This window comes from Mangifera indica, chromosome 1 (genome assembly GCF_011075055.1).
Source record: "Mangifera indica cultivar Alphonso chromosome 1, CATAS_Mindica_2.1, whole genome shotgun sequence".
Classification (NCBI taxonomy): domain Eukaryota; kingdom Viridiplantae; phylum Streptophyta; class Magnoliopsida; order Sapindales; family Anacardiaceae; genus Mangifera; species Mangifera indica.
The window spans coordinates 22,480,879-22,620,886 of record NC_058137.1 but is presented as its reverse complement, the minus strand read 5'-3'; the positions used below and the strand labels follow the sequence as shown (position 1 = coordinate 22,620,886).

The following is a 140,008-nucleotide window of genomic DNA, read 5'->3' as shown; positions in this document are numbered from 1 at the left end:
AATGATGAATTATTTGGGTGATTAAAATTTTCCCTCCTTCGCTTAGAACGAGCTAGAGTTAGACTCAATTGGGTGAGGATAAAGTCATATTATACTTCTTTCTCCTACTATTTCGTCTTCTCCTTCCTCGTTCTCTTTCTTCTTCTTCTACTTCCTACTTTCTGCTTCGCCACCTCATTCTCTTTCTTTTGTTTCTCCTCCTATCAATGTTTTTAAAATCAGATTAGTGATCGAATCAGTTGTCTCATTAATTTATTATTCAATCGATTCAATCAGAGAATAATAAAAAAATAAAAAATAATCAAATTACTAAAAAATAATTAAAATTCAAAAAATTCAAAAATCAAATCCAATTTTGACCAATTTATCCTATCAAACCCAGTTTTTAATCAAATTTGATCGAATTAATAACAAAACAAGTTTTTTATATTAATCAGACTGAACTTGAAGTTAATTCTCAATTCAAATGATTGAATCGGCTGGTCTAATTTTCAAATCATTGCCTCCTACTTCTTCAACTTCTCTTTTTTCTATCACAATGTAGACAATCATGGCCTAGGTAATGTGACAGAATCACAATTTGGCCAAATCATTAGGCTGATCTCTCCCACGCTCACTATCTCTCACCTCTCCGTTGCTCACAGCTTAGCCCAACCCACCCCGTTATCGTCCCAACCAGCCACCATTTTATTTCCCTTCCCTTTTTGAAGTAATCCTTTTTCTCGCATATGATGGATAATCTTTTTATTTTCTATTTACATGTTACTTTATCTTTTATGTTTGAAATTAATTAATTGACTTATTCTTATGGTAAAACTTGTTTCAATGGTTGGATTTGTTTAGGTGATTGAAAAAGAGTAAGTGAGTTATAGGTTGTTGAGATAGTTATATGATAGAAATAAATTCGAATTATTGAGTTTTATGATTCTAACAATGTGAAAGTTAAAATTCGTAGATTGAAATTTGGTCGAGAGAGGGATGAATTCTATAATAACAAGGTTGATGCTTTTGTTATTTGCACTCGATGTTAACTTATGAACTTTTTAAATGTGTGTGATTTGGAATATGCAATTCCTACTATTGTATTCGGATCGAACTTGTTTTCTTCATGCTAATTAATCTTATAATTTAAATGAGAAATAAACACTCAAATACCAATTTGCTATTGTATTCAGACTTGCATTTTGTGAACCCGCAGCCGGTGGCTCATCCTTTTTTTCACATGTTAAAATATTTCAAAACATTGACACCAGAAATTCACTGAATCCGGATAAAAAAGTAACCTGAAATAAAATCAAAAAATATGATTCTTAGTTACATGAAATGACCCTTTTGACTAATATTCTTTTTTTTTTTTTCTTGGATTAGAAATTCACGTAAATTTGTTGTATTATATGTAGTAATTGATGGAGACAAAAATGAAATGGGGAACAAAGCTCAAGCAAGTTGGGAGTTGGGAACCCTGTTCCATTTCTTAATCAAATTAAAATTAAAAGGTATAAAATTGAAATTTCAACACTTTTTTATGATCTTTTATAATTTTGGTAGGCAGCATATATTGAGGGATAATTTTTCTATCCGATTGCTACTCTTTTGGTATAATCCTCAAATTATTTTCTTGATTCCACGTAATTGTATTTATTTTTAAGAAATTTTCGTGTAGGATAAAGTAAATAATCATATCACTCTTATCATAAATTATTATCTTAGTTCGTGTTAAGATAAATTTGTATAATTTGTTTATATGTATTATTTTATTCCATATAAAAGTAAGACCAAATACAATGATTCTTCGGATGTGTTCCTGTTGGCGGTTTTGCACTTAAAAGAAAATTTATAGATTCCAATGGAAAGATTTTGGGAGAAAGTTTTTCTCTTAGTGCAAATATGATGTTAATAATGCAAGTCAATATTTCTAAAATATCAGAATATCTACACTGGAGAATTTTCCTTCTTTTGTCAAATTGTACATAACCTTAGCACAATTTCTAGGAAAGTTTCGCCACCATGCAAAGTTTACAACTACAAGTCATCAAATCCAGGGAACTTTTTTAAGTATCATTTAGTATAATCTTATCTTCGTGAATATTTTAATTTTCAAAACTTCGAATTTGTATTGCCTACTCTAGACAGTTTTGCTCTAAAAGAAAAAAAATTTTGAAGTTTATATATTAAAAATTTTGCTGAAGTTTTGCTCTCTAGGGGAAAACTGCCTTTAGAAATATCATATAAGTAATCAACCGAATCACAACAAAATTATGTAATTCATACGCATGTAGATTATAGAATACTTAAAATTAAAAGTTTTAGATATTCAGATAAATTTGATGTGTTATAATTGATATAAAATATATTCTAAGTCTGATCGATTATTGATATGATGAAACTAATCTTCATTCCTCGTATACTCTAAAAATAATGATATTTTACTAAGTGATTTAATGTAAGTATAATTGAAATGGAGACCTGACATATTTTTGTAATAATTTATTGGGTTCTCTTATAAGAATCTAATAATTTCAGGAACTCATACTTATATCATTATAACATATATTTTATCTATGAAGTATATAAAGTATTTAATAAAATTAATCACAGTATGTATATAAAGCTTGGTTCACTAGATTATATAGTTACCCTATTTTTATTAAATTAGAACAATATTGATGTTTGCACGTATTCAAAAAATTTATTTAGATTTACCAGTTAAGTTTAGAGGTACTCTTGTAATTTTAGCCTGAATTTTATGCCTGTTTTTTAGCATTTGGTTCTTAATTGTTCGGCTCAACAGACATGGTTTTTTTTTTTTTTTAAAGCCTTGTTCAAAACCCTGAAATTGGGTTGCCGAATTTTTCATATAGCTCAAGCACAAAAATTGAAAATTGACACTTCGGCCAGTTGGAATAATGTTACAACTTTTGAATTTCTGATGAGTAAACAATTTAGAAGATAACACAAGTTACAAAATACTTCAATTAGAGCCTGCCCACAAAAAGACAGAATTTTGGCAAAATCAACATAATTTATAATAGAAAATTTTCATGCGAAGACTTCATGTTTTTATGTCTCTTATGTAAATGAAACTGGCAGACGGTCGTATCTCTAGACGCTTAACCTGTAAATTATGATTTTACAAAATTATTAAAATAATACAATTCTTGTGGACATCAATTATTTTTCTTCTTTCAGAAGAGCTTGGACTTCTCATTTTTTTGATGAAATTCAAATTACAGATTGTTATACATTGATTTATGTGAAAAAAATTAACAATTTGCTTTCCAATGTATATTATAATAATTCATATTTAATATTTAGTTTGGGCCAAAGGATTATTTTCCTTCAAAATTTTAGTTCAATTTTAAAAATATATCTACAACAATTCAAAAACTCAAACACCTACTTATATGTTAATTTCTATGAGAGATAAGAATATAATAAACGTGAACTCATGCCAAAGTGTTGATCTGGATAATATTTCTCGATGACAAAATGTTGTTTTTTGTTGTTTGAATAACAGACGACGTTTCATCGTCCAGATGTTGTTCCATCACCATCCATTCATCGAATTAGTTGGTTAAAAATGATTTTCAAATCCTAGGGAGAGAAATGATAACTTTTTAAAACTTAATATTAGAAAAAAATTATTAGTTTTTTAAACTATAAGAAAAAATAATATTGATTTTCAGGATTTTAAGGTTTAGTGATAAAATAATAATTTTATCTTTACCTCTAATAGAAATTAGAGCGTTAATAAATATTTAAGTTTTTTAATTACTACGGATATGTTTTCAAAATTAGACTAAAACTTAGATAGAAAATAGTCCTTTGAAAACTAGATGCCCTTGCATTGACATATTATATATTCAAAATATATATGTATATATATATAATTTTATTGATAAATTATTGTTTTAGTTCCTCTTTAGTTGCTCCGTAACGTAAAAATTGACCTTTAACCATTTGGACCGACGTTCAAATGGGTGATAGAATTTGAATGGCTATGAGCAGACAATTAATCTAAATAAAAAAGTGTCCTTTGTAAACTAGATGCCCTTGCATTGGAGGGGGACCTCAAATGTGCCCACTAAAAGCAAAGTCTCGTCTTGATTTGACTTGACGGGATTTTTTAATTTTTTTTAAATATTTTGGGTGGAATTTTCCATGGTTCGTGGGGGAAAAATTCTACCAAAAACAAGGGACATTAAATTATTTTGGCCAAATCCTTGTCCCACCCAAAGTTTATGTAAACTCACTTTTTTATCCTTTAATTATTAAAAATCTAAATATTTACCTTTTTATTAAATTTCATTATTATTGTAAAATTATTATTTAATAAAAATATTTAAAAAATTATAAATTTATCATATTTTTCTCTCAGATTTAAAAACTAATAATTTATCTCACATTTCTCTATTTAAAGTTTAAAAAACTTTTATTCCCTTTAAAGTTTTTGCATCAATTACTGATAATCAAAGATGACAACGATTGTGGCATTTTATCTCCCTCCCAACTTCTCTTTCAACGATGGTCTATTTCAAACCATTATCGACCATCATCTCCCCTTGTTAATTAATGAACAAAAAGATTAAGATTTGGGTCTCTTTACTTATAACCTTTGGTGAAAAGTTGAGTTTATACCAAAACTTGGGTGAGAAATAGTTGCCCAACCAATTATTTTTATTCATAATTTGATGTCATTCATAATACGTGTCCATAAAACCTTCCAAGCACCTGCTAAAATTAAGTGAGAAAGGAATAAAGATAAGGGATTGTTTGGATGCTCAATTTGCTCTTAATAGGACCACCAAAATCCTCAATTATTTGAGAAGTATTTTTGGGTTAAGTGCTCGTTTTATAGATTACAAAATGTATGGTGTGATGTGAACATCTCATTATCAAATTCAATCCAAAGGAATGGTCCATTGAAAGTGGTAGACTACAAATTGTATAAAAGTTTAATAATAAAATTATATTTACACACTTTTGAATATACAGGTTATTATATAATTTGATAATTTTAAATTAAAAATAAAATAACATTCAATCATATAATTCAATTTAGTAAGATATTTTATTCACTTTTTTTCCACCAAGAACATTTTATAAACCCGTGGAGCCATGAATTTGGAGTACCCTGCTTTCACGTAATTTGATGGGTTCAATAAGCAGTCAATATTTGACAGTCAAGGGTGTAGAATTATTTGTAGTAACGGTCCTTATATATCATATTAACAATCGAAATATGATCGAAAAAAATCTCTACTTGACAGGACTCCTTCCTATAACTATAGTCAATTGTGTAATCATGTATATTCAATTGTATAATTAAAAGTGTGTACATAAAGTATTACTTCAGAATAATATTATGTGTATCCAATATTATGTGTACACACTTTTAGATACACAATTATATATATAGATGATATGTCATCATATAATTAATTGTTATTTTATTTTTAATTTAAAATTATTTAATTATATAATAATATATCATCAATATATATTATTATATACTCAAACATATATAAACACTGTTTTATTAAAAATATAAATCATCAATTAATAATAAAGTTACGGACATAAAAAATATTTTGGGTTAAAACTTTGTAGCCCACTTTATCATCGACAGCTTATCATTGGGTTTGTCAAAGAGTAATCCTATTTAGCCGCACTGAAACCAGAATTAATCTTGAACCGAATTGGTTAGAAGCCCAAGTGCACTTTTTGGCCCATAAGCCTCACCCCTGATGAGAAAAATTATATCCATTTCGAGATGAACAAATATTTGATAATTAACACACATCATCTATTATCGTATAAACAATGATATATTTATATACTTTTAAATATATAATTAAGTATATAAATTATGTATCATCGTATGATTAATTCCAACCAGGATTCCATGTGCATGAAGCTTTGGAATCCGTAGCTAAAATTGACGTGAGATTTTTGATGAAATCATTCAACCCTTCTCATAAGCAAATGATTGTTGAAGATGAAGCAATTGAAGCTGTCAATGATTAAGAATATTTTCTGTTTTAGTACAAATGATCTTTGCATATCAACAATAACAAATTGGTTATGTGAGAAATTAGAAACTCCACAATGAAAAGATGGTTGAGTTCTTGTCATCATCTCAATTATTTGTCACTTGTAGAACTGGAAATTGTACCAAGTCAAGACATGTATAGTATGATGCAATCAATTTGAAATCCATACATACATAATATATAGTTTGGTATACGCAATTAGCCGAGTAGTTGCATATGCATATAGACGTACAAACTTTCTCCCTATGGAAAATAACTTAATATTATATAATAATATATATAAACGTACAATTTTTCTTCTATTACACGGCAAATAATAATAGTATGATATATTGAAATGACATAATATTATATTACAATAAAATTAATTTTTTTAATTAAAAATAAAATAATATTTAATCACATGATAACACATTATTTCTGTATCTAATTACATATTAAAAATATATACTTATATAATTATTCATAAATTATTGGAAAAAGTGTAAATGAAAAGTTTATTTTAGGTGAATTTGAAGGTGAAAGGATCCAAAGATGAAATTATTCTATTCACTTTATTTTAAGTAGTGGAAGTTTTGGGTAATGTTCAATTCACTAATTACTAAAGGGAGAGTTGAAAGAATAATTTTATTTTAACCAATTGTAGGCAGAAGAAGTGGGAATTAATTGTTTTAAACTTTAATTATATAGAATAATTAATTAATTAATTAATTATTACGTGGGTTGGAATAATTAACTTTGCCAAAAGAATTGGAGGAGATTGAAAAAGTTCATAAAAGAGTTAACCATGATCTCTGCTGGGGCCACCTTGGTGTGTGCTAAAATGAAGGGAAATCTTCAATTAATATGATTATTGAGAAGGTTTTTAAAAAAAAAATTAATATAACTAATAATATAATTATATAAAAAGTTTTTAATTCTGATAAGAAATCATGATTGGTGGTCGAATATTAACGTTTCAATATGAGAAATTTGCATATATTAAAGCTTGAAGATTTTTTGTTTTTCAGTAATTTAATTAAAAAAATAAACAATTTTTATTAAAAAATTTAACAAATAAATGAGAAAATAAGAATTTGTTATTGCATGACACTTGGGTGAGAAATAGCCCTTTGGCCTTTCGAAAATCTAAGATCCTATCGGTGGACCGAAAAAGAAAATTCATAGTTTTCAAAAATATGAAATTTGGAGAAAACTTATAAATACAACAATTAAAAAATGCAAACACTTGGCACAGTAACAAACATTAAAACAAATAATATTATATGGTTTTTGAAGGAAAAAAAAAACTCTCATAAATTTTTTTTTAAGCCCCCCCCCCCAAGGTTTAGTATAAACCCAACTTATACTCATTAACTTTTGAAAACTTAAATACCTACTCATCTGTTAATTTCAACTGTTATAATCAGAGATAAAGCTATTATTTAGAGATTTTATTTAAACAAAGAAAAATTTATTTTTTTTTGCCACCTTAATTTGAAAACTAACTATTTTCCCCTTAACTTAATCTTAAAAAATTACTTTTTCACCCCCATCGTCTAGGGTTTTATATTTTAGAGTTAATAGTTGTCCCCTTCAAAATTTGAAATATTACACTTACAACTCTAAAACTTCATTTTATCTTTCTGATGACCGTTTTTTTCAACGATTCACTTCAACGACATCTTTCTTCCATCCTCAATGGTTTCTCAATGCGAGAACCACTACAAATTTGATCAAAATAACAGAATTTTTATGCATAGATCCATGTGATGACCTGTGCATCAATCGAACAATGTCACACAAATGATGTCCAAGTTTGTAAGATGTCGTTTGACCAATTTATGCATTAGTTGATGCACAAATTGTCTCACAGATCTATGCACAAAAATCTCACCATTTCGATTAGATTTTTAACAATTTCCATATTGAAAAGCCACAGAAGAAGGAGAGGAGCTGCTATTCGTGGGGTTGATATCGCATCGGAGTGAATCACGGGTAAGGATGGTTGTCAAGAAGAGGAAATGATTTTTTGGGGATGTAAATACAATGTTTGAAATTTTAAAAGGTGACTATTATCCTTAAAATATGTAAACCCTAAAAATCCTATATAATGGGAGTGAAAAAATAATTTTTTAAAACTAAATTAGAGAAAAAATCATTAGTTTTTAAAATGAAGCTAAGAAATGGGTATAAAATATTCTTTCCTCAAATTAAATTTTTAAATAACATTTTTACCGTAATAGTAAATTTTACAAGTAAGTGAGTATTTAAGTTTTCGAAAGTTTATAGATGTAAGTTTAGTTTTACACCAAACCTTAGGTGAGGATAAGTCTTTTGGCCTTTTTTTTATTGTTTAGTGATCCATGATGGTAACCAATTGTGCATATTTGTTAATAAACAAGTTTTGTATATGAAAATCGATGTGCGTTTGCGGGAAAGTTTTTCAATGTGTATGTCCTGAAATCCTCAATTTCTGTAGAAGGTTAAGTAACGTGAATGACTAGCCACTTATGTTTAATTTGTATAACCCAAATTCAATAGGTATCATTATATAATTAAATATAATTTTTTAAATTTAAATTAATATTTATTATTAATATATATAATTTTATTTTTTAAATTTTGAAGATATTCATATATAAAAAATACATATATTGAGAGAGATACCTTCCTATCCAAACTAAATAAAACAAAATTTAAAAATTCAGGAAGTGATGAGAACAAAGAAAGTAGAAAGGTAGAATTGCGTGGTAATTTCCTTGAGAGAGACAAGTGATTCTTAGAGAATAAATTAAACGGAAAGTCTGAAGGATTCCAATCTTCCAACATAACTTTATCTACACAAATATTACTTTAATGAAGTTGAATTTGACGGCGCTTTTAATTTAATTTAATTTTGCCATCAACTCCTCTTGCTTTTATATCTTTTTTTCTTCTCTATAGATTCTCCCACTCCCGGTCATGGCTTTAATATTGATTATACATGGATTAGATAAGGATTCCTCGCCTATTATCATATTCAATTACTCAAGTTGGGAAAAATATTGTAGTTGGTAGATTTTGCATAAGGCAATTAATTAAAATAATGTATTTTCAGTGGATAAATGTGTAACCTCAAAAAATTTCGTCAAACTTTCGTTATCATTAGAGTAGAGTTGAGCAATTTTATGCGAATATATAAAAGAATTTTTTATTGAAGTTGTTCCCGGAGTGATTGAGAACCCGTTCGAAGGCAAAGAATTTCCAATCAAAATCACTCATTGCAAGGATTTTTATTTTTTTTATGAAAGTAGGTGTAAAGATTAATGTAAAGTGTTTAGTATTTTTATGTGAAAATTGATGTATTGTTGAATAAAAATTGAATTAGGAAGAGTGAGAGTGTACCCTTTTGGTAGAAAATAACATATTTGGTATAAAAATTGGTAAAATGAATTAGAAACAAAAATGAAAAAAGAATTAGGTTAACGTGATTTGCTCAGTAGGCATGCGTGCCTCTCCACATGGTTTTGATAAAAAGAGGTACAATATAATTTTTTTATAGATATTTGGAATGGGTAAAAAAAAATTTACTAGATAAAATTACATTTAAAGGATAAATGATATTTTAAAATAAATAAAATAAGAGGGATAAAAACTTGGAAAAATAACATTCTTTCAACAGAAATGAGCCCTTTAACCTAAAACAAAAGCAAAATTATATTCTAGTGTAGTAGACAAGAAGTCATTGGCCCGCTAGAACCAATCACCTTTACTCACGTTTTCCACTGGTTTTTGAAGATAACTTTTTTTTCTTTCTTCCAAATTTAGTCAAGGTACAACCTATCTTTGTCTTTGTTAATCTTTTTTTTTTTTTTTTTTTCACTCGTCTAATAATGTTTATACATTAATAAATTAATTATGCTACTTTTCAAAGAAAATAAAAAATAATTCAGTACTCTTTCATAGCTAACAAAATCTCTTAATTTAGTGCAAACTTACAATAAGGTGACAAATAATATTAAACACTCCAATAAAACTATGTGTATAATTTTTCTTATTAATCACGGATTTTATCTATATTTATTAGATAGATAAATCTAGAATATAATAATCAGATCTATAACTACTACATTAAATAAGTCAGAGTTTTACAAATATGACAGAGACTTCAACCCAGTTTTTTATCTTGTAAGTTTTAATATTCTATTAATTTTGTTAATCTTTGAGATTATAATACAATTTTTATACATAATTTTATACACAAAACAATGATATATTATTATATAATTGAATATTATTTTATCTTTAATTTTTAATTATCCAATCACATGATAATATATTATTATTTATATATAAAAATTATACACATAATATTACTCTAATAGGTCAAAATAAGACGAAATTATCTGGAAATGAGTTGGATGGAGGCCTGAGAAAATTTGTTTACCCAACAAGCCATAATTGGTTAATCTGATTTATTAATTATTATTGGTAATACATTTTTTTGTATCTTGTGTGTACAACTGGTCAATCCTTTTTTAACCCTCAAGTCTTCAAAAAATTAATTGTTTTTAGTGTTATTTTGTTAGATACTAATTTGATTCAGTCAAATTTTGGGTGGATAAATTGACAAAAAACAAATCTCCGACAATATGTTTTTTAACAACTCGGCATCTCTTGAGATTAAGTTGGTAAAGCCTAATTAAGTTAAAAAGATGTTTATAAATTAAATATTATTATTTTTGTTTAGTAAGATTATTTTTGTAATCTTGTATAAAAAGTCAATGATTTAGCTTGTACGAGTTGTCAATTTCCTTGACAATTCTTGGCCATACATCAATGTTAATGCTTAATTTATCGACGTAGACATATTTTTTTTTATGTAATTTAAATATATAAATAATATATTATTATATAATAAGATTATTTTAAATTAAAAATAAAATAATAGTTAATTATATAATAATATATTAGTTATGTACATAAATTATATATAAAAAATATTTATATATAATGTGACTTTTAATTTATTTAACTTTTAATAGGGTGGCAATGAGTCTGAATTTCCGGGTAAAGAGAAAATTAATTAATTATGATGAACTTGTTAATTAAATGAGATTAACGTCATACAAAGTTGAAAATGTAGACGCTGTTCGAGCAATTAGCTTAATTAAGAGGATTTATTTATTTGATTTATTACAAGAGTACTCTGACTTCAACACAATTTTGGCGAAGATTCAGCCTGAATAGCCGTTCTCGAGCTGCTTGCTGGTTATAAATGTCGATTAATCATTAGTTAGTCTTAAACCTACTAAAGATTTCACCACTAATTAATTGTTTAATCACTCTTATGTCATTGTCAAATTTTACCTTGATATGCACATAAATAAAATAAAAATTGACCTTAGGGGTAGCCGTGTTTAAAATTATCCGAATACTTAATAATTGAACCAATCTTCAAACTGAAAAAATAATTATTTGAAAAACCCATTTGAGTACTAATTTAAAAATATAGAAATATTGCTTTTTTGGTTTGATTACCGGATTATTTTTTTTTAAATCGGTTTTAAAAAAATTGAATAAAAAATTAATAAAACATTGAACTTATTTTAAAAAAAATGATAACCATTTGAAATTCAATTCGAAATTGGTTAACCAAAATTTAGTTATATTAATTAGTATTTTTAATTTAATTCAAAATCAATTAATATTTAAATTGATTTGATTTTAGTTTATGATTTCTCCAAATAAAAAATTTAGTTTGTTTCAAAAAATTATCAGATCAATTCGATCAGTTGATTTTGAACACTATTATTAATTATATATAATACCTGAGTGAAAGTTATACATATAAAGGGCTACATCATCAATTTGCAGGGTCATTATACAAAATTATGTCACTAAAAGACATAATTTTTCACTTCTATTCATTGATCATGATTTTTTAGCAAAACTCAAATCATACAATACGATGCCGTATTATTATATAAACATGAGAGAAATATAATAGAATGAAGAGTGGATTTTATTACAATATATGATTGTATTAATACAAAACTTGTGAGCTAAAATGTGAAACTGAAAAACTAGACAAAACTCTAATGAAAATTAGCATATGTCTTGAAACTTATTTTGTCTTGATTATATTATTTTGTCATTGTGCATGGATATTTTTTACTCAAAAATAGACAAAAGCAAGCAAGGGAGCCACAATGTCATTTCAAGTCCTAATCAATTTCCCGTCCAATACGATAAAATTATAAAGCATAAATAAATAAATAGATAAACTCACACACCTCAGCTAGGATCAGACATGGGTCAGTGGCACAACTTTAAAAAACCTAAAAGTCAAGTGGCAAATTGGTAATGAATTTCCTTTATAAAGCAATTTGAACAATCTCCATGATAAATTTATTCACCCACATCACACACAAAACAAAGAAAAAAATGGTTAGCCCTTCACACCTAAAATCTCTGCAACAACTTCAAGCTTTATCGGTAAAGCCTTCTTCCTCCTCTTCTTATTCTTCACCTTCTACCACCTTAACCTTCATGAAAATCAAAACCCTAATCCAAACCTTCATTTTCTCCCATGTATGCCGTCTTATCCGCACTCTTGAAAAAGCAAAATCAATTTTCATTGAGTTTTTGAAGGATAATATTCACTCTGTGCACTTTATTCTCCCTTCAAAGACATCAAAATTGAACAAGCACAAGAAGAAAATATTTTTTGGGTCTTTTCGGTTGCACTACAATTGGTGTTCTTCGCATGTCGCACCAGTGCCAGCACCTGTGTTAGACGAAGCGACGTATTTTCATTATGATTTGACGTGGAATTCAATGATTCCTATTGAACAAAGTGACCATGAAAGAGAATCTGAACTCTCAGAATATCTTATTTGGCTCGAACAAAAGGTTCACGATAACAATAGTAACAATAATGCTTCAACTGAGCAGAAGATGAATGAAATTGATCGATTGGCTGATCTTTTCATTGCAAAATGCCATGAAAAGTTCAGGTTGGAGAAGCAAGAGTCATACAGGAGATTCCAAGAGATGCTCGCCAGAAGCATGTGAAGATGAAGTGTTTGTTACTTCTTAATTTTGCTTTTCCACTCTTCTATGTTTCCATACATTGGTGGGGTAAGCAAGTACAGTGACAATTATTGGGCTGATTAGTTTAATATTTTGGGTTTTTAAGTTTAATTTTTTGTAACTTTTAATTAGCCTCATGTTTTCGTTTAGTTAAATAGAAGTGAGAGATGGGAGATTTTGAGAGAATTGTACATTATGGTTTGTCCATATTTGTGTGCAAATCTTATCTGTTGTTTTGTTTTTTTTTAATAAGTAAATGTATATGTTAAAAAAAAAACAAGAAAACTCTCAAAAGAGGATTTTGAACAACCAAACTCAAAAAAAGCCAACAGAAAACCACAATTAGACAAGTCTAAACAAACTTGACTGACCACAAAATCTTATCTTAATGGCCTGCAATTTTCTTCTTCTTCATTTCTTTTCTTTTAAAATCTATTATTTAAACAGAATATTTTGAAGCAAGTTTTAAGTAGCTTGATTTTGACCCCACAAAAAATCATTTATGTATAATTTGGTAAAGTGAAGTCCTCCTTTTTTCGTATAGTAGTTTCCATCTTACTTTAAGTCAATAAATTAAAATTTTGAAGCAAAAGAAACTTATTTTAACATGAGACAATTGATTACTTTTTTTATTTGGTTGTAATTTTTATACCGACAAAGCAATCCTAATTATATATACTTATCAAAATAAATAAACATAAAATGAATAAAAGATTTACTCGTGGAGATGGAGGATGCTTTATTTACTAATTAATTAATTTCACCAAACCCTAAATCTAGGGTTTCATGAAGGACCTTTCTCATAGTGATTGATGGTGAATTTTAAAAACTTTAAAGCTCACAATTTAGGTTAATGTGCCAATGATTTGATTTTGAGTACCAAGTCTAGGTAGATGAGTTCATCCTGAATTTACCTGCCCCCCTGCCTCACCTAACTTGAAAGAAAATGTGAAGTTCCATCCCGGAATGCATGGTTGACAATGATATTTGTATATATTTTGTAATATATAATTAAATATATAAATAATATATTATCATATATGATTGTTGTTCAGTAATGCACCATGCCAGTTGTCAGAGTGGGCGATGAAGAAAAAACTTATAGATGTGGGGAGGGGGATAGGGAGAAGTCACTTTTCAAAGTTCAAATATAAGAGTAAAATATAATTTTTAAAACCTGAGTGAAAAATATGATAAAATTATATATTTTTTAATATTATTATTAAATAACTGTTTTACTTTTATATATAACAACAGTTTAGTGATGAGTGAGTGTTTGAATTTTTTATCTACTATGGATGTATTTTTGAAATTGAACTAAAACTTGGGTGGGAAATAGTCCTTTAGCCATATGTATATTATAATTTTTTCTACCTATTTCAAATATGTATAGATCATGAATGGTAAATTCAAAAAAGTAGAAAAATTCGTGATAGTGAGAAAAGCAATAAGAAAAAGTGTATACCATAGTTATCGGTATCATATGATATATGATACATATCTTATAATACGATATGATACAATTAAGAAATGGTACGTATCATAAAATGTGTCGAATTAATATGATACAATAGATATATCATAAAATATAATATATATTACAAATACAAATCAATACATCTTTTAAGAGAAAATAATGATATAGTAGGGGCATATATGAAAAATTTTAAAATTTTAAAATTGTTTATAATATTTTTCAAAATGATAATATGTTAATTAAAATTTTTATTATTTTATTTTTTAAAAATCGTATCATACGATATGATACATGATACGAAAAAATTATATTTTTTATATATGATATGATACATAATTCGATTATCATAGCGCATACACAAGAAAAATAATACTACTGTTACTGCATTCAAAATTAAAGAGAATAATTTTAAGGTTTAACTATGGTTAGAGACCAACACACTTTTTTTTTTCATCTTCATGAAAGAAAATCTTGATGAATCTCATATGATCAAACAAAGCACATGCTCATGACAGAAGCTTAGAGAGAGAGAATTCATGACATTGGCAAAAACTTTATTTGATATAAGCTATTGTAATGTCTCACATTCATGTCATGCTAAAAACAAATCTAAGCACATACTTGAAACATTTAGAAATCATATTAAAGTATAAAAACGATGATTTAATAATAATATCTCAGATCTATATCGTACTAAGAATAAATGGTGAATTCAAGTTTTTTATATATATATATATATATCGAATGATATTTATCAAAGGTTTAATCTTAAAAATATGTTGTTTTCTCTCTTTATCTAATATCCTTTTGTAGTTAACTTCATCTACGATTCTTGCATCTTATGTAATAAGTAAACAAATGGTGTATGTTTTATGTAACAATAAAGTTGGAAAAAATAAGATAATCCATTCCACTAAAAAATAAAAATAAAATCCAACAGTACTAGAAAGATTTAAACAACTAACGTGCAAAGGAGGGACCTAGCAATTAAAGCCATGGCCCCATGGTATCGGCGTTTGAGTGAGCAACATTGAAGATGTAATCTTGAGCAAAGAACAAAGACAAGTGTCACAAGCCCAGTCAACTAAAATTGACCACAGTCTGTTAAAATACAAGTGTGGGTTCAATTCGACTGAATTCGGTTTAAGCAAGTTTAAGCTCATGATCAAATATAAAAATATAATATTTTCAAGCACAAATTCGAAATTTAGAGATATTCAATTTATAAAGCTCATAATTTAAAAAATTTGATACGAATAGATTAAAATGACATTATTTTAGTATTGAATCAAACTCAAAATTTATTTTAAACTTAACTCCTCTCAAATGAGTCAAGCTCTAAAATCTTTGAAACTAGTTTGACAAATTTGAATTTAACTTTACTAAAGCAAACTCAAACTTAGCTTAGACGAATTCAAATTTGACTGAATTTAAATTCAACCCTGATTAAGCTGAATAAGTGTTTCTTCTAATGTCTTCTCACCGTAAATAATTAAAGAAAGTGGATGAGGCATCAATTTTCTTTTTCTTCTTTATTCCAAAACCTTCTTTTATACACCTAAAACAGAGCTAAATTGGTTCCTTTGTTCTCTCTGTTTCACCATTTATATTCTTATATATATGTATAGACTTGCCTTTACATAAAAGTTAAATGCACGGAACTTCTTGGGGTTTTATTCTAATTAGGATATAGAAAAGTTGATTTAGGGTTGGGTTAATTTGAGACTTCGAATTAGCTTAGGGGGTGCATTTGTTTTATCTTTTGGAGTTGGTTAGAATTAATTATGTAAACAAACCATTTGCACAAGGTTTAGACATCTAATGACTTGTTGGATTCTTGCAAATTACTTTATATCTAATGATTTGTTTGAAACGTGGATTATTAATTAAAATAATCATTCTAAGGGTGAAAATGAGAATAACCAATACTTTAAGGTTTAGGTATTAAAGTCAACTACTTTCATTAACTTTTATAAAGTAAAATTTGAACTAATTTACAAAAAAATATTTCAAACTCTCCGACCAATTATTCAGTCAAAAACTGATGATTCTCATTGTTTTCAATTCATTCTCAAACATTTCATTATTCTTATTATTGTGATTCTTTTTTGTATTGTCTAAGGCCAATGTTATTTGTAATAAAGTGATTTTAATGTGGATCTTAAAAATTTGAAGTGATTTTAGTGCTCGAGATAGGAAAAACATAATACAAATTGTTTTTGCATGCATTGTTAAGATCAAATGAAAATGAAATATTAATTAAAATGTTATGAAGGTGACGAGTTATGTTAATTTTTCCTTATTGCGATGGGGTGTTTACTAAAATTTTGCTAAAGGGGGTGAATGAAATTTTACTAAGTGTAGTCGAGGGTTATAAATATTTTCACCAAACGGTATATGCTAAGGAGGTAAAAGAAATTTTTCTAAGTGGAGCGAGCATTAACGTATTTTTATCCAAGCATTTTATGCTGACGAGTGTAATTTATATTTCACTTGGGTAATATGTTGAGGGTTAATTAATATTTTTCACTGTGCATAGTAGGTATGCAGTTAGTGTAATATCTCAGGTGAACTTTTCCATTTTCCATCGATATTCTACCTCTTTTTTACATCATTAGTCTAATTTGGTTTAACTTTACTTAAACAACATATTCAAACAATATGTTGCACTTGAAATAGGATACTAGTTCTTCTTGATTACTCCTTTTGTTGAGGGTCGATAATCATCTTATATATTATGATAAATTAGTTCACATTAGACACGTTATTGTATTTCAAGTAAATATTCACCTTAGAGTAATCACTCAATGTAAAATGTCATTCATACAAGTTGGTTGATTGAGCGTCCATCAATTCCCACTGACAACGTATTGCTTTGAGTGATTGTTTTGAGGTACATTTGCTTGAAATGTAACAATGTGCAAACAATTTATCATGGTATCCAAGATTTGGTCAATAACTCAAAAGGAGATAGGGCAATCAATGAATTTTACATACCTTTGTAGGAGATATAAAAGATTGAATATGTCTAATAGAGTGTTTTGGTAGGATTCTTATGATTCTTATAGACTCATAAAAGTTCAGGTTTAATGTAATACTTTGTTGTTGTTTTATAAAATTTCATTTCACTATCATGGTATGCATAATATTATTCATTTCACCTAGTAAAAATTAATTTATCTACTACTCACCATTCCACTCAGTAAAATTTTATTAAATCCTTAAGCACATAACACTTGGTTAAATTAACATATAACTCCCCGCTATGTGTAGTAAAATTTTAATTACCTCTACAGCATTTTATGAATGTTTTAATTTCAGTAAGATCCAATCACGCTAAATGAAAATCACAAATAACCCTAAGCTTCACTTTTTTTTTTTTTTGGGTCAATTAGCATGCCACAGTAACTATAAAAAATTAGTAAAAAAAATCTAAAATCTTGTCCAATTCACCTTATATTCTATTTTTACTATTTTCAATCATAATCTTATTCTCGTATAACTTAACAGAATAACGATCAGTTTGATCAAAGTACATAATAAACCTTGAAAACCTAACTTTGTTAAAACTCATACAAGTATATATCGATTAAAAATTTTCATTACATATGCATAATGTATGCAAAGTAAATTTTTTATACTAATCTTTTTTCCTATTTTGAGCTCTAAGAATCACTTCAAATCTTAAAAGATCCACTTAACCATGATGAGAATTGAGATGAACTTTTGAAAATGAGTAAGAATGAGTAAAATTCAACTTTATATATGGGGGTACTTTTGTCAAAACTTATTTTTTTGGCTACAATGATATAACCCCTAAGTTTTTAGTTATTTTATATTCATCCCTTAAAATGGCTATTTTAATTAACAACCCTATATATATTTAATAATTTTTTATTTGTTTCCAAAAATAAAAAATATTACAATTTAAAATCTTGTAAGAACCATTGGGGATTATTTTTGAAAAATAAAAATACTCTAAAATACAATCTTGAAAGTCAAAACTAGTTTAAAAATTAAATATGCAAAAAAAATTTATAGCATATAATCTGAAAACAATTTTCAAACATTATATTAACAATAAAATTATATGTATATATTTTTATATATAATTTAAGTATATAGATTATATGTTATCATGTAATTAGATGATTCTAAATTAAAGATAAAATAACATTCAATTACGTAATAATATATTATCTGTATACGTAAATTATGTATCAAAAATATGATTTTAAATATTAAAAATATAATAAAATGTAACTCAAATCTTTGAATTGTATTTTGGTTTTTAAAAAATGTTTTCAGGACATAAACCATGCAAACTCAAGAATTCTTATTATATCATCTTCACTTCTCTCTCTCTCTCTCTCTCTCTCTCTCTCTATATATATATATATATATATATATATATATGTGCTATATTGTATGTATATATTTTTAGTGTATAATTTACGTATACAAATAATATATCATCATGTGTTGGACGTTATTTTATTTTTGATTCAAAATCATCTAATTATATATGGACACATTATCTGTATATCAAAATCATGTAAAAAAAGTGTACGATGTTACTCGATATATATATATATATATATATATATATATATATATATATATATATATATATATATATATATATATATTCCAATGTTGAAATAAAGACTAAACTAGCGGTGATTGTAGCCTAAATATCACGTTTATTATGAACTTACTTTTTGAAAAATTTGGCCATAAGTCTTTCCTTTAAAGCAAAGTCCAGGCATGGATGCTGCAAAATACTTTAGAAAAAGTTTGAGTTTCAGGATTTGATTTAGAATTTTTGTTTCTGAATTCAAATCATATTGGGACGAGTTGGCAAAATATTTTTGAAAATATGCTTTGTTCTCTCAAATAGCTCCAATTTATCTTACAACAATCTAAAAATAAAATTCACTATAAACTAATTTAGATGTGGGTTAGAATTAATGTTATAAAACTAATACAAATAACAACAAAAACAATAACTAAGCAAACGGAAAAATAGCACATAGAGATTTACGTGAAAAATCACAAACAAAGAAAGATAAATTTTATTAGATTGAAACAAAGTTCAATCAAAGCAAAGATACATGAATTTGTTTTTCTAGCACACTTCAATTAATTTTGTTATAAAACTATATTTCCCTAGGCTAGCATTATTAAGAAAAGTGATCTTAGATGTCTCTATAATAAGTAATAATAATGATGTATTATTATGTGATTGAGTATTATTTTATATTTAATTTAAAATCATTAAATTATAGTGTAACAAATCATTATTAATATCGAGTTGGGTATTTATTATAAGTATAAATAATTTTATTTTATTTAAAAAAAAGTGTACTTTTTGGGCTGGGCCTGACCATACATTCCCTAATGATGAACTGTCCATATTGTAGAGGCAAGCCATTGGATAAGCCCAAGATTCTGGGCAGGCTTAACTAAAGTTTGATTGGATCCACTTATTATAATGTATGAATCGCATAGGATTTGTGATTGAATGAAAGTGCAAACACTTATTTTATTGGAATCTCAACTTGGGGAATTAATGCTATGCGTATTTATTTTTGTATACATAAATGAGTATATATATATAATATATCATCATATAATTAAATATTATTTTATTTTAAATTTAAAAATAGATATATATAGTTTTATTGTAACTAGAAATTACATGTCCACTAAAAGACATACTCTGAAAATTGATAGTCTCTCTCAACTATGTAATATGTATTACCTATTAGCAAATGATAACTATGTAATACTATACATATTTATTTTAAGTATGTAAATAAGTATATACTTATATATGTTATCATGTAATTGAGTGATTTTGAATTAAAGATAAAATAACATATAATAATATAATAACACACATAAGTGTGTACTAATTTATATACTCGAAGTGAGTACACATAATATTACTGTTTATAATTTTTGCACTTGAATCAATGACATCATTTGGAATTAATACAAACTCATGAAAACGGTGACAATAAGATTGATTGAGTAGGCACAAAAATCTTGTGATACATGTATGCATATATGCATTGTCAGATTCAAATGAAGGAGCTGTAAAGGCAGAATGGGCAAGCAACAAAACACTATGCAACTTTGACAAGCCAACGTGCGTTTCATACTTTCTATTCTGTCGTATTGGATTTGTTGGTTTAGTCTTCGTCACATGAGCACACTGTTAATGCCACTTGCTCTCTTATAGCAAGAGACAGAGCGTGGAAGCCAAAATTTGCATTAAATTAAGGCGTTAAAGCAAGTGCTCCATGTGGTTTCTTTGACCCCTTTGAAAATATTCATGACCTTGAGTTGTTATTCAACACCTACCATCTTGGACTACTTGGAAAATTGACAATATCTCGGCTCAATAATTCAGGCAACAGTTAGCTTTATAATTCAGGAAAGACTGATTCATAATGTATGTAGATATCGTTGAATCTACCATGGGTATAAAAACCGGGACAGATCGATCAGTCCGATTGGTTTAACCATCATCTATTAGAAAATTTCAAATTATTCTTTGAAAATATTCATGATCTTGAATGGTATTTTAACACCAACCATCTAAGACTAATTGTAAAACCATTTGAGTAAACTTTCGGTATTATCAGAAATTGAATTCTGATATTAATTTTGATTCAACCTCACAATAGAGGATTTTTTTTAATGTCCGATGAATCTTACTCGACTTTGTTAGACAGATAAACCTCAGGATATAGTTACTAACCTATAATCATTATACCAAATAAATCAAGTATTGGTTTTGTTATAGTACATCACTCATCAACCCTAAATTATTTGTATCTAGACTTTTCACATATGGAAGGTTATGTTATTCAAACTCTAATATTTCACAAAGAAGGTCACTCTCTTCACCACTTAGAGTAACTTTTGAGCTCTTATTTTTCAAAACATAATGATTAAACTCATAATCATTATACCAAATAGATCAAAATTTTATAGCTATAATAAAATATCAAACTCAAAATTTTTTCTTAAAAATTATAGTATTTTATCAATTTTATTAACTTTTAGGTTTGGTCACAACAGAGTTGATCCCATCTGAAAATTCAAATAACTCCAATTGTTGGCACGTGCAAGGAAAGTCAAGCCATTGCCAACTATTGTTCGAACATAAAGATGCAATGAATGGAGCATCAGATTTTTATATCGATAATAGTGTACTTTCTCAACAAAGTTATTAGATTGGTTACATTGGCATGGCTAGATCGAAGTTTTAAGATTAAACAATTTTAATTTTCTTTATTTTATGTGCTTTCCTTGTTTTGGCAATTAGTATGATTTTTTTTTTTTTGGTGATTTAAGAATAATACCAGGCATGTGAAATTGGGTAGTGGCATAATTATGCGGCTATTTGACAATTAGGTGTAACAATAAAACTATATATACCTATTTTTGATACATAATTTATATATATAGATGAAGTATTATCATGTGTTTGAATATTTGTTTATCATATGATGACACATATTTTAAAATCACCTAATTATATGATGATATATCACTGTATATATAAATTGTGTATAAAAAATGGGTACACATTGTATTATTCTTAGATATAATGTATAAAAAATTATGAATATTTTGAATAATATTTTTAGCATAAGCATGCCTTCTCTAAGTTCTCTTTTACTAGATAAATCTAGTACTTTAAAAATAAACAAATAAACAAGCTTTCATTAATTTTCTAATTTCCAATCACACTACTTGAGTTTTAATTTTTCTTTATAAAACATCCAAATGAAAATTTAATTTTCTTCCAATCTCTGTTTGTTTGCCAGGAAAATAGCGGCACAAGAAAAAGTCCCTGTTAAATCAACAAGAAAAGATGAAGAAAATAAATTGAAAAAGCTAAATATTCAAGAGAATGAGAGCATGAATTTGCTTTTTATTATGCATTGATTGGAAAAAAAAATACTATACAAATTATTTACACTTTCATTACATGCAACTAGCTCTCCCTAATACAAAAAATTACAACAAATAAAAAAAACTAAAACAAAATTACAATAATTAATAATAATTAACTAGTTATCATCTATAATCTGTCTCTAATTAAGCTTAATTGATGAATATACTAATAAATTTACTTGTTCTGAATTGGATTTGCGAGGCTTGGTGGGGCTTTTCTGAGGCTGGACTTTACAGCTTCCTTGGGCTCTTTCATGGCTGCTTCTCCATGAATGTTTAAGCTTGCAGGAACTGAAGGCATGGAGAACAAAAGCTTTCTGCTTTGGCTATGGCTATGGCTTCTCTGAGAATTATCATTAATATTACTGCATGAACATAGCGAAGAGGTGAAGATGAGAATGAAGGAAATTAGAAAAGCTTTGAAGGTGTTGTTGCAGGAGGCGATCATGATCTTGTTTATGGAGTTTTGAGAAAATTATTGATGGAGAAGGTGATGCAGAAGGAGAAGATCTAAAAGCACTTGTTAAGCTGGATTATATAAAAGCAGAGATCAGTTTGCATGGTTTTTCATTACACGTGGGTTGTGATTAAACCTTAATTAAATATTATGTGCTTTATAATCTTCATTTAAAAAAATTAATTTATATGATTTTTCTGATACTATCCCCTTTTGATGAATTGGATTATTGTGGCTTCATTCAATTATTGTTTCCTTGGCCAGATTAACCAGAGGCTGGGCTCATATGGGCAGGCCGACAGATAGGTTGTGTTTTAATGTTGAGTTACACATTAAGCCCAAAACAATTCCATCTCAACCGGAGACAATCCCAAAGTAAATGAAGTCATAGAGCACTTTTTTATGTCCCAGTTTTAGTGATTGAATCTACTATCAGTATATATGCAAAAGTTTAATCTTAATATAATGTTAATAGACCTCAAACCCAAGTTATTTTCTTTACGAATTTCATATTTTTTGTCATTCAAACTATCATTTAAAATAGTAAAAGACAAGTTATATTATTTTAAAAGTTCACTTTCACGTGTACAATCAAACTATCTTATGATATGGGTTTGTAAGTATCCTTGTACCAAGTGCCAATTTGTTCTTTGCTAAGCTCCTAATACAAAAACTGAACCACTTAATCATAATATGACAATTTGAAGTGACAAAAACCTCACGTGTGGTGTTGGTACAAATATGAGAGAGAGTGGATCGAGAGACCAAAATTGGGGTGTAAACATACCATTTATGACTTATTTTTCATTCACATAATCATTTTCAATTGGTTTTGTTAATAATGTTTGATTTATCTTGCAAAAAGTTTTACACAGCCCTCAACATGTTTTATTTACCAAAACATTTTGTTTCTCCCTTATTGCAAATGATTTTGCTATTGATCACTCGATCGTTGCAAATTAGTTTTTAAAGTGTTATTTTGTATCAATATGAAGCCTTAATGATGAGGAGATTGATTATTTTATATCAATAGATTTTGTAGATAAAATGCTTCAAAAACTTTGTATTTGAACAAAAGTAATAAGTAAATATTGTGGGAGAGAAATTGATTATTCAGTTTTGAGACAGGGACAAAGAGGAAAAGGGGCATAGATATATTCTTGCCCAAACAAAGAGATGAAGGGTTTTTATTTTCTATAGGGGCCAAGAGGGATGGGAAAATTCTTCCTTTGCAGGGACTGGGAGGATGAAATGGGAATTTTGGCCCTAATTTAAATTAAAAAATATAGGCCATATCTATCATATTTAACCCAAACTTAAAAAAAAAAAAAAAAAGGCCAAGTGTACATTTGATTTTAATAATTTTTTATTATAAAAAATAAAATATTATCTCACAAAAATATATGATTTTTTGTAGAAGTAAGGGAATTTATAAAATTAAAGAGTACAAATCCCTCTTTCCCTCTCCCTCCATAATCGATTTTTCGGCTCTGTGTATACAAAACCTCCCTCTTTCACTCTTTAAGCAATTCCCTCTAAAACCTTTGAAACCCCAACAAATAAAAATAATAATACTTTAAGCCTCTGAACGTGCCTGAAGCGGCAACATCTTACCATTGCGATCTCGACGCGTGAAAATTATTAAAATCCCATTCTCCTTCTCTCTTCTATCCTCATTCAGACCCGCGGGTTAGCTTCATCTCTCGTTTTCACTTTCTGGATTTTTTTTGTTTGGTTTTGATTCTTGTCGAAGAACTGATTTTTTCGCGATTCTTCTTATGGAATACGAAGTTTGCGATAGTAGCGGTGAGTCTTTTTTTCTCTTTTATCACATTGTTTTATGTTTAATTTTCGATTCGATTCTGGTTCCGTGAAGTTCTTGCTATTCACTTATGTGGGTTAGGGCTTTAAAAAAAAAAAAAAAAACTGTTTTCGTTATTGTTCGTTGTGGGTGATTTGGCAAATTAGTGTTTAGGGTTTTGATTAATAAGTTGGTAATTTTAGTTATGGGGAGTGATACGGGGGTGTGATTTCAAATTAGGGTTTAGGTTTTGTTCTAGACTTGCATTTGCATAAAATAGAAAGGGTTTAAGGAAACATAGATTTATTATGTGTATACTCGAATGGCATAAAAACCTTCTCTAGACTAGTTTCACGCTTCTTTTAGTGTCATCAAATTTGAGTTTTTAGCTAGAATTATGTGAGGGAAGTAACAAAAAGTGGTCTTTTATCTTGGTTTCTACTGTTGGTAGAATGACTTGCCCATTGCTAAGTGATGGAAAGGAAAATAAAACAACAGTAAAGTGACTTCTTATATGTAGAACCATTTGGAAAATGGAAATGGCTTGTTACCACTTGGGTTGGATTCAAGCTAAACTAAGCTGGAGTTCTTGCTCGGCTAATAAGTGGATGAGCCCAAAATATTCGCGGAGCTCATCTCGTTTGGGCTCGTTGTAGTTCATCGATATTTTGGGAAGGCTATGAATAACAACGATTTCATAATATATGAATATAAAGTTTCATAAAAAAAAGGTCCAAAATTTACTAATTATTGTACGCTTCTTGGTTAGAATTTGTGTCCCATTGTTGTTGGTCAATTGTCCTCCTAGTTATTGTCGCTCTGTCTCGTTTTTTCCTCTTGAATCTCGGTTGTCGCTTGGTCATCATTGATTTCATTTGATTTTGATTAGGGATATTGCTTTGGGTTGGGAGTCTTGCTTGGGACTTGAGAGTGGAGAAGATGCTTTCATATTTTTTTTTATGGAGAACTAGAGGTGGCAGCCAAAGGACTTCAATTAGATGTGCTTAGTACGCAAAAACATTGATCGCAATTGATATTTTCTCTATCATAATTAATATGAGGAAATGCCCAAGTTAATTCGTTTTGGAAATGAGTAAAAAGATTTTGAAAATCTTTCATCCATAGTATCGAAACTAAAAGATAAGCGGCAATATGGTTAGATAATTTCATATTATCTATGCAATGTTTCACTCTTTTTATTTATTTATTTTAATAAAAAACGACTTCGTTTGTTTCATAATCGAATGACGTCATTTAGCAGCCCATTTGTACCTTCTCAAAGCACAGGCTCGAGCTTGAGCCCTTTACTTTTCTAGGCTTAAGCTCGGGCTCGAGCTCGACAAAAATATGTATTATTCGGGCTTGTTCAACCTTATTCTCTTAACAAGCTCGAGCTAACTCAGCTCGAATCCAACCCTAGTTACAATTTACATTGTGCTAAATGGTATGTTGGCACAATATTTTGTGTAATATCAAAAAATTTAGAAGTGGTTCCAGACAAGGAAATATGAAAATGGGATATATGGATGGAAGGGGAAGTCAATAATGTATGTAGGTGTGTATGTTGCTTGGAAAAAATAGATAAAACAAGAAGGCTGTAAGTGTAGTGCAATAACCGTTTGGAAATTAATAAATCAGTAATTATATTGTTTACACTGTCTAAAATTGAGATAAAACAGATGGGATGGGTGAAACAACATAAATGGATTATGGAACTTGAAATTCCAAAAAATAAATTCCAATAATATTAACAGCTGATGGCTTATCTTTCCAAGTTACTTTACTTTGCCTCACTGGTTTTTTTGTATTCCTTTCACTAAACTATATTTTTTTTGAGTCTGGATTCTAAATTTTGGGACCAAATTCTTTTAAGATTATTTATCCGTGTATTACATGCGTCGGCTTATATCAATTTGCATGTAGAAAATGTCAAATTTAGTTGGCATTTCTGTGTAACTTATAGATAATGAATTTTGACCATCTAATTTGTAAATAAATAGAACATTGGGATGAACTTTTTAAACTTTCAGGCCATTTATGTGAAGGTTTAAAGAGACTGTATATAAATTCAAGCTTATCCTTGTAAATTTCATATTGTATGTGTGGGTATAATTCTCAGAATCCTTTTTTCATCTGACTAATATGTGGGATTCAATATTCAAAGAAGGATGTAATTTTGTCATTTATTCAACAAAATTACCAACAACATTGTTGACTAGCAGTTTTTGTTATATTTTATTCTCTAGAACCTGCTCCAGCCAAAGTAAGACAGAATTCTGAAAGCGTTTAAGCTTATTATGTTTCTTGCCTCCCTGCTGTAATTGACCTTGTGAGGTTTGTGCTGATTCTTTGTTTATATGATTGATATAATTAGATTTTTTCATTGTTATACTACTTGTTAAATCTTTTGAACTTATTACAGAACAATCTATGTGAGATAACTGAAAAGTTGATATTATCTTATGAAGCTTTAAACATCAATGAAATCCTGACATTTATTTACATTCAATGTAAGGATAGATGATAAACCTCACACTAGAGCACCTAAGACCATTTACTTTCCTTTTGATGCGTAATGCAATGGTTTCATGACATGTATGTTTTATCTGATTTGCAGGTACCGATGATGATCTTCCTCCACATCAAAATAGAGTTCAAAGAGGTAGTCGTGTTACTGTAAATGGACGATCTGGTGTAGGTTCTGCCTCATTTTCTAGGATGCATAGTGATATGGAAGTGCAAATTCATCAACTTGAGCGAGAAGCTTATTGTGCTGTTTTGCGGGCTTTTAAAGCTCAGTCTGATGCCATTACTTGGGTATTTTACCCTTTCAGTTTCTCACATCTTTTTATACCACTATAAATTAGTTTCCTGCCTTGTATATTCCATTTTATTTCCCTTGTATAGGAAAAGGAAGGTTTGATAACAGAACTTAGGAAAGAGCTCAGAGTGTCAGACGATGAACACAGAGAACTTCTAACAAAGGTCAATGGCGATGACATTATCAAAAGGATAAGGTTTGAATGCTTTATAATAAAGTTTAATTGTTTTCATCAGTAATTAACTGCAAGGAGTTTTGTGGCTTCTGACTTTTAAATGATCATTAATTTGATCAGGGATTGGAGACAGGCAGGTGGACACCAAGCTGCTCGGCTTGCCTCGTCTCAGCCTTCTCATGACCTGTTATCCAGCCCTAGTGTTTCTGCATCCCGCAAGAGACAGAAGATGTCTCAATCGGTATCTTATCTCTCTCACTGTCCTATAACCTGATATTTTAACCTCTGCCAGTAGCTCCATTATTCAGCCAACCATCTGTGGTTTCCAACTGAGGAGCCGCCGCGATGCAGAGACAAAATGCTTAAACATTCATGCTAATTTCTTGTAATTGAAGGACAAAGAAGACTGTAGATTGACCTGCATTTTTTTTTTTTCAAATTCTTAGCAGGGTCAGCCATTGCACAGTTTACCCATGATAAATCCATTGCAGTACCCTGCTGCTGGTGCAGCTGGAAATAGATCATTTATAAATCGTTGTTCTTCTGGTGCCATTTCTGCAAATGAACCTGCTGAAGGGGCTAATTCTTTCGTTGGAAGGAAAGTATGGACAAGATGGCCTGAAGACAACCATTTCTATGAGGCTGTCATTACTGATTATAATCCTGTAGAGGTATGTTCATTGGTCAATTCTATTTGCTTTGTTTCTATTTTCTAGTTCACAAAATATTGATCATGTCTTCTTTATCTATTCTATCATACTTGTTTCTAATCTTTATATAGTTTCTTTGTTTTTAAATCAATTGTTTCCAATCATGATATTGGGGAAAAATCTTGGTTTATGGGACAAGTCCAAATTTTACGCTTCATGTTTTAATTTATGTTTCCTTGAGGTGTATTTGGTTCAAGGTAGTAAAAGATTATCCCAGTAATACATATATTTTATTGCTGACATTATTTTTGTTTATTTCGTCAGATAATAAATATTTTGGTAATCTTTTATTTTCAAGGGAATCTGAGAGATAATATAAGAGGTAATTTTAATATCACCCTTCTCTTAAATATAAAAGGATTATCAAGGTAATCTTAATTTTGTGATTCAACCCCACCTTTTGATTCATTTTAGTTTTCTTGTTGCCATTTCTCCTTTAGCTCCCACCTTTGATTTACTGTAGTTTCCCCCTTTACCGCCACCTACCATTGGTTTGGTTTAGTTTAGTTTAGATATGGAATTGTGTTGTCTGATTGCCAAACAGACACTGGTTGTTGGATTTGTATCGTTTAACTACTATAGAATGGGTCTCTTGATTGTTGTAGTTGTTTTCTTTCTTTTTGCTTGGGGTATGCCCTTAGACATTGAACTCTTTTTTCATTTTATACAACTTATCTTTTTCCAAAAAAATATATATATTTTATGGTTAATATCCCAAAATACTTTTAACACAAAAGTACATGTTTGTTTAATATGGGAGAGCATTTTAGTAAAATAATATCTCAATATTGTTTTATTATTGTCAACCAAACTCAATAATTATTTATACATGTTAATTTAATCAAACACAGTAATAATTTATGTTCAATAATTGTTAAGTTAATTTATCTTGGTGGTAATCTTTTAAAATTGGTAATAAAAAATTACCCGAATCAAACACATGCTAAGAGTTTAGAAAAGGTGCTTTCTCCATTCTCCGCAATTGGGAAGTTGCAACTTAAAAGGCCGTAAGTTTTGTACTTGGTTTCTGATCTAGGTTTGGTTTTAGGGACCTTTTGGAGTTTCTTACTTTTGGTTTAAAATCTCCACTTTCTTGCTAATTGGATAATCCGAGTTTTAGTTATGGATGCTTTTTCAATTTCACATAAATCATTCCTTACAAATCGTGTAAATTATTCATTATAATGGTTTGTACAATTTTTTAATAAAAACAATTTATTATTTACACCACCATCCAAAACATTTATACTACCTTCGAATTTTTTCTTTCACATCAATCTTTACCATTAATGCAACGAGTAGTTATTAAATTGTAAAACTAGTGTGAATTTGAATTATCAAGTATTGAACAACAACGTTTAGCAATGAGAGATGACAATTTCAATTCGAATTTAGAGTCCCCGACTCTAATGGGAAAGAGATTCTTTGATAGAAATGAGAAAGGGGAAGTGGATGGGGATGAGGATGAAAAATATCCCCGCAATTGAGGACAGACCGGGAACAAAGATGTATGTGTCTTATCTCTGGCCTGCCTCGTCCCTTTCCTTTATATTAATATCTTTACTTAAAATACTAGCATATCCTTATAGTTTTAGATTATATATGTTTTTATTATGCATATTAAGGTGGTTAACATATGTTATTTATGACATTTGAAATAGGTTGGTTGTAATTTTAGTTAATTTTATTATTTAATATGTTTATGTTATGTTTATAGGGTGCGGGGACGAAATTTTTCCCCTTAAGTTCAGGGATGGGAAGGGGATTTTTCCCTGCAAGTAAGGGATGGAGAGGAGATTTTTTTTCGCAAGAAAGTAATAGGGAGAGAAATCATTGTCATTTTGATAACAGGGGTGGTATGGGAATAACGAATAGAGTATTCAGCCTCATACCTCCCCGTTGTTGCTTCTAAACAGTCACTTTGTATGACGAGTTATGTGGAATTGAAACAGTGTGTGTGAGTTAGTAGAACGACGTTGTTTGAGGAATAAAGAGTAGTTGTAGTATTTAGGTGTTAATTTTCATTAGTGTTTTGGTTTTAGTTTCATTGTTTTGAATTGTTTTGTTAGATGATATACGTTTGCCAAATGTCGAAATATGAGTGGAGCAAAATCACAAATCCAATGATTAAATATGGATGTATGACATATGTGAAATGGCAAAAAAAATATTAAAAGTTCATTAGCATAATTCTTTTTATAAACTCTGCTCTCTCTCTTTCTAAAAATTCTTTTTAATTATGTGATGGCCAAACGACTATTTCCCACCCAAGGTATGCTGTAATGACAAGTTTCCACCTTTTAACTATGGAAACACCAAACACCCACTCATGATTGGTTAAATTTAACAAAACCCTAACGGTGGTAAGGGTAAAATCGTCATTTTCTCTATAATATTAAAAATAAACTAAAATAGAATTAACTTTTGCCTCCCTAAACTTTAAAAACTACAATTTTCCCCTAGCCTAAGTTTTAAAAAATTGTAGTTTCACCCTAGGGTTTCGTTTTGAAATCTTTAGCGACATCTCCGGCCTCTTCCTTCTGAAGCATTCTCTCTTTCCTCCTATTTGGATGCTTGATCGGCGTCGGAGAAGCCGTGGAAGACAAAGACGAGATGACTCGTCGTCGTCTGGGAAGACGATTTCTCTTCCCAGACGACGTCTCTCTGTGTCGGATGGGTTGGGGTGCAGTTGAGGGGGGCAGTTGGTGGAAGAGAAACCGTCGGGAGGGGGAGATGGCCGGCGATGGCGTCGGAGAAAGTGAAAGGGTTCGGAAACTAAACCCTAGGGGGGGAATGCAATTTTTTCAAACTTAGCTTAGGAAAAAAATGTTAGTTTTTAAACTTTTAGGGGGGAAAATGAGATTAAATTTTCAGGGTTAGGGTTTTGTTAAATTTAACCTGCCATGGGTGGGTATTTGGTGTTTCTATAGTTAAAGGGTGAAAACTTGTCATTACAGGATACCTTGGGTAGGAAATAGTCATTTGGCCTTATGTGATTGCAAAATTTCAATCTCACAAATTGGTATCAGAGCATTGGTTTTGGTCATGGCTGAAGGAACTTGTTATCAAGAGCTCAAACGTGAGCTGATGTAAATTGTTCAAGATGCTGAGTTGCGTCAACAACTTCTTTTGAAGGAATTAACACATGAAATTAAAGGCATGATAGGGGGCTTGAGTGTGCAACAATCGGAGATTATGGCTAAACAAAAAATGGTGGATGTGACAAAAGATAAAGTTTCAAGTCAAGGCTCAGATCAAAAGGTGTTGGGGAGACATTCGACCAAGGTGGAATTCCTGAAGTTCTATGGGAAGGATTTTGATAGTTGGCTTATCAAAGTCGAATATTATTTGAAGTAGATGGAGTTCTTAAGGATAGCTGGGTATTCTGCTCTCCACTTGAAAGGAAAAACAATACGGGGGCATCAGGGACTTATGAAGATTAAAGGAGATCAACAGATAACCTTGGAGGAGTATAGCCAATTCATGGGATCCAGATTTGGAGCTCATGGCTGTGATGATCCATTGTCAGATTTGTGAAACATTAAATAGGTTGGAACCCTTTAAGATTACATGGATATATATATGATGAACTCTACCCTAGAGTCAGGATCAAGGAGGCTCAGGCTTTGAAGTTTCTTTTTGGGTTGGTTGATGTTCTCCGTATGCTTGTACGGAGGTTTAGGCCGAAGACATTGGTTGAGGCTTATTCCTTGGCCAAGCTCCAAGAAATGACTGTTGTTGCTCTTAAGGAACAATTGAGACTTGAAATAAAAACACTTCACATAGGAGCCTTAACCTCATCCAAACCTGTACCTATTTACCATTCCAATTACCCTGCAACCAATACACAACCAAACAAACAACACTCCGAATAGGGTACCAAAAATTCAGCGTATACTCCCTACTAGAAACAACATAACATTATAAAACAGAGAGCTAGATGAAAAAAGAGCCAAAGGGCTCTGTTTTTGGTGCAACAAAACATATGTATTTGCTCCAAGTAGATATTGGAGAGGAAAAAGAGTTAGAGGAAGGACAAGTGGATTAGAAAGAAGAATCCATCTTAATGCAGTTGTCCCTAAATGCACTAAGCAGAGCCAATAGTTCTAGAGTGATGAGGATGAAAGGAATTTGTGGGAATAAATCATTGTTTATACTAGTAAACTCAGGAAGTACCCATAACTTCTTGAGTGAAGAAATAGCTTCTAAACTAGGATGCTTTTTGAAGGAGGTAGAGGGAACTAGTGTGAGAGTGGCTAGTGGGGTAGCAGTACAGTGTAGCATAATGTGCAAGGGATTTGAATGTAAAGTTTAGGGTAAAAAAATCATGATCGATCTTTACCTACTAACTTTGGATAATTATGATCTGGTCCTAGGCATTCAATGGTTATCTAAGCTAGAGGACATCCTATGGAATTTTAAGGAGCTAAGGATGACTTTCAATCAATGGAATCAATAATGTATTTTGTGGGGGCATGAAGGAAATGAACTGTTTGTTGTTGGCTGTAATCGAATGCAGAAGTTATTGGAAAGGGAATTGCAACTCTTACTCCAATTATTTGAGGATGTTTTCCAGGAATCAATAGGTTTGCCACCATCAAGAGAGTATAATAATCAAATAATCCTCAAAGAAGGGGCACAACTAGTAAATTTAAGGCCTTATGGAAACAACAGTATGTACAAGGACATTATAGAGAAAATAGTGCAAGAAATGCTAGATGTAGGGTTGATAACCCTAGTCTTGGGCTTGCTTGATTTCTCTAAGCCATTTATTATAGAAACTGATGTCAGTGAAGAGGGCATAAGTGTTGTCATAATGCAAGAAGGATAGCTTGTTTCTTGTATAAGCAAGACATTGTCCCCAAAGAATCAACTCTTATCTATATATGAGAAGGAAAAGTTGACAATATTGTTTGCCATAAAAGAATAGGAGCTTTACCTAATGAATCATCATTTTATGATTGAACAGACCATCAAAGTCTGAAATATTTATTGGAGTAGAGGATAAGTACTAATGAATCGTCATTTTATGATTGAACAGACCATCAAAGTCTGAAATATTTATTAGAGTAGAGGATAAGTGCCTGATCACATCAAGCATAGATTGCCATATTAATTGACTATGACTATGAGATCCAGTATAAGAAGGGAAGGAAAGCATAGTGGTTGATGCTTTTTCTAAAGTTTCAGGAATGGAGTTTAAGAACCTAACAACTGTCTTGTTGCCCTTGGAGCCACTACATAGAATTGAGCAATCTTGGAATGTCGATGATCAACTAGAAGTTATAGTAGCTGCCAAACAACAGGACTAGAACTCCTATGGGAATTATTCATGGCAGCAGGGGGCATTAAAGAGAAAAAGGGCAATATTTATTGGGCAATGATCTAGTTTTAAGGCAGGATCTTATATCACTAATCTATGACACAGTTACGGGTGGACACTCAAGAGTAAATGTCACTATAAAAAAGCTAACTTCTCTGGTTTGTTGGATAGGGATTTGGAATATGTCAGAACCCACATTAGAATCTACTAGACTTGCCAAAAATTATAAGGATGAGAATGTAGCTTCTTCAGGGTTGTTGCAGCCATTTCTAGTGCCTATAAGGGTATTTAGTGATCTTACTGTAGACTTCATTGGGGGACTACCCAAGCACATGGTAAATCAACCATTTTTGTTGCAGTGGAAAGACTCACTAAGTATGGGCATTTCATGGGATTGAGCCACCTATTTTCAATTTCTATGGTGGCACAAGTCTTCTCAGATAATGTCTATAAATTACATAGGATGCCTAACACGATTACTAGTGATAGGGGCACAATCTTTATTAATTAATTTTGGCAAGAATTATTTAAACTTGAAAGAGTGGGAATTAATTTATTTGTTGTCTACCGCCCACAAACAGATGGTCAAACAGAAGTTGTTAGTAAATGTTTACAGAATTATCTATGCATGGTAGGGGAGATGCCATAGACTTGGGTGCAATTGTTATTTCTTGTGCAAATTGGTATAATTCTTCCTACCACTCCAATATACATATGATACCATTTGAAGCACTTTATGGTTACACCCTTTATTACACATTCCCTTATTCCACAACAAATGTTTTTGACACCTTTTTAAAAATCAAGAAGCTACCATCCACCTACTACAACACCACCTACAAAAATCACAAAATCATATGAAGATGTTAGCCGATAAGAAAATAACATAGAGAATTTTTCACATAAGAGATTGGGTTTATGTCAAGCTTCAACCTTGCCATCAACTAACCATGCACCAAGGTAACCTGAAGTTACAACCCAAATATTTTTGTCCCTTCTAGATCATTGATACGGTGGCAGTTGTTGCCTATAAGTTGTAGCAACCATGCGATTTTGAAATTCATAATATAGTTCACGTTTCTTTGTTGAAGCCCATCCATGCACTAGTACAAACATTGTCCAAACTTTCTTGGACGTTTCCAATCCCAAATCTGAAGTCATACTCCATCCTTGATAGACATTGGTTAAACGACATAATGTTGCCGCTGCCCACCTTTTGATTTAATGGCAATGTCTTTCTTTGACCGAAGTGACATGGGAGTTTGTAGATGAAATGCGAAGAAGATATCTGGATTTTTCCTTTGATGACAAGGTTTTCAAGGGGGGTATTGGTGCGAATTCAAATCACTAGGCACGTACGATAGTGTTTAGCAATATTCGATTCATATGGAGAGTTATATGGAATTAAAATGGTGTTTTATGAGTTAGTAGGATGACATTGTTCGAGAAATAAAGATGCAATGTTTGGGTGTTAGTTTCATTGTTTTGAATTGCTTGTTAAATGATATACGGTTGCCAAATGTTGAAATATGAGTGGAACAAAATCATGAATCCAATGATTAAATATGCATGTATGACAAACGTGAAAAGGCAATGAATAAAAAATTAGAAGTTCACTAGCATTTTTCTTCTTCTTCTTATGAACGTTGCTCTCTCTAAAAATTCTTTCTTATTTCGTGATTTCAATTTTTCGATTGCACTAATCTGTGTGAAATGTATTGGTTGGTGGTATGTGTGATATAATCCGTATGTGGGAGTTCAAATTTTCTTTATGATGATAATTGTAATTCGTTGAGGTTTGTTTAGTAGTTGATTGCATCTTATTGAGTGTAGTATTTCCAGTGGACTATTCTGTCATCCTCACCACTTCTTTATGTCTTTGCAGGGCCGACATGCTTTGGTTTATGATATTCATACAGCGAATGAGACTTGGGAATGGGTAAATCTGAAAGAGGTAATTATTGTTGCCCATTTCATAGTAGATGCATTGATGCAGTAATAATTGCAATATATGGGTGGCTATAAATTTAATATCTATCTTGATTAGTTTTCGAGGGCTTCACCAATTGTTTCAGTCATTTGTATACTGGTTCTTTATAGCTTTACATATCCCCATCGTGGTTTTGCTGGTTAACTGGACACCTGGCCCACCTATTAATTTGTTTTCTTTTTTTCTTATCAAAAGTAAATCAATAATTCTCATTCTTGTATAAAGTTAGGAGCTTTTTCCAAAGGTGTGTTGCACACTTTGATGTACTGTTTGAGTTGTAAGTTTCTCTAGGTTGGATTTTAGTGCACCCTAAGTTAGGTTGTCACGGTTTGTGTGAAATACTTTGCTATTTTAAATGCTATAAAAATTTTAAAATTGTCTTATTGCAGTATATTAAAACAGTATTTTGCACTTTTTTCTGTTTTCATAACTTCATGTTTACCCACTATGTGTTCATGTGTCATGGTCCTGCTTCATTCCTACATTATTTTGTTGCTAGTGAGTTTGGCTTAGGTGTTTCTTTGTCTGTATTTTCTACTTGGTAACAAATTTTATTATTGTTGTAATGGTCACAGATTTCTCATGAAGATATCCGGTGGGATAGTGATGACCCAGGCGAATCATATCGAGGGGGTCATGTTGGGCAAGGCCATGGAGTTAAAAAGCGTTTTGCCCGTGGTGGTCATACTCCAGGTGCTGGAAGAGGGAGAGGATCCTCAAAGGGTCAGTTTCAGGGTCAGGGTCAGGGTCAGGGTCAGGGTCAACTTAGAAAAGAATATGTGCCATCACAGAATAGGATTGAAAAGAGCAGTTCTGATGATATTGAATTGCTTAACACAGAGACATTAGTACAGGAGGTATGTGATGATTTCAACCAATTCATTGATCTAATATAATGTTTGTTTCTAACAATTGTCAGTTATTGATCACAGGTGGAGAAGATCTTTGATGCAACAAATCCAGATCCCCTGGAGCTCAGTGAGGCAAAGAAAATGCTGAAAGTAAGACTGTTGGTGTATCTTGATAAATTTCTCATGATCCCTCATTTTTCATTTCATTTCGCATTTGGAACTTGAACATTGTCATACACAATGCAGGAACATGAACAGGCACTAATTGAAGCAATCTCAAGGCTTGCAGATGCATCCGATGGGGAAAGTGGTAATTATTTCATGTCAACATATTAATCTGTTGTGCATTCTCAGTTGTGTAATGCCTGCAGATTTTTGGGCCATTTCTGTTGTCTTACACTTGTCTGTGCCTAACGTTGAAATGCTAAGTCAAATCTTGGTATGCCTGCCTTTGTTCTCAGCAGCTAGTCATATTTAACTTTACTTTTATTCTTCCTGTTCTGCTTAAATTCAGACGGAGAACAGCTGGTTTCACATGTACGGTTAATGGAACATGAATGACAGTGGAAACCCCATCAGGATACCAACATCCTCAGGGACGACAATCAAAGAAAGAACTGGTTGTTTTGAAGTTGATATCCCAATGGTTTGAAGGTCGAGTTGCAACAAATAAACAAAAAGATTGGAAGATGTCACCGAGTTACAAGTTCGTTTTTAAATTTGTTGGGATTTTGCCTCTTTGCTGGACAAGAAAATGGCAACTGTAACAATGGAGTGCCTGAACTTGTGATGCACAATCATTTGGAACAGATCTTAGTCGTTTCCTTTATGTGAAAGGATGATCGTTGTAGCCTGAGAACTGAGATTATAATGTAAAATCGATTAGCACAGCCCTAACACTGTAAAGATTATTTTTCTGGTAAACTTTCTCAGACTGATTGCTTGGTTGCACACTGCAAGGCTCACTTCCGCTGGAGAAATCCCTGTTAACCCCTTAGCTTTCAATTGCATTTTGCGTGTGCACCTAAACACAGATAAATCAACCAACTGAAACCTGCAATCATGGAAAACACCACAACTATATTGTAGTTTACAGTTCTGTATCTTAACATAAATAAAAATTCTTTAAGACAAATAATTGTTACTAGGGGTATCTCTTAGCTAAAGTTGCAATGGCAATTGCTAGCCACTCAAGCTTCAGTTCCTGCAATGATGCAATGAAACTACACAGTTAGCTCCACTGAATGAGCATCATTAGGCCTCCGAAGTTATATGAGAACTCCGATATCATACTGGTTCATTACTGAATGCACATTCATGACCAATACGGGATAGTGAGCATCTATCACAAAAAAATATTGAAGCATTTTAGGTTTCATGACCAATAGAATATGTTTTGCAAAAGTTACATACCATCCGGCCACTTAAATAAGCAACAAATAATAGCAGAAAGACTTCCAAATAAGCTTTCATAGATTTATTCTGCATAAGCATGCTTGCTGCCCGCAGTGAAATAAATGTGGCCTGCAGCTCTGCATTAATAGAAGCAAACTTATAAAGACATACAAGAAAATGAATTTAAGAAGATTACAAATTAAACTCACAGTTTGTACGCAAGCAGACAAAGACCATGTCACCATTCTATGTACAACAACAATCACAGAAGAACTAATAAGGTTATGGATTAAATAATGAGAAACCAGATAAACTACTAAATACTTGGGATGGCAATTTAACGGGTACTCAAACCCCAATGGCACATACCTAAAAAGCCACAGAAAAAAAAAAAAGGTCCCAAGCAGGCTATGAGATGAGTGCACCTGGTTTTAAACTCAAATCCACCTCAGACATATGTTTACCATCTATAAACCAAAATAAGATTTATGAAACCATGATTAGTGCATGCAACAGTTCTTTCACGTCTCCAGTTAGTACAGGTTTCTGGACATTAATAAGAACATAGACTCTAGTCCATTACACACTACTTGAATACGATCATAAAACAGTGCCAAAGTCCACTGAAGATTTAACCAATTACCACTCAAAGAATAAATTAAACCTATTTTTTAACCAATGTAACCACTTTACAGATTGTTCATTACCACAAATGGGATCTGATTCTCAAGAACCTTAGCAATAGCTTTGGATAAAAACATGCCCAAATCTAACCATATACCTTAACTTTTTTAACAGATCAAGTTATTCAACACAATTAATTAACTCTTATGAATAAAAAGCAAGCGACTAAATGTAATTTTGAGAATCTAAGCAATTCAATCTAGCATAAAATGGATCATGTCAAGCAAAGAAATCACCATTAAAGGATCAAAACATCAACCAAAAACTTATAATAACCCAGTAGTTTCAATTCATGATAATCAACCGATACCAAAATAAAACAAAACCAAACTCAGGAACACTAAATTAAACCTTCACAAAACTTTCCAAGAATCAAAAACTCAATCAAGCTAAGAAAATTATTTTATACTGAAAAAATTGATAGTTGAGAGAGCGTTATCAGATTGTTTCATTCTTTAATCAATTTATTACAGAGTAAATATAATACCTCCCATGCTCCATAAAACGGATCATATCAAAACCAAACCCTAAAAGCATAATAAACTTCAATTCACGAAACTCAAAAATACATTCATGATGATCAACCTATTCCAATACAAAAACAAAACTAAACCTTCCCAGGAATTACTCAAACCAATCTTAAAATGAAAAAATTTTCGACAATCTAAAGCCTCAATCAAGCACACAAATCAATGATCACCCATCAAAATAAAATCCTAGAACCAAAAAAATAAACACAATCAAATTAAGAGAATATTAACTGGCGAGAAACCCTTTACATTACTGAATGAAATTACGGCAACATGATAGACATGTCAGCCCTCGTGTTGTTCTTTTATTGGCTGAGATAGCGAGAATTGGATTGGTTGTTGAAGCTGACATTTTGGGGCAGACGAGAAAAAGTTAAGGTAATTTCAAGTACAAATTTGAGTTGTTTTTAAATACATAGAGAGAAAGAGAGAGAGACCTGGCCCGTGCCGGCCTAAAAACCCAGTTTGGGTTCTGGTCTACAAAATTATGGACCATATCGAGACCCTTTTTAAGGTGAATTGTGCCGAGGCCTATAGGAAAAGCCTATGGATAGCTGGATACGATCAATTATTAAAAATATTTTTCAAAATAATAAAATTATATATATATATATATATATGTATATTTGTATATAATTTATATATAAATAATATATTATTATATAATTAAACGATTTTAAAATAAAAATAAATTAATATTTAATCATATAATAATACATCATCTATATATCCAAATTATATACAAAAAAATATGTATATATAGTACAATTCTATCATCCTAAATTTATTTAGTTTTTCATGTAACAACTCAACTCTCAATCTTTCATCCTCTCAACTCTCAAGTCAAGCAAACTTAATCTCTCTTTATTTTTCAAGTAATTTTCCTTTTTTTTATTTTAATATTTAGTCAATTATATTTATGGCCTTAATTTCATATCAAAATGAATCTTAATTCAAACGAATTTAATCATTTGGATTATACTGATAATGAGAAAAATCAATATTTTGATTAATAATTACAATCACAACACAACAACAACCATTGAGGAAAAAAAAAAGAAAGCAAATATCAACAATGCGAAAAGATTTCAGTTGAATAGAAGAAAATATTTGTGATAAAATAATTTGATATGCATTGTGTAAATATTGTAGTTATAGTTTAATATATACGAGTTCGGGTGACATTAAATATCTCCATAGACATATTAACAAGTATTATAAAAAAGAAAATGTCACAACACTTTAAAAGGGAAATAGTAAATTTTGTTCACAAGGTGGTATTATGACTCACTTGTAGGGTGAGAGGGGATTTCCAATTTTGACATATGGGTTATTGGTCTAGGCTACAATAATATCAAAGGTTTGCTTAGACCCATGTTAGGTTGTTCTTGGTCAAGTTAGGTTGTTCTTGGTCAAGTTAGGTTGTTCTTGGTCATCTTCTCTGAAAAGGTTTGTTGAACATTCAAGTAGTCACGTAAATATGACTTTTGGGCTTGACAACCTAGGTTGTCTAGCCTATCAAAGAAATTTCTTGAGCCATTATGTGGTGATGTGGAGTTAATGATATATGTTTGACGTGAGTTACCCTTTACGCGTTGAGAGTTGACACATATGTGAAGTGAGTTGTTATCCACAAATTGCATGTTGATGCCTTGAAGGAAAGCAACAAGTCCATGGCACGATATAAAGGATTCTAGGTTTTCTACTAAGAAATACCTTGATGTCTTCGTTGGTGGATTGGAAAGGTCGTCACTTGAGAAGCTTGCAATGTTGTAGTGGCTAGTTGCTAAAAAGGGTCCTTAATAGTGTTGTTGGGGCAACTTGTGTCCTTCACCAGGAAGCACCATGTTGTCGTCTTTGTTGGCAGAGACAAGGGATAGTTGTATGAGAAGTTTGCGACCTTGTAGAGTTGGTTGGTATGAAGAGACTTGGGTCCTTAATAGTGTTGTTGAGGCAACCTTGTCTATTCACTAGATTAAGGTGTTGATGACATTGGTATCATTCAATTGTGTTTCCAAGTTAGGCATTACTAGTTGTACTAAATTTGTTGGTGCAAGTTGGTTCTCAACAATAAGTTTGGGTTATTCTTTAAGAAGAACACTTTAACTAACTTTAGTAGTTTAACCATTTGAGTCATTATTTGATCTTTCATATCTACCACAAAAAGCTATGTGAAGAGTGTTTTGATTGTGATTTACAATAGAAAAGTTTTTGTTGAAAAACTAAGTACTTTTTAAACCCTTCTTGTAGTATCAAAATTTTTATGGTAAAAAACCACTAACAAAATATAAAATCAGTGGTGTAATTTTACAAAAGTAATAAATAACACAATAAGATTTTTAAAGTGGATTAGCTTATAAATCAAAAGTTTATGTCCATTATTGTGTTATTAATTTTTCTAGAAAGAACTCAGTAGAGATATGTGATACAAAAATACTGTCCATTTACCTTTGTACAATCCTATATTCATATACAAGATGAATGAATTATGTGCAATTACATAAGTGAATACACTCAAATCTTAGTATATTGAATTTAGATATTTAAGGAAATTCATTGATTGTATTACCCTATAAAAATAGTTTACTTTCAATGGCAATATTGAATGGTTTTGAGCTGGTATTGGATTTTTTAAAAATTTGGTTATCTATGGTTTTTCTATGTTATATTTTATTGACTATCTAAAAAAATTGATGATACATAAATGTTTATATTGGATTGCTATTGAGATTTCTCATCAACAATTATTGTACATAATTTTAAATGTTGTATAAGATAAGTTATGATAACAATTATTAGAATTGGTTAAACAATTGTGTTATTTACTATTATTAGTCATAAAAGTGTGTGTAAATTGGATACGACAAAGACTGTAACGTGGTTAGGTCTATGATTTAAATGTCTATGTCCACAGTTGTATTATTAATTGTTTAGAAAAATAATAACAATATTATAATGTTAGAAACTATGCATACCTTTTTTTCAGTCCCTATAGGTGAATCCACACTAAACAAAACACAAAATATATAATTATAATACTATATATATATATATATATAATCTCATGATTAGATATTATTTTATTTTTAATTTAAAATTACTCAATTATATAATAACACATATAAATATATATATATATATATTTGTGTATCTAAAATAAATACACATAATTTTATTGAATATATCAACTGCAAACTTAGAAAATTAGAGAAATCGTATTTAATGACTCTTGAGAGTTATCACTTTTTGACCTTTTCTCTGTTCTTACTAACAAAAGTATCCTTAAATTTAAATAATATGTTTTCACTCATTCTCCTATCTTTTACCGATGCGAGGGACTTGCGCCGACCAAATCGGGGCACTCAGAGGCCAAGGAAGGCTAAATCTCCGGCAAGGTGTGGTCATTGCACATTTGTGGCAAAAAACGGGTTCCCATCCTATATTCAATTTTATATTTATTTTTAATCGGTTACTTAAAAGTTTTTCTTATCCAAGGGTGTTTTTTTTTTTTTTTTGGGTTGGTGGATATTTTTTATTTTAGATTAATATGGGTTTGATCTAATATGGTTTTAATTTGATGGTGCATGTGACTGATTTGATGAAAAATTGAAAGAGATTATTATTGAAACTAGAACTAGATTTAAAACGAGTTTGCTTGCTTGCTTGCTCTTTGATACAAGTTTTGTTTGAACAAATCCGAACCTAAGTCTAATCCTGATATATACGAACTTGAGTTCAAACCTAAATTAAAATATATTTGATAATCAATTATAAACCCGAGTCCGAATATGAGCTAAAATATATTAAAAAGTTTTTTTAAAAGTACGCCACACAATCCACAAGTGAACCAAATTTGAGCGAACAAGTTCTACAAACCCTAGCTAAGTTTGGTTTATCTACACGAATCTGAGTCAAACACAAATTCTCGATCCATAAAACACTAATTAAAACACTAAGTAAAATATTTTACAACCAATCAAGGCTTCTTTCCCACTCTCAAAGATGAGATTGTACCCGGCTTTCCTTGTCTCGGTCTTGTTCAGTCATTTTGTGGTTGCTTTGGAGGAGGAAACACTAGAATTCATCTAACCATTACACAGCGAATATGAAGCAATTGAATGTTTTTTTTTTTTCAAGTAAGTGAAGCAACTGATTTCAAGATGTGAGACTTTTGGGACTGTGTTGGGGGAGGCTTCGGCGAAAACTGAATCCTACCAGAGGTTTGTCGGTTCCAGGGAAAACTAGAATTGAAACTCGAATATCAAACAATTTTGATTTCAAATAGGTTATTTGCTCAACTTACTCAATAGTGTCTGAAGTATAATTTCTAGATAAATTACCACCATTATTCCAAATGTAATCCTCTAAACAAATGCAAAGTATCAAACAGGCACTTATAGGAGCTCAACATCCTTACAACCCTAAAAGAGGGTCATAAAACATCAAACTTGAGCCTTCAACTCCTCCTTCACATCTCCCTCCATCGCTGCCCATATCTTCTCCTTGCTACGGCAACCCGAATTCAAATCTGGGTTGGATTTGGGTTATTGATTATAATTTCTTGTCGGAGATCGTCGACAGCTTTCTTCAACAAGCCATTTTCGGCTTGCAAAATCTCCAGCTGTCTTTTAATGTTGAAACACAGCTCGCTCGTATTAGCGTTACCCGTTAAGCCGATTTCCTGGCTCATTAACAGTTGTTTTTTGTCATCTTTGGTTTTTTCTTTCAAATTTGCGCTGTCTGCATGTTCGATTGCGATCTTGTTCATGACTAGAAAAGGAATCCTCTTAAAATTGATCCCAGACGTTCGTCTGGCACTCGCGTCCTCAGGAATCCTAACTCCCCACCGGAAGCTTATGATTGCGCGTGATTTCACTGGTAAAGTAGTTCTTACCGCCATCTCGACACCGGATAAAATATCCCAGAAATTCGCTGCGGATTTCGACGGCGAGAGTGTCAGCTTCTTCAACATCGGAGACTCCACAACCTCAATGGAAGAATCGTCTTCCTCCAAAACGGCCCAATTCTGAGGCTTGAACACAGAAGACTGAGATTTCTTAGTCGAAAAATCACCGAACTGAGGCTTGAAGTGAATCATGAAGCTAGAGTTTCCACGGCCGAGCAAATTGAACTCGGCGCTCATCAACATAGAGCTTGAGATCGGCGAACCAAACGGTCCGGTTCCGGTTTTAAACACCAACGAGAAGGGGTTGGACGTGTCGTTAGGACGGTAAGCGATCTTGACAGACGGTCCAGATTCGAAGAAGGTAGAGAGATTGAGAGTGAGCTCCTTGGACTCGCCGGCAATGATGCCTGATTGAAACGGCAATCCCAAGATTGAGAGAGGGACTTTAGCTCGGAGAAGGGGCTTCTGCTCTTCGCGAAATTTTAAAGAGGCTTTCATATTGAGGAAATGTGAGAAATTTTTGTGGGGACGATGAAGGAGGGATAATTTATACGAGGTCTTGGGGGATTTTGAAATTGGAGATGGTGAAGAAGTGAAGCGGAGATTCTGCCATTTTTTGGATTGATCTTGGAGGCGTTGGGGCTTCACTTTATAGGGGTCGTTTAGTTTAAGTAATGTTTGATTACTAAAATAGAAAGATTAACTTAAAGATAGATTATTTAAAAAATTATTGGGTATAAATGATTACTATATTTGATAAAATTTGATAAGTATAAATAATTATTGTGTTTGGTTAAAGATAATAAAAGATTACTAATAAATTATTTTACTTAAATGTCTTTGAATATAATTATTTTTAAATATTTTTTATATTATTTTTCATATTAATTAAAAATAAATTTATTTTTATCTTAAAAAATTAATAAATAATAATTTTTCTATAATAAACTCAAGATTACCCCAGTAATCTTTAAATACCTAAGGTGAAGGTAGTAATCAGATTACCGCCTATATTACCTGTCACGTCAGTATTGATAATAGAAGATTACTGTAATCTTTTATTATTGACAAATCAAACAAGGGAATAAAAGATAGATTACCAAGATAATAATAAATTCCACCAACCAAACGCACCCATTGAGTCAAGTTTCTTGTATGGGGAAGTGATTGAAATAACTTAAAAGCCTTTGGGTATTATATGTTTTTATGAAATAAGCCGAGCTCAGCGTGGGTCTAAATGAAAATTTTGAGGAAAACGAAAGGTAGAGTGAAGCATGGATGGGCTGGTGAAAGGTAGCGAGCGTTATAAGAGCCATTTAAATATTTCCTGAAATTTGAAATTTAAAAAAGTCTGGAAATTCTGTTGCCGATTCCTGCACTGGCGCGCTTGCTTTTTTGTCTCCACGTAATGCACAGTGTGGTTGGTGCGCGTTGGCTTCACTGTTTGCAAAGTGATTTTGTCTTGCTGACTTAAGTCTTAAGCACCAGGTGCACGTGTCACCAAAATGAAAGAACTTTTTTTATTTTTCAAACGCAGGTACGATCGACCATGTATTTTTGCATGAGTGGTATATATAATAAAGGGTAGATTCGAATCAAGTTAATTTGAACTTAGTTCAGATAAATTAAAAATAAGTCAATCTTAACTGAGCTCAGTCGAGCTCAAATTATTCTCTGAATTTTCTAATTAAAAATTTTGATATAAAATGATGTCGTTTTAATTAATATGTATTAAAATAACGTCGTTTTGATCAATATGTATTAAAATAACATCATTTTAATAACGAAAAATAAGTTAAGATGAATTTAAACCGAGTTTAAGTTTGACTTTCACAAACTCAAGTTTAACTATATATGAATCGAACCGAGTTCAAACTCGATTCGGTTCGAATCTAACCCTATATATAGTATAGAGTAATTAAATTTTCTCATCGAGGTTTAATCTAGGAACACTTGTTTTACCGATATATAAGTCACTTTTATTATTCAAAATCTAACTTTATTATCAGAAAAAAAACCCTTACACTACACCCTATTAGAAGTTAAACTATCCTATCATTCATATTATATCACCTCAAGTTAATATCATCAACATCTTCTTCCTCTTTCCCATTCACTTTCACCCATTGAGTCTTGGATGTTTTAATTGGCCCTTATCACATTGAACTATCACTCTCTTTGCTCTAGCAAAACACCTAACATTCTAAACCATGTAAGTCATTATCTCTCTAGTCTTTATTGCATCTCCTTTTTTTACACACGTTTAATCGGCATTTACCACCTTTTTGTTGAATGTTTGGATGAGTTTGCTGCTTCTCATTGTTACTTGTCTTGCTTATGGCTTAAATGGGGGTGGCAATGGGTCAACACAACTCTAAGAGAAAAAGAACATGGTCTTTGGGAGGCATGACCTGCATATAAGATAAGTTGCATTGAGGCTTGCAAACGAGACACAAAAATTGAAAAAAGTTATAAAAAATAAAAATATTAAAATATTAATTTAAAATGAGCTTACTCGCAAAATACACGGGTTGACCCGTGAAGACACATCTCACAATGTTATGGGTTATGTTGCCCACTTTTTAATGGGTCTTGGGCACGATAAACCATATTAAATTAGACTTGATCATATTAAATTAGACGTGACTTAACTGGACACGACATATTATTAACTATAGGTTTAATAACATTTTTCATTATAGTAATTTTTAACTTTGTTTGCTTACTTTATTAACCTCTTTGGGCTTGCGATTGTTGATAGCATTAAGGAATCAGATTTGCTCGTTACTTTCTCGTCAACCATAAAGACTAAAACAATGTGAAAAAAACCATATTTAGAGAGGGTTGATGGCGTTGTTAATTGGTATGTTGAAGAATTGTTTGATTGTAGTTTTCGCAATTATGCGATTTCAACAAAAATGATAGTTAGGGTTTTAATGATAGAATTATATGTTTTCAAACATATAAGAGAGTCAAATTGTTATATTTTAAACATTAAAATGGTATATATAACACAATTATTTTCTAAAAACTTTTGGATAATTACCATTTTGCCTTTATTATGTTGGTTTAAACAAATGAAATTAGATTTTGAATGGGAAAGGGTCATTTACGCTTTCGGTGGATGAAAATGTGGTTTTAGGTCAAGAATTGGGTAAAAAGATGTTAACAACCCTATGATACATACATACTGTAAATAAAATATTTATTGGAAATGTTGATAGAAAGTTAACAAATTTAATTATTTTTTAAGGTTAAGAATGGAAAAGGGAAAGGTTAAGGAAATTGAAAGTGAAAGTTCAGATTTTTGGTGAAATTCAACACAAAATTCAATGTGTTTGTCCCCCATTGAAGTGGTATAAAAATGGGTCCTCCTATCATTTTCACACACAGAAAAATAGTGCTATCATTTTCTCCTTAATCTTCTACCACTTTCTCTCTCGGTCCTTGGGGGTTATTTAAGTTATTTTATGGTGGATTCAGAATTTGACTCAGTTCATCGTAATAGAAAAAGTGAAAGAAAGTAAATATATTTTAAAGAAATTATATGTTATAGATATTCAACTTTGTTATAAACAGCCAAGTCGATATTGTCCATTTTGGGCTTCAAGCCCGCACGGTTTTGTTTCTCCACTTTGGGAAAAGACCTCAACTGGGTTAAGGGTTTCTGGCCCCTGCCTATATATACGCTCAGTGGACTGCACGAGAGCGATGTGAGACTTCAGGTCACAACACACCCCCCATCGCGAATCGTACTGATAACGTGTTATAAACAGCCTAATCGATATTATCCGCTTTAGGCTTCAAGCCCGCACGGTTTTGTTTCTCCACTTTGGGAAAAGGCCTCAACTGGGTTAAGGGCTTCTGACCCCTGTCTATATACACGCTCAGTGGACTGCACGAGAGCGATGTGAGACTTCAGGTCACAACAAACTTAAATTTGTTATAAATTTTTACTATTAGGTTTCAGTATATTTTATCCTATTGTATATATGCAATACATTTGTAATTACTAACATCATTTTGTTTACAAACTTACTTATGTAACAAGTTATGTTAAACACATGTTATATGGAAAAACTACATATTAAATTTGATGAGTACGTATGTGACACGTCATACTTTTATATGATATAATTTAGTAATTTAGTATATGTCACATCACATGTATTAATATGATAGAGTCATTTGACGAGGTAGGAAAACAAAAAAAATACTAAATTTGGCTGTGGAAACCGGACAGATAGACCCAACTATTATACGGAGTTTTAAAAAAGGCCAAAGGGACTATTTCCCACTCAATGTGTGCTGTTTTTTTAAGATTTCTTTAATTAATTTTAAAAATTTTATTTATCTATTTATAAATAATTAAAATTAATTATTTTAAGAATAAAATCGTTATTTTATCTGTATTATAAAAAATAAACTTAAATTTGATTTTATTTTTTTTCTTAAACTCTAAAAACAAACAATTTTTTTCAAGTCAAATTTTAAAAAGTAATATTTTTTTCTCTAAGATTTTTAATTTTTCAGATTCAATTTTTTGAGGCCATTTCTTCTTCTCTAGTGACCTCCAAGCAATACCTCTTTCTCTCTGATGCGGTCTTATTCTGACGACATATTTAATTTTGTTAAATCTATTACTTGAAAATTAAAATCTACGGTTATATTATTTAGGGTTAGGGTAAATGCTCCAACAAAGTCTATGTAGAGGCGGCCCGAGGTGAAAGTTGTTCCCTATAAATCCCTAATGAATACTATCCGTTTTGGTGGTTTATAAATATATATATATATATATATATATATATATATATATATAAATAATTTTAAAGACTGTTTGATTATAAATTTTAAAGATTATCTTGATAATCTATCTTTTATTCTCTTATTTGATTTGTTAATAATAAAATATTATAGTAATTTTCTATTATCTATGTTGACGTGACATATAATATAGATGATAATCTGATTACCACATTCACCTTAGATATTTAAAGATTATCAATGTAATCTTGATTTTATTATAATTATATTAGCATTTATTAATTTTTTGAGACAAAAATAAATTTATTTTTAATTAATATAAAAAATATTTAAAAATAATTATATTCAAAGACGTTTAAGTAAAATAATTTATTAGTAATATTTTATTACATTTAACCAAACACAATAATTATTTATACCTATAAAATTTTATCAAATATAGTAATCATTTATATTTAATAATTTTTTAAATAATCTATTTTTAAGATAAATTTTATATTTTAATAATAAAATATTACCAAAACTAAATGCCCTAAGTGAATATTTGCAGTCCCTCAAACATCAGGGTCGACTAATCTTTTTCTTTTAAAATATAAAAGCATAACAAAAAGAAAATTAAATTGCGAAACGGAAGCGTGCACGTACACCCAGATTTGACGGAGAAATCGCAGCCGTCGTTCTTTTAACTCAATCACATCCGTTAGATCAAGTCATATCTACACCCAAAACAAGTACAAGACAACCAAAGAAAGGGCCCCAACCCAAGCGCAAAAAACTTCAAGTCACACTTGTTTCGGTCGTTCATTTTTCGGATCTGAGTTTCGCTCGTCGGGCCCGTACCCGTTTTCTGAAACCCGATCGAGAAACCCTAAAACCACCGTAAACCACACCTTAGGTCCCTACCTCTATAGCCGAGACGCGGCATCTGGTTCGTTTTCCATTTTTACGTCAACGATCTGACGGCCGTTCGAGGATTGAGAAGCGGAAGGCAGGAGTTCGTGTTTTATCGGGTTAGTTTTCGGGTTTTTGTGGTTTTTTGGTTTGGCTTGTGAGAAAGGAGGAGAAAGTGAGAGAAGATGGATGAAAGTTGCATGCTATGTGTGTTTGTGGTGAGCGATATTTGTTTTTGGTGCTTAAAACGGCACTGTTTGGTTGGTATAGATGAGTTTAAGAAATGCTAGGTGAAATATTAGGTTGTGTAAGTAGAGAAGGAGGCCATTTTATGTGTTTTTATTTTATGAGTGAATTTAGGTAGGTTTAGTTTCCATTTATTTTTGTGGAAGTAGTTTTATTGGTTTTTAGGGATGAAAATTAGGAGAGTTTCTGCTTTGAAAAGAAATGAAAGTGTCCATGGCATGCAAACAACACAAACTTGACTGCTTTGATTTTTCTCCCTTTTTAATGATAAGTTGTTAGCTAATGATAAACCCTGAGCGGTTATTAGAATTGGTAGAGATGTGTTTTCTCTAATCTTGAAAATTGTAGGGTTTTGCAAGGCTTTAGTTAAGTTTGCTTGCTGTTAAATAAGAATTAGCAAGTGATAGAGACCTGTCTATTTTGTCCTTTCAATTACAATCAATTTTGCCATGGAATTATTCAAAATAGCTTCAGAAACTGTCAAATGTAGAATGTAGATTTTTATGTTCAAAGCTACATTAAGCTTGCTAAAAAATAAGTTTGTTATGAAAGTATTAGCATTATTCCGCAACTTTGATTATGTAGTTCTCTTTTCTACTGGGTTTATGTTAATAGATCAAATGAGTAAAGAGTAACCAATTTCTTCAAAGTAGCTTCAGAAACTGCCAAAATGTGGATTTTTATGCACACTAAGTCTGTTATGATCATAGTATCCTGTATTTGTAACTTTGAACACGTGGTTCTCTTTTCTAGTGAATTAATTTTTATAGATATTTTCTCAAATGAGTGTAGAGTAACCAATTTTTAACCATTTTTGTATGGCGTATAAAAGATTTTTTGTGTGCTAGAGGAAAAATAACTAATTTTAGGTCATTTGATTGATTAGAACAGTGATATTAGTATTTTTTTTAAAGGAAAAATGATGGTAAACCTCTTGGTGTAAGATCTTCATGTTTGGCTCCACCATCATGGTATGGCCTGAAGATGGATTTTAAAGAAAAAGTGCTCTAGTTGGATGGGTTGAACAAATTTGATATGAAATTACGAAGTAAAATTTTTTTATCAGAATGGTGGTAATAGGGAAAATGTTGAGTTGTTAATTATGGAGGCAAAGTTAACGGATGGCGAGCAGACTGTGAAGGACACATTCACGCATAGATTCTAGATCAAATTCTTATTCTTTCTTTTCAAGTGAAAATGTTGGCTGGAAATCATCTCATACGTCTACATCTTAAGTTTTGAATGTGATTTTTTCTGTTTTTTGTAGAACTGATATTAGTATGATTTTGACGGGTACTAGGTGAGGTGAGGCTGGGGTTCAAGCAGCAGTGTTTGTAAAGGTGAGGCAGGTGTCCTTGGGCTTGAGCTGAAATGGTAAGTCCAGTACGAGATAGGATTAGGCAATATACATCATGCCAACTAGTTTGAAGGCACCCTAAAAGAAGGGTCTGCGTGAGGCAACATCAGCCAGTCGCTTTCCTAGTTTCCTTGGTTTAGAAATTGGGTGTTTATAAATGGCACCTGAGTGGCTAATTTAAAGGCTGCTGATGTGCAGACTGAAGCCATGGTTTGAATCCAGCATCTTCCATTTTGAATGAGGTTTGTTTATTTGATTCTAAAAATGTATCCTTTCTTGTCTGTTCAGCATGCAAAAAGAGTGGGCCCTTTGAGTTCCTTATTCTTATTTGACTCTTAGGGCTTGTAAAGCTGAACTTTGCTCTCCAATGAATTAAAAAGATAGCAAAGGGATAATAGTTGTGTAAAAAAATTAACCTTTGAGATATTGATAGGCTGCATGAATAACATGGCCCAGTAGTTAGATAAAATATCTATAGAATTTCCAATTTATATATTGATTATTTTCTTAAGTGAAGTCCTCTTTCAGGTTGAGCATGTTATGGGCTGGCTTCTTGCTCATCAATAAGTTGAAATGAAGTGTTGTTTTCTTACCCGTTACAACAAACAAAAACATCACTACAAAAATAGAGCTTTGCCGTAGGAAATGAATTAGAGGTCCACAAAGAGCATAATGAATAGAAGCCTTTACAAAAACTAGAAACATGGTGTACTAGAAGAATGGTTTTGTAAAAATGAAAGTGAAGTGGTGGTACCCAAGCTAGATGGATGAAAAACAAAGGAATTCTGATAAAATCTTAAGAAACCAATGCGCGTGGTAAATTTTAGAAATTGGGCTCTTTCCTGTAAAAATTCAATGTCTTCTCTAAATACCTTGAGAATTATATTACCTTTTTATGGTCTTTAAAAAAAAAATTGTTTTGTTTTGTCTTATGGTTTTAAACTAGATCAAACTGATAAGTTCAACTGAGACTCGATGGCAAGCCCCAGTCCAGGCTTGCCTCAAAATCGGATTATCAGATGGATTAGGGTGGACCATAGTTCAAGCGTTGGAACTCCCTTGTTTTGAAGTTTGACCAGTCAACCTTGGGTGCTCACTTCAGCACAGAAATTGATTTTTTTTTTCGAAGTTGAGACTTGAACTTGAGTCTTAGCCTTTTTGCATAAGGTGGGAAGAACCACCAGTCCACATGGAAGTTTGGTTTTTTTTTTTTTTTAATTTAACCTATCTTTTGTATTTTATCAAGAAAATAAAAAATTTGCAATTGTTGGGACTTAAACCGAACACTTCATCCATCAATATGGTTTGTGTGTCATCAGGTCAAGTTTATTTTTATTAAAACAATTTAGATTATATTTTTAATGATTAATTATGCAAACTTTTTAAATATTTTTTAAATAGTTCATTGGTCCAATCACCCTTGGACCAGACCGTCTCCCTCACCAAGTTGATCTCTGGTTTGACTCTGAAAACATTGATTTTTCTATTTCACAAAGAAGCTTGAGGAAACTTGTATGGCTTTGTAAGTTTGTCATGATTTATAAAAGGAAAATAGCATTTTGTGGTTGTTGTCATGAATAGTATTTTAACAGATTATATATTCAAGATGCTTCTATTGTGCTGTTGGAAAGTCCAAATTTTCTTTTGGGAGGGTTTTGGGAGGGTCTTTTCCGATATGAATTCTTTTAAATGTGTTAAGCATTTATGCTTAGTATGTGATGTACTTCAAAACCACAGGTTTTTATGAGAATAAAAAACCTGCATATTGCAAATATGCATAATCCACCCACCATCATTGATGATTTTGTATAAAGGTGAAGAGAGTACTGGATAGGTCTGCCACTGGTGCAACCGGTTGTATATTCTATGAATTTGGTGATGAATATGAAACCACATACTTCTATTATGCAGTAGGAAAGTCCTGTTTTTCTATAGGCAGAGTCTCTTCTAACATGAATTCTTCCAAGTTATGTAAAGTATATATGCTAAGTATGTGTTGGTGACTCCAAGGCCACAGGTTTTTATCAGACTAAAAAACCTGTATATGGCAAATTTACATAAACCACCCACCATTATTGATGATTTTATTTAAAGATGATGAGAGTATAAAGATGATGAGACTACCTGATGGGTCTTCTGTAGGTGCTACTGGTTATATGTTCAATGAATTTGCTGATGAATATTAAAACATGCAGTAACTATTGAAGTTGATTTCAGCTTTATGGGTTGTTAGCTTCCATACTTGAGGTTCTTGAAAGTTCAGAGCTAATTGAACCCTAAGCTGTATTAATATGTATATATTTTCTTCATCTTTTGTTGCCTTTTCTTTTCATTGGGAAAAATATTTAAAATGTGTTATGATTGTTTGGCTTCATGTTATATGCAGATTCCTTTTTTCCATCATGATATAAGTATCGCGAGAAAAATAATGGCGTCAAAAGGTCCGAGGTCTAAGCTTGATCATGAGACAAGAGCTAGGCGCCAAAAGGTTAGTATCTACAGTTTTATTCTTGTGATCCATCTGTGTTTCTTTTTGTGATTTTTCTGGGAATAGAACATAGTATTTTTGCCTTTGTTTGTTGATCCTTGTGATAACTCCACCTTGGATGTGTATATCATGTGAAGGAATATGATTTCTATATCTTAGGGTGTAAGCATTTACTTGTTGAAGGAGCCTTTCTTTTATATAGGATTGATACTCTCACCATCAATAAGTGAGCATCCATTTTTTATGTTGTGTATATCAACTATTTTCTTGAAATAAGTTCCCAAAAAAAATTGTAATGATGCTTTTGATTCTGTACTGTTTTAAGAATAAAAAGGAGAGTTTGCATTTTATGCTTCTTTGTAATTTTTATTTATTTCCTTTTTTTTTTTTTTTGCTGCTAACAATTGGTTCTTTAATTGGTAACTCAATTTTAGGCACTTGAGGCGCCCAGGGAACCTCGTCGCCCTAAAACTCACTGGGATCATGTTCTAGAAGAAATGCTTTGGTTATCCAAGGTGACTATTATACTTCTAAGATTGATCTTTTCAATATACAAAATTTTAAATGCTTTCTGATAATGCACTCCATGTCATCTTTTTTATATATATATATATAAATATAAAATATAATATATTCTTTCAATGGTATAATGAAATATCTCTTTTCAGGACTTCGAGTCTGAGAGAAAATGGAAATTGACTCAGGCAAAGAAGGTGGCCTTGAGAGCAAGCAAGGGCATGTTGGATCAGGCGTCCAGGGGAGAAAAGAAATTGAAGGTTCTGCTTTTTTTCTTAATAAATTGGAACTATATTTTCATCATTTTACCAATGGAGGACATAAATCTTGCTCATTGTAAGGAGTGATTATCTGTACTCCAGTAAAAAAGAATGATGGTTTTGCTTCTGAACGGAAGATTGATGTTTAGTACTAGTAGATCAGGGAATGCTAGATTTGTTTTCTTGAAAGTTATTTTTACTTTGCATTTTTTAAAACTAGCTTTACTATAATGAGTAGGAAGAGGAGCAACGGATGCGGAAAGTTGCTCTCAATGTTTCGAAGGATGTGAAGAAATTCTGGATAAAGATAGAGAAGCTGGTAAGTTCACCTATAAGTTGATTTACTATTTAATAGATGATTTCTCTTTTTCTGATCTCTCTGAGACCTTATAATTCCAGGTGCTTTACAAACATCAGATGGAGCTTGATGAGATAAAGAAAAAGGCGCTTGATAAACAACTTGAGTTTCTTTTAGGGCAAACTGAGAGGTAGAATGTTTCCTCAAAAAATTGGATGTATGCACTTGTCTTGCATCCAAATTAGGTACATACTAATTGAATAGCTAATCTCTATTTAGGGAAACTACACTGAGTATTGTGTTGATTCTTCTAGGTACTCAACAATGTTGGCAGAAAATCTAGTGGACTCGCACAATCCAGTGCAACAGTCTCCAGTGCAGGATCATTTGAGTATCCAATATAAGGAAGCAGATGAAAACAATGCTGAAGAAATCTCAGAATTTAATATTGGTAAGGATAATGCTGTAATTAATCAATATTTTTTGGTTACCGTGCAAAAATTTCATGTATCTCTATTAGAAATATTTTCTAACACATTTCTACAGAGCCTCAGTCTGATGTTGCAGACATTGATGAAGATTTTGATGTGCAGTGTGAAGATGAATCAGTGAGTTCTTTTCTTTTTCTCTTTGGTGTTACTTGAACTTTTTTTTCTGATGCTGCATATGCTATTGACCTTCATCTAGTAATCTAGGAATACAATAACATGCAGAGTTGGTGAAAGATACTGACTGAATTGACATGGTGTAACGTTTTTCATGAAGATCTGAAGATGAGCATACTTTTTCTAGGAAACCATTTTATTAAATGATGAAATGTTGATGGATTAAATAGTTGATGGGAAGATATGAGATCATTTAAGATTTCTAGAAATGACACAGAATTGTTGTTGATGGTTAGGCAGTTTTGTTCAAGATTGAATCATATCTTTAGACCTAAGATTGCAAAGTATAGAGTTGCAATTTTAACCTAGTTTCCTAGCCAAAAGAAAAACCTTTATGTTCTCTGATGTTGTTTTAGGAAGATGATGAGCACACTATCGAGGAAGATGAGGCTCTTATAACTGAAGAAGAAAGGAAAGAAGAGTTGGAAGCCTTACAGAATGAAACAGATATTCCTCTTGAGGAGTTGCTCAAACGGTATGCCAGGGATAAAGGTGAATTCTGCTACTATGCTACCTTCTTTTTCTTTTTGCTTGGAATGTTTCCTTTGTCCCCTCTCTTTATGGTCTAAAGTTATGTTTATTTTGTTTGGATAGCTAGTTGGATCCTCTTAACTTCTTAGTCATTTCTTGTAAATGATTTTATCAACATAATTGTTTTCAGTTAGCAGAGAAACTAGTCCTGAGATGGGTGAAGATGAAGCTAAGCTGACTATGGTGGAAGAAGATCATGAAACAGGTAAGAATCTGGTAAAGATTTAAATTATTTGTGTGAGGTGTGTGTATGTGCCTGAAATGTTGGAGGCTTACATTTTTTGCAGGCAGTGGAAATGATCCTTCTGAAAGCAAGACTGACTCAAGTGGCTCTCTTGTTCGTCGTTGTGTAAGTTGTATGTGTTTATGGTCGCCGTTCTTGGCTTGTTAAACAAGTTCAGGACTCAAGATGATATTTATTATCTGATTACAGGATGAAAGTAATGGTGGCATGCCTGTATCAGAAAACCATATCTCAGATATTGAGACATCTAAATCGAAAAAGTCATCAGATGTCTCTAGATTTTCAGCCCAAAAGCATGAGATTTACGATTTTACTGATGAACAGGTAAATTTTTGAGTTTCTCAACATTTTAGATCTCCATTTTGTATTATTCTCTCACTCTCTCTCTCTTTTTACGAAGATTTTACGAAGTAATATTGACCAGCACAACTGAGAACAAATGGTCCTCTTTGCTTTAATACTGTGCTTTGCATCTCTTTGTGCATCTAGCATGCATATAACTAATATTATGACATTGGCATTGAGAAGTTGTGATCTTTGTGATAACACTTAGTGCTGTATATTTAATTTCTATTATTATTGTTGTCCTTATGTTATTATGATTTTAGTGTAAAATTGTTAGATACTCCTCTGACTTGTCTCAACTTATTTAGGAAGATGGTGATTTTATTCTTGCTACTGCAGAAGACAAGGTATGTATTATGGTGGTATACTTGCTTTCTTATTGCCTTGTATGTATTAGTGCTGTTGCAGTTAATGTGTTTTAGAGAAGACTGCTTCTTTAGATTGTTAGGGTATATTATCATCCTAATGCTATTTTCCATTTACCTGCTGACTGACTTTGTGAGGATTAATTTTTTGGATAAGAAACTCGAGACCTTATATATGGTGAAGAAAGTTTTACAAAGAAGTGAACAAGCTATAGTATATCAGTACATGTTTGGGTCTTGTGAGTATTAAGAAATTTCTGCAAGTATATAAATTATGTAACTAAAACCTCAACTTAACCAAGCCTTTTTATGTCTATATGAAACTGAACCGGACCTTTTTACAGCTACATAAATTTTATGCCATTAAGCTCTGGTTGTAGCTGTATCATTCAATGGGCTTAGGTGATGATATGCCTCCATGTCAATCAGACAATTAGGTTTTCTTAAGTGAATACTCTTTCCATGGAACTTGTAGAAAAAATCCTTTATTGTCTTATTTTTGGGTTTTACAGTTAAACCTGTAAACTTCTTAGTAATTTATCAAATTTATGGTTCTGAAGGTGAAATTTTAGAAATATTTATGTCAGGGATTTCTGTTGAGATACAAGATGTTACTAGTGAGCCTCCCAATTTCATTCATGTATTTCAACTAAAGTTCTGTCTTTCTATGACATTCCTTTTCTAGTTTGTTCTGAAGCATCTTCTTCAGCTCTGTGTAGAAGCTTATAGTTCACCATGGTGTAATACTTTGTGGTTGTAATTTACATGTTAGTAGAGTCTTCAATACGCAATTAATCTGCATTTAATTTTTTCCAACAAGAAATAGGGGGCAAAATGCTGAATTGAATTGGTGCCTCATCATTGTTTTTTACGAATTCTTGTTCCAAATTTGGCATTGATGTTTAGGATGATGAGACAACCTTATCTGAGGAGGAGGAATTAGCAAAAGCAGATTCAAACAATCACATAGATGAGGTAATGTGTTCCTAGACATATCATGTTCTTTTACAATCCATTTCCCGTCTGTTCCTTCAAATAGGTTTCTCTCTCTGCATGTAAACTCGTAAATTTTTCCTCTACTTTTCCCTTTATTTGTAGTTTAGTTCCTCTAAATGAGGTGGCTATTTGTCAGATTGCATTACTGCAGAAGGAGAGTGAGATTCCGGTGGAAGAATTGCTAGCAAGGTATAGAAAGGTATGTTACAGGGTTGTTTTTACTTTAATTTGGTGTGGTTCGCATCGAAGACTGATTTTTTGTTGCATCATTTACATCTGTTTATAGGAATTCAGCAATGATGACAATTCAGGGGATGAATCTGATTATGCCTCTGCTTTATCAGAGGACCTCACAGGTTCTCCTACTGGGGAAAATGTTAAATTAAAGCAGCAGGATAATTCCACTGATGAAAATGTTGATCCTATTGAAAGCCAACTGTTGCAGCATCCCCTTATGGAAGAGCACGTAGCAGGATTGGAGACAAAATCAGAAGGAAGAGAGAACGAGGATAGAATTGCTGATGCTGCTGCGGCAGCAAGATTAGCTCAACCAACAGGAATTACATTCTCTACTACTAAAGTGCGTACAAAGTTCCCTTTTCTTCTCAAGCATTCTCTACGGGAGTATCAACATATTGGCTTGGATTGGCTTGTGACCATGTATGAGAAAAGATTAAATGGAATTCTAGCTGATGAAATGGGACTGGGAAAAACAATTATGACTATATCTCTGCTTGCACACTTGGCGTGCGAAAAGGGAATATGGGGTCCTCATTTGATTGTGGTTCCAACTAGTGTCATGCTTAACTGGGAAACTGAGTTTCTTAAATGGTGTCCTGCGTTTAAAATTCTGACATACTTTGGCAGTGCTAAAGAGCGCAAATTTAAGAGGCAAGGTTGGTTGAAACCTAACTTCTTTCACGTATGCATCACAACTTACAGACTTGTTATACAGGATTCTAAAGTCTTCAAGAGGAAGAAGTGGAAATACTTGATTCTGGATGAAGCTCATTTGATAAAAAACTGGAAGTCTCAAAGATGGCAAACTCTTTTAAACTTTAATTCTAAAAGGCGTATTTTGTTAACTGGTACCCCCCTGCAGAACGATCTTATGGAACTCTGGTCATTAATGCATTTCTTGATGCCCCACATCTTTCAGTCTCATCAGGAATTTAAGGATTGGTTCAGTAATCCAATATCAGGGATGGTAGAGGGTCAAGAAAAAGTGAACAAAGAAGTTGTAGATCGCTTGCATAATGTTCTTCGGCCATTCATACTTCGTCGGTTGAAAAGGGATGTTGAGAAGCAATTACCTATGAAACATGAGCATGTCATATATTGTAGATTGTCAAGACGGCAGCGTAATTTGTATGAAGACTTCATTGCAAGCTCAGAGACTCAAGCCACCCTTGCAAGCTCCAATTTTTTTGGGATGATTAGTGTCATAATGCAACTTCGAAAAGTTTGCAACCATCCTGATCTATTTGAGGGCCGACCAATCGTAAGTTCTTTTGATATGAATGGTATTGATATCCGGTTGAGTTCTTCTGTTTGTTCAATGCTGTCACCTGGTCTATTTTCTACTGTCGACCTGAAAGGTTTGGGGCTTTTGTTTACTCATCTTGAATTTAGCATGACTTCATGGGAGAGTGATGAGGTAAATGTCATTGCTACCCCACCAGCCTTGATTAAAGAGCGTGTTGACCTGCGTAGTCTAGAAGAAATCGGGCCATTCTCTAAACATAAAAAGTTAAATGGGACAAATATATTTGAAGAGATTCAGAAGAAAATATTGGAGGAGAGATTGAGAGAAGCTAAGGATCGAGCAGCATCAATTGCTTGGTGGAATTCGTTGAGGTGCCAGAAAAAACCTGTATACTCAAAAACTCTGAGGGAACTTGTAACTGTAAAGTATCCTGTTCATGATGCTCTTCATCAAAAGACTGATCGTATATCCTACTTGTACTCCTCTAAACTTGCTGATATTGTTCTTTCACCAGTTGAACGGTTTCAGAACATGATTGATCTGGTTGAAAGTTTCATGTTTGCAATTCCATCAGCTCGTGCCCCTGCCCCAGCTTGCTGGTGCAGTAAAAGTGGAGCTTCTGTGTTTCTGCACCCAACTTATAAGGAAAAATGTTCTGAAGATTTATTGCCTCTTCTTTCTCATATTAGACCAGCAATTGTCAGGAAGCAGGTATATTTTCCAGACAGGCGTCTGATACAATTTGACTGTGGTAAGTTGCAGGAGCTTGCAATTTTGCTCAGAAAATTAAAATCTGAAGGTCATCGAGCATTAATATTCACACAGATGACAAAGATGCTGGATATTTTGGAGGCTTTCATAAATTTATATGGTTACACGTACATGCGTTTGGATGGATCAACTCAACCAGAGGAGAGGCAAACATTAATGCAGCGGTTTAATACAAATCCTAAAATATTTCTTTTCATTTTATCAACCCGTAGTGGAGGTGTAGGGATCAACCTTGTTGGTGCAGATACAGTTATCTTCTATGATAGTGACTGGAATCCTGCTATGGATCAGCAAGCTCAAGATCGCTGCCACCGGATAGGACAGACACGTGAAGTACATATCTACCGGTTGATTAGTCAGAGCACTATTGAAGAGAACATCTTGAAAAAAGCAAATCAGAAACGTGCTCTTGATGATCTAGTGATACAGAGTGGAGGATACAACACTGAATTTTTCAAGAAGCTTGATCCTATGGAGTTGTTTTCTGGTCATAGAACGCTTCCTGTTAAAAATATGCAGAAGGAGAAACATAACAGCAGTGGAATTGAGGTTTCTGTGTCTAATGCTGATGTGGAAGCTGCTTTGAAATGTGTAGAAGATGAAGCAGATTACATGGCATTAAAGAGAGTTGAACAGGAAGAGGCTGTTGATAACCAAGAGTTTACAGAAGAAGCCATTGGGAGACTCGAAGATGATGAGCTTGTAAATGAAGACAATGTGAAGTCTGAGGAGCCTGCTGATCAGAGTGGCTTGATCAGTACTTGTAACAATGATAATGGGTTGATGTTAAATGGCACTGATCCAAATGAGGGGAGAACTCTTGCTTTTTCTGAGAAAGAAGATGATGTTGACATGCTGGCTGATGTCAAACAGATGGCGGCAGCTGCGGCAGCAAGTGGACAAACTATTTCATCTTTTGAGAATCAGCTACGTCCAATTGATCGATATGCCATACGTTTTATGGAGCTGTGGGATCCTATAATCAACAAGACAGCTGTGGAATCTGAATTTAGATTTGAGGAGACAGAGTGGGAACTAGATCGTATAGAGAAGTTTAAGGAGGAAATGGAAGCTGAGATTGATGATGAGGAGGAGCCGTTTGTATATGAAAGTAAGTACCTTTTCTGTGTTATTACCTTACATTTGTTTTGTTAGGGCTCTAAAGTCAAACAACCTCTGGTTCTACATCACAAAACATATTATATGACCTGGATGACCAAACCGAAATTATTATTTAGTTCCAGTCAGATAATAAATTAAAGTGTAACTTTTATTTCAATGTCCCTTATATATCACCTTTTAGAAGTACCATTCTATAATGGTTACATCTGGTTTATGTGAGAATTTAGAGTGGCATTTAAATAACATTATGTTGTGTAATATAATTGTAAGTTTGTATTGATTTGATTATCTTGTCATGCTATTCACTGGCTTATTCATAATATTTTGGCGAGCATTTTATGTTACTGCCTTTGAGGCCAAACTCTTGAGTTGTCTTTTATTATCAGGATGGGACACTGATTTAGCAACTGAGGCGTATCGACAGCAAGTTGAAGCTTTGGCTCAACATCAAGTCAGTAAAGTTAAACTCTATCTTACATATATTGTGGGTTTGGTTGACTCAGCTGGTTAACTTCATGCTCAATGTTTGCAGTTGATGGAAGAATTAGAAGAATTGGAAGCTAAAGAGAAGGAAGACGCAGATGATGGAAACGTTGAATCTGTGAAGTAAGATGTCTTTACTAACTTTTTATGCAGAGATTTTAAGTGCAAAATCGGTGAAGTAAGATGCCTTTTTTTCTGCATAGATAATAGGTTGGGGTGTGAAAAGAGATACTATAGATTTTATGGGGGCACATGGTCGAGAGTAGATATATATTGGTGAATTTATTACATGGATACTGATCTTGTTCTTTGACATGTAAATAAGACATTTACTGGACAACCTTTGAATTGTGTCAATTGCAGTCTGTATGTGGGTTTAAAACATTTTCTAAGTCAGTAAAAATGCTGAAATGGCTCCTTCTAATTCAATAATTAAGTGGGCAGACGATTTTTGTGTATTGTTATATCTAAGGACAACAAAATGGAACTGTTAGTGGGTGCTATTTTTTTCTAAGTAAATGGAGTGCAAGTGTTGAGACCTAAGGATTTTTTCCTACATGAATAAACACAACATGGCTAAAAGTAGAAATTTTGCGACATAAATGTATTTAAATATGGACATTTCTTTAGAATACTCAAGTGGTTTATAATTGTCTGTAACTAATTTACTTTCTATGTGCTAAAATGAAAGGGCGCATAAACCGAAGAAGACTAAAAAGAGGCCAAAGAAAGCAAAGTTCAAGTCTCTCAAGAAAGGGCCCCTATCTTCTGATTTGAAACATGTAAAAGAAGAGCCTACTGTGGAATCCATGTCCATAGAGGATGATTTATATGATGAGGAGGGCAGTTATTCCGATGTGATGCTACCTCCTCCAACTGTGCAGACAAAACGTAAGAAGGCTGAATTAGTTTTGTATGATGAAGAAGATAAGGATAAGAGCTCAAAGAAGTCTAAGAAACTCAAAAAGGCTCATCCTGAAAGATGTCATTTACTTGATGATTCCACAGAATCAAAATCATGTGAGGGTGCCACTGTTGATCTTGAGCAGAAACCTGCAAATAGGAGCAAGACAGGAGGAAAAATCTCCATTACTGCCATGCCAGTGAAGCGGGTTTTAATGATAAAACCAGAGAAACCAAAAAAGGGTAATGTTTGGTCAAGAGATTTTGTTCCATCACCTGATTTTTGGCTGCCACAAGAGGATGCCATATTGTGTGCTGTTGTTCATGAATATGGTCCAAACTGGAGCTTGGTTAGTGAAACACTCTATGGAATGACTGCTGGTGGGACTTATAGGGGGAGATATCGCCACCCTGTTCATTGTTGTGAACGGTTCAGAGAACTATTCCAAAGATACATTCTGTCTGCACCAGACAGTTCTTTTAATGAAAAGACGAGCAACATGGGCTCTGGCAAGGCTCTTCTCAAAGTAACAGAGGTATGTTCTAGTTTATTGCTGATTTCTTCAATCATATAGGGAAAATGAAATTTAAAGAAAGTGTCGCAGATATGACATGAGTGGTAGGAAAAGTCATTTGATTTCTTGAAAATTGATAACTGAGGTATTTGCATGTTAACTCTATTATGTAGGAAAGCCCCCCAATAACTCAAATTGCTCTGGAGTTGAACATAACTATTGAATCTGGATAATATAGTTCTGCTTGAGATAAGATTATATATTTGGACTTTTGTCAGTTCTTGGTCCAATTTGTATGTTACAGGTGCTGAAGGAAAATGGCTTCTTAAGAACGCCTGCCCAAACTCCAGCATACTTACTAGCAAGCAATTTCTGAATGTTTTAATTCATTATATCAGCCTCTCGATCAATCTCTTTGTTTTTGTTAATGTAAGATAGTTCTTGTTTTAAGATGTAATATAATTTTGCTGACTGTTTCAAAGGTGTGTCTAGTTACTGCTTTGAATATAGGCACACTGCTTTAGTAGCTAATAGATGTTGCCTGTTTGCTAATAAATGTTCCAATTTATTTTACTGAATATTATTACACATGGTGGATGAAGCTTGGCTAGGAAATTTTTTGTAGGTCCTCATAACAGTTGATGAAGAGATGGAAAAACTTGCTCATCAATTTTCTTCTGTGGCAGGATAACATTAGAATGCTGTTAAATATTGCTGCCGAACAGGCAGATAATGAATTACTTCTTCAAAAGCACTTCACCGCTCTTCTCTCATCTGTCTGGAGGGTCAGGTCTCGCGCTCAATGCCGACAAAGTCTCCCATCATCACGAAATGGTTTTCGCTTCGGTGAAAGGTTTTTCAATCCTTTTGACCATAATTATAATTCCATGAAGGAACTACCAGCACAAAAGATAAAATTCACTAATTTAGGGCAGCATCGCAAGCTATTATTTGCAGCTCTTCACGAGGCAAGCAGTAGCTCACAGGATGACAGAGTTTCCCTTTCTGGTCGAAGGGAAGATAGTCTAGTCATCACAGAACAGTTGGATGTTATGTTGGAAGTCCAGAGGGAGTTGAATGACTCCATGACTCCATTCCCATCTGCTATAAATTTAACAGTCTATGGCTCAGACTCTCAGACATTGGTAAACAAGGCGGCTGGAGAAGATAACCATCTTAGAGTTACGCAAAATGTGGCTGAAAGCCGATTCAGGTATGGTATTCCATATCTTAGAAGCATAATGTCTGAAAGTCCTACAGTTTAGAAATATATTTATTTTAAGTACGAATTTTCAAATTCTGCTTAAACTTTGCCGAACAATTGTCCTCGCATATGAAGCAGACATACATGTGGATTTAAAAATAAGCCCAACTTGATGATATCATGTAAATAACATTAAACAAAAGCTTAATTTGTAGAGACAATGGATATGAAAACATAGAGAGTTGATAACTCTGATGCTATATTGATGCTTTGATTATATTTACAGATTTCTGATTGACTTTTTTTTAAAAAAAAAATCAGGGATGCTGCTAGAGCTTGTACCGAGGATAGCTGTGGTTGGGCTTCATCTGCTTTCCCAACAAATGAAGCCAGGTTGCGCTTAGTTCCGAAGTTGCCTTCCTTAGGAAAGCACAAGCTCTCCTCCGACTCTGTGAAGCCTCCAAAATCAAAACACAAAAAGACCTCAATAGAGCATGGCAATATGCGACAGTTCCTTCTTGAGCAAGGATTCCAGCCAACACTGCCAATGCCGCCTATCACCGCAAAAGATCCCAATTTACGGTTTGATCTGACTCCTGCAGTCATTCAAGAGGGCTGGTCTGATGATGCAGCAGATAGTAATGCCTTTCCCTGCGTGGACGAGGACTTTTCACTGGGTATGGAGAGCTTGGAAGTGGCGCCTAATGACTATTTCCCTGATCTTCTCTCGGGCCTTGAAGACTGTTCAATATTGCCGGAGTACAGTGACATTGGGTAGACTAATTTGAGAACCTCAACTCTATGCAATGTTCTGGGTTAATCTTCTAACGGTCTACAATCGGGGATGGAGGTTCCCTCAGCTACTGTCTGGGTTGATGAATTGTTCGACTTGGACACTACAACCGTGCTCTCGGGGTACAATTGGATGGATTGGATGCCGATTTAGACTTGGAGAAAGAGCCCTTTTTGGCAGGTTTGCCTGTTTGCACCAAGCTGAGAGTTTTGGTTAATGTTATGTATGTGGAGGCTGTAAAGGTGGATTAGCTTAGCGTTAGAATCTTAGCTTAGAGAATACAAATTTGTCCCAAAATTTTGTATTTAATTCATTATCGGGAAGTTTGTACTAATTTTTTTTATTAGCTGGCCACTGAAAATGGAGATTTTGGTACATTTTCCTTAATATAGAGGAACGTAGATTAGGCAAAATTAGTCGTTAATTAATTATCCCGTTTCCATTTCCCTCTAACATATAGTTTTATTTTTATATATCAAGCATCAGTTTTCTTATTTTGACTATATTATTACATCGAAATTACAAGGGAATAAGAAGTAACAATAAAATTATATATATTTATTTTGAATATATAAATGTGTATATATTTATGTATGTTATTATATGTTTGAGTAATTATAAATTAAGAATAAAATATCATTTAATTATATAATGATATATATAAATAAATAAATAAATATATATATATATATATACACACACATACACAGAATAGAATTGTTTGATACGGCCTGAACCTTGGTTACCCATTGGAATGACGATCGGCTACTTAAAACGAATGTTATCAGAGTCGAGAGGAGGAAGAAGACACTATTCATTTGGCATGATATCATAGTTGAGTGAGACTTGTCCATAACTAGTGTCCTTGATACTCCAAAAGCACCAAACGAAGTTGTCCAACTTAACCTCAACGCAGGGTTCCGCCTTGGTGACGATCTGAAATAGCACCAGTATTCCCTACGCCAAGAGCCTTGTCTTCAAGTGCAAAATCAGGGAAACACACTCGAATCTCATCGGCAAACTCCCACATAGCTTCGCCTGGCGTCAGGCCTTGCCGTTGAATAAAGAGTTGAGCAGCAGGTGTGTTGTGCCTCTTGACCATTATTTTGTCGAGTATTGTTTGCGGAACCAAGTCACAAGGTCTGAGGAAAGGAAGTACAGGCCTGTACTGGAGCATGAATGGGCTGCATCATGGAAACGTGAAAAACGGTTTGGATCTCAGAATCTATTGGTAGTTGTAACTTGTATGCAACCGGACCGCTTAAACGAGGAATCTCAAGAAACGGCCCAACGAATATGGATCAAGTTGTTCAGTAACCATAGATTGGCTTTACATGAACAACTAGGATTCTAAGATTACCCTCAGAATGACCATGCGGAAGACATGTTGCCATTCGCAAAGGGAAGCTTCAGGTGAGATGAACAAGTGTTACAAGCATATTTTAGGTTTTCCTGTCAAAGTTTATATATTTAGGATTTGTTTATAACTGGAGTGGTTTAGGTCCTTCTGTTCTCATTAGTTTTCCTGTTTACATTCTTCAACAATGTTCTTGTTCTCAAGGAAGAAGTGTTACTGATCTTAAGACCTGTCTCTGCCATGCGGAATCGAATCACTTGTTGCCAAGAACCTTTGATTTCAGTGATGATCAAGAAATCAAAATTTCGTTAGGCTTTAGTGATTTACATTGCTGGGATAAATCAAGAAAGCATACTGGCTTCTGCTGGAAGAAATAAAAAACTATGCCAGTATTTTTCTTATAGATGTTGGTGGATGCCATTTCGATGGTTTCTTCCTGATCACATACACACAATATGTTTGGCGTTCCATATATTAAGTTAAACGTTGCAATAACATTACAGGGTCTATTTTGCAACAGAACCCAGAAAGCAAAATTAGTAACACAATTCATATGACACAAATGGGGGATTGAAATGGTATAAATAATACAAGTAGGAACAATAATTATTTGTTCTAATTCAAAATTCAGTAACCCCACCAGACAATCAGAGTCATCTCAAGTTCTAGCTTTGCTTACCTTTTGGAATGTCAAGGTTTTCAAATATTGGACTGTCAACTCCCACTCCCATTGCATGGAGGCCATTGTCAACGTACACAATGGCGCCAGTGATTGCTGATGCCAAAGGTGAAGCCAGGAAGGCTGCAGCATTCCCTACCTCCTCTGTTCCATTACAAAGGTTATATATTGAAACACAATCACATGCCAGGTTAAGAGGTGTAGTAAGTGATTACTCACCCGCAGATAGTTCTTTCTGTAAGGGTGCATTTTCTAATGAGTAATCAATCATCATATCGATAAAGCCGATCGCTTTTGCCGCACGACTTCTAAGAGGACCTGTTGAGTTTTAGGCAGCACTAGAATGTGAGAAAATCATATATGGATAAATGTGTTGATGAAATATAGCAAAATTAAAACTTTTCTATCTAATGTGTGGAAAATTTATATAACGGCTCAAGAAATCCAACAAAGATCGAAGTTTAACAATGTGACCTGAAAGCTTAAGTTGACAAGCAAGAACCTAACACTGGTACTAGACCGAATAGCACAAAAAGGCAGAATTTTCCACTGGCTGGAAAATGTCAAAGACTGTAAATTGGTGAAATGACAATGCCCATTATGAAGTAGCTATCATACCTGCAGATATTGTGTTGACTCTGATCTTGTGTTTCCTTCCAGCTTCAAAAGCCAGAACCTAATCAAGCAATAAAGTGTGAAAACTATCAAGCAATCATCACAAGTTTTAGAAGAAATTGAAATATCTTAAATATGGTCAGCTGGTAATACTCACACGTGTGTCACTCTCTAGAGCAGCCTTAGCAGAGCTCATGCCTCCACCATATCTGAACATGTAACAGTTTCAAAGGGTGAAAATCATTCATAACAGAGTGAGCCTAGCAAATAACAGGTACAAAGAAATATACCCTGGAATAATCCTTTCAGAAGCAATGTATGTTAGAGAGATTGAAGCACCACCTGAAAAATCAACAACCATTTTACACTCTAGCATTGCTTTCTGTGCATATCCCAGTATATTTACAAATAAAGAAAAACCAAAGTTGAGTGAGAAACATGCCTGGATTCATTATTGGAACGAAATGCTTGAGTAAAGAAACAAAAGAATAACTTGATGCAGAGATGGCTGCAAGATATCCGTTTCTCGAAGTCTCCAAAAGAGGCTTGCTGACCTGTGAATGATTTGTTAAAATAAGGTAATTGGCATTACAATCCTGGAAAAACAGCATAAAAGAGTGCCGCACCTCTGGCCCATTGGCAAGTGAGTGCACAAGAATATCAATGCTACCAAAATCCTGTTTTACAGATTCAGCAACCTCCTGCAAAACCATAATAACCAATTGGTTAAGCACGGTCCAGTTTCTTAACTAAAGCCCAAAACAATGATTTCTACAGTTACTGCAATTTACCATGAAAAGAAAAATGCAATTGTTACAATTTAAAGAACTTCATTTCAGATGGTGTTCATGAATATTACTCATTAATCAAATTTAATTAAAGAGTGTCTACTCTAAAACCGAGTAACAAACAATGATATACCTGAACTGTCCATTTTGAGGACCCAGAATAGCGTTTGTTTGTTTTTACCTACAGAAGACAGCAAATACGAATATAATAGAGATTTGAAATAACACACTGGAAACTATATAAGGAATTTTTACATCTTCAGGAACATCCTCGGGATTGTCAAAAACTGCATCCAACGGATAAACTTTGGTAATTTCCATTAATGATCCATCTGGTAATCTGAAATATCAAAGTTCAATCAGCAAAGGCAGAGAGTCAGAACTAGCTCAGTAAGCCCCATTAGAATAGTACGTAATTCAGGAAAAGCGCAATGTGCTGTTACATGCGAGATTCGTCAAACTTCCCACGCCGTAGACTGCTTTCAAAGATGTTCAGTGCCTACATAGAATGAATCATACTATAAGAAACCATGCAACTTTGGAAGAATTTGGGATGTCAACAATTACAAAGATTTAAGTTCAAATTTTCCATACAGGAACCCAGGTCCCAACAAGAATTTTGGCACCTGCAGCTGCAAGAGCTTTTGCTATTGCCCAACCATATCCGTTATCATCAGCCACACCAGCAATGAATGCTCTTTTACCTGCTCAAAGATGTCTCATTGTTAGATGTAACACAAGATTGGCACAAAAACAATTAGGCAAAAATGGAGATGTACGACCTCTCAAATCAACAGGCAATCCTGGTAGAGGCTTGTTTTCATTTTCTGCAGACATAGCTCTTGTTACAAACTTAACAGATTTAGCAGGCCTCACCGTCAAGCTCTGGAGCGATGGCTTCTCAGACGCAATCCGAGAAGAGCTTGCAAGCCTCTTCCAAGATGCATTTTGATCATCAATCCTAAAACTTGCTCTACTAGACATAAAATTTTTAGGAGATGACGAAACACAAGGCTTGATCACTGTCATTTGTGTCCCAGAAGTCGCTGCCACAGCCATTTCCAGAAACCTAAATCAAGAAGAACCTGCAAATTCAATTGAATTGGCAACAAAACCACCCATGAAATATGTTTCCCATAAAAAAAAAAAAAAAAACAAATTCAAAGATCTCAAAAGGGGTTGATTGAAACACTAATACACTCACAGTAAACAACAGACTGAGAATCTAAAAGGCTATCAGACCTTAAACAACATGAAAAATATCAGAAAAACAAATTCAAAGAATGAAAGAAAGATCTCCAAACTCACCTCTGCAATGCCGAATATTGAGAGAGAACAAAAGGGGTGAAAGTGCAATGAATTTAAAGTTATGAATGTAAGAGTTGGTGGTGAGAGTTTAAGAATGGCTTAGTTTCGATGAAATCAAAGTTTGGTTAGCGATCATTTAAAGTGCAGGCATCTTTGGAATTATCAAAGAAAGTCTTGTTGAGCGGTTGGTTTTGGCGCCCGTGATAAATGACCTTTATGCCCTTTCATGGGTTTTATAAGGCCAAAAGAGTTGGTATATTGGAAACTCAAACGGATGACTGTTAAGGATGAAAAACTCAAATTATCATCTATAAATTGTTAAAACAATAAAACTATGTGTATTTATTTTGGGTACATAAATATATACACATTTATATGTATCATCATATGATTGGATGATTTTGAATTAAGAATAAAATAATAATCAATCATATGATGACACATATGAGTGTGTATATATTTGTGTATTCAAAATAGGTACATATAATATTGTTCTTGTTAAAATTAATAGACTCAATTAACTTTAATAATAAAGTTATTATTTAGCTATATTTGGGTTGGATAAATTATCTGAAGAGGATTGCTTAACTGCAACAAGAGCGTAAAAAATTAAGCTTTTCTTCGCCTAACCTTTTTTCTTTGTCAAAGTATTTACTGGTTCTCCAGGTAAATATGTAGGTCTAGTAGAAACAATTAGAAGGTTTAAATTGATCTTATCTGGAGAATTAGATATTTTTCTAGAACATGCCTTTTATTTGGCAGGTAACATACATGAAGCTATTGTGAAGGCTACAAACTTAGAAATGGAGAACAATTTGAAGAAATGACCTTAAATCTTTGTGTACTGACCCTTACTCGAATTGTTTGGGATTCAAAAGTGAAAGAAATAATTTTATCTATAATATATTAAAAATAATAAAATTTTATCTCATTTACCTCCATAATTTAAAATACTAACAATTTTTCTTCAGGATTAAACTTTGAAAAGTTACATTTCTCCCATAGGGTTTCATTTTGAACCAAACTTCTCCGACATTGAAATTTGTCCATTATCTCTCTTTCTCTGTCATCGACAATCACCTTCCTAACGGAATCTCTCTCTCTCTCTCACAACATCATGACGGTTGTCATCTTCATCGTCGATGCACCTTCATCGACAATTCATCTTCGTCCAGAGATAAAGACATGTTTTCGTCCAAAGTTTGCCTTCATCGATGATGGATGTCGTCTTCATCGTATTGTTATCGAAGAGAGATATTCCATTAAGAGGGTGATTGTCAATAACAGAGAAAGAGAGATGGTGGTTGGATTTTGGTACCAAGAAAGTTTGGTTCAAAATGAAACCCGGGGGGGGGGGGGAGGGGATTGTAACTTTTCAAAGTTTAATCTTAGAGAAAAATTGTTAGTTTTCTAAACCAAGGGAGAAATGAGATAAACTTTTATTGTTTTTAATATGTTATAGTTAAATAACGATTTTATTTCTAGAGTTAACTAAATCTGTAAATTTTAACAGTTCATAAATAAGAATTTGGGTTTTCCATACTTAGCGGGTACCTAGGCTTTCAATAAACCTTCGGTAGGAATAAGTCTTTTGGTCATTTTAGAAATATTAGGGTACTAGAGGTATATACTTCTTACGATTTAGATGGATTAAAAGATGTAGGAGTGTGTATAATTCGATTTAAATTATAAAATGAATCATATTATTTAAAAATTACAATTTAGGTTGGTTTGATTTTGGTTAACAAATTTTTAAAAAATAGTTTTTAGTTTAGGTTACAATTTAGGTGATTTCATACAATATACATGTAAAGATAATGACAAAATAAATATGAAAATATAAGTTATATCCATAATTGTTTATTGAAAATTTTGTCACACATATGTGTGTGTATTTAAAAAAAAAAAATGGTTTTCAGTTTGCTATTTTATATTTATTTTACATATTTATATTATATTATAAATAGGGCTGGATTTGAGCCGAGCCGAGCTCGGCTCGGCTTTTTAAGGGTCGACTTGAGTTCGGTTCGAGCTCGACTCGAGCCAAATTCTGCTCGGCTCGAGTTCGGCTCGTTTTCAGCTTGGCTCGGCTCGTTTATTATATCAAAACGACACTGTTTTGTATATATATATGGATCAAAACGATGCCGTTTTGTATAAAAAAATTTTTAAAAAAATATATCGAGTCAATCCGAGCCAGCTCGGGCTCGGTTCGAGCTCGATCGAACCGAGCTGAGCCCGGCTCGTTTCGGGCTCGAACCGAGCCGAGCCGAGCTCGAGCTCGAGCTGGCTCGGCTTGAATCCAGCCCTAATTATAAAAAACTATAATTTAATTAATTTTATAAAAATAATACATATTTAAAAGTAAATGAATTTAATAAGTTTAAATTGTAATCTAAACTGAAAAAAAATCTTATTTTTTTAGTTTAGTTTAATTTGGTTTGGTTTAAAAAATTTTTAAATTATTTTTTAATTTAATTTAAAAAAACTCTCATACTATATTAAAGCGAACTATACACACCCCTAAAAAGATGAACAATAAAAATGCATTTTATCTAGATAAATTTTATTAAAAAATATATGATTATTACAAGGGTAGATTTTTTTATTACATTTAAATTATTTTTTATTCATTATTACCAAATGCATTTTCATATAATTTTTTATATACCTTGTTTATAAAAAGAATATTGAATGTGAAATTTCATGCCAAACAAACCTAATTTTCTTGACATAAATCAATAGTGGTTAAATTATTTTGGATTATGAAAGTGGAGAAATAATAGAATTGTTTTATTTTTTTAAAACAATTCTATTATTTAATTTTAGGTTAAGATTTATTTAGCCCAATTCTAGGCCCATGACTCGGCCCATAGAATCCGATGCCTCCAAAAATTAAGCTAACGTCATCAACCGTGAGTACACATAACGCACCCGAATCTAAATGAAATGAAGCAGTCAATTTTAAAACTCTATTAAAAGTCATCTTAACGATAAATTCTTGACCCCCCCTAAGATTTTGTTTCTAAAAACACCCTCCATAGTTTGGAAATCATCACAAAAGTCCTCTGTAAGTATTGATAACTCCTCTTTGTCTTTGTTATGGGAATTTTTTGTATGTGAGAAAAAATAGTAGTGGACTTCAATTCTCTAGATGCAGCTAGACACATTAATTAGGTCGAGCTAAATGGAGACTCGATCCAACACTATAATATGTCGAATTCGACTCATGGGTCTTCCAAATCGGATTATAGGCCTTGGTGTTAGGTTAATAGGTCAACCTGACTTGATTGTTATTGTTTAAATATTAAAAAAATAAAAAATTAAATGTTTATTGGCTTCTACAGTAGGCAAAAGCTTATGCCACATAGACAGAAGTTATTCTTTTATTTATTTATTTTCCTCTTATATAAACAACCAAAATATTTTTCATTTTTCAACTTTATTTACAAATTTTTCAATCTCAATTTTTTTACTATATTCTCAATCTTATTTTCTTTCATCAATTTTCATTTTGAAATTGTATAAATTTGTAAATAATAATTCTTTCTATTTATAATTTTATTTTCATTTCAATTTTATCATTACGAAATAATTGAAATAAAATGTTTTCCATCATAAGTGAGGGATTATAAATAAAATGTTCAAGGTATTGTGCTTGATTTTAATAATTAAAAAATAATTTGTGTTTAAATTTTTAAATTAATTTAAAAATTTTTAAATGGATTGCCCCGATTAAGGTTTGACCTTATATATATAAGGTTGGGCTTTAAAAATTTCATGGGTCTCCTCGAAAGCCCCATCATTGTACAGGCTTAAGACCCGACCCATAGACACTTGTAGATGCAACAGACAAATAGTTCAACAACCAATGACTAGTGATCAAATAATTTTAAATTTTGAAAATCTTTTGACAATTATCAAAAAAAAGTCATAAGCCGGACTTCACGTCATAAACAGTTTTTTAATAAAAATGTTAATTTTTGCATAAATATAAATGTTATCAATGTAGATATAAATTGATCTATTTGAATTCAAAGTCATAAGTTGAGTTCTAAAGGAGTGAGAGACTTGAGGAGAAACATTTTCCTTCCAAAAACCTCTATATTAAAAAAAAAATTAGAGAAAAGAAGGATGAGGAGAGCCATTGTATTATTTTTACACTAAATCAAAAAATTAATGCATATACTATGAATGTAGACATTTCGATCATCAAATCGAATCACTTAGAAATCTTAGTGTCAACCTTTTTTCTTTACAATATTTTCACATAAATATCTCCAAAAAAAAATTATAAACACCCAAAATGGACTTATACGAGTTTAGTCAGACTTTAATTGTTTTTATTGTAAACTATTATATGTGAGATTCTAAATTACATAGATCAATTGGTAAAGAAAAATTGCATTAACAAATTTTACAAGCAAGTTTGAATTCACTACACCAAGATATATCATAGTAATAAAAAACTTAATTTGGTTCACGATGATTATTAAGGTTTTTATAAGTGTTTATTTCAGTTTACTAAAATACTCATCCTTAATCATTCAAACAAGTTTAAGATTAAATTTATTTCAATGGATTGATTTATGAATCGGTAAGACAACCAATCAAATTATGAATAAGTTGGATAACTAGTTCAGTTTTAAAAATATTACTTTAAACTGAATGAGCATGTATCTTGTATTAGGTTTTATAGGTTTAGCAATTGGTAAGTTTAATAAAGGAACCTTCCTTCCTGGGAGGTTAGTATAAATTTTCAAACTATATGAGTTATTTGAAATATACTAAAAGTTTAGGGACGTCGAAATTTAACCCAAATACGAATAACACGAGTAAACTTCCGATTAGTATCTTTTAGTTCTCACAGTTCAGCCTCCTCTCGCGAGTCTCGGTTCCATAAACCCTTAAGCTAGGGTTAGGGTTTTAGTTTCTTCTGTTTCTCCGAAGGATTACTTTCTAGATTTTATCTCAATTGCTTCATCCGGGTCTTCATACAAAAGGCTTTTTCGTTTGGGCTTTTGTTCTGGTTTTTTTAATGAATCCGGATCTAATGGATACCCGTAAGAGAGCGATGCCTGAAGCTTCTTTCAACGTCAACGGCGCCCTCAAGAAATCCAAGCATGGTTCGTTTCTGTCTTTCTTTAACTTTTTTTTGTTTTAATTTCGTTTAGTTGCTGTAGCAAAAAAGGTTTCTTTGAAGGGAAAAATTAGAATTTGGCTTGGTTTGATAATGTATTCTTTTTACTGGTCATGTGAAATATTTGTTGCAGCAATTAGCAATAATTATAATTTAATTAGCTGAAATTTTCATTGTTGCTTTGCTGAGGATAGGTCGATTATTTGGTATTTGGGATGAAGTAAACTGATTCATATGGATTATAAATTTCATAGACAAATAATTACGCTGGGCTTTGATAATCTTTTATGGCTTTCTAATGCATCTATTAGAAAGTATAAGCTACCACTTTTGAAGAATAATAAGACTTTCATTTTAGATTGGAGATTGGACAGCTAATGTGTTGATCCGTAGAAATGATCATGTTCTTTATAAATAATTATTTATTTAGTTTTAGTTTTTTAATTGGTGTTAAGAACTTAATTACCGAGATGGTCTAGATAATTTTATTGATAATCTGGAGAAACTTTAACTAAGAACAAGTAATTAATGTTTTGTAACAGAAACAGACAACTTGTCAGGTGTAGGAAGCAAATCGAAGCCATGCACCAAGTTTTACAGGTTCAAATCTTTGCTTGTCTAAATAAGCATTTTGAATTGCATTTTATGTTAATAAATTCTTTTAATAATTGATTTCAAAAGCTAAAATTCTTTAATACGCTAATGAAGTGAGAATTCTTAGCCATTACACAGGTACAAAATGTGGTTTGTTCTAACAAGATTGAATCTTACCGAGATATTATTCTGTTCACCGACTGAAAGATAACCATCTTTTGCGAAGTGTAATTGGCACCGTGAAGCTCAATGATATATGTCATTCTTACAACTGGTTTATATTATAACCATAAAACTTTCTGGTGATGTACTAATTTTATCTGCCTAGTTGATTAAGGTGCAGGTTTATGGTAATTATATCAACTTTTAGTTTTTACTCTTACTGCCTAACTTTGACTGGTAAGTACTATAAGAAAGACAATCTGTTAGTTTCTGAAACTGAGATAAAATGCCAAACTTTATGGCATTTCAGTTCTGATATTGTAGTTTCCCATCTTCTATGTATGGTTCTCTGGCAGGATTAAGTGTTTGGTTTTTTGTGTCAGTCTTTTACTTGCCATAACAAGTCATATGAAAACTTGTAGTGGGGTGTTTTTCTGGTTTATCAAATAAGCTTCAGATTGGGCAGTTTAATTATTTTCTGGGTGTTATGATTCCCCTGTGTCTAACATCATTGTACTTTAATTTGCAGCACTGCTGGCTGTCCATTTGGTGATAGCTGCCATTTTCTGCACCACTTTCCAGGTGGATACAATGCTGTGGCTCAGATGATGAATCTACCACCAACCATACCCCTACCATCTAGAAACATGCCTGCACTGCCACCTGCCTCAAATGGCTCAGCTTTTAAATCTCGCTTGTGTAACAAGTTTAATTCTGCTGAAGGTTGCAAGTTTGGTGACAAATGCCATTTTGCTCATGGTGAATGGGAACTTGGCAAGCCTATTGCTCCATCACTTGATGATCTCCGCAGCATGGGACCTATTCCAGGTCGTATGGGTGGCCGGATGGAGCCACCTGCATCAGGACCTGCTGCTAATTTTGGTGCTTCAGCTACTGCAAAAATCAGTGTAGATGCTTCCCTTGCTGGTGCCATTATTGGGAAGGGAGGTGTGAACTCAAAGCAGATATGTCGCCAAACAGGGGCCAAGCTTTCCATCCGAGATCATGAGACAGATCCCAATCTCAAGAACATTGAGTTTGAAGGCTCCTTTGAGCAGATTAAGCAAGCCAGTGCTATGGTAAGAGAGCTAATTGGAAGCATAGGTCCTGTCAACGCGAAGAATCCTTCAGGTCAAGGAGTCACGGCTTCTAGAAGTAACAACTTTAAGACAAAGCTGTGTGGCAACTTTGCCAAGGGATCTTGTACCTTTGGGGAAAGATGTCACTTCGCACATGGGGCTGCCGAGTTGCGGAAGTCAGTTCTGTGAGGTTTCAATTTCCAGATTTTGCTCTTGTGCAGGCGTGTATTAGAGAGACAGCGAGCTGTTCTTTGTATGTTGGTTTTGCAATGCTAGCTGAACTGCTGATAAAGATCAGTGAATTTGCGATTTTGACCTTCACTAGATTCATTATCAAATTATTGTAGCCTCTGTAGTCTTGACTTCATTCTTTAAAGTTGGCGAAGTAGTTTGAGAGAATTATTTTGTCATCTGAGTTCTTGTATTATTAAGTTAAAGCATATTCATTTTGAGTATTAGGATCTTGATATAATAAAACTATTAAAACACATTTTTAACGCATAATTTAAGTATATAAATGATTTGTGGTCATGTTATTAGATTATTTTAAATTAAATATAAAATAATATTTAATTATACAAAGTTATATTATTTATATATCAAAATTATACATAAAAAATGTTTGCATAACATTGCACTTATTGTCTTTCAAGGGTAGATACAACCAAAAGAAAAAAAGAGGGAAAACTCCTTGAATCCCTAATCTTCCACAGCATGATGAAAGACAACCTTATCCTCCCTTACAAAATCAAACTCTTATGATATAAATCCACCACAGCCCACCTCTCTTTCACCACTCATTTAACTATACGAGCCACCACTGGGTTCCCTCCGGCTTCTGTGTTATGAGCCATGGTGCTCGCAGGTGCGCTGTGCACTTCCATCGGGTGAGACTCAACCACTCCATCCACCACGTAACCGTCCGTGGGCTGCCCGGTGCCATGTCCGGGCATGGCGGACATCTGGTGGCCCCCAGTGGACTGCCCTTGCACCCCGGTGGTCGAATATGAGGCAGTCCCAGTGGGACTAATATTTGCACCAGGTGTGAAACCTGGATTGCTGGAACCATCTTTGGGAGAAAATCTTGCTTCTGCATTGTTCTTGATGGCTTTGAGCTTGTTGACTTCTGCTTGTGCTAACCTCTCTTCTTTCTTCTCTGTCGCCGTTGCTTTCTCCATTGGAGAATGAGCTTGCATCTTCTCCACCTGCACCACCATCCATTTTTCCGATCAAAACTTATTCATAATTATAAACTGTAAATCAATAATATAAAATTATCATTCAGTGTTTACACCATTGTCAAACATAATACGACAACGTCTGCATCTGAGAATCCTTATTCTTTCACGATGATAAAAGATTTATATTATATTTCTAGCGACTTGTTTGAATGCATAAATAAAAATTTGAGGCGGAGAAGATGATGAAACCTTCTCTTGCACGGTGGCCTTCGTCTTCTCCACTCCAGCCTTTGCAGAGGCCCCGGCGTTGGCTACTGATTCCTTCACTGACTTCATTTTCCTTTTAGCTTTTCTCAAATTCGATCGATTTGTCTGAAGAAATAAGCAGCATGACGTTACGGTTAAATAGAGGATGAAGAAATCATGGCATTGCGACACTTGTCAAGAAGTATAACACATGGATAGTTTTCAGCACTTTGTTTGCTGCTTCTCAGATGCCATGTGTAGGTTAAGGATTATGTAGCGGGTTGTGGCGACAAGAAGCCGATTCTTGCGTGGGTCATTTGAGTTTGATAATTTTTTGATCCGATTAACACGAGAACAGAATTTATCCATCAATTTAACGAGAAATTTTGGAAAATTATTTAACTCTTTTTTTCTTGGATCCACTGTGTTGACGAAGTTAGAAGGTAATATTGCACATCGATATAGTGATCGAATCGCAAGCCAATTACCAAGGCAGCTTAAACAAGTTGAATTTGACGCCAAAACCATTTAATCGAAACCAAAACTTGTTCTCAGAGTTCCTGTTAATAACCTCGCAAAGCAATAGAAAGTCTATTTGTTGTTCAACTTCTCTTGGGCGGTAGCCTTAGCCTTCTCCACGACCGCTTTAGCAGAAGCGGAGGCCTTGGCGGCGGATTCATCTGCACTTTTTGTGTCTACATTTTTCCCAAATTTTTTCAATCTTTCTCTACTGCTAATTGATAAATAATCTCGGCCAAATTCTTTGCATGAATATTTGACTTTAAATAATGTATAAATATTTTTCGTTATATTAACTTGCATTAAAATTGAAGGACTGGATATGATAAAAATCAAATCTTTATTAGTTCCTAAATAATTATAGCATTGCATCGTATGATAATTTAGATCAAACTCCCCACTTTTTTTTATATTATTCAAACAGGAAAACAGTGTCCTTGACAACCAAACACTAAAGGAACGAAACTTTAGCGGGAAAATATATACTACCAGCTTCAAATTTTAACTGTGCCTCAGCTCGCGACTTCAACGGTAAGCGCCACCGCCTGTGGCTCCGGGATGATAACGGTGTAATCATCGACCTAGTCTTCGGTGGCAGTACTGCTGGTTTTGGGAGGCTCGGTGCCCATGTCTTGTATCCCGGATGAGGTCCACGGGACTCCGCCAGGCGCCGGCCCTCCTCGTTGTGCGCCTTGGCAGCTTCCTTGTTCAATTCCGCATCGGTTTTTCTTCTCTCCTTCTCCACAGTACTGGCTTCTTTCTTCGCCGGGTCTCTCGTCGTCATCTTCTCTGCCTGCTTAAAAAAATTATATAAATTAATAAATGATTAAAAAATATATAATAAACATAAGAAAATATCAATAATATCAGGATTAATTATCACCTTCTCTTTGGTGGTGGCCTTGACCTTTTCCATGCCGGCCTTGGTGGAGGCGGCGGCGTTGGCTGCCGATTCCTTCATGGACTCTACGGCTTTCTTTCCTGACTGCATGTTATCAGATTTGTAGTTTTGATTATTGAATAGTGATAAACAACTACTGCTCGAAGGTAGACTTGATTTAATTTGAGTTGCTCGTGGGAAGTGTCGCTTAAATAGATATGGAATGGAAGATTCTTGTAATTGCAACACGTGTCCAATGCAAATGCAACGTGGGTTGTTTACGTGTCCATGCTCCTGACATTGTCATGCTAATGATAAAAAGGGTTATTTTATTAAAATTTTCATATATATAGGGTATATTTAATTTGTTAAGAATTAAATGTTTAAATCAGTATAATTAAACAATTAAATTAGATACAATTTAATGCTAATTCTTAACATTTTATACAAAAATTACAAAATCTCTACAAAAATTAGGTTTATAAACCATCAAAATTATTGATTTATTTTAAGCATAATTATCCTGCATTATTACAGGATTATATACAGCCAAATTTACATTCCTCACAAAACCCTAGGTGCCTACTTCAGCGGGAAGTCCCATCGGTAGGTCCAGGTGGATAGTGGGGATCTGTGGCAGTTGTTGGTGCTCCGTTGGGTAAACGGGATCCGTCGCGGCGGTAGTGTAGTGTGTGGTGGCTGTGGTAGTGTCACTTAGTGGATCAGTTGCTTTTGCTGTTGTTGTGTAACTCTCAGTACTTCCCCACGTCTTGTAACCGGGGTGAGGACCACCGGCCTCTGCCAGCGACCGGACTGCCTTGTTGTATGCCTTCGCTTCCACCTTGTTGAGCTCCGCCTCCGCTATCCTCTGCTTCTTCTCTATGGTGGCCGCTTCTTTTTCTGCAGTGTCACTTCTCATCAGCCTCTCCGCTTGCGTGCAGAATAAAGAAATTTTAGTTTCTTTTATAACAAGCAACTAAAACTTTTATGTTAATTAGGAAACTAAGTTAATAGTAATTATATAATTAAATTACTAAATTAGCCTTCTCTTTGATGGCGGCCTTAGTCTTCTCCATGCCAGCCTTGGCAGAAGCGGCAGCGTCGGCCGCGGTTTCTTTGACGGTCTCCGCCGCTTTCCTTCCTGTCTGCATTTTGATTTTCAAATAATTTGTAATTAATTAACTGAACAGGAGATTTAACTTAAATTTTATTTGGCGCTAACCAGACACAACAATGGGCGGGCTAAGGCCGAAGGCTCATACAGTAATGAGCCTTTGGACCGGGTCAGCTCATATATTTCTAAAGTCTGGCTCTATATATAATTGGGCGGGTTGGGTCTTAAATGGGTTGGCCTATTCAAATAATTTTTTTTTAAAATTTTAATTAAAATTTTTAAATATAAATTATTTTTTCAGTTATTAAAACCGAGAATAATACCTCAAATATTTTATTTATAATCTCTCATTTGTGATGAAAGAATATTATGTTTACATAATAAAAAATATTATAAATTTATAATATAACACAAATAAATTGATTTATATACTGTATAAATTATAAACATAAATAAAATATATATACTATATCATTTATTTACTCATTTTTAACATTTAAGTCTCTGAATTCTTTTGATATTGAATCAATTTATAATATTTTGTAATGATAAAATTGAAATGAAAATGAAATTATAAACATAAAGAATTATTATTTGTAAATTTAGATAATTTTCGAAAAAGAGTTGATGAGAAAAAATGAGATTGAAAATATAATAAAAGAATTGAGATCGAGAGAAATTGAAATCGATAAAGAATTGGATTGATTTATATAAAGAAAAATAAATAAATTTAAAAAAAATTTAAAGGCTTCTGCCTTCTGTTGTCTGATTTTTTTAATTTTTATTTTTTAAATAGTAATAAGTTAAGTAGGGTTGCCCTATGCTTTTAATATTAAAACACATAATTTGATTCAAAAGATCCATGAATTAACCCGGCATGCTAAGTACCTGATTGAACTTTATCGAATTAAACTTTAAATTCGTATTTTAGATCAAATCTTTATTTAGTCTCGTCCAATTAACGTGTTTAGTGTTAACAGTGTGCTTTAAATAGAGCGGAAAAAAAAAACCTCTTGGTTTATGACACGTGACGATGAGATTGCATAATTTTCGCCACGTGGATCCACGTTGCTCGTTGTGAAAGTTTTATGTTATACGTGGTAGCTTCTTGTCTATTGGGCTGACACGTGGCTGATGGAGCGGTTCTATTTGTAACCCACAAAACCTCAAATTATCTCTTTCCAAGTTAATATTCGCAAGAGCACAAAACACTCCCCGAAGAAACAAAACCTTTCTAAAATAAGAAAAACCTTAACTAAAATTAATTGTTGTTTTTTTAACAGTAGATATTTTTTAAATTGAAATTATAACTTTTTTAATTATTTGGACTCAACAAAAAACTCATGAACAATAATACATATAATTTCTTTGAATTTCAATACAACATTGTCACAAAAAATTAATCTCGCTTGTGAGGTAGAAGTACTGATGATTGAGAGATGAGACTGAGTTAGGGAATTGGGCATGTCCCAGGTAATCATGAAAGAGAGTGAAGTGAAATGAAAATTAACAGAGTTTCATTTGGTTTAAATGATGTCTTCTTACACAATTGACATTGGTTTGTCCAAAAATATTTCTTTTAAAAAATGTTTACAGTTTGGTACCGTTTAAAAATTCAACTTTGGATTCATCTATTGAACTTCAAGAGGGTCGAGAAATTTCGAGAAGGAGACAACAACATATATTTTGCGCATATGATTTAAATTTGACTAAACAATGCAAAATCACTATGAACCTCCCCAACCCGTCCAAACCTCCTTATGGGTGATCTAATTAGTCCAATTTCAATATTCGGATATTCTTTGTTTTGGTGAATTTGAATACGAAAATATGAGAGAATAATTCAATAAATAGTCAAAAAATTAATGGAGGAGGCAAGACTTAACAAAATGGTGACTTCAAGTTACTAATGTTTTAGCCAAAAAACAAGGTTGTCTATATTAGTGGCTCCCTGTCATGTCATTTTGAAAAATTCTATGAATATGAGATGACTTATTAAATTGTCTTTCATAAAACAACTATATGACTAATTAATTCCCCAGTTTTTATGGTTTCTTTTTATTTATTTTGTATTTTTAAATCACTTACGTGTCACTTGTAATGGCCTATATCAAGGTCTTATTTTCTTATGTAAAAGTTTCTAGTTGATGTTTAATGAAAATCTTGAACACTCTTGAGAGAGTTTTTTTCCAAATCTTTGTTAAGGTTTGGTGGTGTAGAAGCAAAGTTGGTGGCTTAGTGATATTAGTCTTCACCCTTGAAGCCGAAGATTGGCATTTTTCCAATTTCCGTCAAACACATTTAGTGAAATTATTTAATTGTTAAGATAGCCCTCAAATTTTATTAAATATAATTCACCCCAATATATATAAGAAAAATTTTAAATATAAAACAGTCATTGACAATAAAATGTTCCCACCGATGACTAGAATCACACCAAATTAATGTAATTCTAGCTGGAATTACACTTAAAAGGTATAAATTCTATCAAAATCACATCGATTGATATAATTTCAATAGAATTGCATAATTCTAATGCAATTGTAATAGAATCACACCAAAATGGTGTGATTTCAATAGAATTGCAACCATTTGATGTGATTCCGATGCGATGTTGATCTTAATTTCAATTTTAATTTATGCAATTATGAATTTAGGACTAACTGGAGTTAAGGTTAGGGTTTTGTTTTGTATTTTAATTGAAGATAAGGGATTTGTATAAATTTTGAAGTTGGTGGGATATTGTAATTTGTTTATACTTTTGAGATATATGTGATAGTAATTCAATAATATTTATATATTTTATAAATTAATGAAACTATCCTTTGACTTGAAGAAAGATGTGAAAAAATATATATATATTTTTATTTTAAATATACGAATTTGTAGTTTTAACATTGTTCAAGTGAAAAATAGTAGTTCTCCCAAACCTTGCGGGTCATCGTTACATAAAATTTAATGTAGGTTACCACTATTTTAAAAAATGAGTGAAAATCTTTTTGTAATTATGAAAAATATTAGGTGTAGTTGTTAACTCCCTAACAATAGAAGTGGTAAATAAAAAGACAAAGGTCTACAATTTGCCACTCACACGATACATTCTGGGTTATTTTCCAATCGATGATAAGATCTTGATAATTGAAAAATTTTTAAAGACGAGATCATAAAACGGACGGATATGATCTAAAACAAGTACAATTAAGACAAATACACACCCATGAGTGTGATTCTAACCAGAATTTAACTTTAAATTCATTCATTGAACTTCAAGAGAGTCAAAAGAAATTTCAAGAAGGCCGCAACAATAAACATTTTGCCCATATGACTCAAGATGGATTAAACAATGCAAAGTCACCACGCCCCTGTCCAGCCTGCCCAAGCCTCTTTATGGGTGATCCATTTAGTACAATTTGAACACTTGGTTATTTTTTGTTTTGATGGGATTTGAATATACAAATAGGAGAGAATAATTCAATAAATGGTTAAAACATTAACAGAGAAGGTAAAACTAAACAAATAGATGACTACAAGTTACTAATCTTTTAATAAAAAAACAAGGTTGTCTAAATAAGTAGCTCCTTGTCCATGTCATTTTGAAAAATTCTATGAATATGAGATAATTTGTTAAAGTGTCTTTTACGAAACAACTATATGACTAATTAATTTTCCAATTTTATGGCTTTTTTTTTATTTATTTTGTAATTTTAAATCACTTACGTGTCACTTGTAATGGCCTGTATCAAGGTCTCATCTTCTTATGTAAAAGTTTTTAGTTGATGTTGAGTGAAAATCTTGAACACTCTGGAGAGTTTTTTTTTTTTTTCCAAATCTTTGTCAAGGTTTGATGGTAAAGAGCCAAAGTTGGTGGCTTAGCGAAATTAGTTTTCACCCTTGAAGTTGAAGATTGACATTTTTCCAATTTCCGCCAAACATGTTTAGTGAAATGTGAAAAGACAAAATAGTTTTAATAACTTTTCATTTGATTAAAAATAATAACATTCATCCTCAAATTTTATTAAATATATTTCACTCCAATATATAAAAAAAAAAATTTAAATCTAAAATAGTCGTTGGCGATAGAATGTTGCCAACGATTACATCTAAATTGTATAAATTCTATCAGAATCACATTGATTGATATAATTTCAACAAAATTACACAATTCTGATGTGATTATGATAGAACTACATCAAAATGGTGTGACTTCAATAGAATCACACCCATTCAATGTGATTCCAATGCGATGTTAATCTTAATTTAAATTGTAATTTATGCGGTTATGAATTTAAAATTGATTGACGTCGAGGTTAGGGTTTTGTTTTGTATTTTAATTGAAGATAGGGGCTTACTATAAATGTTGAAGTTGGTGGGATTTTGTGATTTGTTTATACTTTAGAGATATAAGTAATATTAATTTAATAATATTTATATATTTTATAAATTGATGAAACTATCTTTGACTTGACAGAAGATATGAAAATATAATTTTTTTATTTTAAAGGTAAGAACTTATAGTTTTAATATCATTCGATTGAAAATAGTTAGTCTACCAAACCTCGTGGGTCTGTCTCTCCCAAAGTCGCGGGTCATCATTACGTAAAGTTTAAAGTAGCCTAGCACCATTTGAAAAAATTTGTGAGGATCTTTTTGTAATTATAAAAAATATTAGGGGTGGTCCTAACTCCCTAAAAATAGAAGTGGCAAATGCCTCTCACACGATACACTGCAGGTTATTTTTCAACCGATAGTAAGATCTTGACCGTCAAAAAAATTTTAAAGACAAAGGGATCATAAAACGGACGGACAGGATCCAAAGCAGACACGGTTGAAAAGTCGAAGGTAAAACCGAAGATTAGTGTACTCCGTCAGGGGAAAAAGAAATCCAAAATAAAGAAACCAAAAGGGGCCACTGATCTAACGCCACGTCATTGACAGGAAAATCCAACAAACATGTTGACCCAGGGTAGTCCCCACTGGCGGAGGGGAATACGTCGTTAAATAGCGAAGCCCTCGAGCATTCAGAGTTGCAAGGGCCGTTCACTCAACCAAACAGCCACCACGACTACCACCTCCTTCTTCGGAGACAGAGAGATCATTCATAGTAACTCGACGGATTCATCTTCTTCAGGTACTTGTTAACAATCTCTTCATCGTTAGATCTGTGCGTTGAGATCGTATTTCAGTTTAAATTTCGGTACTGAAACATTTCGTAAACTGTAGAGGTGGCTCTGAGCTACTGAGTTTGTTTCCAATGCAATGTAGCCGAGATTTTTCGTTTTTCTTGTTTGTTTTACGTTCGAAACGGTGTATCTGACTGTCGTTTCGGAATCTTTAGCTTCATTTCAGATTTTCAGTCTGTATAAATTGTTCTTCGTCGGAGCTTCGGCCGCCAGGCCAAGGTCAAGAGTATGAAGATAATAGTTATATATAGTTGCACGTAAACTTTATTGTAGTACATCATTCTGGGACCATTCAAACCCTAAACATCTTCACCACTTAGCCAACCTTGAGTCTATTTACAATATTTAAACACTTTCATTTTCTCAATTTTCCAATGATGTTTCTTCCTTTTCTCCCACTCATTTATTTTTAATAAATATGAACCTCTCTTTTCTCCCACTCATTTTCTCTTACCATCTTTTTCCCCTTATTCTCCATTATTTTTTAAAATATATATCAATTTATCCTTTTTTTTTTTATTCATTTATTTTCAATTCAAGTAAATATAAATATAAGTTTATTGAAAGATTTTCTTAAAAAATTAAAAAATAAAAGAGTAGTGGTGAAGATAATGGGAGAAAAAGGATGGTTGATGGCAAAGATATCTGAAAAAGAATAATAATTAATGATTGGTTGTGAAGATAATAAAAGTAAAAAAAAGATGTTAGAATAATGTTATCAGTGAAGATAAAAAGAGGAAAAAGAGAATTACTAACGGCTGGTGATAAAGAATAGAAGATGATGGAGGAGAAGGAATAAAAAAAAGAAATATTCAAGAATCCTTTTTTTAATTATAATAAAAATAGTAAATTTTAATTATAATTATTAGAAAATAAACAGGTAATAAATTAATTTTTTATTTTTGATAAGGGTAATTTTGTAATTTTAAATTTGTTTGAAATGATGATGATATTATGTTTATAAATAATAAAACATTAATTTACAAAGAAGTCAAACAAAAAATTACTAATGAAAAAGTAAATGATGGGTGGAACTTTTCAAACAGTTTTACCATCAAGGGGTGGTTGTTGTCTTCACTCTAATGGACTTCTGTATTCACACGAAATGTTTCATTGACATTGCCAATATTTGGTTCCAGGTTGCAGAACAATGGGTGCAGCAGGTGGAAGAGCGGTTCATTCTCCTTCCAAAAGGGTGGAAGCTGGCCCCCTGAAGCGAGCTCCAGTTTCGAAGCCAACATTCACTCTCAGCCAGGTCAAGAAAGAGATCCCGCGTCATTGTTTCCAGCGTTCTGTTATCCGCTCATTCTCATATGTTGTTTGTGACCTCACAATTGTCACTCTCTTGTATTATGTCGCCAAATCTTATATCCCCATGCTTCCGCCCTCGCTCTCTTGTCTGGCTTGGCCGGTTTATTGGGGCCTTCAAGGCTGCATCTTAACTGGTGTTTGGGTTATAGCTCATGAATGTGGCCACCATGCCTTCAGTGACTACCAATGGCTAGATGACACTGTTGGTTACATCCTTCACTCTGCCTTGCTTGTACCTTACTTCTCCTGGAAGTATAGCCATCGCCGCCATCATTCCAACACAGGCTCTCTCGAAAAGGATGAAGTCTTTGTCCCCATAGAGAAAGCCGGTGTCAGATGGTATTCCAAGTACCTTAACAACCCACCCGGGCGAATCCTTAGCCTTTTCATAACACTCACTCTTGGATGGCCATTATACTTGGCATTCAATGTTTCAGGCAGGCATTACGATCGTTTTGCTTGTCACTATGATCCTAAAAGTCCTATCTATTCAGATCGCGAGAGGCTCCAAATTCTCATCACTGATGCGGGTATTTTAGCTGTTACATATGGCCTCTACCGCCTTGTACTGGCAAAAGGCCTTGCTTGGGTGCTGTGTGTTTACGGAGGACCATTGTTGGTGGTAAATGGATTTCTTGTTCTAATTACATTCCTGCAACATACTCACCCTTCATTGCCTCACTATGACTCATCCGAATGGGACTGGTTAAGAGGAGCTCTAGCAACAGTAGACAGAGATTACGGAATCCTTAACAAGGTCTTCCATCATATAACAGATACTCATGTAACACACCATCTGTTCTCGACAGTGCCGCATTATCACGCTGAAGAGGCAACCAGGGCAATCAAGCCCATTTTGGGAGAATATTACCAGTACGATGGGACATCGATCTTCAAGACAATGTATAGGGAGACAAAGGAATGTATTTATGTCGAGCGAGACGAAGGTGAAGACCAGAACAAAGGTGTGTTCTGGTATAAAAACAAGTTATAATGATGAAATAGTCCTAAAATTTGCAGGCTGGAAATTGTACCTTCACTTCTCCAGGTAAAATTCAGAACCTGCTTTGAATTGAACTAGTTTATCTTGTTTTCATGCAATAATTTTAAATAATAGCCCCAGTTTTTACTACTTGTAAGATCCAGGAAGTTTTTTTTATTTCAAGTTTGTTTAAATCTGTCTAATTATGTCATGCTTCTTTGTAAATTCAGTTTGCTTTGCATGTAAGCAGAAAAATCTGATCTTCCATTATGGTGCAAAATTTCTAGTTATTACTATTGATAACTTTGGTAAATTAAGGATGTTCCACTTCACCATCAAACTCTAGACAACATCTAAATCTCCAACCCAATCTGAGACTTTTCTGGTGATGTAAGAACTTCAAAGGCAGAGGACATTTTAGTCCAGCAGCATGTTGCAATTAGGTCAAGAATGTTCCCACTTCACCATCAAACACTAATTAATGTAAATAAATAAATAAATAATAATTAACATTTATTTATTTCTCTTTCCAATTTCAATTGCCAACATAAAAAATGAATAACAAGACACAAAAGAGATGAGCTGAAATAATATGAAGGACTAGACTATGCATTATGAATTTGATTTTCAATATTCAATATCATATAGAGTTTGTATCCGAGTTTTAACAAAAACAATCGAGTTTACATACATACGAGAGAATCCCTAGCTCTCATAGTCAGTGGTAATTGGGTCTGCCAATGGAGATGTAGGAGTGTCCAACCTTGTAAGAACTTCAGGTATTCCACCAGTATCTCTTACAATCTGCTTCAAAAAATGAAAAGCTTTAGGTAATGAAAATGATCCACTATTGAACAGACTACAGTCGGTTCAAGCCTGTAATTCTTCGTTGTAGACATTGAATCTGTAACATTGATAATACGGTTTATACATAAAACACATCTACCACCATTAGAACGATGTTTCATAATCACATTCCATACTTAAAGATGATGAAAGCTCGCCTCTTCATTAATATCAACCAAGGGTGTCTAAGGCTTTAAAAACTTTCATTAAGTCACAAACTTTTACCTTAGACAACTGCAATATTCTATTAACTCAACAAGATTTTGCTATTTGTAATACATAATAATTACTATATTCAAATATACTAGTAAAGTGATCAAGCAGAAAAATGATGCCATCTATTTTAACAGTAAAAGCAAAAACACAATATTCCGGCCAGTATGACCAAGATAAAGATAAGAAAATAAAAATTTTAGCATGATGATGGTAGGCATAATGTGTATTCTCAATTCTCTCATCAAAATGTGGAAGAGATTGAAAAAGCTTTTCTCCACCACAAAGTATGAATGATGTTGAGTCTAATTGTCCCCCATGTTGCAACTCTGAAATTAATGTGGCATGCAATAGAGAAAGAGAAGCAGTAGGATCAATGTGAAGAAATGTTACAGTTAACTTGAAAAACAAATTGGAGACTAACAGAGATAGCAAGGGTAAACCTAATTAACAATAGATTGCAATGGACAGGGTGAAAACTCAAAATGAGATTCAGATAGTGTGAAAATTTCATATGCTGATTTCAAAATTAGGTGTTGTCCAAATGAAAATGAAGTCAAAATTTCAGACCTCTGGTCATATATCAGTTTCTGGTTTTTGGTTGCACAAAATAAAATTCTAATATCTAAAATAATGTATGGTGTTTGTCTGTGTCACTATTTACTTCAAAACTGATATCCTCCAGATAATATTTTGAAGGCTATATTAATGTTATTCTATAGTGACATCAAGAGAATAAGACTTACAAGTATCTCTTCATCAAGATAAGAAATCATGAACAGCCTCTGAAAAGATCCACCTGAAGGAGTAAAAGAATTGACTTAGACTAGATTCATCAATAAAACAGATTTCAATGTATAAACAAACAAGAGACTAGAGCATGATCAGATATCATGCCAAAACTTCATTGTCTGTTCTATTTTTTTATTTTCACTGAACTTTGACAAGCAAATATAAGGTGACTGCAAAGGGTGGTAGCCAGTGTCACAAATGACATTGAACAATTTCAAAGGCATTGATCTTTGTTAGGACCCATGTATATACTTCCCACAAGAAGAAAAAACAGAAACAAAGCAGCCATTCAAGAGTAGAATTGAGCATAGAACTAGAGGTGACAAGTGGCAGCAAGAGGGAAGAAACAAATGGCAACCTCTCAAAGAAGGACCACAAGGCAGCAAGGAGGGACATGGCAAGCATTGAGGGGACTTGACAGTTATGAAGAGAAGAAAACGGGGAGGAAAAGGAAAGGGAGAAGCAGCTGAGAAATGCAGAAAAAAAGTATACAGAAGTGAGTGTTGGCCTCTCGAATGCCAAGCAACCATTGAATCTGGAAATCTGCAGTGACTGTGTTTTTGGATCTGTAATTAAGTTTCTGGTTTACTGTTACATTGGTGATTGAGTGTTATTCCCTTGTAATGAACTGAATTCCAATCTGTATCTTATATATGAAATAGTAGATATTGAATATTCTAGCATATTGTGTGCATTTGTGATTGTGTTGGTTGAGTATTAATAGATATCGGGCTGTGCATTGTGTTTGTAAGCAGCAGACAAATGAGTGTCTTAGCAGGTGTTGGGAAGACTGAAAATCTTACTCCGGCAAACCAGGTACCTATCAATCTTAGGAATGGGTCCTATAGCATCAGCAAGGGAATGATTCCATTCATGATGGTGAATTCATAATTTAGATTTGCAAAGGATGCTAGAGTATAGTCTACAATGATCTTTGATACGGGCATCTCACCCATCTATTGTTATTTTATCAAGTTGGAAGGTATATAGTTGTCTTACTAGACATCTAAATATCAATACAATTACATTGCTTTAGTGAAAATTTCAAGTACTATTCATATTCTATCCACCTATCCATAGACAGCCTAAGTTTGATATCGAAATGACTGAATACAAGTGCGATAAGCTAGAAAGCAGAAAAATAATCTAGCATCCATTAAAGTTATAAGAAAATTATAATACTAAGAGAAGATCAACAAGTGTTCTCTTTCTCAAACATCAGTTGATTCGTATTTGATGTGGTCAGTCCTACTCACGGTATTAGAAAAGCATATGATACCAAATTACTACAAACTATCTAGCACCACACAGCACATAATTCTCCAAAGGATAAATAAGACAGAAAATTTTTTTCATATCAATATAGGAGGTTAAAAATTAAGGAAAATGAAATGCTTACTAAGAGGAACCCTCAGCCCTCTGTCCACCACATCTCTAATACTTCCAGGAAGCTGCTGAATTGTGCTAAATGCCTGATTAAATACACCTTTTAGCTGTTCTGGTAATGCTTCTTCAATTACTCTTGGTGATTCAAAAATCCCTTCAACATAGTCTTCTTTTATTCTAAGTGGTCCCTCAACAGACAGCTTGCTGGAGAAAATAATTTTAGTTTCTATCTGCATTTAACCATAGGGCACTTCTTATTACACAAAAGTATGGGACAAGAACAATGTATTAAGTTGAGCTGAAATAGTAAGCAGAAGTTGAAATATAAAGCAAGCATCTTTAACAATTAATATTATGACACATATAATGAAAGCTCCAAACATATAACTAAAGCCAGGCATAAACTACGGTATCAAACTTGATTTCAAAATCTCAAATATGTCATGGCCCAACTACTAGAGTGAAAGTTCTTTACTCCAAACTCTTAAGCCAATCATCAAAAATAAACTTGTTGTATACATACATACATACATACATATACACATAGATATATATACATATATACATATATACATATATATACATATATACATATACATACATATATACATATATGTATGTATATATATGTACATATATATATGCAGTTGTTCAACACATATCCAACAACCTCAGACAACTTGTTGGTGGTTCAGAGAGTTTGAATCTTTAGCATCAAGACCTTATGCACATGTGATAAGAACTTTGGAAGAACTACATCTTAAAAGCTAATTATTGAGATTATGAGCTAAAGCCATATAAATACCACACCAAAAACTCATATTTTCCGATGTAGGATCCAAGTTTCATGTCTTGCACTTACAATCCTAACATACCACCATACTCCACAACCACAACGCCTACGTGGGTTGGTTGTGTGCTTGATATGGTAGCCTCAAGCGAACACTACCATATCAACGTCACCGTCTACGTTACACCAATGCAACTGAGAGAATGATAATGAGTTTGATACCAAATAATATGAACTTTAGAAGAACTACACATCAAAAGTTAGTTGTTGATAACATGTCAGACACCATCTTGAGCCCACAAGCTTAAACCAATGCACTAGAAACATACCAAGTACTATTCCGCTAATATGTTGTATTCTAATGTACAATGCACTTCATATTCTCACACATTTTCTTTCAACATATCCTAAAGATAGATTTCTTACAAGTAAAGCACATTTGTGCAATCATCCACATCAATAGCTACTCCAATGTGGAATTCAGTTAGTATTCTCAAATATGCATATCTAACAAATGAGATTGCTATTTCTCACATGCAAAGTAAATTTTTGTAGTCATATACATCAAGTTAAACTAATCGGGAGTAGGAATCGTTCTCCTGATGAGTCCAAGACAGAATGAAACCAGTAGCCTTAAGGCTAGAATAGGTACACACAAGGGAGTACCAACGACCCTAAGCCTCAATTTTGTCATGTGACAAGTGATATCAGAGCGTAGGCTTGTGACAAAGTGAAATCAAAGCCAAAGGCTACAAAACAATCTCCTATAAAAGAAATGTGAATGAATGCCATTAAATAGCACATTGGACTTTCCAAGGGGCGGTGAAAAGTTGCCAAGGATAGTACCATAATAATAGGCCATCAAGGGTAAGCAGTGTGTTTCATCCATTACACATGTGTAAGGGAGTGCGCATGTTAGGAAGTAAGGGCGTTAACGAGCTAAGCCAAGCTGCAAGTCGAGCTCGAGCTCAAGCTTGATGTTGGTTGGCTTTGTGAGCTTACAAGCTCACGACTCAACTTAAATAAACATCAATATACCACTAATAGTTCAAAATCATGCATTTACACTCCTAAAATCTTGTTTTCTGATTTTAAACATAGGAAGTAATTAATAAATATATGAGTTATAGGTTTTAAATGTAATATTTTAAAAACTAAGGGTTTAAATATAATCTTTCGAGTTCAGCTTAAGCCATCCATTCTTGTCTCAAGCTCAAGCTCTCCCGCAAGGTAATCAAGTCAAGCTCAAACTCGAACCAAACATTACTCAGCTTGTGTGTATCAGACAAAAGGTGGAGTCTTTTAGGGCATCATATGGGATATAGACATGAAGAGGTAGTTGTGCCTTATTCACTCCCTAGTACATTCGTTTAGGCTACACTAGTACACCAGCCTATGACAAGCAGTACCACAAGCAAAATCATTGGATGTGTGATATTGGTGTTCACAAGAGATGTGTATGAGGGCGTGTGTCATTTTGAGTAAGGTTGAGTTTGTCACGACAATAGAGTGGAGCATGGCTAGGGCAAGGGCAGCTTATAGGCGTAGTGTGCATGATTGTTGGTTTTGTGGGTGTATGGATTGTGAGGAGTTGCTCCAGGACTAGATGTACATCAATGAAGCTAGGGTGCAACATCAAAGGGAGACTAAGTCATCATTGCACAAACTGGTCAAAAGCTGGATTTTTTTTGAGTCTAAGGCAGGCTGAAACTAGTGATCTTAAGCTTAGAATGAGTGCATGCAAGGCTGACCCTCGAGAAAGGGACCACAAGAGATGTCGCACATGCTAGTCTAAGTTTCAAGTTATAACTAAAATGAGCAAAACATACCGAGTTCAGCAGTTTCAAGTTAGCTGTAACTTTTCCATTTCCATCCTTAATCATAATATCCATTTTTGACAAATTTGCCAGTGTTGAAGGAAATCTCCTGCAACAACACAATCATCACCTCAAGGTTAGAAGATATAATCAATTCTATCAAACTTTAATATAAAACACGTTTAGAATAGAAAAAGTTATAGCAGATCAGACAAAAATTTACTCACTCAAATATAGCTCTAGCAGCAACTAATATCAGGCTACCAGACCCAAACCACTCAATGTTCCATCGACCTTCAAGAAAGGGAGACCTGGAAAGCTATAAGTTAAATAAATATCTCATCCTAGAAAAAGAAAATACAAAATAACTTTGTTTAGATTAAGCACCTACGTTGTTGGCCTCGGTGTTGGATTCAACCGCTCAAGACTAGTTATCCTCTCATTCACATCAATCTGTTGTATATCCGTTGCCTTCCCAGTCACTAAGGCCTCAAAACCCCCAGAATCCTTAAACTAAAATCAAGGCAGGAATTAGTTTCATCTTTCAGCTTTTAAACACAACACAGGTAAATAATTCACCCTCTCTTACACATTATAAAAGGAGTCACATTATGATACTGTGCATCTGTAACATCACAGGGCTGATGTTTAGGTTTCATATAAGGACACTTTGATTTCATGTAACACTGCTTTAGTAAACAAAGTAAATAAACTAGTTAGTATATTGAAAACTGAAAAAAATGTTAATGGTAGCTAAAATCTTCTTATTCAGTAGCCAAAACAAAGATTGGTGTGACTAAAAAAAAAAAATCCAGTAGCGTTACCAGCCGGTACAACAGTAGCCACCACATATTACAAATTCTGAAATTTACTACCTGATGGGAGCAATATCCGGGTGATGTTACTTATGACCATGATAAATAATCAACTACCTACACACCCATACTTTACTAAGAACACGCATTATTATAATTTCAGAGATTACTTTTTACATCAACTTTGAATCTATTTTTTAAATTATTTTTCTATTCAAATTAACATTAATCAATTTATATAAAAAATTAATCTTTATTTAAGAATTTAATAGGGAGCGTATTTAGAGTTCACCTAGAATACAATTCAAGAACTAAAACTAAAAACGGCGGTGTTTAAATGAGAAAAAAGAGGGAGGAATAGAAAACTGACAGCAAGGAGAAGCGATTCTTTAGCTGAGAGTCGCTCCATTTCCTTGGCGTAGGCAGCGGGAGCGCCCTGAACGGCCTGCTGGACCATTGCCGAGCACCGAAAATTCCGGCCATTGCAAGCAGACCTGATTGGAGCTACGAAGCGAGCAGTTGAAGTGACTGAAGAATAATAAGAAGAAGATGAGAAATTGCAGTGAATTGTAGAGATTGCAGGGAGTGACCACTGTAGAGAAAACGCCATCGAAATCGAGAAGAAAGAGGAGAGAGAGAGTTTGTGTTTTTGTGTGAGCTGAAAACAGTTTTTTTTTTTTGTTTTCAAAATTACCCGTCCAATTTTTTTTCTCACAACTTTGTCTTTAATTGTTATTCAAATAATAATAATTTTATCTATTTGATTTTAAAATTTAATTATAATTATATTATTATATCATTTTCTTTCTATTATTTATTATTTTTATTCTTTATTTTTTTTCAATTCTATTTGGTTCTCCGAACTTTCCTCGTCTTTTCCGGCATCATCTTAACGTGAATAGCATCCCGTCAGAACTCTTTGGATCTCAACCTCACTCGCAAGCCACTTTCTCCCGTCATCTTGACCAAATAAATAAAATTGAAGTTATGTGTATAATTTGTATATGTAAATAATAATATATTATTATATAATTATATATTATATTATTTTTAATTTTTAATTATATAATAATATATTATTATTTGTAGTGGGTTGTGTTAAGTGCATGAGTTAGTTGGGTGCTTAAAATACAGGTCTACGGATTGATTTGATACAATCCGTAACTATACAGGATAAAAAAAATAATTTCAAATTAGATACAAGGTAGGGTGTCATTCAACACCACATGGCTACCAAAGTGTCAGTAAAGGGCTTTTAACAAAATCTGGAGAGTATGGTTTTTAAAGGAATCACTTTTAATGCTGCACATAATTCTTTTTGCTTTGAGGAATAAGGAGTCATCCGAGACCAAACCCAATTTCAATAATATCAGATTTATGAAAAAGTAATGTTGTTATATGTTTAAATTTTTTTTATATAATTTTAATATATAAATAATATATTAATATGTTATTAAATATTATTTTATAAAAATAATTTTCGATATAACTTAAATTTAAATATGAAGATAAACTATTATAAACGCCACTGAGGAAGGAGCAAATAAGAACAAAGTCTCCACACTCTCTCTTCCTAACTTTCCCGCCACCCACATAAGCCATGGAAATCGATGGAGAAGAAACTCTCCTACGGAGAAAGCAATCTACTTATCTCTCTCTGGTGCTTTATCTCTTCTCCCTTTGCTCAATTATTTTTCTCTTTAACAGCTTCGATCTTTTTTATTTTGTAATTTTTTTTGGTTTTCTTTTTGCAGGATGAGACGTTTGAAATACGAAAAGAGACGTATAGAGGTCAGCAATACAGCCAAATTTACTTTGTTCGTTTGCACTGGATGAGAAATCTACTTTACTCTCTCGTTCCCAATTGGAAACCCAGTTTGCCAGGTACTAATTTTGGTAATTGCTCTGCTAACTATATGTTTTTCTTTTAGTTTGTTAAAAATAAAAATGCTTGTTTTTAGCTGTTCGTAAGATTTTGCATTTTCATTTTAGTGGGTTTAGGGCTTTTTAGTTTAAATTATGTATTTTTTTGCTGACTAATTTGGGTGGGTTTAAGGTTAAGTTGGTTACTTTTTGATTGTTGATTTAGTTTCTGTTAATGTTTGTTTTTAGCTTTTTATAAGATTTGGCGTCTGGGTTTTTGTGATTTTTTAATGTTCATTTTAGTTTAAAATATGTATATTTGTACTTCAACTCAGGTGGGTTTAAGTTTGCTTTATTTACTTTTTGGAAGATTTGGTATCTTGGTTTTGGCGGGTTTTTGTTTTTTCATAGTTTAAATCATGTTTACTTGTATCTATTTAAGGGGGGTTTAGGTTTAAGTTAGCTACTTGTTGTGTGTTGATTTAGTTGCTTTGTGTCTCTATTTTGTGTGGGGATGTATTTCAACTTGTTTTTCTAACCTCTGCTATTTAAAGGATAGGGTAATTTCAGTTGATTTTTAAGTAGTTAAGATTTAGGGTTTTTGGTTACTAAGGTTGTATGGGTTTATCGTATATGTATTGTGTGATTAATATGGATAATTTAGACTTTCAGGTGTTGCATTTGAGTTTAATGAGATCAGCTGAATATATATATGAATGCGACATGCCGTAGAGCTTTATCTTTGAAATGGATGGCTTATGACTTGTGGCTTTCATTGGTACTAATTAATCCTATTCGTTAGTCGACAACTGTGCTTTTGAAGTTGGGATTGTTTTATCAACTATGGTGCCTTTTGAAAGCAATGGCATTCAGAGTGTTTGATTTGAATAAATTCATAAATTTTGGTTATGATGCTAATCTGATGAGTTTTGTTTTGAGAATTGAAAGGATAGTCATTTACCAAGTTTGCTTGTATTTTAGTTTGTACAGTATTGGGATTGGAAGAAGGCAAGGAATGCATCATTGTTGGGACCCTTTACAAGCACATGAAACTCAAACCTTTGATTCTTGATGAGTACTCGAAGGAGGTATCATGATCGATAACAAATGTGTTTCATTTTTATTGTATTTCATGTTTCCAAATTTTGTGAGAGTTTTATTTTGAATTTTACAGAGATCTGCAACTCCACTTGTTAGGCCCCATAATTTTATGCATCCCGATGATCATCTGGTTTTGGAAGATGAGAGTGGGAGGGTTAAACTCAGTGGGACTATGCTTTTGCCTTCAGTATATGTAACAGGTCTGTGTAATGAGCAGTTTTTCTTGATGAAGAATGAAATTATTGTGATGATGAGCTGTAGTTTGTCTTAAGATATAGGAAATACCACACCTCTTGGTATGATGATGAATTAGATGATCCTACCTAGGCAACTCATTGCACATGGGGCTGGTTCAGTTGTTTTTAGCATTGGAAGCACTCTTCTGAGTCTAAAATTTGAATAAGTTATTGTCAAGTGTTTCTATCTAGAAGAAGGGTAATTATGCCCTATGCTATTATCATCTATGTACATGACTGTACGGAATTGGCACATGCTATCCAACCTAGCAGTAGGTGCTTGTGTGGATGAAGTATACAGGTTGGAAATGTGTGGGCAACTTTTGTTACATTCAGTTATTAATTTTTGTTTTTTCTCTATAAATATAATTTGTTTAACTAAATGGTATCTAAATGTTATCTCTATGAACGATGTTGATGTTGCGTTCACATGATAAATTTGGTAGGTGGTGTTGTTGCGTTACATGGAAAGGAAACTGGTGCTGGTGATTTCTTGGTCCTAGATATCTTAGAAGCTGGCTTAGCACCCCAGATAGAGTTACCACTTAAATCAAGTATGTTTGCAACAGCCTTTCTTTTTCTTCCTGATGTTGGGCAATTCTTTGTTGGTTCGAACATTTTTTTTTTTAAATGCTTTCTAATCTAGGGATTCATCATATTTATTAGTTATATATCAAACCTCCTAACCAATAAGAAATGACCCAACTTCTTCCATTATGAAGGTCCATCAGGAAATTTGGTGTTCTATATAATGCCCTGCCCCAGACAATTATATATTGAACTTGCTACCCTATAAGAAATGACCCAACTTTTTTGAATGCGTTGTGTAAGAGGCTTTCTTAACTTAAACCACACAATACACTTTATATTTAAAACATTTTTTGGGTTTCAAAATCATGTTTTGATACCAATAGCCGTAACACCTCTTTCCACACCATTAACCTCCAAGGAGAATATACATCCGGAGAAAGATGTTACCATTTAGACTTAACATACAGAATGCATGAATGTCAACTTAGCAATTTTTGGAATAAAATAAAACTTTAAACTTCATAACATTACAACCATCACCAAACCAATAAACACAACTGTTAAATAATGCATGCAAAAAATGTTTATCAAAGTCAAACTTATAAAATGGTACAAGTATTGTGCGGAAATAAAATATCAATAATACTCATAAGCATAACATCACATGACAATCTGATAGATACCTGAGAAACTATACTGCTGTTTAAGACTCTGAACTACAGACACACTTGCAAACCTACACGAAGGTGCTTGCGTTCCCTTCGGAGCAATTGAAATCTGGCAATATAAAGTTAATACTCACTCAATAGAACAGTAAATGGTTCATGAGAATTAATCCAAACTTGCTCAATCATTCATTCAACTAAAAGCAAATAATATCAAAGTCTTGACATTCAAATTCACAACTCTCGACTAAAAAAACAACATTCCGAATAACAACAACCAAGAAGATTTTCCCATTTTCCCTAGGCAATTCTAGAGGTCTAGTGCTCTCCCAAATTCGTCCTACCTTCCTTCTTTTCTCTCTACTCCCCTATCTCTACCTGCCTCCTCCTCTTTATTGTTATCCCTCGCTTTCTCCTTTTTTGCTGGTGGTCCTAGTACCTGCATACATGCCCTCTGCTCCACTACTGCACAACCACCTGTCTCCACATGAATTGATTTGTTGTTGAGTCTACTCCCGCCATGTGTCCCACCTTCCAGTGCTTTCTTTTCCCGTTTGATGTATACTCGGGACCTAACACAATCCTTTCATGCTCCTCCTCAGTTAACTCGCATCTCTGCAGCCATCGCTCATCTATACCCTCCAAAATAAAAAAGGAAAAGAGTGGGCGCTAAACACTTAGCATGTAGGCGACCAACAAATGCCTTCATTTTTCTTTTCTTTCTTTACCTTTCCTTTCTTTACCTTTCCTTTTTGTTATTGCTTTACGTCTCATATTTTTTAAACACATCATCTGGGATAGAATTTGCTAACCTTAACCACAATGACATGAGATACAATACATGTTGTAAATTATCTATAAACTTGTGAAAACATTTTGTAAAACTTATTGAAATTATAATTGTCTATGTCGATTAGACTAGGTAGATGTAGGATCCCAACACTGTTGTCACGTGAGTAAATTTTTATATTGTTGGAGTCCCCATTTCCACGCATACAAACACTTCACTGCAAGTGTGCTCTATTGCAGATGTGCGCATGAAGAATCTCACAGGTGTCCCTTTATTACAATCTTAATGAAAACACATTGAAAACTCATGAGAAAAACATGCTTTTATGTAGCATCATAAATCATTAATAACTCGTGGATCTAGTTCCTCATGCATAGAGTTATAGGACCAAGTCCCTTATAAAACTCAATGCTCTCATACTCACTTATGCACACAACTTGCTCTCTCATGCTAAACTCTATGTATGCTTTCATGCAATTCATGTTATGCTCAAGCTAATATTAATCAAGCTCATGGCTTGTACCTTGCCTTTACATTATACATTTATGTCTCGAGCCCTTACAGCACATAGAGCTCATGCACTATTTAATAATGGACAAACAGTCCCTTGATGTTCCTTTATACTTCAGAACGAGTGTTTTGAACTTGCAATGACTAATTCATTATTCTTAACTGGAATAGGTGTTTCTTTGGTTGGATGACTAACTAAAACAAGCATTTTGGTTATTGGAACAAATGTTCCTTTTTCTTGGATCTAATTTTTATAAGTTAATATGAAACAACCATTTTGGTCTTTGGAATGGGCATTCCAACGTGATCTAATTTATGTATATGAAGTGATTGTTTTTATCCTTAGAATGGTTGTTTCCTTGTGATGGCCCCACAAATGTACTGTTTGAATAGGCCTCTACATGACTCTAAACGTAATAATCAACATTCCAAGATATCTAAAGGTTAATTAACCACCCCTACAGTGATTTCCACAATACTGGAGTTTAGGTCAACGACAATCTCTCTAATACAATGCATAAAAATAAACACACACTAAAATCCATTATCATTCAAAACCAGTCCAATCCCAGATCAGAATCAACTCAATTTTCATACTCAAAATGATACTAAGAAACCATAAATATTGCCTCTAAAATCATCAAAATAAATCCATAATCATCATTATACAGTAAGTGAAATCAAATACGTAGGGGGTATCCTATGTACCTCTTAATCTAGTGAAGAACACACTTGATTTTTGAACAATCTTTAGATCAACAATCTGATGTGATTGAGGCAGAATTATGAGATCTAAGGTTTGGGATTTCTTTTAGTCTAATGGGAAAATAATAGAATTCGAGATAAGAATGTCTTTATATGAAATTTCAACCTGGAAATTGTATGGTAACGGTCGGAACAGGCGTTCCATCCTTCAAAATGGGTGTTCCACTCTTAAAAACTTAAAGGTCGTTCTATCCAACTCTATATGGAACAGGTGTTCCATTATTTGGAATGGCCGTTCAACCTCTATTTCAAATTAAACCCAACTCAACACATATCACATACATATAAGAAACTTATTTTAAATCAATAAATAATTTTGAAAGACCATATTAACCATAGTATGTACCTGTGGGTATTACATTTTAAGTTTTTCATTGCTCAATTTTTGTATAGTCATTAACAATTTTCTTGCTTATTGGTTATCATTTTCATATTATAAATATCACTAAAAAAATGTATAGATATAGATTTAAGTTTTGGCTTGAGTCATATCCTGTTTTTATTATTATTATTATTTTTTTTTTTTTATGTATTCTATTGAAATTCCTTGAGTTAAATCTTTAGACCTGTTTCATCAGTATTTATCTGTTGTTACAAAGTGGTTGATGTTGACATGCACAGGAGAAGACAAGTATGTTGTTCTTGTGTCAGGGTTGAGTATTGGCAGCGAGACATCTAACCCTCTTCAGTTTCAGCTTCTTGTTGATCATATAACAGGACATCTGGGAGATGAAAAGGTTATTTTTTCCATTCTATTTGATCAATCTCTTGTGTTGCTCAATTTTGTGAAATCTGGTCTTTCTTGCATAGTTCAGTACTTCTTTTTTTCTCAATTGGGCAGGAACAAGATATTGCAGCACAGATAGTTCAAGTAGTAATTGCTGGAAACTCCGTTGAAATACCACGTGGACTTCTTAATGGACAGGTTCCTAATTTCTACATCCTTTTTCAAAGTTTCCACATGTTAGATGTATCATCTTGCCTGTCTATGTACCTTCACATGACAAACCGTGATGGTCAATTTTTCAGAATTTGACTTCAAAAGATCAATCAAGCCATTCTGATCCAATCCAAGAGTTAGATATCCTGTTAACTCAGGTTGTAATTATTAGTTTGATGAATAACTTTGGCTTAGCTTCTAATGGTCATCTCATCATGGTTGATTTACTTATTTATGTATTTTTAGATTGCTACAGGTGTCCCTTTGGATATCATGCCCGGAGTTAATGATCCAGCAAACTTTTCTTTACCTCAGCAGGTCTACTAGTCCTATTCAAAGTGTTTGTTCATCATAATTTTTTAATTTGTTCTAAAAACTTTTTTCGTGCAGGCTTTGAACAGAATCCTTTTCCCTGGGTCTGCAGCTTATAACACGTTTAGGTCATGTACTAATCCTCATTGCTTTGAGATTGACAATATCAGGTGAGATATTGTTATATTGATATATGCCATTGCTTCTTGCCATTAGCTCTATACTTACAATGCCTTCTTCCCAGATTTCTTGGAACATCAGGTCAGAACATAGATGACCTTCAGAAATACTCAGAGGCAAAGGATCAGCTTGAATTTATGGAAAGGACATTGAGGTGGAGGCATCTGGCACCAACAGCACCTAATACTCTTGGTAAAAGTTAAATATTCTTTCATGAGTTCTTTTGTTTGCTTGTCTGTTTCAGACATTTCCTTTATAAGATTTCCTATGCTGAAAAGATGACAATCTCATATAAGGAGATATATTTTTACTAAATAAAAAAATCATTGGATGAAATATGATTTTATTTTTGATGAGCTTGTAATTGATTTTCAACCATTATCATTATATTTCAGGATGTTACCCTTTTAGTGATAGGGATCCGTTTCTAATTGAGAGCTGTCCCCATGTCTACTTTGTTGGTAATCTGGATAAATATGATACACGCTTGCTCAAGGGTATTTTCTCATACACTTGTTAAGAAGTGACTGAAATACTTGCCAATAAAAAATTATTATTTTTTAATTTTCTAGTAAGTTGATCCAGTGGTAACTTGTGTGTAGGATCAGAAGGGCAATTGGTAAGACTCATATCTGTGCCTAAATTCAGCGAAACTGGAATAGCTGTGGTGGTAAGCTTTTGTATCATCTCAAGTGCTGAATTGTCTGTGTCTGCATGTGGATATGCATATTTCAAATCATATGTGCCTGAGATTTTATGCATTACCTGTTGAGTCTCCTTATGGAAGAACTTCATAGCTTTAGGAAGGTTATATGCAGAATTAATATGTTGAATCTGAATGAGTAATAAAATTATAAAACTGATCCTGAATATTCAGGTTCAAGATTTCCTTTTTCTGCATTTGGTTCTGCATACAATGTACCATTCTGCGTTTTTAACAAGTAATTGATTTGGTTTTACATTTTTTGACTTGGGAAAAGAGTTGATTTTTTGTAGTTTTCTATTAGTCTTTGGAAATGTACCATTCGGTCATTTACTGTTCTCATATATGAATTGGATTTTTTTTCTTTCTGAAGATTCACCTTCCATACAATAAATTTCTTATACTCTCATTTTGCAGGTTAATCTGAGAAATCTTGAATGTCACACTCTGAGTTTTGAGACTCAATTCAGTTCATAGTTCATGGTATGCAATTTAACTTTCTATTAATGTTGTGGACGGCAAAAGTCACATTTGTAATCTTCTGTTTAGAGTCATAGTTTGAAGCGTTAGTTCACTAAGCAAGTTCAGAAGACTTCTGGATTGTTAAAAACAAACGTCAAGACATTGTAAGTTTAAACAGAACTTATCAGATTTGGTTTAAAATACCTGGGAAGAAGAAGTTGGATTAGGTTGACAACATCAAAATGCTGTTAAGTTCTTTCCAAATCAGCAAGGATTGTAGTAAATGATCAGGACTACAGAATGCTGAAACCATAACTCTACCAACTTTCTTGTTTAGCTGTGTTTATGTTTTAAATGCCATCTTGAGTTTCACCGGTGGTCATATTTGATCTAGACTGTTCTTAATTGAACCATAGGTTGGTGTTCAAGTTCTTTGATGATTTCTATCTCCCAACTCTGCAGGAAAAGAATGAAGAAGTAACCAACTTGCCTTTTTGGGTAGCATAAACTTTAAATCCTTAAGTACGGGGTCACATCCTTGTACCAACTTATACCGGTATTGACTGTAACATTACATCTCACATCTGCTTTTGAGTCATTGTCTCAGACGAGGTTGGACCATTTGGACAGTGGTGGACCCAAAAAAAAAAAAAAAAAAAGCTAAGATTTTATTTATATGTTGTTTCTTATTTTTAAATTCTACACTTTGACCCCTCTTTCTAGACCTCCAAAAAGGCAATTTCCTAGTTTTGCCATTGCATGATGGATGAGATGAGGGTAGCATTGCCTTATCTCAGTACCTATTGCAGGCTCAGCACAAACTGAAAACTTTCGCATGTTTTAAGTTTGCAATTCTTCATCAATCAGATGCCACTGAATGGAAGACTATTATCTTATCTTAAGCTTGAAGAGAAAAAATTATATTGAAATTAAACCCCAATTGACTTTTTTTGGGTAAGTAAAATTTGATTAATTATTAGTTCATACTTGGTTCAACATTGACTACAAATTAATGTAGTGTCATCCGAGAATGATAGACTCGATTCTTTTTTATGTAATAGTTTCACACGATAGCCTGTCATATTAGATCAAATCTAATGCGGTTTCTCGTTAATTGACAAATCTTATAAGTTCGAGTGAATTATAAGAATGAGTAGGTTTGTGACACAATCTGGACTCCTCTAGACTATGTTTTTTGGACCCTTTTTCCGAATCAATTTGTTAAATTATTTTTTTAATTTTTAATTAATTTATATTTTTTAATTAACCGTGTCATATTGTGTTGACTTACATGTGCAATCCGCATAACCTGCAATAGTCTGGCTTCTTGATAGGACAGGACAACAAACCATTGGAAATGAGTTTACGTGTCACGTTTTTATTGGATGCTAACGCATAATTCCTTGAATCAAGCTTTAAAAAAAATCTAATAAACTAAATCCAAAATTTTGGCCAACACTGTTGTCGGGGAGCCTCTCATTCACCGAATTATTCTTCTTCTTTGTTTTGGGCAAACTCACATGCCAACTTCTATATTCTTACATTCTTAACCCTGCTCAAGCCCTGTTTCCTTTAACGGCTATATTTCTCAGTCCATAATTTAAATTAATAATTCACCACCGTCCCTCGCCAACGGTCCATTCTTCACTACCCAACAAATTAAACCCTTACATAAATTCTTCTTCCAAATTTCTCTTCTCCCTCATTCAATCTCTCTCCAAAATGGATTCTTCTTCCCCTCCTGCTGCTGCCAATAAAGTTCAACATGTGACCAAAAAGTCCTCAGATGAGTTACTGAGGAAGTTCGCTGAAGTAGAGGATGAAGGGAAGGCGAAGAAGGAGCTCGTGAGGTTGTCTAAAAGGCGAAAGCGAGGCGCAAGAAGAAGAGAAAGTGAGTTCTGTGAAAGCTTCAATGGTAACGGAAGTTTAGTGGAAAGGAAATGGCTTCTTCCTCCGGCTGCTACGAGAAGGTCTTCATTGCTTCGGCAGCTCGGGATCGGGAGGTCGCCAGTGCTCAGAGGTAGAGATTTCAAGAACAAGTCGCTTCTGGGAACCATTGAGAAGGTTAGCCATGCGGTTGTTTTTGTCTTTTTAATAGCTTTCCATTGGATTGCAAATATCGCCTAATTATTAGAATTAACTAAATTAAATTAAATTATTGGTGTAATTGAATTATAATTTTGTGACTGCAGACGTGGCAAAGAACTGTTGAAGGAGCTGTGAAGGTTTTCATGGAAAAGCATTATAATCGGCATAGGCGTTTGCTGAACGATGTCGTTTAGTTGAGGTGTTTGCATATGTTATGGATATCAAAAGGATTATTTTTTTATTTTTCGGTATATTTAATTTACATGAAATTAATTTTGATTAACATTATTGTTTGTAATTCTTAAGAAATAAATCAAAGTCTTAATCCTTCGTATTAGAAAGTTAAAATCATGGTTTATATATATTATCCTATGGTTTCTTATTATAAGTTTAATTGTTGATATTATAGTAGGTTATATAACACTAAAACAAAACCTATTTTCAAACCAAAATAATCTATACACATTATCCAGACGTTCGGAAAAAATATATATACATAGCAAAGATAAAAGTATCACTTTTGAGAAGTGAAATTTGTCAAAAACATATATATCAAATCAAATTTTTGTTATAAATTAGAACCGTCTGATAAGAAATGATTTTATGCGGGGGTTAAACTTTTATTTTTTATTGTAATTACATGACATATATAATAAGAACAATGTTGTTATGTATATATATTTTTGATTTGAATATATAAGATTTCCTATCCGACTCAACAGTAATATTGAGAAAGAAAAGAAATTACGGGGTAGAAAGATAATCAATTGATATAATGTTTTTAATCAATCAGAGATACACATCTTACTATTATATGTTGAAGGATTACCTGAAGGAAAGAAACATATAAGTTGGTACAATAAACATATTAATTAGAAGGATAATGTAGGAAGATTAATAGGCTAAAAGAAGGTCTTTTGATTCAAGGTTGGGTCTTTCATTGATTTATCAATTTAACATTAATAGGGCTCCTCCTTCCCACCCTAAAAAAGAACAAAAATTCCTCTATTTGTTATTAGTTTTATCTCAAATGAGCTTTTATCAATGATTGGAAAGACAAGTCCAATGTTCAAAAGGGGAGTAAGAGGTCTTGAAGAGCCTCACCTGGATAGTAAAAATAATCGACCTTCCATGGGACCTCAAGAAGAAAGGATAAAGAGAAGTAACAGGTTATGAGATGGTTGAATTTTATACTATACTCAGATAGGGCTAATCATCAACTTTGGTAGAGTGAACAAAAAGTTTTGAATTACAATTATATTATTATATGATTAAATATTAATTTATTATTAATTTAAAATTATTTATATTGATAAAACTTATAAAATATGAAGGGTATTAATTAATATTATCTAATAATAAATTAATAAATCTTGCATTTTGGGGGATGTGATATGATTTCACTAATGGTTTAGCAATCCTAAATCGAAAATGAAATTATTTCTCCACATCCTAAAACCCCTTTTGGTTGAGATTTATATTTTCAAATGCCATAGTTAAAATCTCCCCGATTCTCACCAAAAGTTTCATTTTTACACCTTGATCTGTTAATCTTTCACCTTTCGTTTTCTTCATCATTACTTTGACCTTTCACTTGTTTCGTTTGTCTCCTCAACTGTCGTTTTTTCACTTTCTTTCAGTCTCTTTGTGTTTCTCCACTTTGATCCATCACTCACCATCATGAAAATCTCTAATTTTTAGTTTACCAACATTTGCTTAAATTTTCAATCTTTTCGCTACCCTTTTGTTAAATTTTCAAGCTTTTTCTCTACACTCTTGGCTAATTTGTCAATCTTTTTTCAGCCCTTTTGTTTGAATTTCAATCTTTAACAAGAAAGTATTGATATAATTTGAAATGAGGGATGTTGTCGTGGCTGCCAAGGATAGCTCTGGCTTGTTGGAGACCGGTCCGGAGATGTGCCCGTATGAACAAGGATGATCTTAATCATAATGAGTTTGATTTCTCTGATTCTGTTATTCGAGATAATCTTCTTTGGTTCAAGGACTTGGAGAAACCCTCTTATGGCGACTTGTCTTTTGCTGTGGCTCAAGCCAATGAAGTTAATGAGGATCATAGCCAGGTTGAGATTGGAAGAGATACCACCTTTGTTGGAGTATATGATGGCCATGGTGGACCTGAGGCCTCTAGGTTCATTTGTGACCATTTATTTCTTCATTTGATGAGTTAGTGATTCTCTTTCCTTTAACTTTGCTTTTCCATTTCGGTTGTTTGTCAATTGAAAAAAAAAAATCTGGTGTTCATGGGTGAAATTTTAAGCTTTTTTGTATTGTGTTCACACACTGAAATACTATGTTTAGGGGAAAATTTTGATGGTATGTGAAGTGATGATGTTGTTGTCTGTTTGTTTTGTCTTGAATCTTCTTGGTTAGTGTATGCTAGACAAATAGTGCGATGTCATTTAGATTTGGCTTTGGTTTGAATATCTTATTTAATGGAAATGGAACATCTTGTTTTTAGTGGATATCTCTTGTTGTTTGTTTATTGGGTGCAGATGGAATTTATGGTCAATATTCGAAGAGCTATAAGTCGATTTTGGAAATTGGGCATTTGATTTTGTCTCCAAGTTATAAAATTTCCTTTAAATGTTGTCTGTTTCACATATCCTATTCTGGGTTTCTTACCTTCATTGCATAGATGAATTCAATTGTTGAGTAAGATCCATCCAATTCTTATGATGTATTATATGTTCAGTGAACAAATTAATCGGAGAAAAAAGAAAAAAGTGGTTTTGTATCGCTGAATTAATTGCTAAATAATTAAAGTGATAAAACTCTATAAATGCATGAATACTTCGCATATCCACAATATTCTGTAGTGTGTGGTTTGTTCACCACCTAAATTTAAAATGATAAAGAAGGATTTTCATGTTAATTTAGATAGGTTGGATTAAGTTCTTACTTGTTATTAAGTACTATGCATCATTGGATACGTCTGTGGACATCACCATCCTTTGCCTTCTTTGTTATCTTATAAGCAATTAGCTGCATCTTGTGATTATTCAACATGGCTTGCTCGAGGTAATGGTGCCATTTCTGAGGATATTCTTAGAAGTGCTTTTTCTGCAACCGAGGATGGGTTTCTTACTCGTGCATAGGACATGTGGCGTAAAACCATTAATTGCAGCAATAGGGTCTGGTTGTCTAGTTGGAGTTATCTGGAGGGGGACATTATATGTTGCTAACGTGGGTGATTCTCAAGCTGTAATTGGTTTTTTAAATAGATCGAACAAGATAGTTGCCGAACAATCAACAAGGGATCATAATGCAAGTATGGAGGAGTCAAAAAAGAACTCAAGTCATTGCATCCTGATGACTCGCATATTGTAGTTATGAAGCATGGAGTATGGCGTATCAAAGGCATAATTCAGGTTTGCTTCTAATTTTTACTACTGTCACCTAGATTCTTCTCAATTTTTGAGTTCTATTGCTTTACACACACACACACACACACACACACACACACATATACATAGTGTACATATGGACCAGCCTTTAGGCATAATAGAAAATTATGAAACTCTTAGTTGCCTTTTTTTTGGCTTCTGTACTTAATATGGTTCAAGATAAAAATGGGAAAAATTAAAGGCTTTAATGCAAAATTTTTGTATTAATTATTATTGCGAGATTGGGTGAATCTTGGCTGATTAATATACCAATAAAGCCATTCAAGATCAGGGGTTTTTATATTTCTGCATCTCATTTTCTAGAAGTCATTCAAGCAAATAACATGAAATAGTAAGTTTAGCAAATATGCTTGCTACCCCTTTGCATCTTATTTTCATGATTTCATTCAAATATTGAACATGAAACAGCTTATGGTTTCAGGAAAGATGCCCCTTGGACTTTCGCATTTTAAAACTTTCATTATCAGATTGTGCTCATCATCCTCTCTCTTGTGTGTGCATATCTGTGTGAAATTGTGTCGTCAAATATAGGCTAATGCATTTTTTTTTATGAGAGACATTTCGCATAACTGAGGCTAGCCCTTATTAAGGCTTATTGGGGTCATACAGGCCATCGTTAATGATTTCATGGATATGGTTTTTTTGGCACAGTCATTTACCCTGAGCAGATCAAAGTGTCATTGCTAATATTACCCGGAACCTGTCATCTAGAGCTTTTGTATTATGATAATCATTAATCACTTTATACAGAAGGTTATTGCCTATCACGTTCCAAGGTAGCACTGAGGGTGTTGAATCTTGCTGAAATTATTAGCTATACATACTTGTTCCTGCAGCAGGGTCCATTGGCTTTTGCTGCCATATCTCTCTATAATAGTTTAGGGAGTGTCCAAGTAACCACTCCAGAACTTTTGTCATGAAAATTCTTGTTATCACCAAATTTGAAGCTCATATATTTCATGAAACTAACGAAGTTTGAGAACACTTACCTGACCATGGTCAGCAGTATGAGCAGTTGTGGACTTTCTAGCTGTTAAAATTAGTGGCAACATAGCATGAGCTCAACCCTTCTTTTTCATCTATGTCTATAAAATTACATCAAACTCAACCTTTAGTATTATATAGGTTTTGGTAATTGACTTTTATTTTATATATCAATTGCATGCATGCTACATCAGCAGATTTGTTGCTTTCAATGTCCTTGATTTGGTGGTCAGTTAGGTTTCCTTTCCTGAAGAATGTCAAGAATTTTGATTGTCTTCTCTGTTTTCTTTTCTGTATGCTTATGCCTTGATATTAGGTATCTAGATCTATTGGTGATGCATACTTGAAGCAACAGAGTTTTCTCTTGATCCCTCGTTTCCAAGGTTCCACCTACCAGAGCCAATCCGTTGGCCTGTGCTGATGGCAGAACCATCCGTTTGCACACGTGTTTTGCAGCCAAATGATAGGTTTCTCATTTTTGCATCTGACGGGCTGTGCGAGAACTTGACAAATCAGGAGGCAGTTGAGATCGTTCATAATAATCCACAAGATGTATGATCTTTCAATGCATCTTGTTCGCATTTCACTTTATAGTCAATCCGTTCATTTAATTTCTCTACATTTCTTTCCTAAAATGCTAGGGAGTTGCCAAAAGACTTGTTAAAACAGCCTTAAACATAGCAGCGAGGAAAAGGGAGATGAGGTATGAGGATCCAAGGAAGGTTGAAAAGGGAGTTAGACGTTTTTCCATGATGATATCACAGTGGTTGTCATCTTCATAGACCATGATTTACCGGATAAGATGATCTCCATACCGGAGCTGTCTATGCGAGGATTCATTGACACTGTTGGACCTTCAAACTTTAACATTCTCCAGGGGCTTGACGCAATCGCAAGGTCCTATATCTATTAAATGTTTTTGCATCATAAATTTACTTACATTGGGGATTATGTTGTAAAAATTGGTTCATTGATTAAGGATTATGTTATCTTTGGTTTTTATTGGGGTTAGCATTTAATGTCCTTGTACTCTATTTCGATTCTCATGAGAGTTTTTAGATAGTAATTGGATTTTGACAATCCCTATCTTATGACAACTTTTATGGGTATAAGTGACTACTACCTTGTAAGAGAATTATTAAATTGAACTCGTTCGAGACAAAACACCTTTCCTTAACATCATATAACAAGCACTCTTTGATAGGGATGAGTAGAAGTATACATTTTCTTGAATATGTTTATATTACCGATGATGTTTAATGAATCATATAATATGAATATTTTCTACCCATTGAACCTTGCAAAAAATGTTTAAAATTCATAGGATCGAGTTTTGCACATACGGCTACAGGAAAGAATCTCTCATAAAAACTCAAACACCTTGAAGGTTTTGGGAAAATATGTTATATGTATACAACTAAATCATCTCATGCTTAAATTGAATATATTTTCATATTTTATTTAACCATGCTCAAGTCCCCGTTGCTATACTCATTTGGCTTGAATTATGCTTTTACATCATTAAACTATCATTTCTTATTACTTATGGCTCAAATGCTCGTATCTCATGCATATATATCACATAGAAATTAGACATTGTTCTTAAATAGCTGCAAAGTCCTTGATATATCTTTAATCTTAGGAATGGGTATTCTATATTTGGAAAGATTATTCCCTTATGCTTGATTGGAATAGGTGTTTCTCCTATGAAACGATCAAATGAAACAGGGTGTTCTAGTCATTAGAAATATTAATCTATAATTTTTTAAAATTTTTCTAACTATAGTCTATTGAGATGTAACCCTTATGGTTTAGGAGTTGAATTTAACATTTCTTATTATATATACAATTCATTTTTTCCCATATCTGAATCAATATTTAACCATATAAAATCACAATTCTTATGTGATCTAATATTGTCTATAACAATTCAATCATTCATTATCCATAACCAACATTAATAAAATCTCAAAAACACATAGACAAAAGGTTTCCTGCTTGCCCTAACTTTGTAGAATAAACAAAAATTTCTCTAAGTGAAGCCTTGAATGGCAACACTTAGGCGTTTGGGACTGAATTTTGATAAGGCCAAACGACTATTCCCACCCAAAGTATGCTGCAATCTCAAGTTTCTACCCTTTAACAATGGAAACATCAAACACCCACCCATGATCGATTAAATTTAACAAAACTATAACGGTGGTAAATTTATTCTCATTTTCCTTCCTAAAAGTTTAAAAACTAACATTTTTTCCATAAACTAAGTTTGAAAAGATATCATTCCCCTCCTAGGGTTTATTTCTAAACCCTTTCACTTTCTCCGACGCCATCGCCAACCGTCTTCCCCTCCCGACGGTTTCTCTTCCACCGACGGCCCCCGTCAACTCCACCCCAACCCATCCAGCACAGAGAGATGTCGTCTGGGAAGACGATGAAGACGACTCGTCTTCCCAGAAGACGACTCGTCTTCCCAGAGGACGACGAGTCATCTCGCCTTCCCTAAAAGTTTAAAAACTAACATCTCGCCTTCCACAGCTTCTTCGACGTCGATCGAACATCCAAATGAGAGGAAAGAGATCGCCAGAAGGAGAAGATGCTTCGGGAGGGAGAGGCTGTCGGCAATAGAGCCGGAGATGTCGACGGAGATTTCAAAACGAAACCCTAGGACGAAATTGCGATTTTTTAAAACTTAGGCTGGGAGAAAATTTTAGTTTTTAAAGTTTAGAGGGGCAAAAGTATATTCTATTTTAGTTTATTTTTAATATTATAGAAAAAATAACAATTTTACCCTTACCACCGTTAGGATTTTGTTAAATTTAACCGACCATAGGTAAGTGTTTGGTGTTTCCATAGTTAAAAAGTGGAAACTTGAGATTGCAGCATACTTTGGGTGGAAAATAGTTGTTTGGCCTTTTGATAATCCAATATGAAAGTCGGGAAGAAAATAATATAATATAATATAAAATCGAGGTATCTTTATAAAGAATTTTGATTTGAAAATCATCAAATAATTTTTTTATAACTGTGAAAATGAGTTGTTCTACCTTATTCAACGTAAGCCAACTACACCGCATCACTTGTAACACATATAAAATGACTAAAATAACCTTGTTAATCCAATGAAATTCTTTCTATAGTTTTATTCAAATCTCATAGCTAGTATGATAATAATAGTAGCTTAATCTAAATCTTTCATACTAAAATTCTTAGATATAATTTAACATCTTTTACTATCCCCATATTTGACCAAAAAATCAAACCATTTATATATATATAAACTTAACATGGCATGAGCTTCATCATTCTCTTCAGATTAATTTGTCTTAGAATCATAATCCAATGTCACTCTGTAAAACTGCTTCAGATTAATTTTCCTTTTAGCTAAATATTTTAGCAACTAGTCTAGATTTATACTTATCTATGGAATAGAACTATCAAGTATTCTTTTTAAATATCCATAAAACAGTCTATTGCCTTGATCCCCCGTGGAAGCCATGTCACATCACATCCCAAGGATTGTTGCCCCCACATCATTCCTACGTTCATAGCCAAACCACAGCGGAAATGAAAAGTGATCTCTCACAAGAAAAAAGTGGAAAATATGTTAAAATCAAAAGAAAAGCAAATAAATGTCAAGAATACATGGAGGATTGGGGTCTTCCATGACAAGATGTTTAATCTTGACGACGGTCAGACACCCCTAGTTAAAATGGGGAACAATCATCGTGTGGTTAATCGATGCAACTAGTGGGAACAGGGGGTATTTTGCGAGTTGGGCGGTGCACCAGGGACATGTCCAGTCTCTCATTTATAGCCAACTTTGACATCTGGCCCGCCTTGACCAGTGGCTTAACCACAAACTAACACAATTCCAATGGTTCAACCGCAAGTGGAAGTGAGTCAAAACTGAAACAATTTTTTTATATAATTTCGAAAGTAAATTTTCCGGAATCCTAATTAGACAGGTTTATACAATACGAAAACAATTTTTTCTTCCTTTCTCTCCTCTCTCATCCTCTTCTCTTCTTTCCAACCGGCTACCACCGCTGCCACTACCATCTCACATCCCTGGCAATAGCTTTGATTTGCGGTTTAAAGGTAGATGTAGCCAATATGATGAAACAAAACAGGCAATATTTAGTTGAAGAAAATGGATCATGAGATTTTGATTATAAGGTGCAAATTACAAAGGTTGAAAAAGAAGAAATAAAAATAAAAAATGGAACAGAAGAAATTGTAGTTTATCAAAGTTAGGATGAGATAGTATTCATTTGACCATAAAATAAATGTGAAAAGAATCCTAAAATCAACCCCGAATCATATAGCAACAATATATTACTTTTTTTTTTTTCTTTTCTGTACTTTCCAAATGGTATTGTAAAATAATTTAATCTTCCCCATACTCAGCATCAGCAGAAAAAAAAACACCAAAAATTAAAATTAAAAAAGAAGAAAAGGGACAAAATGGTTAAGAAAAAAGAAATAAAATACTCAAAAAAGAAAAAAAAAAAAATCCGCATCCAATTTAAGTAGAAGGCTGTCCTTCATACAATGGCATCTTCTCTTCCTGCAATTAGAAGCATTTTCTGTGGACAATTGAAGGTCCTGACTCGTCATATTCTGCCTTTGCAATCCACATCTGCACTCAGCAAAAGAACCAACAGTTCCAATCAAGGATAATTGATATAAGAATTAATTTCGAAACCAAAAAATTTGGCAGGCACGTATAAATATGAACGATTATTGCAAAAATTACTCTACTCTCATCCATTCGGGTCAACGCTGTCAACATGAGTTTAGAAACTGAGTATTAGATATTATACCTGCTGGAAGGTGCTGAGGGAAGCCAAAATGGAGCCTCCAATCCAGACACTATATTTCCTCTCTGGCGGTGCAACCACCTTGATCTTCATGCTACTTGGGGCTAATGCTGTGATCTCCTTGCTCATTCTATCAGCAATCCCTGGGAACATAGTGGTGCCACCACTGAGTACAATGTTACCGTAGAGATCCTTCCTTATATCGACATCACACTTCATGATAGAGTTGTATGTGGCTTCGTGAATGCCAGCAGCTTCCATTCCAATCATGGATGGTTGGAAGAGGACTTCAGGACACCGGAAGCGTTCAGCCCCGATGGTGATGACCTGTCCGTCAGGTAGTTCATAGCTCTTCTCCACAGAAGAGCTGGTCTTTGCTGTCTCTAGCTCTTGCTCATAGTCAAGAGCTATGTAGGCTAGTTTCTCCTTCATGTCTCTCACAATTTCCCGCTCGGCTGTCGTGGTGAAAGAGTAACCACGCTCAGTCAAGATTTTCATAAGGGCATCAGTAAGGTCACGGCCTGCCAAATCGAGACGGAGGATGGCATGCGGAAGGGCATAGCCTTCATAAATCGGAACTGTGTGACTCACACCATCTCCCGAGTCCAATACAATACCTAAACAGTGAAAACGCATACACAATCATAACATGTGCTATTTAAGGCACATTTTCACTTGCAAAATAAGTTCAAATGTAATAACTAGGTCTTAGAATCAAGTATTCTAAACAAGAAGTAAAAAGTTTAAAAAAGAAGAATGTCTTCTTCAACAATCTTGTGCAGTAATGTCCACCTCACATTAGATAAAATGGTCACCGAAATTATATATCAAATTCCCAAGAATGTGGCAACTACCAATGGAATTTGAAAGGATTATAACCAACAATTTGTTTAAAATTTACATGTTCAGGAAGAGCTCTGGAAATCATAAATTGAAATTATACTTTTGCATCAGAAATTGTAATAATGCATCAGGTTTAACACTCTTGCATTTAGAAGTTTTCTTAATTTGTATCCTTGATGCACCCAACATCATGACCAGCATATTTCCTAATCTACTAAAGATCAAGCATGAAACTGGATGATCTCCTGCTTGTATAAAATTGTAAAAACTGTTTATAATTCAAGACTCTTCATGTTCATGAGCAATACGATCCAAAAATTTCCATGCAAGTATCACACCAAACAACAATGAAATTGCTGTTGTGCTTACCAGTTGTGCGACCACTAGCATACAGAGAAAGAACAGCTTGAATAGCAACGTACATAGCAGGAGCATTGAAAGTCTCAAACATGATTTGGGTCATTTTCTCACGATTAGCCTTGGGATTAAGAGGAGCCTCAGTGAGAAGAACCGGGTGCTCCTCAGGTGCCACACGCAGCTCATTGTAAAAAGTATGATGCCAGATTTTCTCCATGTCATCCCAATTATTAACAATCCCATGCTCAATTGGATATTTTAATGTCAGAATACCCCTCTTTGATTGAGCCTCATCTCCTACGTAGGCATCTTTCTGCCCCATTCCTACCATTACTCCTGTGTGGCGAGGACGTCCCACAATACTTGGAAACACAGCCCTCGGTGCATCATCTCCAGCAAATCCAGCCTCAACACACACATTTTTAGATAAATCAAAATCTAAACACTAAATTAACCTTCTATGCATCAAATCCTCACATCAAATCTTCAGAAAATTTAAAAACTTACCTTCACCATTCCAGTCCCATTGTCACAAACAAGAGGCTGAATATCCTCACCATCTGCCATTTTTTATATATTCCTCTGCTTAAAAAAAAAAAAAAACCACATACACACACAAATTTTGATCCATCAGGAATCACTTCTTCTCAATTTCACTCTACATCATCATCATAAACAACAAAAAGTAATACGCACAACACTGAGAACTTATTTGCGGGCCCAGTAACCTTACAGGATTTATATTATAGCTATACAAGTCCTACAAAAAGTTACCAGACCCATTGCAGACTTAGAATTACCGGCCCAGCCATTCTGATCCGTCCGGTAATATTACGGCCACTAATTTTATTTTTTGGAAAAATTTTGATGATCAATTCATGAAATTACAAGATCTATACATAATGTATACAAATATCTAAATAAAACAGAATCAAAACCCAAAACGAAAAATTCAATTCAAACCAATAATACCAACAAAAACAAAAACCCAATTTCTTCTCATTTGCAAAGCAACATCATTACAACTACGACAATATCACCAGATAGAAATTTGGTTGCATTGACATCTTAAAACACGAGATATATACAATATATACTGCAACAGCCCATTTTGATAATACCGGTACGATAACGTTACCGACCATTTCTTTTTAAAAATTCAAAGATGATCGATCAAATTAACAAAAACAAAAAAAGGAATCTGTTTTCTCGAAAATTTTGAATATCATTATCGTATCACCAAATTATAAGATCAACAAATCTTGTAAACAAAAAAAATCAAAATCAAAATTAAAAAGAAAAAGGCTGAAAATCGAAGTCGAAGAAGAAATTATACTACCTTTAGATTTGAAGTTTTTTTTTTTTTTTTCCTGTTTCGCTCTCCTCGACTGTGGTGTGGGCAACCGGTTGGTTCGAGTGCTTGAAGGTACCCGCCTTCTAGTTTTAAAAAAGAGAAGCTCAGGGAAATGAAATGAAATTCAATCTTAAATTAACCTCAAATGCATCCCAATTGCATCCTGACCGTCCCTTTCCCATCATCACATCATTAGCCCATCCACATTCTTCCTTCCTCATCGTGCTTCCAGCTGGCCCGTCTTGCGATTGTTTCGGTCTTAAGAACCGTTTTTGCCCTTTCCTTTATCCAAATGCCTTACGACTCATTTCATTCGGTATCTATGGGCATAATAGACAATTCACTACACTATTTCATAAATTTATTGAATATTCTTGTTATTTTTTCTCAGAAAATTTCAAAGGAAATAAAAACAAAACTTAAGGAAAAAACCTATAAACTTGTATTATTTTTGAAAAAAAAACCTATTAAATTGTTTAAATTTCTTGAAAATTGTTTTAAATTTTTTATTTCCTATGAAAAGTTCTAATTAAATTAAATTTCATAAATTTATTATAAATCCTATAAAATTTGTACAAATTAAATTAAGTTTTATAGGTATATTGTGATCAGTTTTATTGGATACCTCATATATTTACAAATAAAACATATGTTATAACTATACAAATGTGGACTATTGAGTTAATTGGACTTGTAAGAAAAGATCCAATAAACTTGATTGTAAGAATATACAAGAAAAGAAGACTAATTTCACTGGATTAATAATCGATTAGATTTAAAATTGATTCTACAGCATCATATTTGTTTGAATCAATAAAACTTTTAATTTTAGTATTTTATAAGAGTAATATTATATATAAACAATTTAAATACATAAATATGTGTACATTTATGTGTGTCATCACATAATAGAGTGTTTTTTCTTAATTAAAAATTACATAATCATATGATGATATGCATCAAATGTGTACTCATAGTTTAATTAATTTTATAAGTTTTATGTATGCAATAAATCAATGTTAATTATTGATAGACCAATACTACATATGCACACTTTTGGTAAACAAATATACATACACATAGATATATTATCATGTGATTAGATGTTATTTTATCATTAATTTTTATATATTATTATATAATTGGATATTACTTTTGATACACAAATATATATCAGTGCATACACAAATGGGATTATGCATGAATAAATTTACTAGAATTGTGTGAATTAATCTATATATAACAAATAAGGAAAATAATTTTATTGTTTGCAAATAAACCCGCCGGCATATGTGGTTAAATGTTATAAGCCAATGATATATACATGTACAACTTTTCTTACCATGTTCATGACACAGTTGTTTGCACTATTCAAATAATCTTCCTTCAGTTCATTTAGAAATTTTTAACCCAACAAGGCAAATAGGAAAGTTTACTATAGTTTCCATATGAACCGCACCATGTAAATGGTAAAAAAAAAATTACATATGGGAATCTTTTCAACGAATAAGTTAGTTATATATGCATAGCTTGCTCCCCCAAAGGCCGTCAAACATCTGAAAATCACATTTTCACACCCTAAACTCAAAGTAAAAACATGAAGACTACTCAATTTTCTGCCATCCTTCTGCTTGCTCTCTTCTTTTCTTGTAAGTTTCTTTTTTCTCTTTTAGAATTGAACCGACTAGTAAAATTTCGGATTTTGTGATGGCTCTCATAACTTTTGTTATTATATTGTTTATAGGTGTTGCTACGTCGGTGGTGTCACAAGCAACCTCCAACAAATTATGCCAAGAACCATTGTACAAGACAGGATGTAACACTCCTGATTGTGGGCGAAAGTGCTATGCAAAGCATGGCACATCCTCTGATGGGTATCAATGTGTTCCAAATCCTGGATCACAGGATTCTAGTTGTGTTTGCATCTACAATTGTTAATGATTTGTTAATCTTCCAAAAGAAATGCTAAATAAATCAAGAACTAAAAATCTTTTATTGCTACACGGTGCATGAATATGTTCAAGTTTTATTTAGCAATTTCTTGTTATCAGAATGAATAAAAATCTTTTATTGCTACACAAAATATGTATTAAAACCTCAAGTTTTAGTTAGCAATTTCTTGTCATTAGAATGAAAATATTTTAATTTTCATGGTATTATCCATACCATATATCAGCGAGTTTACTTATTGTATTATATGTCAAAGGACTATTTATCATCCAAGTTTTAGTTTAATTTTAAAAACATATTCATGACAGATAAAAAACTCAAACACTCATCTATAAGTTAACTACTATTAAAATTTTCAATTAAAGATAAAAGTAAAATTGTTATTTTACCCTTGAACCTTAAAACTTTAAAATTTTTTATTATTTGTGACCCTTAATTTAAAAAACTAATAATTTTTCCTTATGATTAAACTTTGAAAAATTCACTTTCTCCTCCCCCCCAAATTTATAGGTTTCATCTCTAATGGGTTAAGAAATCCAACTATTGATCTTAAGGTTAGGGAATTTGATTGATAATCTTCTCCGATGAAGGACGACCCTTTTGGACAATGAAACATCATTTAGATTAGAAAAAAGCGATAAAGAATGATGTTTCATCATCGTATTTGGACAACACAACAAATGACAATGCTTCATTATTCTTCGTGGCTAGATTTGAAAGATAAGTGAAAAATGTGATCATCAATTAGAATGGTGGCAGCTGAAGAAGGAAAACAAATTCTAAGGGTAAAATCTAAAATTTTCAAACTTTGAGAATATGGTAAAGTGTTAATTTTTAAAATCTAAGGGAAAATGATATTAACTTCTAAGGTTTTAGGGTTTAGTGGTAAAATAACGATTTTATCTTTATTTTTAACTAAAATTTTTAATAGTCAATAACTCATGAGTATGTGTTTAGGTTTTTCAATCTATTGTGAGTGTGTTTTTAAAGTTGGGTTAAAATTTGGGTAAGAAATAACCCTTTGGCCTTATATTATATGATGAGAATTTAGTTATTATTGATTAAAGATCTGAAAATCAAATTTCACATTCAACTCAAAATAAATAAAAAATACAGTATAAACTTTAAAGCTGGTCGAACCTTTTTCCGTGAATATTTCAATAAAATCTTAATTACTTAAAATAAAAAATGATATTGTGATATTGATTTTATAATAAAATTATGCATACATATTTTTATTGTATTATTTAGATATATAAATAATGTATTATCATATGATTAAATTATTTTAAATATTAAAAATTAAATAACATTTAATCATATGATGATATATCTATTTATTTACTTAAATTATGTATTATATATATACATAATATTATTCAGTTATATAAACCCTTGAATGGGTTAATTTAGATATTACCTACATCTTGTAACTTATCTTATATTATAAAAAAAGAATTCAACTTATTCTAAATACCATTTTTTTAGTATATAAAATATCAACTCAATTACTTAAAAATCAAAATTAATATTTGATTCTTAATATGATTTTCAATTGTAAAATCATAGGGTTGCATTGCAAATGCTCCAATCATTTATACGATATTTTGTTAATTTTAAATAAATCATTACCATAAATTTAGTCATTGTTTGAAACGATTCAATTAAGTGGAAATACAAATATAAAAATTATTATATTTTTTTTTCTAATTTAGTTCGAGTTTGAAAATATTTAATTTTTAAATTTGAGTTTGAATTCAATTTTTAAATTTGAGTTTGAACCTAATTTTATATGTGACATAACTGTACAATTACCTTTTTTCCTTAGAAAAATATAAATGCCCTTTTATATTTTTTATGCTCTCAATTTTCTTTTACCCGTAACTTTGCAACCTAATATTGTAAGATGATTAATTTTATTATAAAATTTACATTCTAATTATTTAAGTTAATTACTTAAAAAAATATGTCAACTTTTAAGGAAGATAATAGAGAGAGGCATCAATTGGGTTGGATAAGCTTGTAATCCAGCCCAAAATTTGGAAAAAGATATTGCCACAAAAGGTCTAATCTGTTATTGTAGTACGTCGGATTAGATTGTAAGTTACTCTTGGAATGACTTGTTACAGTTGACGATTTAAAAAAATTTAAATATAAAAAAAATTAATGGGTCGATACTATATATATGGGATCAGACCGTGGGTCTTATATTTTTATTAGCCCATTCTCATGGTCTTAGACCTTACCCGGCCTACTATTGCCTTTAGTTGCGGATGGCAACTTTTTCACTGTTAAACCCTGGCTTAAGCCGGGCCTCATTTTTCAGGCCAGGGCCCGGGTATAATTTATGCCAGGCCACGCCATAGCCGGTCCGGTTTAGGGTATGAGTGGTTGGGTACGATATTCCTAGCACGACCCCATTTGCACTAATGCTCTGAAGCGAGCAGCAGCATAAACATTCGCAGTCTCTCTCACTGATTTCTGGTTGAGTTTCAGAAATGAATGGCGCAATGAAGGGGGCGATTTTCAACCTACAAAGCCAAAGTCAACTGAGGCTCGCTATGTTTCATTCAACTCCTGTTCTTGAGCGTAAACGACGAAGATATTGGCAAACGCCGGTGAGCGTGCTTTTATCTCTCTCTTTTCTGTCTGGGATATATTCATTATTTTGTATATTATAATGGGTTTGTTTGAAAATTTTCTTTTTGGTTGATTGGCTGCGCTTAGGATTATGTTTGGGGCTGATTTTGATGGGGTCTCTTCGTTTTGCTTCAATTTTAATGGGTTCTCTTCGTTTTGCCTTTATTTTATGTGGATTGTTTCTGCTGATTTATGGTGTCTTTGACATGATGCTTGAGGCTTTGAATTTTTGCTCTCTTTCGTTAATCTGACTCGGTTCATTACTTGTTTATTTTGATGGGTTTAAGTGAAATTGATGTTTTTTCTACTTATTTGTGGTGTTTTCATATAATGCTTGACAGCCTGAGGCTTAAAATTTGATTTTTGAGTTGGGTTTGGTGATTCGTGTGAGGATGAGCCTTACTGATTATATAATTACTATTATCTTTTTCTTTTCATTCGTTAAAATGAAGAATTGTAAGGAATGATATTTTAGTATCATTCCGCTCTTAATTTGTGTAAATTATCTTCTGATGTTGTTAGCTGAACTAAATAATTGTACGACACTGTAACCCTCATATAAATGTTATTACTCCTCTTGTAGACTGCTTTTATTATCTAGTCTGTTAATGGACATATTTTAAATTGAATGCTTTGAAGTCTTGATTTTGTTTTCTTCAATTTTTGGATTACAAGTAATTGAAGAAATTAGTGTGGTATGCAAGGATGAAACTTTAGATATGGGAGGTAGCTAGCTGTTAAAATCTCACAGGTACTGGGTGTTGTAAGAATTTTTTTTTAAGTGTCAGTTAAATGATCAATTTTGCGGTCTAATGTGATTCTAATGGCTAAAAAGGGTTTTAGTCACGACCTAGGCTGGATTGAGCACTGGTTCTCTGTTGGACTGGCCGGTTTGGGTTTTAAAATAGCGGTATGTATAGCTAAATCATTTATTTAAATTTATTTTTAATTATTTAGCTGTTCTTTTATAAATAACATTTTCTGCACTCAGAGTTGGCGAGATGACCTTCATGAGGATGATCCATTGACAAGCAAAGGTCCATCATGGTTTAAAAAACAATATTGTGGGAGATCCAAAAATAATTGGAACCAGGGTCGACAATACTGGGATAGAAGTAAGGACACTTGAAGGACTTGGCTTTAATATAATTGGTAGAACTGCTTGGAAAATTTGGTCCTCTTGGTTTACAACCTAATTTTCAAGTTTTCCATATTTTAGTCTTGTGAAACATAGAAAATTTGTTTGTCATGCATTTTCATTTTGTATCTCTATTACATTGTGTTAGGAACCCAATTCTTATTCTACTCAAACACAAAATTAAAACACAAAAAACATAATAAACTAAACTATTTTATTAACCAAAACATTACAATGATAAACCGAACATTTCGAGGAGTTCGGGACCTCCTATTTTCCAGCTGTTCGAGGCGCCGGAGACCTCCCTAAATCAGCCAAAGATGGCTGCCCTCAAACCAAAACCCTAATGTTTTTCTTCTTTTTTTTTCTTTTGAAACCTAACACATATATTTATAATAAAAGTTAACCGTTGGATTGAAGACAAATGTCGCAATCCTAACACATTGAAAATTCTTTTTGTCACTTATGAACATAGAGAATATGAAAAAAGGAAAAAACACTTCTACACTTTTCTTCTAAATTTTTAGATATTCGCATGTATGCTTTTTTTCTATTTTTAAATGTTCATCTGTCGAAATCTTAAGGTACTTTTGAGTTGTGTGCTTTTTATAAATAATTTTAATTTAATTTTCAAATTACTAAAAATATTACTAAGCTATTTTTAATAATATATATATTATTTAGAAAAAACTCGTCATACTGTTTTTTTATTGCTTTCATTTTCATGATATTATTTTGAAAAAAAATGATATTAAACAAATTAGCAACTCTAAGATTCAATTTCCCATTTTATTACTTAGCCAAAACAATTTTGTAAAACTATACTGAATAAATACTGATGCGTTTTTCAATTTTACATAGGAGGTTCCAGTTTCTGAAAGTGATGATGAAATTGATGTTCATGTAGAGAGGGTTTTGGGATCTTTATTTGGCAGGAGTGGCTGCTTCTATTGTTCCTTCATTAATGAAGAGAATACTAAATGGAAGAGTTCATCGAACAATTATTATAGCTATACGAATTACAGGAATTGGAAAGCCCAATTTGAAGAGGAATATGAGTCCTCAACTGAATCAGACAATTTAGACCCAGATATGGCTTCAAATAGGCTGGCTCTTGGACTAAGTGCTTATGGTCCTCTCAAACTCGAGGAAGTCAAAACTGCATAAGCTCTCAATGATTCTCTTTGGCTCACTATCGGTGGTCGATTAGGTTATTTTGCTTCTGATTCAGTATTTTTTGGTTGTTTATCCTTTGTATTGTTTCTTTATTTTCCAAGCATCAGTGTTGCCAATGGGAAGATGCTTTCCTCATTAGTCTGATCTCCATCTGCTTAACCTCAAATATAGAGCTTGTGCACTGAAATGGCATCCAGATCGTCACCAAGGCTCTTCCAAGGTACTAATCACAGTTGCTTGCCCATTATTCATTTTTGCCCTAAACTTCCATTCATGTTTTGCTTTGTGGAGTATTATGGCGAGCCCCTCCTTAAAAAATGACTTGGGTCTTATGACCTCTACGATACTAGTTGTTGTACAATGAACAAATGATCTCTTCAATAAGTGTAGCCTGTATCCAAGTCATTTAGTATCATAGGATTCGTTCATGATATTAACGGAGTATGCTTGTTTTATTTCAGCTGCCTGAATCTTTTTTCTTCAGCTTCTTTTGTCGCCGCCAATGGTTGGTTCTAACGGTTAGACTACTATTAACAGGTTGTTGCAGAGGAAAAATTCAAGTTGTGCAGTCAAGCATACCGATCTTTATGTGACAAACTAGGTGTGAACTAAGGTTATCGCAATTCTTGCTGAATCAGGAAGCTATTTCCATTTAACTCTCGCCAACTCTCGAAAGCACACTAGCAGATGCAATGAGCTGATTCTGTTTGATCGAGTTTTGCCATTCCATTGCCAATTCTTATCTCAAAATTCAGGTTTACATGATCATTCTTTCAGAATAAACCAAGTTGAGTCTTGATAGAAATTACAAACTCCACTGCACTGTTGTCTTGAAACAAGATTTTAAATTTAGGGTTCATTTGTATACCTTGTTGCAATGCAACTTTAGAATGTTCCATTATTTTGCAATATTTTCTCATGTGAACCGTCAAATTGTTGCGGCAATACAAGCATTTAACAATAAATGTTGATGATTGTTGTTCAGTTATATTATCTTCTGTTGTAAGATAGACTTACACCTGCGGAGTATCTTCTAGAACGGTGATAAACTGTGTAGGAGTCCAGGCTTCAATCGGCTGGATAGATTTCCGTCGTCTAAAGAAACGATTTGACATTCTTTTTGTGCCTACCGTCTAGAGAAGACAATTGGACGCCTCTTCATTTAGTGCTAGATTTGAATGGAGTTGAGCAAAGGCCAAAGAACTATTTCCCACCCCAAGGTATGCTTTTTTTTTTAATTTTTTTCGTTAACTTTGAAAATCCTATTTAATTACCCACAAACCATTAAACTTAACTGAGTTCGTTGGTCATATCATTTTTCCTCCCAAACTCTAAAAACTAACACTTTCCTTCTAACCCAAGTTTTCAAAAACTGCATTCCCCCCCCCCCCCCCCCCTCTAAGGTTTCCAAACTTTCAGATCTAATTTTTTCGACGATGATCGACGATCTTCAAGCACTTACTCTCTCTTTTCGATAGCCCCTCCTTTCGGTCGTACACTTCCGATATTTTATGGCGTCGTCGTCGATGAAGATTTGAGACGAAGACGAATCATCTTCATCTCTGATGAAGACATTGTCTTTAAGAAGACACGTCGTCTTTGTCGATGACGATGTCTAGGAGGGAAAGATGTCGCATGGTCGAAAAGATGAGATGTTGGGGAGGAAGAGATGTCATCTGGAGATCGTCGGTCGTTGTCAAAAAATTTAACCTGAAAGTTTGTAAACCTTAGGGGGGAAAATGTTATTTTTGAAAACTTGGGTTGGGAGAAAATTATTAATTGTTAGGGTTTGGCCTTGAGCAAAATTTGATGAGTTACGAAAAGACCCACTTCTTAAAGATTAAACATTTTATAGTAAAAGGAGTTATGGAACCAAGTTAAAAATTTTATTTATGAATTTAAATTATAAATTTGAATTATAGGTTATAAATTTAAATTATAAATTAAAGAAACAAATTGACATTATAAATTTAAACAAAACATAAGTTTAACTCGGATTTAGTTAGGTTTTAAAAACAAATTAGCTTTTTTAATTTAATTTTAATTCAACTTAAATAAAATCAAGCCCATCTAAATTGAGTGAAGCCTAATTTTGGAATCAAACTAAAGTTTTAAGTCCACCCGTATCCATGAAACCCGTTAATTGGATAACTTTAATTAATTACCCTTTGTTTCTCTGAATTGGACAAGTTAATTAATTAATTACCCTTTGTTTCTTGATACTTTCTGTTTAAAAAACAAGTGATAAATTAATTAATTAATTAATACCATAAAAATAAGATAATTCCTTCTTGAAAATTTTTAAGATTCATATCCAAAATGAAAACATTGCCATTTTCTTTTCATTGTAGTATCGTCCAGGAAAACACTTCGAGCTCATTAGCTTTGTCTCCGCACCAACCCAATCATCGTCCTTCAAACTCCTGTTACTCTTCTATGCTCGGCTTTTAACCGACTCTTTTTGTCTCTCTTACAATCCAGTTCATTCCTGTAAAGATTCCATTTTCACGGCGCTATGCTCAAAGCTATTCAGATTCTTGGTTCTTCAACCGGATTCGTTTCACAAATTTGGAGAAAAACTCATAACCCACTGGCGTTTTCATCTCCAACTGGCACAATAACAAGGCTTGCCACGCCACCGTTTTCGCCTCGTGGAACTCGTTGTTTTATTGCCAATCGAGTTTTTGCAACTGGGTCAAAGTCTGAGTCCAACCCTGAGGCTGTTTCTTCTTCTCAAGTTTCTGTTCAGTCTGCTGTGAGTTCTCTCTGGTAGTTTATGTTCTTTACATTGATGGGTTTGATTTGGATTCTTTTGAAATTCTGAATTTGGATAAATATTTGATTTTTAGTTTTAAGATTACTCTTTTTTTTGGGGATTTTTTGGATTTCCAGTTTGGTGGGTTTATGATAGAACGTGGAAAGTATTTGTTTATGCATAATGATTATATTCTAATCGTTTATTGGAAATGAATTCAGTTTTAAAGTTTTTTTTTTTTTTAAATCTTTTTCGTGTGATTTTGAGTTTGGTCTTTGATGGGTTTGCAAAGGAACAAGATTGAAGTTTCAGTGACTACATGGAGGAAACATTTGTTTCTGCATAATGATTTAAAATAATGGACTTGCTCGCTGCTTTCGGATGTTATTGAGTCACGTTGTGTGAAATATAAGCTTTTGATTTAGTTTGGATGCTGTATTTGGAGGTATCTTCCTGTTAGTTCAGTTGAACATTTGACCTTTCAGCTTGCCTACTTTTATTTGTTCCACTAGGTAATTTAAATTTGGGTTTGTGAATAGCTTAAGCGCTGAAGTTCGTGCAATGTGAACCGTGTTTTTGGTTTAGGTTTGTTGCTAGAAATTGAATTATTTTACTTCCTGAATATTACTCTCATGAAATATTCTAAATTTTTTTTGTTCTCTCCTCTCCTATTGTAAGATATATTGAAATTTTAATAGTTTTACACCTAGAAATTCTTGGTCTGTTCATGAGTTATAAATAAAGGGCTAATTCCAGCCCTACAAATTTTTAGCTGGGAAATTTGTGGGATATGGAAATTTGTTCTTGTTGTTATCTTAACAACTTTTCTTCGGCATGGATAACGTGTATGAACTGATTTTAGGCATGTGGGATGTACTCCCAATAATCACCCCAGGCTGATGTTCATCACATGGTGAGTTTTTGTTTCTTTTGAAGTGTTTGTGAAAGAGCTTGTTCTGGACAATTTGACATGATGCGTTCTTCTCATTTGATGGTAAATATTTTGCACTAAGCATTAATATTGGAGTTCTCACTGGTAGTGGTAGCCTCAGCTGATTATTGTCAAAAGGTGGTTGCGAATTAGTCACTTTAATTGAGCAATGTAGAATATGTATTATGTTATAGCACTAAAGTCAGTGAGTTTTTTTTTTTTTTTTTTTTGGGTATATGTAATCTATCAAACCAACCTAAGACTAAGAATCCTGATATAGTATATTAATTTTTTCTACATACCCTTATTTGTCACAGTTTTTGCCTATCATATCTTGTAGGGATATGCTCGTAAGATAAATTTCTGTCAGTGGTGTGGAGGCCCAACTAAATATGATATACCAGATGGAGAGGAAAGGATGAGAGCTATTTGTACAGTATGTGGGAAAATTGCCTATCAAAATCCAAAAATGGTATGTCTTTTATAGCATGGTTGGAACCGAGTTGAGCTTTCCATTGGTTTTATGCAATTGCGCTTGTGGGGTCAAATCTTGTAGATTATGTTAGGTGATGACCATTTTATCCTAGGTTTTCTCTAAGTTGATGTTTGATATTTATGGAAGTGGACAATATATTGTATTTATCTTCATTTTGAAATTATTTTGGATAGACCAAGGTTAAGTATATTTACGAACACATAGTTTTGGACTAATTATGTAAATTAAATTTTATGGACCTTCTCTATAGTTTGCCGTAAGTATAGGAAAATGCAATCAGAATTTCGTTGACAACCTGCTCTTCCATTACTTTGATAAATATGATATATTTAATGTGGTGTCATGTTGGTTTAACGTGTATATTAATACTGATACTTATAGGTTGTAGGCTGCCTCATTGAACATGATAAGAAGGTCCTACTTTGCAAGCGAAATATTGAACCATCTCATGGTCTTTGGTATGTATACTGAAGTTTATTTTGTGAATAGAATTGACTTGTCTATTCTTTGTCAATTCCTCAAAATTAAAACCAAGCATTTGTAACCGTAGATATGGCCCTTTTCTTTATTCCTCTTGTATCATTGTTTGTCACTGGATACGGCTTTGCATAATTGGATGATGTTGACATAGGACTCTTCCTGCCGGTTACATGGAAATTGGGGAGTCAGCTGCGGAGGGGGCAATCAGAGAAACCTGGGAAGAGGCAGGTGCAGAAGTGGAAGTTATGTCACCTTTTGCTCAACTGGACATTCCGCTTATTGGCCAAGTAAGAAAGAAATTTTCTGCAATTAATTTTTTTTTGCAATCTCCTTTGCTCTTGCTTAATATGTTCACATTTTTGTCAATCTGTCGTTGAAGCAGATTTACATAATTTTCTTGGCAAAGCTGAAGAAGCCCCACTTCTCACCTGGTTTGGAATCATCAGAGTGCCGGCTTTTTCCACTTGATGATATACCTTTTGATTCTCTGGCATTTTCATCAATTTTTGTTACCTTAAGTTTGGTATGAGCTTTAAGAAATGAATTATTGATCTTCATTTGGTTGCTTTCATCACTCTATTTTACGAATCTGTATCTATCTCCTGTGGCTGCAGTACATCGATGATATTAGAACTGGGAAGCTAAATTTTCACTATGGTACCATCAATAAAAGGTATTTTCACCTTGTTTATGTTAAATGTTAAATGCCATGACATTGATAGAATTTTTATTTGTTTTTCTTATCGAATGAAAGAAAGTAACGGAAACGTTACAATAGTTTTATAAAAAATTCCAAGTTGTTTTGTTTATCATATTGGTTCATTTATTCTCACTAAGCTTGTTCTCATAGTTTGTTTCTTTCCTGATGCTCACATGCTGCAGGCCTGGTTCAAGCCCTTCTGATATGCATGCCTTCACCATCGATTATCATTTACAATCCTGACATGTGATTACTTTGCGATGAATCAATGTATTTAAGAGAGATACTGAACCGAAGAAATGAAACTATAATACTTGACGAGGCCTTAAAATAGTTTATTCATTTTCGATGTCTGGTTGCAGAATTTGGTATGTGTTTTTAGAAACTGAAAATCGAGGAGCAGAATGTGCACTGGTCTAGTTCAGAGTATGTTTCTCCCTGAGCCCTCAAAACCTCTCTCTCTCTATCAAAGCATCTTTGTTCGATCACCTGGTTACCATAGATGAAAGCAGTTACTGATATAATGAGGTGTACAACACCGAGACTTGGCTGATGGCTTTCGCCTTGTATGCTAACAACTAACAGGTACGTGGGTGGTGCTTGAGAAATTGTATGTAAATTTTGGAAGGTTTTTTAACATTTGAATTGATTTGGATGTGGCTGGAGGCAACTAATTTTCAGTTGAAATAAGACATCTCTTTGAGATTTGAAAAGTGACAATTAGATCCCAAACATTAAATGATGCTTCATGTTATAGATGTAAATTATCGATAAAATTATGTGCACACACTTTTGAATATATTATTGAGTATATAAATAATGTGTTATCATGTAATTAGATGATTTTGATTCAAAAATAAAATAAAATATTCAGTTAAATAATAACACATCACCTATGTACTTTTAAGAATATCTGCACATGGTATTACTCGTAAATGAATTTGAATTCTTCTTTTTACCTTTAAATTAGTTACGTTTAGTTTGAATAATATTTAATTACTAAAATTAAAAAATTATTACTATATTTAATAAAATTTGATAAAAATTAATAAATATAAATAATTATTGTATTTTATGAGAGATAATAAAATAATATTATCATATTATTTTAATTAAATTTTTTTGAATATAATTGTTATAAAATGTTTTTTTGTGTTATTTGTTATATTAATTAAAATGATGTTATTTTATTATATAAAATTAATAAATAAAAATATAATTATAATAAAATTAAAATTATTTAGTATTTTTTTTATATTTAAGATGAAAATGACAATTTTTTATATTAATTGTTATATTATTATTAAAAATAAAAAATATAAATAATAAAAAATATATTATCGTAATAAATATCACAAACCAAATCCTTTTCAAAAGTAATAATATTTTAAAAAAATATTAAAATATTATTAATGAAAATCAAAATAAGAATATGTATGAATGACAAAGATTGAAAAGGATTGCAAATTAAATTAAAAAATAAAAAATTAATTGACAAAAGAAAGTCTTAAATTTCATATTTATCTAATTTTTCCAGACTCTTTGGTGAGTGTTTTTAATAATCTTTGATAACCAGTTAAAGAAAAGAAAAAACAAAACAAAAGTTATTTTATGATGGAAGGATGATTATATGTTAAAAACATGTCTAATTTTATTATTTAAAAAATTATAATTTTAAGCAAAAATTTATTAAATTACATAATCAGTTTGAAAAAAAAAAAAAAAAAGTCTACTGGATTGCTGCTTTACCTCAAACGCTTTTGAAGCCTCCCTTTTGGACTCGGTCTTCGACAACACAACCAGAAAAACTCCCCCTTTTTCTTAAATTCCATCTCAAATTCCCGGTCCTGAACAACCCTTCTCGTCGTCCCCTTCATTGCTTTCAATCTCAATGGAAAAGTCCAGTTCTTTCAAGTACTACACGCAGCAATCCGATTTTGGATTCAATACAACCGATCGCAGATTAGCCTTTTCACGTCAAGCTTCATTTAAGGAATCAACCAAGCCTTTTCTCTCGCGTACTAGCTCGAGCATCGATATCCCACCTGGGTTTTCTTACTTTAACGATAAAAGTTTCGGTGAACCCGACAAGTTCTCGATTTTTCGGGCTTTGAAGTCCATGAATCGCCCTATGAAGAGATTGTTCATTTTGATTTCGTTAAACGTTGCGTATTCCACTGTCGAGATGGCTATTGGGCTCTTCACCGGCCGTGCTGGTATGAAATCGGTTTAAAATTGGAAATGTTTTTCTGGGTTGTTTTTTTTTAATTGAATTTGTTAATTTTATTTTTTTTTGTAAATTTGTTTCAGGGTTGGTATCTGATGCGTTTCATTTGACGTTTGGTTGTGGGTTATTGACGTTTTCGATGTTTGCTATGGCAGCTTCCAGGCAAAAGCCTGATATTGTGTATACTTACGGGTGAGAATTGAGATAAATTCTGTTTGTGTATGGGAAAACTTGTTATTCGGCTACTATGTTTTGGTTTTGGTCTCTTGTAATTCAAGCAACAATGATAAGTTGAGTTGTAACTCAGTTTGACTTGTAATGTTTAACGTAGACTTCTAGCATTGAAGTCTGACTTGTTAAAATGGAAGTAATTTGATTGTAGGATTTGTCTAGTTATGTTTTTGGTAACTTGAGGACATATATTGTAGCAAAAGCCTGATAGCTTATGTGCATAATTGAGCTGTAATTGCTGCATTTGTCTATTCAATATCAGGTACAAAAGGCTTGAAGTTTTGTCTGCTTTTACCAATGCTGTAAGTAGATTTCATCCCTCTTTGCTGTTGTCACTGCATATTGATTTTATGTTTGAACTTTCATCTTCTAAATCCAAAGTTTTGTGGTATTTTTTTTTCAATTGTGCTAATATCTCTATATGTTTTATGTTGCTGCTGATTTAGACAGCTGTTTCTTTTGTTCATGTCATTCTCCATAGCTGTGGAAGCACTTCATGCGTTTATGCAGGATGAATCCGAGCACAAGTAATTTTCTTTGTGTTGACTTTGATTAGCAAGACAACATTTTGATTATGTTTGGTGGTCAATACCAACTTTTATCATCTGGATAATGCTCAAACATACTTAGTGAATGTGTAAAGTTGATGCATCAATGAAGTTTTTGTATCTCTTATCATTATATTGTCTAATCTTGTTTTTGGTTCTTGCTTTTTGTTTATAAAAAACGTTTTTCACTATATTTTGACTAAAAATTATCTTCATGCAGACATTATTTGATTGTTTCTGCAGTAACAAATTTATTAGTGAATCTTATTGGGGTCTGGTTCTTTAGGAATTATGCACGCATTAATATTGGTAAGTCTTTTGATGGAGCCTGTCATTTTCTTAAGAAGTCTTCTATATTTAAGTTGTGAGTTTAGTGACAATGCCTAAATGCCATGACTTTTTATCTGTATATTCGTCAAGTTGTATGTTAAGTTTACATGGAATGACTTGGGCATGTAAACTGTTGTATTCATTCGATTCAGAATAGGTGCATGGTCTTTTAGTTATTATCAACTTTATATTTGCAAAAGACGATGCTGTTTTCTCTTTTTAGTGCCGTAATATTGTTTCAGCACTCTCAGTTCAGTGATAATTTCCATTTTTATCTGTGACTTACATAGAACATCAATCCTTTTTTGTTTTGTTCTGAACGGGAACAATTATGTGTTAAGGGGTACTTGTCTACTAATTTAATAATGCATATTGATGGAGACCCAGAGGAAGAACAGATAGAAAAGAAAGAAAATAGAGGAAGAGAAAGAATGGATGGAAGAAGGTGTAGAAATTTAGAAGAAAACTGGGTTCAGATTCAAGAAAAACAATGCTTTTTGTTAATCAATCATCAAAGTCTAATTTGCATATGAACATATGACCTATTATAGGCATAAAACTATAATCCTAATCAAAGGAAGAAATGTAATCCTGTTGAAAAACACAATTCTAATAATTTGAAATTCAAAATAAAAGTCTAATCAACTTAAATATGAAATAAAACAACTCTCTAAGATTAATAAACAAAAGACTAAAAATGCAGCCCTTGGGTGCTTGTTTTTCTTGAATTTGTGCATTCAAGCCTGTTTGTTCTACATCACATATACTTAGTTTACCTTATGTTGCTGGGTATAATTTGGTTGGTGGCTTGCTGAATTGGTAGTCAAGGGTGGAATTTTATCAGAATTTAAGTAAAATAGTTTACTTTATAACCACTTGATAAATGGTTATTATAATACTTAATGGACCGTGGTTGGATTAGAATGTATATGCTATCAAGGGGTTCATTTCTAAGATGACAGAAGAAAATTATTTCCAGCAGGAAATTTGTGAACTCTTAAGGGTATAAATGAATGATACCTGTTGTTAGGTTTGAGTTTTAGTGTTCAAGGTAATTTTCATTCCTTTCCCTTGCTGATGATTCATCTGTTGTCCACGATTTGTTGCAGTGTACAGAAAAGCGGAAGATATGAATTACCATTCAGTTTGCTTACATGTTCTTGCAGATTCCATACGCAGGTATCATATCCTCTTATCTCAACATGCATAAGTTTGCTTATACATATACTACCCATCTTAAGCTGGTGTGCTCTTATTGTTTTGCAGTGCAGGCTTGATATTGGCATCTTGGTTTTTGTCTCTCGGGTAATTCCTTACACATTTTTAACTTTTGAATTGCTAGTGAACGATGACCAATCCACTACTAATAAAATCCGGATATACAATTTTATGTGTATGCAGAGATGATCTCTTTTGGTCTTCTTTTCAAAAAACATTTTCTTTTGTTTCTTTCCAGGGTTCAGAATGCTGAAGTTTTATGTTTGGGACTAGTTTCAGTTGCTGTTTTTATGCTTGTCATGCCACTTTTTAAGACAACTGGTGGTATTCTTCTTCAGATGGCACCACCAAGCATTCCAGCGTCAGCATTAAGCAAATGCTGTAGACAGGTGATTTTTCTTTTTTCTTATATGAACATAGAAATAAGGCATCGAAAATATTTTCTGCTTTGTAATATTTTATTGAAAGTCCTCTTTTGGACAGGTTACTTCTCGGGAAGATGTTTTTGAAGTTTCCCAAGCTCGTTTCTGGGCACTAGTGCCTGGTCATGTTGTTGGCTCAATCTCACTTCAGGTACAGAACTGAAAATTTGTTCTATATTTATTGACCATTAAAGGATTTTCCAAATGTTTTTAGCTTTTGCTACATATAGTGGATAAGCTGTAATTTACTAGTTTCTCTTCGGGGATGATACTAACAGGTGAAGGAGGGAACGGATGATCACTCCATACTCCAATTTGTGCATGGTTTATACCATGATTTAGGAATACAGGATTTGACAGTTCAAACTGATTATTGATTGGGCTTCTTTTTTAATTTTCCAATTAGTAATAGCTCTTTTATTGAGGCCAATCATCTGTGGGATGGCACACACGTTGTCTCATGAACAGTTTTATTTCTAGATAGGACATTTTTCTTTAATTTTATTTCTCATGTTGAGAGCTTTTTGCTGCATCACTCTGTATTCTGATTAATTATTCTTTGTCACCAAAGAAAATAAGTTGACTTCGTTCGAAACCTATCGTGTGTTATTCTTGTTGAATGATCTTATTTATATTCGACTGTTTTGTGGTTTTAGTTCTCTGTAACTTGTTTAATACTGTTCAATGGATTCAGGTATAAAGATTATGATCCATTAACTTAACCATGGCCGTTCAACATGAAATTTGATGTATATTGTCTTGATACATTATGATTGTATTAGACGTTTTTCGTTTCTTTTTTATTCCCTGCTTGATGAAATGTTTTGAACTAGGTGTAATCGCAGCATGTTATCGAGCCTGATATTTAAAGCTAGATTTATACTATGGTGTCAATATGTGGTAGCTCATGCCTGCCTTGTAAATTAGCAATACATTTGATTAGAGGGGTCAACTTAAGGTATTTGTTTTGAAGCCCTTGATGTTTAAGAAGCAACACAATTTTTGTGTTGTTAGTGAGCCATTAGACTTTACCCTAGGATTATTTGCACTTTTTTTTTTTTAATAACCGAAACCAGTTTGTATTTGTTAAATGGGTAAATCTAAGATGTAATGGTTAGATTCACAATCATTGTGTCAGATAAATCAAAATTTCACAAATATGACGGAGATTTAAACCAAAGTCTTTACTTAAAAGATTCTAATATTTTATTAATTTTATTAACTTTTCTGACAATTATTTGCACTTCCATTTATTAAAGTTTCGGATATACTGTTTCTCCAGTATTATGATATATGAATGGTTTAGAACAGTGAGATGCAGTGTTTTCAATAAAAAATCTGTATTACCACTGTTATTATACTTGTTATTAGAAATGAAGAAAACATTTATATAAAATTGAAAGTCTAAATATCCCTTTCACACTCACCAAAAAAGAAAAATCCTTTTCACCCTGTTAAGAGTTAATTGATATTTTTCTAATCAGACTGGTTAGTTTGATTAGTTAAATTTTGAATTAATTTATAATTCTGTCTTTTATATATATATATATTTTGATAAGTTTAAAATTTTGTCAAATTTGATAAATCTTTTGAATCAAAAAAATTATTTAAAATCAAGTTTATATAATATTATACAATTTTGTTTTATTAAAATTTAAAAGAGTTCAAATTTATAAAATTTTAATTGAATTAATAATAAAATTTATAATTGATTTTTTAATCTATATAATAAAGTATTAATATTTAATTAATATATTTAAAATTATTATTATTTTTTAAAATTTTTTTATTTTATTGAATTGAAATTTATGTTTTACAAAAAAAATTTAGATGTTATTAATAATTGTACGGAGTTGCCTTTAATAATGGTAAATATTTAATACTATTTATAAAATATGTAATAATTTTAAAAATAAGTTGAACCAATTGATCAAATTCATTAAAATTATTCGAATTGTAAACCAGTAAAATAACTGATGGGACAAGTGATCTTGCCCAAAAGTAAATCCATGTGAGCTTGATCCGGAGCAAACAATATTTTATTTATGTTTGGTTGGCATTGCCGATCAAAATCAAAAGGCAAATCCAAGCAATTGAGTGGATGATGTTTGCCCAAAAGGTCAAACGCAGACTCATCCAATTTAATTTAAAATTGATGATGGCTACTCATCAAGGCTTTGACACTTTAAGCTAAGTTTACAAACATACAAAATATACATACGCTTTGCTTGTGTTATGAAGCAAGAGGAGTGACCTTGACCATGAACAGGCAATTTATTTACAGAAAAAAGAACGAGAAATTTTCTGCAACTTGTAGAAGAATCTACAATCTGCAACATGACAATACAATATTTCACAAAATTAATTATCTTGTAACTGTGGATGCTATTAATTAATCTTCTCTTCTCTTCCAATCTTCTACCTCCCAGTGAGCTCTGAAAATGGAGAAAGTTGGCTTCCTGCAAGAGTTTTATCCAATTCACTGAAAGATGGTTGCGTGACAGGCCACACAAATGAAGGCGTCTCAGTCGGCAATTCTAGGGCAGCGGCCTCCCCTGAAAGAACCTGCAAAACCAATTTCATCGATGGCCTTTGATGAGGATTCGGGTGGCAACATGCCAATCCCAGAGTCAAAATACACTTCATTTCTTCCTCCGAATACTTCCCCTCCAATCTCAAATCTGCAGCATCAAGAATCCTCCCCTTCCTGTTAAGCTCCCAAAGCCAATGCACAATGCTGCTATTGTAACTGTTTTGCTCACCTTGATTTCCAGGCTTCCTTCCACAAACAACTTCCAGGATCAGCACCCCAAATGCATAAACATCTGTTTCCACTGTGGCTCTCCCCGTCAGGAAAATCTCCGGCGCCATGTATCCGGGAGTTCCAGCGATCTCATTCGTGGAGTGATGAGTTTTCTGATCCTGGATCGTCCGCGCCAGCCCGAAATCTCCCAACCTCGCTTTGAATTCTGAGTCTAACATTATGTTGCTCGCCTTGATATCTCTGTGAAGCACCCTTTTGTCACAACCATTGTGGAGATAATCCAGGGCCTGAGCCGTTCCATGGATTATGCTCAATCTTGTTTCCCAATTCAGACTCGATTCTCCCATTCCTGTCTTCTCGTCGACAAATATGAACTTGTCTAAGCTTCCATTTGGCATGTACTCGTAGACGAGGAGGAGGTCGTGCCTCTCGTAGCACCAACCGATAAGTTTGACAAGGTTTTTGTGCCTCAGGCTGCCGATTGTTGTGACTTCCGCAATGAATTCTTGCTTTCCCTGTCGCGACGTCTCCGAGACTCGTTTCACAGCTATTTCTCGACTCCTCCAAGTTCCCTTATAAACTGTTCCGAATCCTCCTTTTCCCAGCTTGTTCTTGGGGCTGAATCTCCCTGTTGCTTTCTTCAATTCCCTCAGTTTGAATTTCCTCGGTGCTATGGAGAATTCATTCATATGGCTCTCCATGCGTTGTAAATCCTCAAGCTCGTGTTGATATCTCCTCCTTCTATGCAAGAAAAATCCAACGCCAGTTAACAAAATGAAAGCCACAGCAATCACAACAACGATCCAAACCCAACGTAGATTTCTCTTTTTATTAATATCAGTAGCATGAAATTCCCAAGATAAAACACAATTCGACTCGCTAAAATTGCTCGTTGACGCCGAGAACCCGAAAAAAACCTTCTCCGGGAGGTACTGAGAGAAATCAATAGCCTGAGAAAGCACTTGATTCAACTCCATGAACTCATATCCCACAAAAGCAGTCAAGTTTATGCCATCATACTCAACACGCACAGTTATATTTTTACCCGAAGAAAGCTCGACGCTCAAAGGAACTTGATTGAGGGAGAAAACACTGTTGACATTCAAGCCAATATGATTATCATTAACATCCTGGGGAAAGCTCTTCCTAGTGTCAAACTCAACCGCAACAATTTGCGCTTCGGGGGATCCATTCGTACTCGAATTCACAATGCCAAGCCATTGCCCGTCACTGTTCGGGGGAAGATCAGGCTTGCCCGTGATTATAAACGCCATCCCCTCGCCACCAGGATTCGACTGGTTAAGGATGTTGATTGTGAAAGTAGTGTTGAAAGTTGCAGCAGTGGTGATATTTTTGCTATCTCTTCTCCACAAAGTAAACGAATCTTTGTAGAAGGATCGTCCGAATAAATTTTCCATACGATTTCCGCTTAGATCAAATGTTACTTGTAGGGCGTTTTTTAACACACCTGAATTGATCGCTGTGAGCTCATTGACGCTAGGATTAGGGAAGTCCGGAAAATTGAAATGGAGGATCCTGCAGTTTACATGGGGAAAATCATTAATCCCCATGAAAGCTGCAAATACGAGGAACTTAAAAACCAGAGAAAATCCCATAATCGAATGGAAATTGAAGATAATGGCAATGGGGAAGTAATGAGAGATTGATTATTAACAAATGTATAATAAACCCAACTGCAGACTTGTTAGGGGGAAATTTCCATTCATTTTCTGCTATATATTAAATCATTCTTATTTGAATATAAATATTTTGAAAAACATTTTATTTATGTTTTTGGGGATTCGATTCAGGGATTTTTGTTGACTTGTATAA

The 140,008-nt window shown here is 32.9% G+C and overlaps 18 protein-coding genes, 2 long non-coding RNA genes and 1 pseudogene across 44 annotated transcripts; 12 read left to right on the top strand and 9 right to left on the bottom strand.

Moving 5' to 3' along the window:
* Positions 1–12,427: 12,427 nt before the first annotated feature.
* LOC123216650 lies at positions 12,428–13,356 on the top strand. The gene has a single exon (XM_044637148.1). It carries the CDS (start codon positions 12,462–12,464, stop codon positions 13,089–13,091), a length of 630 nt encoding a protein of 209 aa, XP_044493083.1. The 5' UTR covers positions 12,428–12,461; the 3' UTR covers positions 13,092–13,356.
* Positions 13,357–24,439: 11,083 nt separating this feature from the next.
* LOC123211172 (protein EMSY-LIKE 1) lies at positions 24,440–37,639 on the top strand. Of its 9 annotated transcripts, XM_044629767.1 has the most exons (13): positions 24,446–24,706; positions 24,809–24,823; positions 25,708–25,825; positions 27,065–27,152; positions 27,436–27,635; positions 27,726–27,835; positions 27,935–28,055; positions 28,261–28,485; positions 35,733–35,801; positions 36,413–36,694; positions 36,770–36,838; positions 36,935–36,998; positions 37,203–37,639. In XM_044629767.1, the coding sequence occupies exons 5-13, from the start codon at positions 27,537–27,539 to the stop codon at positions 37,247–37,249; spliced, it is 1,086 nt and encodes a 361-aa protein (XP_044485702.1). In that variant the 5' UTR covers positions 24,446–24,706; positions 24,809–24,823; positions 25,708–25,825; positions 27,065–27,152; positions 27,436–27,536; the 3' UTR covers positions 37,250–37,639. The 9 variants fall into 9 exon arrangements, with proteins under 9 accessions (XP_044485728.1, XP_044485669.1, XP_044485662.1 ...); XM_044629786.1 differs by lacking the exon at positions 25,708–25,825; XM_044629749.1 differs by having other exon boundaries at positions 24,446–24,823.
* LOC123211215 lies at positions 37,310–39,833 on the bottom strand. Of its 6 annotated transcripts, none has more exons than XR_006501369.1 (3): positions 39,547–39,785; positions 38,102–38,220; positions 37,310–38,030 (listed from the first exon to the last, which is right to left on the bottom strand). It is a non-coding gene; the product is annotated as an uncharacterized LOC123211215 (long non-coding RNA). The 6 variants fall into 6 exon arrangements; XR_006501368.1 differs by having other exon boundaries at positions 37,310–37,991; XR_006501366.1 differs by having other exon boundaries at positions 37,310–38,220; positions 39,529–39,833.
* A 3,599-nt stretch (positions 39,834–43,432) lies between these two features.
* On the bottom strand, positions 43,433–44,858 carry LOC123214257. Its single transcript, XM_044634034.1, has one exon. The coding sequence runs from the start codon at positions 44,699–44,701 to the stop codon at positions 43,820–43,822; it is 882 nt and encodes a 293-aa protein (XP_044489969.1). The 5' UTR covers positions 44,702–44,858; the 3' UTR covers positions 43,433–43,819.
* Positions 44,859–49,712: 4,854 nt separating this feature from the next.
* On the top strand, positions 49,713–65,940 carry LOC123211596 (protein PHOTOPERIOD-INDEPENDENT EARLY FLOWERING 1). Of its 6 annotated transcripts, none has more exons than XM_044630398.1 (22): positions 49,716–49,977; positions 51,405–51,703; positions 53,848–53,949; positions 54,384–54,464; positions 54,618–54,725; positions 54,964–55,044; positions 55,125–55,213; positions 55,338–55,474; positions 55,570–55,631; positions 56,045–56,180; positions 56,350–56,424; positions 56,507–56,568; positions 56,653–56,787; positions 57,117–57,155; positions 58,080–58,148; positions 58,306–58,368; positions 58,456–61,537; positions 61,935–61,999; positions 62,081–62,154; positions 62,723–63,470; positions 64,136–64,662; positions 64,975–65,940. In XM_044630398.1, exons 3-22 carry the CDS (start codon positions 53,890–53,892, stop codon positions 65,429–65,431), a joined length of 6,150 nt encoding a protein of 2,049 aa, XP_044486333.1. In that variant the 5' UTR covers positions 49,716–49,977; positions 51,405–51,703; positions 53,848–53,889; the 3' UTR covers positions 65,432–65,940. The 6 variants fall into 6 exon arrangements, with proteins under 6 accessions (XP_044486352.1, XP_044486333.1, XP_044486336.1 ...); XM_044630401.1 differs by having other exon boundaries at positions 51,372–51,703; XM_044630417.1 differs by lacking the exon at positions 64,975–65,940 and having other exon boundaries at positions 49,713–49,977; positions 64,075–64,210.
* Positions 65,941–66,147: 207 nt separating this feature from the next.
* Positions 66,148–67,204, top strand: LOC123229345. The gene is made up of 2 exons (XR_006504860.1): positions 66,148–66,859; positions 67,008–67,204. It is a non-coding gene; the product is annotated as an uncharacterized LOC123229345 (long non-coding RNA).
* Positions 67,205–67,248: 44 nt separating this feature from the next.
* LOC123229338 (enoyl-[acyl-carrier-protein] reductase [NADH], chloroplastic-like) lies at positions 67,249–70,354 on the bottom strand. Its single transcript, XM_044655103.1, has 13 exons — positions 70,194–70,354; positions 69,668–69,970; positions 69,480–69,589; positions 69,329–69,384; positions 69,141–69,225; positions 69,019–69,066; positions 68,724–68,798; positions 68,540–68,651; positions 68,388–68,439; positions 68,255–68,306; positions 68,101–68,158; positions 67,702–67,800; positions 67,249–67,626 (listed from the first exon to the last, which is right to left on the bottom strand). Exons 2-13 carry the CDS (start codon positions 69,942–69,944, stop codon positions 67,469–67,471), a joined length of 1,182 nt encoding a protein of 393 aa, XP_044511038.1. The 5' UTR covers positions 69,945–69,970; positions 70,194–70,354; the 3' UTR covers positions 67,249–67,468.
* A 4,686-nt stretch (positions 70,355–75,040) lies between these two features.
* Positions 75,041–77,567, top strand: LOC123208800 (zinc finger CCCH domain-containing protein 14). Its single transcript, XM_044626353.1, has 3 exons — positions 75,041–75,319; positions 75,876–75,933; positions 76,619–77,567. The coding sequence occupies exons 1-3, from the start codon at positions 75,232–75,234 to the stop codon at positions 77,355–77,357; spliced, it is 885 nt and encodes a 294-aa protein (XP_044482288.1). The 5' UTR covers positions 75,041–75,231; the 3' UTR covers positions 77,358–77,567.
* A 220-nt stretch (positions 77,568–77,787) lies between these two features.
* LOC123211604 (18 kDa seed maturation protein-like) lies at positions 77,788–78,706 on the bottom strand. Its single transcript, XM_044630781.1, has 2 exons — positions 78,599–78,706; positions 77,788–78,373 (listed from the first exon to the last, which is right to left on the bottom strand). Exons 1-2 carry the CDS (start codon positions 78,683–78,685, stop codon positions 77,966–77,968), a joined length of 495 nt encoding a protein of 164 aa, XP_044486716.1. The 5' UTR covers positions 78,686–78,706; the 3' UTR covers positions 77,788–77,965.
* A 756-nt stretch (positions 78,707–79,462) lies between these two features.
* LOC123218306 (18 kDa seed maturation protein-like) lies at positions 79,463–80,161 on the bottom strand. The gene is made up of 2 exons (XM_044640058.1): positions 79,998–80,161; positions 79,463–79,907 (listed from the first exon to the last, which is right to left on the bottom strand). The coding sequence occupies exons 1-2, from the start codon at positions 80,103–80,105 to the stop codon at positions 79,566–79,568; spliced, it is 450 nt and encodes a 149-aa protein (XP_044495993.1). The 5' UTR covers positions 80,106–80,161; the 3' UTR covers positions 79,463–79,565.
* Positions 80,162–80,568: 407 nt separating this feature from the next.
* On the bottom strand, positions 80,569–81,145 carry LOC123223844 (protein LE25-like). The gene is made up of 2 exons (XM_044647292.1): positions 81,029–81,145; positions 80,569–80,970 (listed from the first exon to the last, which is right to left on the bottom strand). Exons 1-2 carry the CDS (start codon positions 81,143–81,145, stop codon positions 80,569–80,571), a joined length of 519 nt encoding a protein of 172 aa, XP_044503227.1.
* A 4,965-nt stretch (positions 81,146–86,110) lies between these two features.
* On the top strand, positions 86,111–88,894 carry LOC123214921 (delta(12)-fatty-acid desaturase FAD2-like). The gene is made up of 2 exons (XM_044634952.1): positions 86,111–86,236; positions 87,428–88,894. The coding sequence occupies exon 2, from the start codon at positions 87,439–87,441 to the stop codon at positions 88,591–88,593; it is 1,155 nt and encodes a 384-aa protein (XP_044490887.1). The 5' UTR covers positions 86,111–86,236; positions 87,428–87,438; the 3' UTR covers positions 88,594–88,894.
* Positions 88,895–89,159: 265 nt separating this feature from the next.
* Positions 89,160–95,932, bottom strand: LOC123206855 (probable plastid-lipid-associated protein 13, chloroplastic). The gene is made up of 7 exons (XM_044624154.1): positions 95,611–95,932; positions 94,817–94,938; positions 94,653–94,736; positions 94,438–94,534; positions 91,832–92,048; positions 90,387–90,439; positions 89,160–89,385 (listed from the first exon to the last, which is right to left on the bottom strand). Exons 1-7 carry the CDS (start codon positions 95,848–95,850, stop codon positions 89,287–89,289), a joined length of 912 nt encoding a protein of 303 aa, XP_044480089.1. The 5' UTR covers positions 95,851–95,932; the 3' UTR covers positions 89,160–89,286.
* Positions 95,933–96,740: 808 nt separating this feature from the next.
* Positions 96,741–105,200, top strand: LOC123193836 (DNA polymerase delta small subunit). 2 transcript variants are annotated; one of them, XM_044606913.1, is made up of 15 exons: positions 96,741–96,900; positions 96,995–97,124; positions 98,085–98,191; positions 98,278–98,404; positions 98,887–98,994; positions 102,323–102,438; positions 102,543–102,626; positions 102,731–102,799; positions 102,888–102,959; positions 103,032–103,123; positions 103,198–103,325; positions 103,529–103,630; positions 103,736–103,803; positions 104,254–104,319; positions 104,761–105,200. In XM_044606913.1, exons 1-14 carry the CDS (start codon positions 96,841–96,843, stop codon positions 104,311–104,313), a joined length of 1,323 nt encoding a protein of 440 aa, XP_044462848.1. In that variant the 5' UTR covers positions 96,741–96,840; the 3' UTR covers positions 104,314–104,319; positions 104,761–105,200. The 2 variants fall into 2 exon arrangements, with proteins under 2 accessions (XP_044462848.1, XP_044462841.1); XM_044606906.1 differs by lacking the exon at positions 104,761–105,200 and having other exon boundaries at positions 104,254–104,680.
* Positions 105,201–105,818: 618 nt separating this feature from the next.
* On the top strand, positions 105,819–106,727 carry LOC123193852. The gene is made up of 2 exons (XM_044606923.1): positions 105,819–106,362; positions 106,491–106,727. The coding sequence occupies exons 1-2, from the start codon at positions 106,021–106,023 to the stop codon at positions 106,578–106,580; spliced, it is 432 nt and encodes a 143-aa protein (XP_044462858.1). The 5' UTR covers positions 105,819–106,020; the 3' UTR covers positions 106,581–106,727.
* Positions 106,728–107,823: 1,096 nt separating this feature from the next.
* LOC123208955 lies at positions 107,824–111,875 on the top strand (annotated as a pseudogene).
* A 3,160-nt stretch (positions 111,876–115,035) lies between these two features.
* On the bottom strand, positions 115,036–118,350 carry LOC123227268 (actin-like). Of its 2 annotated transcripts, none has more exons than XM_044652014.1 (5): positions 118,158–118,350; positions 117,323–117,399; positions 116,828–117,221; positions 115,619–116,232; positions 115,036–115,434 (listed from the first exon to the last, which is right to left on the bottom strand). In XM_044652014.1, exons 2-5 carry the CDS (start codon positions 117,380–117,382, stop codon positions 115,369–115,371), a joined length of 1,134 nt encoding a protein of 377 aa, XP_044507949.1. In that variant the 5' UTR covers positions 117,383–117,399; positions 118,158–118,350; the 3' UTR covers positions 115,036–115,368. The 2 variants fall into 2 exon arrangements, with proteins under 2 accessions (XP_044507949.1, XP_044507942.1); XM_044652007.1 differs by having other exon boundaries at positions 117,323–117,397; positions 118,155–118,349.
* Positions 118,351–122,395: 4,045 nt separating this feature from the next.
* LOC123222914 lies at positions 122,396–126,057 on the top strand. Of its 2 annotated transcripts, XM_044645946.1 has the most exons (6): positions 122,396–122,737; positions 123,595–123,669; positions 123,751–123,874; positions 124,805–125,056; positions 125,235–125,293; positions 125,611–126,057. In XM_044645946.1, the coding sequence occupies exons 1-6, from the start codon at positions 122,618–122,620 to the stop codon at positions 125,683–125,685; spliced, it is 705 nt and encodes a 234-aa protein (XP_044501881.1). In that variant the 5' UTR covers positions 122,396–122,617; the 3' UTR covers positions 125,686–126,057. The 2 variants fall into 2 exon arrangements, 1 of the variants encoding a protein (XP_044501881.1); XR_006503728.1 differs by having other exon boundaries at positions 122,420–122,737; positions 124,805–125,293; positions 125,535–125,674.
* A 1,318-nt stretch (positions 126,058–127,375) lies between these two features.
* Positions 127,376–131,155, top strand: LOC123222905 (nudix hydrolase 23, chloroplastic). The gene is made up of 7 exons (XM_044645930.1): positions 127,376–127,828; positions 129,100–129,231; positions 129,637–129,713; positions 129,887–130,022; positions 130,118–130,258; positions 130,350–130,408; positions 130,618–131,155. Exons 1-7 carry the CDS (start codon positions 127,589–127,591, stop codon positions 130,676–130,678), a joined length of 846 nt encoding a protein of 281 aa, XP_044501865.1. The 5' UTR covers positions 127,376–127,588; the 3' UTR covers positions 130,679–131,155.
* A 988-nt stretch (positions 131,156–132,143) lies between these two features.
* LOC123208467 (metal tolerance protein C2-like) lies at positions 132,144–136,008 on the top strand. Of its 4 annotated transcripts, none has more exons than XM_044626014.1 (10): positions 132,144–132,651; positions 132,746–132,854; positions 133,156–133,195; positions 133,375–133,420; positions 133,685–133,750; positions 134,881–134,950; positions 135,038–135,076; positions 135,228–135,378; positions 135,473–135,562; positions 135,690–136,008. In XM_044626014.1, exons 1-10 carry the CDS (start codon positions 132,327–132,329, stop codon positions 135,786–135,788), a joined length of 1,035 nt encoding a protein of 344 aa, XP_044481949.1. In that variant the 5' UTR covers positions 132,144–132,326; the 3' UTR covers positions 135,789–136,008. The 4 variants fall into 4 exon arrangements, with proteins under 4 accessions (XP_044481949.1, XP_044481943.1, XP_044481938.1 ...); XM_044626008.1 differs by having other exon boundaries at positions 133,156–133,199; positions 133,662–133,750; XM_044626003.1 differs by having other exon boundaries at positions 132,145–132,651; positions 133,344–133,420; positions 133,662–133,750.
* A 1,556-nt stretch (positions 136,009–137,564) lies between these two features.
* Positions 137,565–139,808, bottom strand: LOC123193132 (probable L-type lectin-domain containing receptor kinase S.5). Its single transcript, XM_044605919.1, has one exon. It carries the CDS (start codon positions 139,789–139,791, stop codon positions 137,830–137,832), a length of 1,962 nt encoding a protein of 653 aa, XP_044461854.1. The 5' UTR covers positions 139,792–139,808; the 3' UTR covers positions 137,565–137,829.
* Between the last annotated feature and the right edge of the window lie 200 nt (positions 139,809–140,008).

Bases quoted from the DNA above. Each gene is read 5' to 3' on its own strand.
- LOC123216650 (XM_044637148.1), top strand. From the start codon at position 12,462: ATGGTTAGCCCTTCACACCTAAAATCTCTGCAACAACTTCAAGCTTTA.
- LOC123211172 (XM_044629727.1), top strand. From the start codon at position 24,796: ATGGAATACGAAGTTTGCGATAGTAGCG. The intron at 27,636-27,725 runs GTATTTTACCCT...TCCCTTGTATAG, and splicing joins AGTCTGATGCCATTACTTGG to GAAAAGGAAGGTTTGATAAC. The intron at 36,695-36,769 runs GTATGTGATGAT...TATTGATCACAG, and splicing joins CAGAGACATTAGTACAGGAG to GTGGAGAAGATCTTTGATGC.
- LOC123214257 (XM_044634034.1), bottom strand. From the start codon at position 44,701: ATGAAAGCCTCTTTAAAATTTCGCGAAGAGCAGAAGCCCCTTCTCCGA.
- LOC123211596 (XM_044630408.1), top strand. From the start codon at position 53,890: ATGGCGTCAAAAGGTCCGAGGTCTAAGCTTGATCATGAGACAAGAGCT. The intron at 56,788-57,116 runs GTAAATTTTTGA...CAACTTATTTAG, and splicing joins ACGATTTTACTGATGAACAG to GAAGATGGTGATTTTATTCT. The intron at 62,155-62,722 runs GTAAGATGTCTT...CTAAAATGAAAG, and splicing joins GGAAACGTTGAATCTGTGAA to GGCGCATAAACCGAAGAAGA.
- LOC123229338 (XM_044655103.1), bottom strand. From the start codon at position 69,944: ATGGCTGTGGCAGCGACTTCTGGGACACAAATGACAGTGATCAAGCCT. The intron at 69,385-69,479 runs GTATGGAAAATT...CATTCTATGTAG, and splicing joins TTGTTGGGACCTGGGTTCCT to GCACTGAACATCTTTGAAAG. The intron at 69,067-69,140 runs GTAAAAATTCCT...TGTCTTCTGTAG, and splicing joins CCGAGGATGTTCCTGAAGAT to GTAAAAACAAACAAACGCTA.
- LOC123208800 (XM_044626353.1), top strand. From the start codon at position 75,232: ATGAATCCGGATCTAATGGATACCCGTAAGAGAGCGATGCCTGAAGCT. The intron at 75,320-75,875 runs GTTCGTTTCTGT...GTTTTGTAACAG, and splicing joins CCTCAAGAAATCCAAGCATG to AAACAGACAACTTGTCAGGT. The intron at 75,934-76,618 runs GTTCAAATCTTT...TTTAATTTGCAG, and splicing joins CCATGCACCAAGTTTTACAG to CACTGCTGGCTGTCCATTTG.
- LOC123211604 (XM_044630781.1), bottom strand. From the start codon at position 78,685: ATGAAGTCAGTGAAGGAATCAGTAGCCAACGCCGGGGCCTCTGCAAAG. The intron at 78,374-78,598 runs GTTTCATCATCT...ATGGTGGTGCAG, and splicing joins AGGCCACCGTGCAAGAGAAG to GTGGAGAAGATGCAAGCTCA.
- LOC123218306 (XM_044640058.1), bottom strand. From the start codon at position 80,105: ATGCAGTCAGGAAAGAAAGCCGTAGAGTCCATGAAGGAATCGGCAGCC. The intron at 79,908-79,997 runs GTGATAATTAAT...TTTTTTAAGCAG, and splicing joins AGGCCACCACCAAAGAGAAG to GCAGAGAAGATGACGACGAG.
- LOC123223844 (XM_044647292.1), bottom strand. From the start codon at position 81,145: ATGCAGACAGGAAGGAAAGCGGCGGAGACCGTCAAAGAAACCGCGGCC. The intron at 80,971-81,028 runs GTAATTTAATTA...TAAAAGTTTTAG, and splicing joins TCAAAGAGAAGGCTAATTTA to TTGCTTGTTATAAAAGAAAC.
- LOC123214921 (XM_044634952.1), top strand. From the start codon at position 87,439: ATGGGTGCAGCAGGTGGAAGAGCGGTTCATTCTCCTTCCAAAAGGGTG.
- LOC123206855 (XM_044624154.1), bottom strand. From the start codon at position 95,850: ATGGCGTTTTCTCTACAGTGGTCACTCCCTGCAATCTCTACAATTCAC. The intron at 94,939-95,610 runs GTCAGTTTTCTA...CCTTGATTTTAG, and splicing joins AAGAATCGCTTCTCCTTGCT to TTTAAGGATTCTGGGGGTTT. The intron at 89,386-90,386 runs GTAAGTCTTATT...TTTTTGAAGCAG, and splicing joins ATCTTGATGAAGAGATACTT to ATTGTAAGAGATACTGGTGG.
- LOC123193836 (XM_044606913.1), top strand. From the start codon at position 96,841: ATGGAAATCGATGGAGAAGAAACTCTCCTACGGAGAAAGCAATCTACT. The intron at 96,901-96,994 runs GTGCTTTATCTC...TTCTTTTTGCAG, and splicing joins AATCTACTTATCTCTCTCTG to GATGAGACGTTTGAAATACG. The intron at 102,439-102,542 runs GTTATTTTTTCC...TCAATTGGGCAG, and splicing joins GACATCTGGGAGATGAAAAG to GAACAAGATATTGCAGCACA.
- LOC123193852 (XM_044606923.1), top strand. From the start codon at position 106,021: ATGGATTCTTCTTCCCCTCCTGCTGCTGCCAATAAAGTTCAACATGTG. The intron at 106,363-106,490 runs GTTAGCCATGCG...TTGTGACTGCAG, and splicing joins TTCTGGGAACCATTGAGAAG to ACGTGGCAAAGAACTGTTGA.
- LOC123227268 (XM_044652014.1), bottom strand. From the start codon at position 117,382: ATGGCAGATGGTGAGGATATTCAGCCTCTTGTTTGTGACAATGGGACT. The intron at 117,222-117,322 runs GTAAGTTTTTAA...GTGTGTGTTGAG, and splicing joins ATGGGACTGGAATGGTGAAG to GCTGGATTTGCTGGAGATGA. The intron at 115,435-115,618 runs GTATAATATCTA...TGCTGAGTGCAG, and splicing joins CCCTCAGCACCTTCCAGCAG to ATGTGGATTGCAAAGGCAGA.
- LOC123222914 (XM_044645946.1), top strand. From the start codon at position 122,618: ATGAATGGCGCAATGAAGGGGGCGATTTTCAACCTACAAAGCCAAAGT. The intron at 122,738-123,594 runs GTGAGCGTGCTT...ATGGCTAAAAAG, and splicing joins GAAGATATTGGCAAACGCCG to GGTTTTAGTCACGACCTAGG. The intron at 123,875-124,804 runs GTAAGGACACTT...ATGTTCATGTAG, and splicing joins TCGACAATACTGGGATAGAA to AGAGGGTTTTGGGATCTTTA.
- LOC123222905 (XM_044645930.1), top strand. From the start codon at position 127,589: ATGCTCAAAGCTATTCAGATTCTTGGTTCTTCAACCGGATTCGTTTCA. The intron at 129,714-129,886 runs GTATGTATACTG...ATGTTGACATAG, and splicing joins GAACCATCTCATGGTCTTTG to GACTCTTCCTGCCGGTTACA. The intron at 130,023-130,117 runs GTAAGAAAGAAA...TCGTTGAAGCAG, and splicing joins ACATTCCGCTTATTGGCCAA to ATTTACATAATTTTCTTGGC.
- LOC123208467 (XM_044626003.1), top strand. From the start codon at position 132,327: ATGGAAAAGTCCAGTTCTTTCAAGTACTACACGCAGCAATCCGATTTT. The intron at 133,196-133,343 runs GTAAGTAGATTT...TGATTTAGACAG, and splicing joins TGTCTGCTTTTACCAATGCT to CTGTTTCTTTTGTTCATGTC. The intron at 133,751-134,880 runs GTAAGTCTTTTG...GATTTGTTGCAG, and splicing joins TTATGCACGCATTAATATTG to TGTACAGAAAAGCGGAAGAT.
- LOC123193132 (XM_044605919.1), bottom strand. From the start codon at position 139,791: ATGGGATTTTCTCTGGTTTTTAAGTTCCTCGTATTTGCAGCTTTCATG.